The following is a 144,179-nucleotide window of genomic DNA, read 5'->3' on the forward strand; positions in this document are numbered from 1 at the left end:
CACACATTTAAAGGAAAAATATAAAGAGTGAATATGTAGACAGACATGATGACTTCTTTTGAAAATGCTAATTCCCTGACTCTTACGTTGATCTTAAAATGGCTTCAGTACTTTCTTACCACTTGGAAAAAGTATTCAAATGAAAACTTCTGACTTCACTTGATGCATGCTTGTTCCAGGTTAATACCTTGAAGTATTGAAGTCTAATACATCCAAGCAAAGTTTGTGGAAGGTCAGCAATGGCAGCCTTCATATTTCTCTCAGTACAAATTTACCTTGATAGCATAAGTGTAAGGCTTGCTGCTCTAAAGGACTGCAACCAATGAGTAAAAAAGACAGACAGGAAAAAGAACACATTTGTCAAGCAAACTCATGTTAAAGCAAACTTGATGTGGGTGACACAACTCTGAGGCTTTGCTGGTGGACCATATTAGGTACTTTCAGGGCCCTGCAGGCTTGCCTATTTTCCAGTTTGGCTCCCCTGGGGCTCCAAATGCCAGGACACTGTGGCATACGAATATTGACCCAGCTTCTGGGTTGAGAGTGTTACCTCACCTCCTTCCATTTCTAAATTATATAAAAATATGTGCAAATAAACCTGGATCAATTAATAAAACACCTTGGATACATTCATAAAGTTTTCATAAAAATAAAAAAGTCCATATAGTGACAAAACTGTATGGAAGTATCAAAAAAAATCTAAAAGTGACACTTGCCAAAGTGACTCCTGTCCACTTCCTTCACCAATATGCACTCACCAGAATGCCAATAATAAGTAGCATTATATGACCATTTTTTGGACAAGATTCCCCTAGATTGAACTTTAATCACCATGAGGACTGGCTGTATGATCGCTGGGAATCACTTCATATTGGAATAACATATAATGCTATTTATCAATGGCATTCTGGTGAGTGCATATTGGTGAAGGAATGCGCACTGGAGTCACTTTATATGGAAGAGCACGGAATTCACTTTAATGGGGAAGTTTTACTAAAACTGGAGCACTCTAAATCTGGTGCAGCTGTGCATGGCAGCCAATCGCCTTCTAACTTCAGCGTATTCAATTATGCTTTCACAATAAAACCTGGATGCTGATTGGTTTCTGTGCAGAGCTGCTCCAGATTTTGCACGCTCCAGTTTTAGTAAATACCCCCCAATGTGTATTGTCATATTGGGGAGTGTTGCTTTTAGATTTTTTTATACTTCCATACAGTTTTGTCACAATATAGACTTTTTGATTTAATAGGTATACTTTATGAATTTTGCAAGGTGTTTTATTAATTGATCGACGTGTACATATTTTGATTTGATACTTTTAGCACTGCACTTTCTTGGCTATTTTTATTATATCAGGTTGGTCAACTTTTGTGCTAGCAACTCTGCCTCCAAAGCGTTCTCTGTTTTGTGTTTTTTTTTTAATTTAAAAAATAACCTCCTGCACTAAAATGCCAAAATATATGAACTTAATTTTTTTTCTTTATACATAAAAAAGGAACAAAAAAACCCCCAAAAAAACACTGGTTATTAAATACCACCAAAATAAGGTCCTGTCGGTCTCAAAAATGATATAAAATCTGGGTACAGTATTTCATGGCTGAGTAATTTTTAACGATTCTATCACAGCATTGAAAACATATAAACGGTTATGAAGGCATATTACAGACTAGTACAGAAGTGATTAAAAAAAAAATTGATAATATATATCACTGTAGGTATTCGTTAATCCTGAGCATCATTTCTATCTCTTATATCTCTTCGTGAAAAGAACTATGTTGTATATTTACTGTACTGGATAGTTCTGTTACAGAAATATAACAACACAGTGTTCCTTGTTTGTTATGCTTTTGAACCTTTGACTATGTAGTAATAACAGTGATGTATGTTTTCGGTTTCCGATTGGAACCTTTATTGACCCGAATATTACCCCCCAGGTATTGTGAATGATTAACTGTAGATGGGTGTATACCATCATTAAGGATTATCTAAAATCAAGTGCTAATCTATGGACTAGTCTTATGCTGCAGTTCACGGAATTTGACCATAAGATTTATCAGAAAAGATAATATTTTATGATATTTTATGTGTTTTAATTTCACAACTGCTCACAAATAAAGTAAGAACCATTTGTAAATTGCTGTTGTTTCTAAGATAGGCAAATGTTCTATTGCCTTATTATAATACCATATGCCTCTGTGTGAGATAGTCAAAGGCCCTGAATGATTGCTGTTAATAAAAGGCAGACAGCACCACATATAGGAATATACCGTTCTTGTTGTCTAAAGCACACAATCCTATTCTCCCTTTCCTGTATCCATAGACATTTCTTTGCTCCATAAACATTATGGAGCAAAGAAAGTCAGATTGGTTGCAATAAGAAAGAGGAGCTATTCTCCCAAAAGAAATTTTGTAGCATGATGCAAAAAATGGTGTCATTTAGGTTTTAAACATTTTCCAATGAATAAAACACGCACTGTTGAAAACAAGCTACAAGCTGTTAAATTGGTATGCATTCAATTTAAAGGATTGGTGTACTTTTCATATAAAGTACATTTATCCAGCCTGCCTAGCCCCAAGATCAAAAGTATTCAACCTTCCCCTGCCTTGGTTGCATACTAAATCCGACAGCTGTGGTATTCTGCAATGTTTGCAGGCTGCAGACAGAATCATCTTTTCTGCTGACTGTGCCTGTGCATTAGGGTCCTATAGACCTCTATAGAACTGTCTATTAGGGTGGACTGGGCTGGGGGCAGTGGGGCATCTGTACTACCAGGATATGTTGGGCTGGTGGTCCTGAGTGAAGATACTTCAATATTCAGACATCATTTGTGGTGTGATCCACATTCAGTGACACACTTTGGGTCCTATGCAACTATCTGCTCCCCAGTTAGACCTTGAGTCTCCGTTCACATATATGCGATGTGGGAAACACAGCGAATCCTGTGCCTTTCACAGCATTGAAGAAAAGATACACCTGTGCTCAGATCCCAAAAGCTTGTACATGTATTTGAACTACCAGGTGCTAAAGGGGTGTGACCACATGTTAACACAAAATCTGAATAGACTGTCTTCACCCTGCCATACACCCTTCCCAGCAAACTATGCAATGAAAAACAGGGATATTTAGTTCACATATATTGCAATACATGTTTAACCACCTCCGGACTGCCCCAAGTACATTTACTGCGGCAGGGCGGCCTGATTACGCAAAATCACGTACCTATATGTGATCTCGTGCACATGGTTTAGGGGGCACGCACGCGCCCTGCAACATTTCCGCTGTGATTGGACACGGCGGGAGCCAATCAGGGGGACCGGCGATGGCCGCCGCGACCCGCCGATCGTTCACAGGAGAGACGGTGCAACGGTGTACCGATGTAAACAAAGTGTACCGATGTAAACAAAGCACACCACTGCTCTGTCAGGGAGGAAAAGAGAGAGATCATGGGGGTTATTTACGAAAGGCAAATCCACTTTGCACTGAAAGTGCACTTTTAAGTGCAGTCGCTGTAGATCTGAGGGGAAGATCTGAAATGAGGGGAAGCTCTGCTGATTTTATCATCCAATCATGTGCAAGCTAAAATACTGTTTTTTATTTTCCTTGCATGTCCCTCTCAGATCTACAGCGACTGCACTTGAGGCCGGGTTCACACTGTAACCCGCTGCGGATTGCACAGGAGCGCTGTGCGTCCCTGTTCTCCATTTCAGGGAGGAATCAGGGCCGATTCTATGCCTGAATTCGGAAGCGGAGCCAAAGCGTTTCTGTGCAATGTGCTCCGCAGCCGCAACGGAAATATGTGAACCACATATGAAGATATGTGTCACATTCTCCTGCTATGCGAATTGGATGCGGGGAAACCTGCATCTAATTCACATAGGTGTGAACCCGGCCTCAAAGTGCACTTTTAGTGCAAAGTGGATTAACCCCCTGTGCTTCAGCTAGGCTGAATCACAATCTCTCTTTTTCTCCAGTGACTCCACTCCCCCCACAGTTAGAAAGCACCTCCCAGGGAACACATTTAACCCTTTGATCGTCCCCTAGTGTTAACCCCTTCCCATGCCAGTGACATTTATACAGGGATCAGTGCATTTTTTTTAGCATTGATCCCTGTATTGGTGTCACTGGGTCCCCAAAAAGTGTCACTTAGGGTCAGATTTGTCCTCTGCAATGTCGCAGTCCCACCAAAAATTGCAGATCGCCACCATTACCAGTAAAAACAATAAAAAAATTAAAAGTCCCTAAATCAATCCCCTATTTTGTAGACGCTATAACTTTTATGCAAACCAATCAATATACACTTATTGGGATTTGTTTTACCAAAAATATGTTGCAGAATACATATTGGTCTAAATTGATGAAGAAATTTGTTTTTCATATTTTTTTATATATGTATTATATATGTATTATAGCTAAAAAATATTGTTTTTTTTTTTTTCAAAATTGTCGTTTGTTTATAGCGAAAAAAAAAAAAAAAGACGGAGGTGATTGAATGCCACCAAAAGAAAGCTCTATTTGTGGGAAAAAAGGACATCAAATTTATTTGGGTACAACGTCGCACGACCATGCAATTGTCAGTTAAAACAACGCAGTGCCGTATCGCAAAAAATGGCCTGGTCAGGAGGTGGGTAAACCTTCTGGGGCTAAAGTGGTTAAGCCAGTCGACTGCGTTAAAGTAATCCCTCTTACGGCCAGTCCTACACTGCTCTGCCACTCCAAATGCTACGGTGGACACCATGCCAGCATGGGGCATAAAGACACACAGTGGGGGAGAGCTACTAGATTCAGATCTGGCTACTGACCTGCGTTTCAACAGAGAAAATATATACTTGTGCTCAGATCCCAATAGCTTGTACATGTATTTGAACTACCAGGTACTAAAGGGGTGTGTGACCACATGTTAACAATATGTATTGCAATATATGTGAACTAAATATCCCTGTTTTCCATTGCAAAGTTTGCTGGGAAGGGTATATGGCAGTGTGCAGACGGTCTATTCAGATTTTGAAGTTTCACAGTATTGAAATCGCATGGCGTTCATGGAATCTGCTGTGGGTGTCAATGCTAAATTAACGACACCCCAAAACAACTCGCAAAACGCAGTGCGATTGCCTGGCATTCCCTTTTTTTACCTAATCCAGAGGACCAGACTGATAGAAAGCAACTTGTTTGATTACTTTAATTTGACTTTATATTGTCTGAGGTTGGCTGTTCGTAGATTCTGGCAGATGTCCAGATTACAAATGGATTCAATGTCCAAATAATTAGGTGCTTTCTACACCATGTTTTGTGTGACATGAAACACATCTGGTCCAAGAAAAACACTTTATTTATATTCATCAGTGTTTTTTCATACTTTTTAAGAGAGTGGGGCACTCATTTTCTTTTAATTTACATCTAGAGGTTCAAGATCAAAAATCAATTAGACCCCTTTCACACCGGGGCGGTTTTCAGGCGCTTTAGCTCTGGAAATAGCCTCAGCTAAGCTCCTGAAAATTGGCTTTCATTCATTTCAGTGTGACTTTTCACACTGACGCGGTGCGCTCGCGGGACGTTCCAAAAAGTCCCGCAAGAAGCATCTTTGGGGCAGTTTGGGAGCGCTGTATTTAGCGCTCCCAAAACGCCCTGCTCATTACAATTAATGGGCAGCTCTTTCAAAGTGCCTGAAAAGCGATTCAGAAGCGACACAACACGGGAGCTTTTAACTCCTTCTTTGGGGTTAAAAGCTCCCTGCTAGCGGCCGAAAAGCAGCGCTTAAACAGCGTTAAAGCGCTGCTAAAATGAGCAGCGCTGCCACGGCCCAATGTGAAAGGAGTGTTATGGTATAATGAGATAATTACATGACCGTTCCTCTTGTAAATATGTAAAAACTGATAACTTAGCTAATGTTTTTGGGATAATATAAGTATTAGAAAACTGCTGCTTATTGCTTTGGTTTGTCCACACTGAGCAAAGGAAGTTCCAGAGGTTTATGAAAGGTATGCCAGTACATTTTTTTTGGTGGCCATTTAAACCTAGGTTCTTTCTACACTGTTCGGCATATTTCCATCGCACTGTTTTCCAGCGATACCTGTTTCTGAATGCACTCCTAAAAATCTTTATTTGTTTTAGGTAATTATTGGTGGTGTTTCACTTTTTTTTGAGCAAGCAATACTTTGTTGCAATGTTTCATGGTCAATCATGACTAAGCCCACATTCACCTTGGAAGAACTTGTTATGTGACTTGACAGGTCAAATTGCATGACAAGTTACACCCTATTACCAGCAATCGCACTGTTCAAACTGGTGCAACGTCGACTCTGCGGCGCAGCATCAATTTGAAAAAGAAATTCCTGTACTACTTTTGGTGATTTCGGATGGGGCTTGCATAGACATCTGTGACATCTGTGCATGATGCCACACAGATATCTTCCAAGTCACACTAACATGCAGCTTTGCAGCTTTGAAATCATACAATTTTAGATGAAGTTGCACGATTTCAAAGCCACGGTCAATGTGAATGAGGGCTCAATGTGATAAATGGCTAATGCTCCCTGCACATTAGCTCATTTTTAAGCTCCTAGCAGCTACTTATGAGCTTTTTTTTTTTTTTAATAGTATTACCCTATGGGGGTTATTTACTAAAGGAAACTCCACTTTGCACTGCAAGTGCACTTGGAAGTAAAGTCGCTGTAGATCCAAGGGGGACATGCAAGGAAAATAAAAAACAGCATTTTAGCTTGCACATGAGTGGATGATAAAATCAGCAGAGCTTCCACTCATTTCAGATCTACCCCTTAGATTTAGAGCAATTGCACTTCCAAATGCACTTTCAGTGCACTTTCAAGTGCACTTGCAGTGCAAAGTGGATTTACCTTTCATAAATAACCCCCTATGTGTCCATGCACACAATTGTGGGCTAGAATAGTTTTTTAAGCTTTAGCTTCTAGGAGCAGATTTTTTTGGGGAGCGATTTGCCAGCAGAAAATTCAAGTTAGACTTACTGGTAACTTGTTTTCCAATAGTCTTTCAGGACAGCACCCGGAGAGAGATCATGGCTCCTCCTCCAACAGGAAACACCTCATAATTCCAAGCTTTAACAGGAGGCCTCCACGCAGCTTCCTTCCTTCGTTTGTAGAGAACCTCCAGCCTTGGCTGCAGCACATAAGCGACAGTTATATCATAGTATTACAGCAACAAATAAAAGGTGGGTTATTGCTGTCCTGAAAGACTATTGGAAAACAAGTTACCGGTAAGTCTAACTTGAATTTTCCCAAAACATCTTTCAGGACAGCACCCAAGAGGATAATCAAGACTTACCTCATTTAGGGTGGGACAACAGCCTTCAAGACTTTCCTTCCGAAAGCCTGGTCCCCAGCCGTCAGGAGGTCTAACCTATAATGACGGACAAAGGTCGTCAGACTCGTCCATGTAGCTGCTTTACATATCTGTTTGGGGGTGGCACCAGCTCTTTCTGCCCAACTCACCGCCAAAGCTCTTGTAGAATGAGCCTGAATACCATCTGGACTCTCCTGGCCTGAAAGGGAATAGGCCTCTGTAATTGCCATTCTCAACCATCTGGCAATAGTTCCTCTGGTAGCTTGTCTTCCTTTCTTACTACCAGCAAATGAAACAAACAATGCGTCTGTACGCCTAAAATCCTTAGTGGCTTCCAGGTAACTTAAGACCGCTCTTTTAACATCCAAGGTATGGAATTCTCATTCTTTCTTTCCCGAAAGATTAGCACAAAACGTAAGAAGTATCATCTCCTGAGCTTGGACCGAAGCGACCTTCGGTAAAAAATTAGGATCTGTCTTCAGAACAATTCAGTCTGAAAAGATAGAAGAAAATGGCTCCCTGATTGACAAAGCTTGAATTCTTCGATATAGCAACTAAAAAAACTGTTTTCAAAGTAATCAGTCTCAGGGAGGCAAAATTAATAGGTTCAAATGGTTCCTTGGTCAGGGCTTGTAGAACAACCGATAAGTCCCACTTTGGACTGCTTCTGATCACTACTGGTCTGGATCAGGTGAGGGCCTTGAAGAACCTGATCACAAGGGGTTCTGATGAGATTGATTTTTCCAAAAATACCCCCAGCACGGCAACTTGAACTTTGAGGTTACTGACTGCTAAGCCTTATCTGCTCCTTCTTGCAGGAATTCCAAAATAGAAGAAATATCTTTTAAGGATCTGCCGGATACAGTGCACCAAACTTTCCAGACTTTGGAATAAGTTGCTCTGGTAACACTCTTTCTGATAGATAGGAGGGTAGCAACCAATCTATCCAAAAACCCCTTCTTCCTTAGGAGCTGCTCTTCAGAAGCCAAGCTGTGAGCTTTAACTTTGCTACATCCTGGTGAAGTAAGAGACCTTGAATCAGCAGGTCGTGCCTCAACAGAAGGTGGCAATACGGTTCGAGTTGCATCTGGAGAAGGGATGAAAACCAAGCTCTCTTGGGCCAAAAGGGAGTGATGAAGATTACTGTCGTGTCCGCCTTCTGGATTTTCCTTATGACCTGAGGGATCAGCTGAAAAGGGGGAAAGGCGTAACAGAGGTGAAAATTCCAGCTGTTGCCAGAACATCTAACCCCAGGGATGGCTCGGTTCTGTTCAGGGAGAAGAAGAGAGACACTTGTGCATTTTTCTGAATCGCAAAGAGATCCACTTTTGGCTGCCCCCATTTATTCACGATCATATTGAAGATTTCTGGGTTCAATCTCCACTCTGCCTCGTACACCTGGCCCCTGCTGAATACGTTTGCTACCCTGTTTAGAATCCCTTTTTAGATGGACCACAGACAAGGATAGAATATGCAGCTCTGCCCATCTTAGAATACTTCCTGCTAGGCACTTAGAATACTTCCTGCTAGGCACTTCTGGTGCCCCCCTATCTGTTTATGTAGGCCACTGCTTTGGCGTTATATGAAATCCCCGCACTTCTCTGGCAAATGTCAGCAAAGCTGTTTCTATTGCTTTTAGTTCCCTCCAATTCAAAGATCTTACTGCTTCTCTTGTGGACCACGAGCCCTGAGCCCATTGACACTCATGTGAGCCCCCCACCCCAGGAGCTGGCATCCGTTGTTAACCTTACTTGGACTGGGAAGGACCATAACAGACCTGATGAAAACCTTGTCTGGTTCTTCCACAACCAAAGACTCCTTTTCACTGAGGTGGGGACTCTCACTAGCGAATCTTGCTGGTGATCCCAGACTTTTAACAAGAAACCTTGCAGGGGTTTGAAGTGAAGTCTTGCCCACTTAATTGCAGGTATGGAAGAGGTCAGGGTTCCCAATGCTGACATGATCTTTCTAAAGGACAGGAGTTGACTGGACTGCAACAGAGACACTACTTCCACCAGCTTTTTCTCCTTTTCTTCTGGAAGAAAAATCCTCTGCTCCACTGAGTTGATCCGGTATTCCAAGAATAACACCTCCTGCAAGGGAATCAGATTTAACTTCTGGAGGTTTAAGATCCATCCTATGGACTTTAGGTGGGCACGACCAAGTTTTGCTGAAGCATTTCTCTGGTTGGAGCAAAATACAAAAGGTCATCCAGATAAGAAATCACTGAGATTCCTTGTAGATGCAAAGGTGCCAATGCTTCGGCCATTACCTTTGTGAACACTCTTCGGGATGAATGATGATAGGCCAAATGGGAATGCTCTGAACTGCAGGTGTATCACCTTTTTTGCCTACTTTCAGTGCCAACCTTTAGATATTTTTGGGACCTGGCAACAATAGGTATGTGGAGGTAGGCATCCTGTAGGTCTATTGATGCTATGTAGCACCCTTGGTTCAGGAGGTTTTTGACTGAAAAATGGAATCCATCAAAAATCTTCTGTACTCTACCAATCGATTTAGCATCTTGAGATTTAGGATAAGCCGGAGGGTTTCTGAACTAGGAATACGTGCGAGTAGAAACCTTGGAAGAACTCACTTGTAGGGACTGGAACAATGACTCTCTGGGATCTCAGTTCCTAGATTAGGGACTTTGTGGCGAAAGCCTTGGCTGGATCCCTTTGTGCTTTTGTCATCAAGAATCTTTTTGGAGGTTCTTCCGTGAATTCGATCACATATCCCTGGGAGAGCATGTTTAGAATAAATTGGTTTGGTGTAATGCCTCTCCACTGCGGAAGAAACTCCTGGAGCCTTCCTCCGACTGTTAGGAAGGAGTCACTGCGACTTTCCGGAAGTCACAGGAGGATTGAAGAGCACTCCAATCCTACCTTTGGGCTTCTGGAAAGACCATGGCTTCCTTTTTTTCCCCCTGCGTTTTACCTTCCTGCTGTCTGAGGCCGAAAAAAATGCTTACAGGCCTGCACCTGCTTCTTCTTGACCGGAAACTATTTCTTTTTATTAGCTGTTCCATCAAGAATGGATTCTAGATCTGAACCAAACAGCAAATCCCCTGTAAAGGGAATGCTACACAGCCTGTGTTTTTTTTTTGATGCTGCATCCCCAGGCCAGTTTTTAGCCATAAAGCCCTCCTAGCAGAGTTTGTTAATGCTGCGGACCTAGCTGACATGCGTATGGACTCTGCCGAGGCATCTGCAATATATGACACTGCTGCAGATAAGGTTGTAAAAGTCCAAAATCTCCTGTTTCGGGGAATCCGCAGTAACATGGGCCTTCATCTGGTTAATCCAGTGCTCTAAATTCCTGGCAACACATGTTGTTGCCATTGCCAGCTTCAGATTGTTCATAACCGATTGCCAGGCTCTTTTAAGAAGTGGGTCCATCCTCTTATCCGTGGGCTCTTTTAGCGTGCCCATATCTTCAAAGGCAAGGTCAGTTGACTTCTAGACCTGCGAGAGAGTGGAATCCAGTTTTGGAACCTTGTTCCAGATAGAGTCAGAATTTTCCTCAAACGGGAATCTTCTCTTGTGGGCCAGAGGAAAAAAATGGCTGCTTCTCTGGTTCCAGCCATTCTTTTTTTAATCATGTCTGTGATTATCGAATGGACGGAAACGTAAGCCTTTTGAGTCTCCCAGACCAGCGTACATGAGGTCGTGCAGTGAGAGCTCCTTCTTCTTTTCCTCCTCTATTCCGAAGGTAGCGTGGATTACTTTTAAGAATCCTCCTACCTCTTCTAGTGACAACTTATACTTAGAGGTGGCATCTACTTCATGTCCCTCCTCCTTCTGAATCTGTTCCATCTGGAGCAGGGGAAGCACGTTCTTGGGAAGTATCCTGGGAGATCGGACCTCCCGCCTGTATCAGAGAAACCCCTTGGGATTCTGCAGATGGCTGCGGAGCCCTAGGCTCCCCTAAGGGACCTGGCTCTTCTCTGATTTGACCTGAAAGCTTGAAAGGTGGCACGGAGCTCATCCTTAATGGTTGTAACCAAATCTCCACAAATGGATGGAGACTCCTCCCTGACTAAATCTGCAATACAATCTGCACAAAGCGATTTTTTCCAAGCTTCGTTTAATTTTTCTTTGCAGACAGGGCACCTTCCCTTGACTGGTTTAACAGAGCTTTTGGCCTGGACAAACAAAAGAAAAAACAAAAAGGACCACGCTAAATGTTGCTATACAGCACAAGTAAAAAAGCAAACACCCAGGTGCACTAGGAAAGAACATCTAACTTCCCTGTGCCCAAGCAAGCCACCACCTGTGGAGTCCCTTATGCTAGGCAGAAGAGCTAACCCACTAGCCACTGCACTACACATACACCAGGGAGCACTGGGGGGGGGGGTACACCCATAGGAGAAAACGGCCCACAGTAAGAAGGAACACAGTCCCTTACCTTAGCCTTGCTGCTGCCTTGGCTTGCCCATCCTCCATTGCAGAACGCACTGCGGTCGTGTGGCGGAAAGAAAGCCGGTTCTGAGATTCAAATACGCAGCTGCGCCGACCCGAAACTGGAAGTTTAAGAGCACCAGGTGACCCTGCCCTTACCCCCTGCGCTTTGTGGCCAGAAATGAAGCCACACGCCCAACTCGGAAGTGCTGCCTCTTCCTGTATACTACACAGGACATGACTGAGGTTCTCCTCAGCCACCAGAACAATGGTGGCTGCACAGCTTTACTCCTCCACCTTCCCACGATGCGGGGGACCACCGCAACCACCCATCTGGAGGAAAAAAACGAGCAGCACTAGTTTTTTGCCAGCCACTGGTAAGCAGTGTTTTGTTTTCTTAGTGGGGGGCCCCGCCACAATCCTTAACAACTATTAAATAGCTTGTAGATAAGGAGTGGGTCAGCAAACCAGCCTCCATGTCCTTTTTATCCTTTTATCATACTTACCTAGGTGGATGTAGCATCGGTCCGATGCTGCATCTGTCCCTCGCCACCTCTTCACTGAGAACCGAGCCATCCAACACCACTGATGGCTCAGTTCTCTCAACTTCTCCGAGCAGAGAGGTGCTGCCTGTCAATCAGCAGCTCTCCTCTCTGCTCCTCCACGCTCACTGGAGCACTGAGCTGTGGAGGGGCGGGGAGCGGCCGTTTCAGCAGCTCGCTGGGAGGCTGAGCCATCAGTCCAGGCATCTAGTGGATCCAGACTCCCAGAATCAGGATGATGCGGTGCCTGGACTGATCTTGGTGATGTCTGCAGAGAGCGGACTTCAGACCGCTCTCTGCTGAAAACAGGTCACAGGAGTGCAAAACGAAGTGCACTCCTGTGACCCATAGAACAGGTCCAGCCAAATGAGCCCAGGCTGGACTTCTCTTTTTTACCAATGAATGACTCATCAGCTATTAGGTTGGTTCCCTGCCCCAAACTATACCAGGTCACATGCCCTCAACATGGGAAGGGGTCTTTGATGTTGATGAGGACAAGAGCTTCTTCCCTACAACCCTGGCCTGGTGGTTGTGGGGGTGTGGGGGGGGGGTGATTTATCAGAATCTGGAAGCCCCCCTTTAACAAGGAGACCCCCAGATTGTGTCCTCTCCATGTAAATGAGTTTAGGCATTCACATAGGAGCCTTCGTCTGGTGCGGACTTTGTTTTTTTTTTTTTTTTTTTTTTTTTTATGAAATGCTCAAACTGTGTGTGCATTTTTATTTACCTTTTTTGACACTTTTTTTGGTGAATGAGTAGGGGTACTCAAAGTCCACACATGCTCGGAATCAAGCAGAAGAGCCGCACTGGCTATTGAACTTCATTTTTCTCGGCTCGGCATATGTGTTGTACGTCACCGCGTTCTTGACGTTTGGAATTTCCGACAATATTTGTGTGACCATGTGTATGCAAGTTTGAGCCAACATCCTTCGGAAAAAAATCCACGGTTTTGTTGTTGGAAAATCCTATCGTGTGTGCAGGGCATTACAGTTATCACATTCAAGGCATGCCTTTAATGTATATACAGTCATGGCACCATAGTGCTAAGGTGTTGTGAGAACCAGGATAGCATCAATATAGGGACATCTTAAAATCCGTTCTTATCACAAGCTGGTAAGCTACACCAATGCGGACCTTTTCAGATAGAGGGATCTTAAAAGTAATGACAAATACAAACAAGAGTGCGCAAAGGCTTGGTGGATTACCTCACATAAATGTTTTTAAATATAAAACAATATTAAATGCATTGCATAACAAAAAGTAATGAACAAATAACCAAGTGACAGAGTGGTCAGGCAGAAGATGTGTATCATCAGGACTCACTTAGAATTACAAGATAACGCGTTTCAAGGGACAGACCTTCTTCAGAGCATAGCTAGTTTGCATACCACATCACCATTTTAATAAGAGTTTATTAGGCAATACGCCACATATGCCCCCTAAAAAGGGGCAGGGCATTACACAAACTAGCCATCCCAAATGGTTTCCACAAAGTTGGGAGCATGAAATTGGCCAAAATATCTTGGTATGCTGACACCTCAAGAGTTCCCCTCACTGGAACTAAAGGGCCAAGCCCAACCCCTGAAAAACAACCCCACACCATAATCCCCCTTCCACCAAATGATTTGGACCAGTGCACAAAGCAAGGTCCATAAAGACATGGATGAGCGAGTTTGGGGTGGAGGAATTTGACTGGCCTGCATAGAGTCCTGATCTCAACCTGACAGAACACCTTTGGGATGAATTAGAGCTGAGGCTGCGAGTCAGGCCGTCTCATCCACATCAGTGCCTGACCTCACAAATGCACTTCTGGAAGAATGGCCAAACATTCCCATAGACACACTCCTAAACCTTGTGGACAGCCATCCCAGAAGAGTTTAAGCTGTTATAGCTGCAAAGGGTGGACCAACTCAATATTGAACCCTACGGACTAAGACTGGGATGCATTTAACATTCATGTGTGTTTAAAGGCAGGCTTCCCAATACTTTTGGTATAATAGTGTATGTTCATTCATACTATATTGGTAATTCCATTGTTCTTCCTTTTAGCTAAAATGAATAAAAAAGTGAACCGAAGAAAATGGCCTTGACTGTTTTTTTAAACTTTGACTCCAATTGACTTTAGTGGGGCACTTAAACTTCAGTAAAGTTTGTCGAACTTGCTCTAAACCTAACCAGGTACATTTCTGGTACCAATTGTGACATGCCAGGAATATATTCATGCAGATTTATAAAACTACTGATAGGCTAGAAAACCACTTTTCATTCAAACTACATTTTAGAGGCTTAACAAATAGTCATGGAGTCTAAAGTAAATTTTAAAAGACACCTTTATTTAGAAAGTATGAAATATCCTCATGTTTAGTTTATGTTAAAGCTTGTTGCTTGGCTGTCATTCTGATCCTCTGGCATCAGTATTCAGACACTGATGCAGGCAAGCAGCCTTTGAATGTCCCCTCATAGGTGCATATGTGCACGCATGATTTGTAGTGCATCAAATAACATTACCAGGAGCAAAAAGAAATGTGTGTGTATTTTATAGAGCAGCATTTCAGAGGGTAGATGTTAACAAAGTATACTTTTTATGTTGTAATCGTTGCACCATATCATGTTTTCATTACTACTTATTTAGCTTGATCGGAAAACACATTTTGATGTATTTATATAATTAGGAGACACAGTGCACTGATGCAGTTCTAACTATAGCGGTGAAATAAACATTCTTCCCTAGAAAGCGGATTATAGGATTGTGTTAACATTAATTGAAGCTCTCAAGATAGGATTAGAGGGGAAGGGGTCTAAAGTTCACTGCTCTAGAGAGTAAAGGAATTATAATTTGTCAATTATGTTATGTTTGTGAAATAGGGAATGAGGCAGGCAATCTTTAAAATAATATGCAGCCTGGTTTTTATTTATATATGAAATGCAAGTTTTTTGGGGTTTTTTCAGCGCTTTTTTTTGTGCGTTTTACATTTTAGGAACAATTCATGCAGAAATCCATATAATTCCAAAAGGTTCACAAACATTTTCCTGCAACTATACGTTACTGCCTTTATCTCTATATTGTCTTTCTGCCTATTTATCTGGTAGTATTTAACATAAGGCCCTTGTGGGTCAGTACCGCTCATGTCAACCTCAGCTCTCTCACGATATCTTTCCTTGATGGGGGAATACCATAGTTGTTAATGTATATGTGTGGGCAGCACAGTGGTGTAGTGGTAGCACTCTCACCTAGCAGTAAGAAGGGTGGCTGGTTCGAATCCCAATCACAACACTACCTGCCTGGAGTTTGCATGTTCTCCCTGTGCCTGCGTGGGTTTCCTCCGGGTACTCCGGTTTCCTCCCACACTCCAAAGACATGCTGGTAGGTTAATTGGATCCTGTCTAAATTGTCCCTAGTATGTATGAATGTGAGTTAGGGACCTTAGATTGTAAGCTCCTTGAGGGTAGGGAATGATGTGAATGTACAATGTATATGTAAAGCGCTGCGTAAATTGACAGCGCTATATAAGTACCTAAAATAAATAATAAATAAATAAATGTGTGTGTGTATATATATATATAATTTTCTCATAGGTATGCGCAGCCTATTGCATTAGGGTGTGCACCCCAAATCTCAAACACATATGCGTGTGTGTATATATACGGAAGGTGTTAGTAGAGCAGTGAATGGTGTCATAAAGGCAGATATAGGTGGTGTCAGTAGGGCAGTTACAATATTTCTTTTTTTTTTTTTTTGTAAATATTTCCTTCTATCTTTTCATGTGACAACATTGAAGAAATGACACTTTGCTACAATGTAAAGTAGTGAGTGTACAGCTTGTATAACAGTGTAAATTTGCTGTCCCATTAATATACAACTCAACACACAGCCATTAATGTCTAAACTGCTGGCAACAAAAGTGAGTACACCCCTAAGTGAAAAAGAGAAAACAAAGTAGATGTGGCGCTGTTCTGATGTGCATCTGGTGATAGATGATTCTAATTTAAAAACCAATTTAAGCGTGTGTTACCATGCTCATTTAAATGTGCATAAGCTGCTACTTGCAATTTGTATATCTTCTTATAAATAAACCATGAACGTGTTAATAGAAAGAATCTAATAAAAATAAAAATATTTGTGTAAAAATAAACATATGTGATAATAAATGAATATGTCAAAATGTGACTCCAATGTTCAAATGATGATCTAAAGATATGTGTGCAATCAATAATCAAAAAGTATGAAATTGTTATACAAAATTAACGTGTAACAATAAAAATATCAAAATGTGATAATATGAAGCCAAACCAAAGTGATAATGCAATCCAATGGATTAATATTAGTCCAAAAAAATTGAGATGATTAAAGTCAGTAAAGTGCTCTTGTGCCAGTGAAGAAAACAACACTTGATCTGGTTCACTTTTCAGTAGGTGATCACACCATGCATGCCTTATTCGTGCTCTTATCATGGCTGCACTCACCAGATATTTCTCCCCCTCCTGGTGTCTGAGATATTCACAGTGTATGCCACTGTGTAGCACTCGGGAGCTTGTCTCGTCCTTGGTGGTTTAAAGAACTCCCATCATATACCAAATGCCATAGAAGAGAGAGGGAACCCAATAGTGTGATACTGTATCAAACTTGTTTATTTGTAAAAAATGTGGAAAGGTACTCACATTCGGTTAAAACAGTAAAAGCATGTATTGCTGACACTAGCGCCTGTAGCTGGAAGCGATGGAAGGGCGTATGCTGACTCTTCCCTACGCGTTTCATCACTTCGATGTCATCTGGAGCCTGCATAGTGCTTGCCTCATCCTCTTTTTTATAATGCTCTGTGGTTTGCATATTGCGGTAGCTGGTGTTTTACGGCGGCCATTTTGGGTATGATTTTGAAGACCGAAGCCCATAAGTATGTATGTTTACCGTGGCCATTTTTGATGGGATTATGCAGACCGAAGTACAAAAGTAGTCTCGTATCATTACGGTGGCCATTTTTGGTGAGATATTTAGAATGTTATTGTAATACTTGGATGCTCTCACAACATATATGAACGAATGGAACTGCCTCTGTTAAGGGCTGCTCCACAATGATTCCAATCTCACACAGCATTATAAAGTCTAAGCCTACATTTAAAATGCATTTAGATACCAATTTTGCTTCTAAAAGATATGTTTAAAATTACATGAAGAGTGCATGCGCATATAGGATTTGGATTACTAATCCCTTATTAAAACCAATATTTTATTATAAAACTAAACTACGGTAAGTGAAAATTGGGCCCAATTAGCCATTTTCTCTCCCCAGTGTCATGTGAGTCATTGGTGTTACAAGGTCTCAAGGTCTCAGGTGTGAATGGGGAGCAGGTGTGTTAAATTTGGTGTTATCGCTCTAACATGGCACCTCATGGCAAAGAACTCTCAGAGATACTGAAAAAAAAAAGAGTTGTTGCTCCACATAAAGATGGTCTAGGCACCCCAGATGTTTTGGAACTACATTTTCCATGATGCTCAACTACACTGCAGAGTACATGAGCATCATGGGAAATGTAGTTCCAAAACATCTGGGATGCCAAGGTTCGCCATCACTGGCCTAGGCTATAAGAAGATTGACAAGACCCTGAAACTGAGCTGCAGCACGGTGGCCAAGGCCATACAGCGGTTTAAAAGGACAGGTTCCACTCAGAACAGGCCTCACCATGGTTGACCAAAGAAGTTGAGTGCACGTGCTCAGCATCATATCCAGAGGTTGTCTTTGGGAAATAGACATATGAGTGCTGCCAGCATTGCTGCAGAGGTTGAAGGGGTGGGGGGTCAGCCTGTCAGTGCTCGCATAGCATCCTTGTTTAACCCTCCCACTGCCCCTCTCTATCAGCATTGGGGTCACATTAGCAGAGTGAGGGAGAAAAACGGAGGAAGAAGAGAAACATTGGAATACTAGTCAGAACCGGTTTGCAAAAGTGTATTTGCTTTGGAAGAATAAATCACCTCTAATGTTGGGTGCCCTGCTTGGACTTGTAGCTGATTCTGCATTAGGTAAAACTATAAGAATAGTTTTTACAATTTAGAATGGGGTGCCTTGAGACTGTCCATAATTTTTTTAAAGGGTTCCTCAAGATTTTTCAAATTTTTTTAAAGGGTGCCTTGACTGAAAAAAGTTGAGAAACACTGTTGTAAAGCATCATATGTCACTTCTGAAAAAAGTTGAGAAACACTGTTGTAAAGCATCATATGTCACTTCAGCCTGGTACAGACATTCAGTTTTTTTTTTTTGTTCAACCCAGCAGGCTGAATAAAAAAAACCTGAGAAATTGCTGTACTAACTAAGTGATGTTAGTGCAGTGATCTCTCCCGCTGTGCCTTTGTGTGCAGACAGGGAGACTCAAACTGCCAGAACACATTTATCGAATGCTGGTTTTCCAACATGTCCCTTCGACCAAAGTTGGTCCTTAGACTGGCTTCTGTTGGACAGCTGTACACATGGTCCGGATGTCAGCCAGTTTCTGCTGAACCACCCAATATTCAGACCGTGTGTCACTCTCGTGCATGATAATATTGATTATTGTATTAATTATTTATATTATATATGACATTGGAGATAATGTTATTTATGATTTGTGGGTGTTAGTGCGGCTTCATTTATGTTTTTGTTTTTTTACTGAGGGAGTTCCTCATCTTAGAAATAGCAGATGTCCACAATTCACATCTGTGTGGTGCAGGTCTTTGATATATTTTCTTTTTTATAGTTTTAATAATGTTGATTGGAATATTTTACAATGTATATACAATTTTAACGTGACCGCAACAGAGCCAATGGGACAAAGAATGGAAGTTCCTGCAGTGACGTCTGTGCCTACTTTGTCCACCCTTCTTACAGTGTGGTATTGAGCAATAAAAATAAAAGAAAGAAAAAGAGATAATTATACTAATTATTTCCATGCAATCTACCTTGAATTGATATTATTGCCATATTTAGAGTGCAATAGTTTTGGTGTATATAAAATCTGGCAGTTAACTTCTCTTCTCTTATTTACTTCTATTCATCCTGTTAAAGTGGTTCTAAAGGTCCGTGTTTTTTTTTTTTTCTTTAAAAATAATAAACACATCACACTTACCTGCTCTGTGCAATGGTTTTTGCACAGAGCAGCCCCGATCCTCCTATTCATGGGACCTCCGCCTGCATTTCTGGCCCCTCCCCTTTGCCAAGTGCCCCCAGAGCAAGCAGCTTGCTCTGGGGACATTTGTGCGTGCGTGCTCGCTTCTGAGCTGACTCCTGAGTGTGGTACAGTCCTTCCCCTGCTCCCTTCCTATCAGCTGTGATTGACAACAATAAAGATGGAGAGACGGGGGGGGGGGGGTTGGGGGTGAGGGAAGGGTCACTGCTCTCTTGCACATTGCTGGATCTGGATCTGGCTTGGGTAAGTATTTGGGGGGCTGCAGAGTGAGTTGCACACTGAAGGTTTTTTTTACCTTCATGTATAAAGGTAAAAAACCTTCACCCTTTGCAACCACTTTAAGTATTCCGTTATAATGTTTTGTTATATTTGTTTGATAATTGCATCTGTTGATCCTGTCAAAAATCAAATGGATGACACTCTTAGCAGTTTTTTCCAACTCTCTCTAGACTACAGAACACTTTTTCTGTGTTCTGGAGAAAAGTAGAGGCGGAGGTGTTCTGTAGTCATAACACATTTTCTGTCTTCGGATTCCAACACTGTTCTGTGAGTATTGTCACCATAGTACAGGAAGTGTGTTGGTGGCAATATAAACAGATGAAAATAAAGAAGAAAGGCTGATATAAAAAAAGAAAACGAATGCAGTCATCATATCAAAGTACTTGGAAACTGCAATTTATTACGTTTTTATCCTTCCTGCTATGGGGTGACAACACTTTATCCCTGTCTACCAATTGCTCTTATGTGTTCTCACCCAGTCATGTGTTTCTAGTGGGGACTAAAATCCATTAAAAGAGAAGTATGGGTTTTTTTTTTCAGAATCTTACTTACCTACTGTAGCTGGACAAATGGACAACTAACTACAAACGCAGGAACCTAACTACCTGTCCTGGAACAGCCTACTGCTGCCCAGACACTTGACTTTCACACACAATAAATGAGAGCCCATAGTCACACAGACTTCACCATACAGGCAAAGGGCTGCTCCCAGTCTGTCCTGCACAGAAATCTGGTTCCAGGGTGGAACATTTTCCTTAAGCAGCCTGAGAGTTGTATAGAGCCCAGAGTACCCCTCAGTGAGCCAAACAAGCTTACTACGCAGCACAAAAAGGGAAAACAAATTGGTATACAGTATGAATCTGGGACAAATATCTCTCATCCTGGACACAACCCATAGTTTTTCCTGGGTTTCTGTCACAATATACTTTAACACAGTGGTCATCAACCCTGTCCTCAGGGCCCACTAACAGGCCAGGTTTGCAAAGTAACATCACAGGTGATATAATTTGCTGTTCAGTGATTGCAGTATTCTAGTCTGCATCTCCCCAAGGTAATACATAAAACCTGGCCTGTTAGTGGGCCCCGAGAACAGGGTTGATGACCACTGCTTTAACATACTTACCTTTTATCCTTGGTCCAGCAATCTTCACTGTATGGTCCTAAAACAGTGCTGAATATCCTGTTGACTGTCATTGATCCTGAGCCCTCTAGTTACTGTGCTTGTGCACCACGGCCATTCCTGGACCCTGCTCAACTGGAGGTTGCAGGGCTAGCCTGGAATGTGACATTTGGTCACTGGGCTCTGCATTGTGATGCTTTCTGGTTCAGAGCCATGGCATTGCTTAAGCGTGACCCTGACTCTAAAGACTCACTTTGTAGGCCATGTGGACCGAGCACCCGAAGCTGGAAGTGGTTTCCAGACAATATTGAGCGGAACTCCTTGCTAAGTGATCAATCGGCATGAGTTTTTGTGGACAGTGTAGCTCTGACCATCAAAACTTTGCAGAGGTTCAGCTGGGTCTTGAACCTTCAGAAGTCAGCGCAGGAACTGACTCATTGATTGGAATATCTAACTCACAGACACAGCTTAAACCCAGGGTTTTTCTTCCCCAGGAAACTTCATATTCTCTCCTTCACAGAATTGAGATGGAGAGCATTACTGTGATCCTAATAGCTCCCAACTTGATTAGGTGGATTTGGTAATTCAACAAAAATTCCCAGCCAGCCTGCAACAAACCAAATTGACCCTGTCTAATGCCACGTACACGCGAGCGGACTTTACGACAGACTTTGCCCGGCGGACGGGATTTCGTCGGACAATTCGCTTTGTGTATGGGCTCCAGCGGACTTTGTTTTCTCAAAAGTTGGACGGACTTAGATTTGAAACATGTTTTAAATCTATCCGTCGAAATCGAGTCCGGTCGAAATGTCCGCTCGTCTGTATGCTAGTTCGACGGACAAAAGGCCACGCTAGGGCAGCTATTGGCTACTGGCTATGAATTTCCTTGTTTTAGTCCGGTCGTACGTCATCACATACGAATTCGACGGACTTTGGTGGATTGTGTGTGGGCAAGTCCGTTCATTTGGAAAGTCCGTCATAAAGTCCGTCGAAAAGTCCGCCGGGCAAAGTCTGCCATAAAGTCCTCTCGTGTGTACGCAGCCTTACATTTCGTGTTAAAAACAAGGGATTTAATTTGCACACATTTGCAAATATATGCATAGGCTGCAGCAGCCACGTCAGGGCACCCCAGTGTACTGCAGTCCTAACTCTATAATTTTGAGAGTCTCTTGGGTTGGAGCACATCTATAATAATGGATAGATTGAGGGAAGGTATGTTTGGAGGGAGCCTACCCCTCCTTAAAGGTATAGGGATGCACTGAACACCCAGCGATGGCACAATGGCAGCAAAAGTATCCAGTACTTCCCCTTACCAATTCACCAACAGTTCAAACAAATGGCAAGAACCCCCAACCTATAACTGGCCTTTGAAGCAAGGAGCACATGGAAGGGTGATGCATATCAAAAAACAAAAAAAAATTCCCAGCTCACTTACCAGACAGTCTGCAGCAAACTGAATTGACCCTGTCTAACAGTTCACGTTAAAAACAAGGGTGTTTTTTTTTTCTTATTTTATGCTACTGTTCTTAGTCCTAGGAGCAGACAAAGCTATTCATTAGGCATCTGAATGTTTTCCTATCCCTCTAGTGTCTGACTTGTATCCACTTTGTTACTCATGCTTAAGACCAATCCTTCCCCATTGATAGCTAGGTTATTTGTTCTGTTTACTGCTTATATTGGGTGATGTTATCAACTCCATTTTGTGTACCTTATGCACCCTCATTGGGGCTTATTAGTATCCAGGGTGGTCCATACCACCCAGTTAGCATTCCTTTATAGCAAAGTATATGTTTGCTTCTGTATATATCGTTCTCTAAGCTATGTACAAACCTGTTATACCGCGTACACACGAGCGGACTTTCCGGCAGACTTGGTCCGACGGTCCAGACTCCATCGGACAATTCGATCATGTGTGGGCTCCAGCTGACTTTTTTTTGGCAAAAGTCCGACGGACCTAGAAATAAAAAAAAGTTTCAAATCTTTCCGATGGACTCGAGTCCAGTCGAAAAATCCGCTCGTCTGTATGCTAGTCCTACGGACTAAAACCGATGCTAGGGCAGCTATTGGCTACTGGCTATCAACTTCCTTACTTTAGTCTGGTCATACGTCATCACGTATGAATCCGTCGGACTTTGGTGTGATCGTGAGTAGGCAAGTCCGTTCGCTGGGAAAGTCCGTTGGAAGTCCGCCGAAAGTCCGTCGGATAGTCCGTCGGACCAGTCGGGTCAGAAAATCTGCTCGTGTGTATGCGGCATTATACTTCTCTTTGTAAGATGTATGACCTCTGTCATCTGTAAACCTTCATAATTCAATAAAACCGCAAGTAAAAAAAACTAAAACAAGGGGTTTAGGTTGCACACATTTGCAAATATATGCGTAAGCTGCAGCGGCCCTCCGGTGTACTGCAGTCCTAACTCTATAATTTTGAGCATCTCCTGAGTTGGAGCACATATATAATAATGGATAGATTAAGGGCAGGTATGCCTGGAGGGAGTCCACCCCTCCTTAAAGGTATACGGATGCACTGGACACCCAGCAATAGCACAAGGGCAGTGAAGGTATCCAGTCCGTCCCCTCACCAATTAGTCAACTGTACAAACGGTGGTGGCCCGTCAATATGAGACGCAGGGGCACTGCCCCCCTCCCGCACCCAATCCATGCGCCTTGCCCCTAATCTACATGCAGGGTGTCGGACTCATGGATTCCAAAGTGCGTTTGTTTTTTTTAAGCGGATGATTAGAGCCTGAGGTTCTAATTGGCTTCAAAAAAGGGTGGGCTTGGTGCGCACTGTGACAATAGCGAATTATTTTTTGTTATGGTCTTCCTGATTCTCCTCCCGGTCAATCAAGAAGCGGGTCCTGAGACCCATCACCCAATTGGCCGAGAGGAGAAGCAATTCTATTAGCTGCCTAGGAAGAGGAGGAAGAAGACGCATTGCGGAAGCCGCCGTGATGCTAAAGAGAAGATACAGGGGAAGCCGTCGCTGTGACCTAGATGAGGCAAGTGCGGGGCTGGTGACCGACTGAATGGGGGGGTTGGCCATGTTGTGCATTGTTTGCTGCCACCCCCAAAAGAATATACCACCAGCCACCACAGAGTACAAACAAATGGTAAATGGATCTAAATGTAAAAGCCTCTGTTGGACAATTGGATAAGGATCTTCCAACTTTGCCTTGAGGCGATTTAGTTTGCATATGTAGCGCTATATAAGTTATTCATTCATTCATTCATTCAACTGCCGTGCGCTGTCAATCAACAGTGAAGTAGACTTGATGGGGAACGTGTCTCTCAGTTCCACATAAGGCTCTGTCCACTGCACTTCAAAACTACCCAGGCTTGAGCCTGTCAGTGTGTCGAGCACAATGACCAGGGAGAGAGCACTCTGACGAAGGAGTGTTCCGTATGGACACTCTGACCTCAGGGTAGACACCATCTGAAATGGGTAAATGATTCACAGCAAGCATTAACAATTTCAGTGTAGTGGGAATTCCAAAGGGTGTCTATGACATCCTTTATAAATTCCCCACAGTGAGATTTTAGGAAAGGCGTTGTGAGCAAGTTGGAGTGCAAAAAAACTGAGTGTGGAGACAGACGGCGAACTGTGTGGAAGTAAGCAAAGCAGTCACACAACGTAATCATAACATACACAGTCTAAAGAGACAATTCATTTTAACAACAAACTTCCCATAAGTTTATATGTGCATTTAGGCATTTTATTTTTTAGGCATTTTTTTAGGCATTTTATTTTCAAATACTCGCTTCTGTAGATATCCAAAAGTTCTGGGAAGACTGCTGGGCACTGTCATTTTGGATGTAATGTCAACAGCCCCCTCAGAATCAGAGCTGTCACTCACGTGGCCATCAGTAGTATTGCCCTTCGCTCCTCCCTGGACCACTACATAAAAATGATGTAGGGAGGTGAGGCTACTATGTGTATTACCAATGATGTCTTCTGTAGAAAAAAAAAAAAAAAACTTATATTCTAATGTTCATGTAGTAATCTACATGTGAATAGTGCCTACTGATGTTCCCCTGAACGGATGGAATAAAACTGATTTGAACTCTTGAGTAATTTCAGAAGTTTCAAAAATAGCTTATCTAGTTCCTAAAATCAAACAGAGGGTCAATCACCCGCTCTTGCAACTATCCAGCCTACAATAACAAATGCAAAGTCTAATAATTGCCCAATCAAATCTAATATGGACAGTAATCCACGTGTATAAACTGCCCTTGAAACTAAAATGAGATTCTCCATTCTGCCACTTGTATAACAAAATTCAACAACAAAAGGAACAAAAGGTAATGGCACTGAAGAAAATGTACAGATATTGACTGTTGTAGAATACCATTACCTCTGTATTCCTGATGTTGCAATTGCTGCTTTAAAGCAGCCTATACATGTGGAAATTGTGCCACCTGAATGTTCTTCTTGCTAAGACTGAACATGACTGAAGAATGCTGATAGCCAAATCTTACAGATATAGATGGATGACAGATGCAAGGAACAATAAAAATAATGAGAGCCACAAACATATGCTTATGTAGTTTCAAATTAACACATTTTCCATCCAAGCTAGCCAATAACAGAGCAAGATTTTTCTTGGCTGGGGATGAGCAAACCGAGCAAAAAGGGAATGGGGGGGGGGGGTTTGTTAGTGCCCCCTTTCCTCTGAAACTATACCAGGCCACATGCCTTAAATACGAGGAAGGTAAAGCAGGGTACACACGGGCCAAAAATGAGCAGGAGCCAGACAACTTTCGGCCCATGTGTACAGTTGTCTGTTCTGCAGAAGCTGGTCTTACAATGGGCTTCTGTCAAACGGGGATGCTGGAAAAACAGTATTTGACCAGCATCCAACCAGTGCTGGCAGTCAATGAATGCAAGCGCTGATTAGTGTCTTCTGGTGAGGGGGGGCAGCATCCCTATCACCACACTAACATCGTTAGTGTTAGTACGTCAATCTGTCAGGTTTTTATTTTTTTATTTAGCCCGGGTTGAACAAAAAAAACTTGGTGTGTACCCAGCTTAACTTGTCATGGGAAGGAAGCCTAATATGGATGCATACAACATCCAGTGCTCATTCTGTTTCCTATTTTACTGACTGGCCGATATTTATGATAGACTTGTATTGGGGTAACATACAGGAAAGATGCAGGAGAGGTCTACAGTAGGGATGGGCAAAATATTTTTGGGTTTGGTGTGATGCTGGTTTGCAGAGCAAGACTAAAGTTTGGGTGCTAAATCTGTACCCCCGTTGAAGTTAAATGTTAAAAAAAAAAAAACATAGGGACGTGTTCCAAAGCAAAAACATTTATAAAAAATTCTGTTTGGTGGGGAGCAGCACTTTTAATAATGCTTTAGCTTCCATATTAAAAGCTAAAATTCCTTTAACCCTTTAACTGCCACCTCTGTACGGATTATGGTGGAACAGGTCAATAATCCTTATGGCAACTATTGACCGATAGGAGGTTGCCATAGCTACTAGCAGTAGAAGTACTGTTAATTTATATGATATTTAGTTCCTACCGAATGGGCCAAAAGTCCAGCATTTAGATAAACGTCTGAACAGACAAGGTTCAGTCCAAGATTGAGTTTGGACTGGATCCACAGGTCCCACAAGCCGAAGTCATTGATATGTGTGATTATACCAGGATATTTACAATTGGATTAGTTACAATAGTGTATATTAGAGGTTAAAGATAAATTTACTGTGGCATCATGGGATCATTTAGGCAATCTAATCGAGGTGTAGGGATGAGCCAAACACCCCCCTGGTTCGGTTCGCAGGCGAAAAATTTGTGCGAACACCGTTGTGGGACACAAACGTGAAAAATCAAAAGTGCTCATTTTAAAGGCTTATATGCAAGTTATTGCCATAAAAAGTATTTTGGGACCTGGGTCCTGCCTCAGGGGACATGGATCAATGCAAAATTTTTAAAAAACTGACGTTTTTTCAGGAGCAGTGATTTTAACAATGCTTAATGCTTAAAGTGAAACAATAAAAATTAAATTCCTTTAAATATCATGCCTGGGGGGTGTCTCCTTAGTCTGCCTGTAAAGTAGCGCATCTTTCCCATGTTCATAACAGTACCACAGCAAAATGACATTTCTAAACAAAAAAATGTAATTAAAAACTGCTCACGGCTATAATGTATTGTCGGATCCCGGCAATATAGATAAATATCATTGAAAAAAACGGCGTGGACCCCCCCCCCCCCCCGTTCATTACCAGGCATTGGATTTTAAGGGGAACCCCACACCAAAATTTTAAAAAAATGGGGGTTTTGCTCAAGAATATCCCTGTATTTAGCACCATCCATCTTTCCCTCAACTCTGACCAGTTTCCCAGTCCCAACTGCTGAAAAACATCCCCACGGCATAATGCTGCCACCACCATGTTTCATGTTCTTTGGGTGATGTGATGTGTTGGGTTTGCGCCAGACACAGCGTTTTCTTTGATGGCCAAAAACTTAAATTTTAGTCTCATCAGACCAGAGCACCATACTCCATACATTTTGGGAGTCTCCCACATGCCTTTTCGCAAACTCAAAACGTGCCATTTTGTTTTTTTCTGAAAGTAATGGCTTTCTTCTTGCCACTCTGCCATAAAGCCCAACTCTGTGGAGCGTACGGCTTATTGTGGTACTCTGCAGCTCCTCCAGGGTTAGCTTAGGTCTCTGTGCTGCCTCTCTGATTAATGCCCTCCTTGCCCGGTCCGTGAGTTTTGGTGTGTGGCCGTCCCTTGGCAGGTTTGCTGTTGTGCTATGTTCTTTCCATTTGGTTATGATAGAGTTGATGGTGCTCCTAGGGATCATCAAAGATTTGGATTTTTTTTTTTATAACCTTACCCTGACTTGTACTTCACAAACAACATTGTCCCTTACTTGTTTGGAGAGTTACTTGGTCTTCATTGCAGTGTTTGGTTAGTGGTGCCTCTTGCTTAGGTGTTGCAGCCTCTGGGGCCATTCAAAAAGGTGTGTATATGTAATGACAGATCATGTGACACTTAGATTGCACACAGGTGGACATCATTTCACTAATTATGTGACTTCTGAAGGTAATTGGTTGCACCAGAGCTTTTTATGGGCTTCATAACAAAGGGGGTGAATACATACGCATATGCCAATTATCAGTTTTTTATTTCTGAAAAATAGTTTTATATATATATTTTTCTAATTTTACTTCACCAACTTAGACTATTGTGTTCTGATCCATCACATATAATTCAGATTAAAATTTTTTTTTTTACTAGTAATGGCGGCGATCTGCGATTTTTATCAGGACTGCGACATTATGGCGGAGAGATTGGACACTTTTGACACTATTTTGGGACCATTGACATTTATACAGCGATCAGAGCTACAAATAGCCACTGATTTACTGTATAAATGACACTGACAGGGAAGGGGTTAAACACTAGGGGGCGATCAAGGGGCTAGGTGTGTTCCCTGGGTGTGTTCTAACTGTAGGGGGGATGGGCTCACTACAACATGAGAGAGATCACTGCTCCCGATTGCAGAGAGCAGGAACCTGTCATGTTGCTAGGCAGAACAGGCAAATGCCTTGTTTACATAGGTGTCTCCCTGTTCTGCCTCTCCTTGCCGCAATCGTGGGCCGCTGGATAACATCGAGTTCGTGGGCATGCGCCCGCTAGGTGCCAAATTCAAAGGGACGTACGGGTACGCCCTTTTGCCTGCCTGTGCCATTCTGGCAACGTAAATTGGCGCGCGACGGTCGGCAAGTGGTTAAGAGGAGAAAACTTCTCTGGCAGCTTTCTCCAGGTTTTGCTATTTTCGGATGGGGCTCTGTAGTTTGGAGATTCCTGAGAGTCTTGGGTGGGATGGAATCTTCAACCATGTGTCCGGGTGTTTTGGACAACCAGCAGGGTGTGTGCCCAGGTACCCACATCCCACATAACGATAGGCTGGTGAGAGCAGTGGTAAAGGGAATCCTGGATGAAATTTTTGTTTTGTTTTCCTTTTAATAGAAAGTGGGCTACCAGGCCCTTAACGGCAATGCCTGTGTGACATGGACTCACTGAACAAAAATAGCATCTACCACTGAGCCAAACACTTCCCAATATCACAATCTATTGTCTTTTTGTATTAAACTATAGTCGTTTTTGGTAATTTGTGAAGCTACTGGTAATAAAGTGAAACAACATTACAGGTGATGACTTCCTTTTTTTTTTTTTTAAGTATTTAACATTAAAATAGCTGATATGTAGATTAAAGCGGTATTAAACCCAAAACACAAACCTTTATTGTGCTACAGCTTACCTATTCTTAGATCTGATGGCTGCATTTGTTTTCTTTTCCTAGTCTCTCATCTAGTGATCTGGTCAGTAATGCCGCGTACACACGGTCGGACTTTTGGGCTACAAAAGTCCGCCGGATGCCGGACTTTCAGCGGACTTTTCCAGCTGCAAATCTGACGGACTTTAGATTTGGAACATGCTTCAAATCTTTACGTCGTAACTTGCAGATGTATCAATTACAGGGATGAGATAAACCATTCAACACTGGCAGGGGTGATTACAATGATCAGTTTTATTTCTTTATGTAAAACCTTTATCCCAAAACTGTATCTGCTTAAAGTGTAAGCTGAAGTTCCGCTTCAATTTGTTAGTGGTTTTGGTTCTAATACTGATTTAAATTGGTACTTCACATAATGGTTGAAAAATGGTAACTTCTTGTTAAATTCGATAAAAATGTATCCTCTCTCTCTCTCTTTTTTTTTTTACAGCCGGGGCCATGAAACCATTGGACTTGGTATTTGTTTTTTAAATAGAAATTTGCAGAGGCAGGTGAGTGACCGTCTGTCAACTGAGGTTAGGCAGCAGAAAGCCTACTTCTGCAACTTCATTGAGAAAAACAATGTTGGGGCTAATCCAGCACAAACATGCTATAGTATATGACTTCACTTGGTGTTCTGTACATTTTGTACTTCGAGTGGACAAATAGATTATTTATAGCAAAGCTCATGAACTCTATATGACTCTTATGCCGCATACACACGAGTGGACTTGCCAACGGGCTAAACTCCGTCGGCATTTCCGACGGAAAGATTTAGAACATGTTCTATATCTGAGTCTGTCGGAAATGCCGACAGAAAAAGTCCGATGGGGCATACACACGGTCGGAATGTCCGACCAAAAGCTCCCATCAGACATTTCCTATCGGGAAGTTCGGCCGTGTGTATGCAGCATTACTGAAGTTTGCAATTTTTATTTTATTATTTCTGTTGTAGCAAATAAAGAAAATATGTCATGTTTACATCATATTAAAAATGTCTTTTAAAGTGGAGTTCCACCCACTTTTGAGAGGTGGTCTTAAACGATAGATCAGCCCTCGTTTTTAGATATTAAAATCTTTTATTTTTTTTCCTTTCTACCTTTTTATGAAGTACATAGTGTACTTTCAATCAATCTGGGCTGCAGCGCAGAACGTCATACCCTTTTGTGCGGCGAGCCCCCCATTGCTGTCTTCTGGAACCTGTGTGTGTCCCAGAAGACACCTGGTCATTCACAAAGTGCTGCGCAACTCGCACATGCGCAGTAGGAAATGGGCAGTGAAGCCGCAAGGCTCCACTGCCCGTTTCCCTTAGTTAGAATGGCGGCACCTGCACCCCGATCCGATAGATGGATTGGCCTCGGGGGGGGGGGCGACATCGCGGGCTCCCTGAACAGGTAAGTGTCTTTATTAAAAGTCAGCAGCTACAGTGTTTATAGCTGCTGACTTTAAAAAAATCTTTTTTTTTTTTTTTTTTGAGGCTGGAACACCGCTTTTAAGTGCCCTTTACATTAGTAACCCAGAGTGCTATTCTTTAATTGTACAGCTTCTACATATTGCTCATAACACATTAAAAGTAGGAAAATTAAACACAAGAAAAAGAGATAAGAGATTTTGGGTTTTAAAGCTGAATTCCAGCCTTCCCTTTAGCATACGGTAGTACAGGCTACTTTCCTGTAATGAACTTGCCTATTCTGATTTCACTGCACACTCTACCCTTTTTACAGTGTGCTTAGAAGCTGCTGAAAGTCAGATACAGACTGCCTCATTTCCTAGCTGGAGTACTCCCAACTCACTGTCCTTAGCCCAGCCTTTTTCAACCAGGGTGCCTTGAGGTTTCCTCAGGGGTGCCTTGGCAAAATGCCTAAAAATTTACCAAAAATGTATACCAGCCAACAGATAGATCAAGCCTGCTTTTTAGTTACACAAAGCCACAGGGTTTTTTTTGTGCACCACTTCAACCTTCAAGCCACAGGTGTCCTAACAACCAGTGATCATGTTATCAGTGTTGATAAGAAGGGTGTTGATCACCTGCACAGAATCCTTGTTTAAGCCTCCCCTGCCCCTTTCAGTCGACACTGGGGTCACATTAGCTGGGTGATGGACAGAAACGGAGAAACGCTGGAATATTAGTCAGTACTAGTATGCAAAAGTGTATTTGCTTTGGAACAATAAATCAGCTCTAATGTTGGGTGTCCTACGTGTGTCAATGCTGCCGCATTATGTAAAACTCTTAGAATAGTTTTTTGCATTTTCAAATGGGGTGCCTTGAGACTATCCATAATTTTAAAGGGTGCCTTGACTGAAAAAAGGTTGAGAAACACTGCCTTATCCTGCTCTTTCTTTCATTACAGCTCTCTCAGCAATGGATGGTCAGCTTCACATGTGGGCATTGCCTAGGGCAGTTTGCATGCAAATGTAGCCTGCCTAGGAATGATCGCTCCTTCAGAATGACATCCACCATTTTGGAATTTTCAAGAACGAGCCCTCTGACTGAGGGCTCTCGAGAGGAATAATAATGCAGGGTGCTGTACATTACCCTGTCAGAACCTCCCATCAGTCATGGTCTGCCTTCATTACACGGAGAGGCACAGAGACCCAGTGATGACATCATTGGGTCTAAGATATGGGATATAATTAAAATGGAAAGGTTTTATTCAAACCATGTTGATAAAGAGGGAACAGAGGTATCAGGGAAGGAAAAATATAGGCAGAAAATACTTCAGCTTTAGAGGTGGAGGCTAGTCTTACAGATTTTGGTTGTGAATTCCCAAGAATGGTGATTTTGCATGCATTGTGGACATGCATAGAATTAGTTTATGAATGTTAACAATATAAAAGCAACAATGTCACAAAATGAAAAAATATATATTCCCCAGTAAAGAGCCTTACCTGTCCCGGCCCAATGTGTTGGCAAATCAGGAGCTTCCGTGTCACATGCCGCCCTGCAGACCTGCCCTCACCACATCGAATGGCGCCGACATGAAGAAGCGGACCACTGTACCCATTCTGCCGAAGAGATAAGGATGGAAAAACCGCAGGGACATAGAATTGATAGCCAGCCCGTCAGCCAGCCAAGCAGTACTTTAACCTGCTAAAATGTCAATCACACAGTACTAGTAGTATTTAAATGCTTGATCTCAGGACGCCACATGTGAATACTAGAGATGGGCTAAACACCCCTTGGTTCGGTTCGCACCAGAACTCCTGAACATCAAACCCCAATGAAGTCTATGAAAAATCAAAAGTACCCATTTTGAAGGCTTAAATGCAAGTTATTGGCCATAAAAAGGGTATGGGGGCCTGGGTACTGCCCTGAGGGACATGTATCATAAATGCAAATAAAACTTTTAAAAAAACATTGTTTTTAAAAGAGTAGTGTGTTTAGTATTGCTTAAAGTGAAACAATAAAAATGAAAAATTCCTTTAAATATAGTGCCTGGGGGGGGGGGGTCCCCTTAGTCTGCCTGTAAAGTGGCGCATTTATACCACGTATAGAACCTGTTGCAGCAAAACTGACATTTCTAAAGAAGAAAAAATACTTTTACATTGCCAGCAATGCAATACCATTGCCGGCAATAAAAAAAATCTGAAAAAAACGGCGTGGGGTCCCCCCCAATCCATACCAGGACTGTGCTCTGCCCCCCCACCCCAAAACACCTTGTCCCCATGTTGATAGATCAAGGGCCTCTTCCCAACAATCCTGGGCGGTGGTTGTGGGGGTCTGCGGGCAGGGGGCTTATCATGGGGGGGGGGCACCAGACCCCTACCCATTCACCAAAAAAGTGTCAAAGTAATAAAAACACAGACAGATTTTGTCAACTCCTTTTATTAAAAATAAAAACGATGTCCCCCAATGTGGATCCATAGTTAATCACGATGACGCCGCCACCATCGGACCCAAAAAAAGAAGGAAAAAATGCTCTACAGTCAACGAAGGCGAACTGCCTACTGCAGGCTCTGCCGCTTGCCAATTCTTATATGGTAGGGGCAGAGCCACCTGGTGACGTCACCTGGTAGCACCGCCCCCTTGTGATGTTACCTACCCAGCATGCCACGTCGGAGCCTGCAGTAGGCGGTTAACCTTCGTTGACGGCGGAGCTTGTTTTTTTTTTGGGTCGGTGTCGGGCCATTTGTTTTTTTTTTTATTTTTAATAAAGGATTTGTCAAAAACTCTTGTACTGTCTTTATTCACTTTTACACTTTTTTGGTGAATGGGTAGGGATACTATGTACCCCATACTCATTCACATGTGGGGGCTGGATCTGGGGACCCCCTTGTTAAAGGAGCTTTCAGATTCCGATAAGCCCCCCCCACCCGCAGATCCCCACAATCACCGGCCAGGGTTGTCGGGAAGAGGCCCTTGTCTCCAACATGGGGACAAAGTGCTATGGTATAGGGCTGCATGGTCAAATAAGAGTCTGGTATGGGGGGGGACCCCACGTCATTTTTTTAAATTTAAATGTTTTTATTTTTGGTGTCTTTTTTTTTCTTTATTTTTGTTTAAATAGCCGGGCCGGCAATTTCAAACGCTAGTCAATTTTAAATGTGATTTGACTTTTTTTTTTCTTTAAAAATGTCATTTTTGCTGCAACTGGTTCTATACGTGCTACGGATGTACCACTTTACAGGCAGACTAAGCGGACCCCCCCCCCCCCCCCCCGTCACTATATTTAAAGGAATTTTTCATCTTTATTGTTTCACTTTAAGTGAAACAATAAAAATAAAAAATTCCTTTTGTCAAAAACTTGTCTAGTGTTTTAAAATTTTATTTTTGACAGAGTTTTTGGTGAATGAATAGGGGTACAATGCTTTGGGGTGGGGGAGATGTGGCCTGGTATGGTTCGGGGGAGGGGGGCACTCGCTCATCCTCCTCCCCCTCCTAAACTTTGGCGAGGGCCTGGTATGGAATGGGGTGGACCCCATGCCTGTTTTTTTTTTTTTTTTTTTTTCTTACCAGCTCTTCCCTTTTTTTTTTTTCTTTCAGATGTCAGCAGGAAAGCCCACTGACAGCTGATGACTCATCTGTTGTTAGGGACACATTGGCCAGCTTCCCCGGCCCTGCTATTAAACATATTGACTGTGCGTTTGGCAGGGCAAACAAACGCACAGAGTAGTCGAACTTTTGCTTGGCCCAAACCGTTTGCCCAACACTAGTGAATAAATAACCTTTCAGTAATTTATATTGCATTAAAATATCCACCCAAGTACTATGGGTACCCACCTTTTATGGGAAGGTTTACAGCCCAAAGCAGGGGGGGTTAAGGGTCTTCTTTTTCAGGAGAGGCTAAACCTGGGAAAGAGAAATAAAAAAAAATATCCAGAACTGTTTAAAACAAGGATGGGGGAAAAAAAACAATTGGTAGGGGGTCCAGCTCTATTTATATGGGCTTGTAGCACCCCTCTGACACCCTAAAGGCAGCATAGCACCTCAAGAGCGGCAGGGGGAACAGAGAAAGGATACTGGTCGACAGTCACTTTTGTATTTTTTTTTAAGTTTTATTGCAAATGGTTTAGGAAGTGAGGGTCCAAGATACCATAGCAGATCACTTACAGACTCTCCAGATCAATGTCCAAATTCAGTGTCAGAACCTTTAAGCTGACCCACTAACACTGTAAGCATGTTCCAAAATTTTAGTGCATACTTCAAGTGAGTCACCATGTTTCTCATGTATTTCTTCACATTTTTGTCATCACTATCAACATGCTACACTATCATATTTTATTTTTTAATCTGACCACTTAAACCTGCACTCCCCCTCCTGCACATGTAAATCTCATTTAAAGCCCTAGCTAGCATATTTAAATGATGTTATTTTTGGTGTGATAACATACCCTGACATTGTAACTGGACATTGCAGCCACAAAATCTGTTGTCCTTTGATTCAAATTTGTTAATGAACGGTCTGTTTGTTATATGAGGCTGATCTTTGGGCTGGAGGTTCTTCAGGTTGGACTGCTTGTGTAACATTCAGGCTGCGTTCACACTATTGCGAATTGGCATAGCAGGAGATGGTGACTGGCTTTCTATGGAGCCGGTTCACACATCTCTGCAGTGGCTCCGGTGCGAATTTCACAGGAGTCCTGTGTGTCTTTTGGCCCGTTTCAGGTCCGAGTTCAGCCCAAAATTCGTCTGAAATGGTGAATAGAGACGCGCCGGACTCCTGCTGTGAGCCGCTGCATAAAGCGTGAACCCAGCCTGAGTGTTTTTAAGGTGTAACAGCTGTTTGGTCTCAACAGTTTAATTATAGAGAGGTATACCTAGTACCATATCTACTGGCATTTTCTTTCCCCTTCCCAGAAATAGATTAATATTGAAACCATATGTATAGTTCTCAGACAAAAAACATAGTGGTGCTCATGTACAAAAAAAAAAAACAAAAAACGGATGCTTTAATAAATAGCAGTACATTTTTAATAATATTTTTATTTATTTTTCTGTAGCCTTATTAGTTGCTATAGATGACTACTCTGCTGTTTTCTCCACTTCTCTTTTTTACAAGATTTACAAATTGACCCTGACTATAAGGCTATATACACACATGAGTGTATTAAAATATATGCCCACTTATGCTTTTATCTTTCCCCCTGGAGCTGGCAGAAAAATTCAGCATAAAAAAAAAATGCCTGATCTGGTGCGTTTTTAAACACTTTTATGTGTGAAAGGTATATGTGCAATATTTTCAATATTGATTAGTTCTAGCCACTAAGCTGAAATTACATACAGTGCGTCCAAAAAGTATTCACATCGCTTCACATTTTTGTTATGTTACAGCCTTATTCCAAAATGGATTAAATTCATTATTTTCCTCAAAATGCTACAAACAATAACCCATAATGACAACGTGAAAGAAGTTTGTTTGAAATCTTTGCAAATTTATTAAAAATAAAAAACGAAAAAAAAATCCCATGTACATAAGTATTCACAGCACTTATTCAATACTTTTGTTGAAGCACCTTTTTGAGGCTGTAATTGTTGCCAGTCTTTTTGAGTATGATGCTACAAGCTCGGCACACCTATATTTGGGCAGTTTCTCCCATTGTTCTTGGCAGGACCTCTCAAGCTCTATCAGGTTGGATGGGGTGCGTCCATGCACAGCCATTTCCAGATCTCTCCAGAGATGTTCAATCGGGTTCATGTGTGAGCTCTGGCGGGGCCATTCACGGACATTCACAGAGTTGTCCCATAGCCATTTCTTTGCTATTTTGGCTGTGTGCTTAGGATCGTTGTCCTGTTGGAAGATGAACCTTTGCCCCAGTCTGAAGTCCAGAGCGCTCTAGAGCAAGTTTGTTTTTATCAAGGATGTCCCTGTACATTGTTGCATTCATCTTTCCCTAGATCCTGTCTAGTCTAATGCCCCGTACACACGGTCGGATTTTCTGACGGAAAATGTGTGATAGGACCTTGTTGTCGGAAATTCCGACCGTGTGTGGGCTCCATCACACATTTTCCATCGGATTTTCCAACACACAAAGTTTGAGAGTTTGCTATAAAATTTTCCGACAACAAAATCCGTTGTCGGAAATTCCGATCGTGTGTACACAAATCCGACGCACAAAGTGCCACGCATGCTCAGAGTAAATAAAGAGATGAAAGCTATTGGCTACTGCCCCATTTATAGTCCCGACGTACGTGTTTTATGTCACCGCGTTAAGAACGATCGGATTTTACGACAACTTTGTGTGACCGTGTGTATGCAAGACAAGTTTGAGCCAACATCCGTCGGAAAAAAATCCTAGGATTTTGTTGTCGGAATGTCCGATCAATGTCCGACCGTGTGTACGGGGCATAACCATTTCTGCTGCTGAAAAACATCTCCACAGCATGATGCTGCCACCACCATGATTCACTATAGGGATGGTATAAGTGAAGAGCGGTGCCTGGTTTCCTCCAGACATGATGCTTGCCATTCAGGCCAAAGAGTTCAATCTTTGTTTCATCAGACCAGAGAATTTTGTTTCTCATGGTCTGAGAGTCCTTCAGATGCCTTTTGGCAAACTCTAGATGGTCTGTCTAGATATGATTTTTACTGAGGATTGGCTTCCATCTGTCCACTCTACCATACAGGCCTGATTGGTGGAGTGCCGCAGAGATGGCTGTTCTTCTGGAAGGTTCTCCTCTCTCCACAGAGAAATGCTGGAGTTCTGTCAGAGTGACTACTGGGTTCTTGTTCACCTCCCTGACTAAGGCCCTACTCCCCCGATTGCTCAGTTTGGTCGGATGGCCCGCTCTAGGAAGAGTCCTGGTGGTTCCAAACATCTTCTATTTATGGATAATGGAGGCCACTGTACTCATTGGGACTTTCTATGCTGCAGAAATTTTTCTGTACCCTTCCCCAGATCTGTGCCTTGATACAATCCTGTTTCAAGGGTCTACAGACAATTCCTTGGACTTCATTGCTCGGTTTGTGCTCTGACATGAATTGTTAACTGTTGGACCTTATGTAGACAGGTGTGAGCCTTTCCAAATCATGTCCAATCAACTGAATTTACCACAGGTGGACTCCAATAAAGTTGTAGAAACATCTCAAGGATGATCAGTGGAAACAGGATGCACCTGAGCTCAATTTTGAGTGTCATGGAAAAGGCTGTGAATATTTATGTGCATGTGATATATAATAGACTATATATATATATATATATATATATATATATATATATATATATATATATATATATATATTTACACAGTTGTATGAAAAAGTATTTGCCCCCTTTCTGATTTTTAATTTTATTGCATATTTGTCACACTTAAATGACTCAGATCATCAAACAAACCAAACTTTATTTGTTTGATGATCTGAGTCATTTAAGTGTGACAAATATAATACACTTTATTATTTTATTTATTTATTTTACACAAAGATAACCCGAGTAAGTACAAAAGTTTTTAAATGATGGTTTCGTTTATTAAAGCAAAAAAAGCTGTCCAAACCTGCCTGGCTTTATGTGAAAAATTAATTGCCCCCAAACCTAATAACTGGTTGTGCCACCCTTGGCAGCAACAACTGCAATTTGCTTTTGCTAAAACTGGCAATGAGTCTTTCACATTGCTGTGGAGCAATTTTGGCCCAGTCTTCTTTGCAGAATTGTTTTAATTCAGCCACATTGGAAGGGGTTTTCCAGCATGAACGGCCTGTGTAAGGTCATGATACAGCATCTCAATTGGATTTAAGTCTGGGCTTTGACTAGGCCACTCCAAAACCTAAATTTAGCTTTTTTGAACCATTTGGAGGTGGACTTGCTGTTGTATTTCGGATCATTGTCCTGCTGCATAACCCAAGTGCACTTGAGCTTGAGGTCACAAAGTAATGGCCGGACATTCTCCATTAGGATTTTCTGCTAGAGCTCAGAATTCATGGTTCCATCAATTATGGTAAGTCGTCCAGGTCCTGAAGCTGCAAAGCAGCCCCAGACCATCACGCTACCACCACGTCTGACTGTTGGTATGATGTTCTTGTTATGAAATTCTGTATTAGTTTTATGCCAGATGTAACGGGACGCACACCTTCCAAAAAATTACATTTTTGTCTCATCAGTCCACAGAATATTTGCCTAATGCCGCGTACACACAAGCGGAATTTCTGTCGGAAAAATATTCGATGGTTTTTATTGCGCGTCGGAATTGGTACAGATGATCGGAATTTCAGATCAGAACTTTTTCGACCGAAAAATTGAGAACATGCTCTCAATCTTTTGCTGGCTGGATTTCCGCCAGCAAAAGTCAGATGGAGCATACACACGGTCGCATTTTCTGACCAAAAGCTCTCATCGGACTTTTGCTGGCAGAATTTTCACTCATGTGTACGGGGCATTAAAGTCTCAGGGATATTCAAGATGTTTTTTGGTAAATGTGAGGTGAGCCTTTGTGTTCTTTTTGGTCAGCAGTGGCTTTGGCCTTGGAACTCTCCCATGGATGCAATTTTTGCCCAGTCTCTTTCCTATTGTTGAATCATGAATGGTGATCTTACCTGAGGCAAGTGAGACCTGCAGTTCTTTAGTGACTTGGGTTCTTTTATGACCTCCTGGATGAGTCGTCATGCTCTTGGAGTACTTTTTGTAGAACCTTTTGGAGTACCTTTTGTAGAAGGTTCACCACTGTTCCAAGTTATCTCCATTTGTGGATAATGGCTCTCCCCATGGTTCACTGGAATTCCAAAGCCTTAGAAATGGCTTTGAAACCCTTCCTAGATCGTTACATGTACATTACTTTGTTTCTACGCTGTTTTTGAATTTTTTTAGATTGTGGCATGATGTGTGGCTTTTTGTGATCTGTTAGCGTGCTTCACTTTGTCAGACAGCTTCTATTTATGTGATTTCTTGATTCAACAGGTCTGGCAGTAATCTGGAAAGTGAAATTTAACTCAGCTTTCCAAAAAATTGTGGTTAATCACAATTCATTCACGATTCAGCATGGTAGGGCAATTACTTTTTCACATAGGGCCAGGCAGGTTTGAACAGCTTTTTTCCCTTAATAAATTAAATAATAATTTAAAAACTGCATCTTGGATTTACTCGGGTTATCTTCGTGTAATATTAAAATTAGTTTGATCTGAATCATTTAAGTGTGAGAAATATGACAAATAAAAAAAAAATCAGGAAGGGGGCAAATACTTTTTCACAGCACTACGTGTGCGTATGCATGTATGTATGTATATGTGTAAATATATATATATATATATATATATATATATATATATATATATATATTCTACATTTTTTTTTAAATACATTTTTCAAAGATTTCAAACAAACTTCTTTCACGTTGTCATTATGGGGTATTGTTTGTAGAATTTCGAGGAAAATAATGAATTTTATCCATTTTGGAGTAAGGCTGTAACATAACAAAATGTGGAAAAAAATAAGCACTGGGAATACTTTCCGGATGCACTGTACATATGGATAAATTATGCCACCAGTACTTTTCTCTCTGAACCCAAGTTATGGGTATTGTTTTTATTTTTATTTTTTTATGCCCCTAAACACTGCTCTAAAATACAAATATAAATTCCACAAAGTGCATGTACACATTGGCTAATAGTGAGCTGTATTTAAAGACAGGGGAAAAAAAAAAGAAAAATGCTTCTAAACCCTGAATTTTTTTTTCTTCCCATGTGCTTGTAGCCCAATGTGTTGATTTCAGTTTGGAATTTTGAAAGACATTAGGCTCAAGGCAAAAGCTTACACAGCAGGATAATGATCCTTATTTTGAATAAAGATGATACTTAAAGCTTTGTGAACCGACCCTACTAAAAGGACTAAACTCAAAGTTTTATTATGCTTTTTTTTGCATGTAGGTATCATTAGCTAGTTACAGAAATTGCAGCATTGTTGTTGTGTTTTTTGGAAAATGTACTTATCTTTCCTGATAAGGTGAAGGTAAATGTGTGTGTGTGCTTGCACAACAAAGCAACAAAGCAAAGGGCTGTCTTTTAGAAAAAAAAATAAACCTTACAGTATAACTAAAGGCAAAATATATATTTTTCTCATTTTTGCTTAGAGTCGAGAGGGATTGGAACACTGGTTAGTGCTTTTTTTGCTGTCTATGCCCCCATTAAGGAGATTCACCCTCTGTCTTGTTTACTGTTATTACTGAAAGTGAAAGAAAATCCATAATTTTGGATTGTCACCAGAATAGAGACAGAGGGGAAATCTTCCAATGAGGACACCAACTCTGGTAACCCTAGTGTCAATCAGGGATTCCCTCACTTTTGAGGGATTTCTTGTTTTGGCTATGGCATACCTCCCAACTTTTTGAGAAGGGAATGAGGGACACCTATCATCAGAAGTATGCAGGCATAGGACACACCCCTTGCCACGCCCCTTTAAAGGAGAATTGTACAAAAAAACAAGATTGATTAAACCCACAAGTGATTTTTTTTACCACTATTATTCCTTTATATTGGCTTTTGGAATTTACAAATGCAGCAATTTAGAAATCAGATGAAAGGTTTAGCGCTGGGAAACACTTTTTGATAGATAAAAAGTGCATTTTATATACATCTATATAGATCAGACCAAAATGTGGGACAAATGAGGAGGAAAGAGGGACAGAGGGACATTGCTCCAAATCAGGGACAGTCCCTCAAAATCAGGGACAGTTGGGAGCTATGGCTATGGGACAGGAAGTATTGGGAAATCGAACAAAACACAAAACAGGAGGTTATACCCTTCTAAAATGGAAAAAAAATGCCTTTTGTTCTACTGTAACTCACAAATTCATAAATGTTCCATAGATTGCTATTTCCTTTGGAGTGTAATCTAGAACAAATCTAAAGTATGTCTGAAGCCATTTACTGTATTTTAAAGAGTAACTCTACTCCCCTAGTGGGGAAACATAATAGCAAATAAAGAAAGAATAATATAGCGCGTACAATTGCGACACAAATCATATTGGAATTGAATGTTATTAAAAATTACCTTTCCTTTTCAATCTGCAGCTGCTGTAATTTCCTGAAAATGCAATGCAATATGGCTACCTGGAGGTGTTCTGTACACAGAATGTGTACTGACCACTCCTCAGAAACATCATTTCCTGCTTGTGTGATTGGCTCATTGATTTTCCCAGAAGTCTACACTAAGATACAAGTCACATCCCCTGCAACAAAAATGTCATTTTTGGTGCAATATTCCCAGTAGGAAATTGCATGTAAAGGGATGCAGGCCCAGTAGCTTTCCTCATTAGAGGCCTGCAGGTGCTGCAGCTGATTGATAATTATGAAATCACTCCCATTAGATTAATTTACCTACATGGACACAGACAAACACACACATAGATTTCTTCAGAACAACAAAAGGTAGGAATCTGCAACAGTTTGTCAGAATCCTTGCAATGTACATAGGTCACCCACAGGGGAAAGTTTTTTTTTTTTTTCAACAAGAGTGGAGTTGCTCTTTGTTTTGGATAGAGTGGGAAAGAGTTGAAACCCTCATATCAAGTTTGCTGTCTGCATCCCTCTAACCACTGTCACTGGGATATAAAGTGATAGGAAATTCAAACTTTTACAAATGTTACCGAAACAGGACTAGAGCTCCTGCAATGAGGACACAAATTTTAATTGTATAAAATGGGATTTACCTCTGATTTTGGACAGATTTCCTTTCACTTCAAGGGAAATCTCCAAAAAAGGGCGTAAAGGAAAAACTTCCCAGTAGGACACAGACAGCAAAAAAAAGAGAGAAAAAACATTAACCCCTTCCCGACCAGCCGCCACAGTTATACTTTGGCAAGATGGCACTGCTGCGCGAGCCATCTTAGCTGTACGTCGGCTCTTTAAGATGCTGTAGCAAGCACGTGCCCGCAGCGTGTCCCCTGAGCTAATGCGCGTGCCCAGCGGGCGGGATGACCGCTGGGCACCCTCGATCACTCGTGACAGAGCGCGAACCGGGATCTGTGTGTGTGTAAACACACAAATCCCGGTTCTGTCAGGGGAGAGGAGACAGATCATGTGTTCCTACTAAGCAGGAACAATGATCTTACTCCTCCTCTAGTCAGTCACATTCCCCCCACAGTTAGAACACATCTAGGGAACACATTTAACCCCTTGATTGCCCCTAGTGTTAACCCTTTCCCTGCCAGTGACATTTATGCAGTAATCAGTGGCTATTTTTAGCTCTGATCGCTGTATAAATAGAAAAGACACAATTTTGTTGTGCTGGGATCATGTAAATTTAAATCAGCAAGTAATGAATTAATTAATGAATTATGAAGTATAAAAGCAGCTAACACAATATGAGAGGTTTGCACAGTAATTAATATAGTAGATGGTGTAGCGCTAAAATAAAACTGAATAATGAACTTTCAATGCTCAAAATGAATTGAATTACAACATCATTTTAAAAGTCAATAAAGCTCTGGATTAACAGTGGAGAGTCAGGTGAAAATCCGCTTGTAAGGACACCACAACCAACACCCAAAGACACTGCCTCTTACCCTCAGGTAGATAACACAGGCATAGGTATTTTTTCCAACAACCGCTCTTCAGCAGTATGGGAAATAAAAGACTGCAGCTCCTTTACGTAGATGTCAGCAAGCCTAGATGCCTCTCAGTGACAGATCCTCACCAGCATGGGTTTGAATATACCACCAATGTAATAACCCAGTAGATAGAAGAAAACATTTTGTAGTGTAGACATCCCAAACATCTCCACCATGCTCCAGCTCCTCTCCGATTCTTTCTTGTGGAGAAGTGTATAAATGTCAGTCCCGATAAAAATCGCAGATTACAGCTATTACTAGTAAAAAATAATAATAATAATAATGCCATACATTTTTCCCCTATTTTTAGCTTTTGCGCAAAATAAAAACCTCAGAGGTGATCAAATACCACCAAAAGAAAGCTCTATTTGTAGGGAAAAGTTTTCATATGCATTCGCCAAAAGAGTCTTTCGTTCATTCGGATGTTTCCAAATGAATGATAATGCTGAATTTCATTCGAAAACAAATTCATAACGAATCGAATTGCACATGCTTAGGCCTCATGCATCCTGGACGTTTTGGTGATCATTCCTAGACGCCTTTCCTCTTGGCAGCAGTGTTTTGGCAGAAAAAGCACTTGACACTTGTAAATGTGTGTAATAGGTTTAGGCACATTTAGGTCCTGTATATACTTCAGTATAAGCCGAGTTTTTCAGCCCATTTTTTAGGCTGAAAACCCCCTGCTTATACTCGAGTGAATGTTAACTCAAGAAAAAATGTCTCGCAATGGAGGCGAAAAAGGGGGCGGGGCGCTCATGAATCGGCCCGGCACCCCTGTGAGTTTCCACTCCTATGCTGTATGTCAGTGTGTGCAGCCGCATAACAATGTCCCGCCTCCTAGACTGCCTCTTGTGATAGATGGCACAGAGATCCAATGCTAGGAATCATTGTGCCGTGTGTCATAGGAGGCGGGACATCGTTACCGCAGCTGCACGGTGATTCAGATCTGACACAGCGGGACATCGTGACATCTCATTACCAGGAACTGGTAAGGCTGTATATGATGGGCACTGGCAGGCTGTATTTCATGGGCACTGATGGGCACTGGCAGGCTGTATTTCATAGGCACTGATAGGCTGTATATGATGGGCACTGGCAGGCTGCATTTCATGGGCACTGCATTTCCCACCCTAGGCTTATACTCAAGTAAATAAGTTTTCCCAGTTTTTTGTGGTAAAATTAGGTGCCTCGGCTTATATTCGGGTCAGCCTATACTCGAGTATATACGGTATGTCAAGTGCTTGGGTGTTAATTCATTTAATTGGCCTAAGTGCTAAATGTAAGTTAAGACTTGTTTACACACATCAAGCATTTTTACTGTCAAAGGGCTGTTGCTTCTGGATGCGCTGGCAATGGTTTTTATTTCTGCCTCTAAATGCCTACGTATGGACATATATGCCACATACAGACGATCGGAATTTCCGACAACCAAGCTGTGGATGTATTTCCAACGGATGTTGGCTTAAACTTGTCTTGCATACACACGGTCGCACAAATGTTGTCGGAAATTCAGATCACCAAGAGCGCGCTGATGTACAACATGTATGACAAGCTGAGAAAAATTAAGTTCAATAGCCAGCGAGGCTCTTCTGCTTGATTCAGAGCATGCGTGGAATTTTGTGCGTCAGAATTGTATACACACGCTCTGAATTTACGACAACGGATTTTGTTGTCAGAAAATTTGAGATCCAGCTCTCACACATCTGTTGTCGGAAATTCCAACAGCAAATGTCCGATGGAGCATACACGCGGTTGTAATTTCCGACAACAAGCTTACATCGAACATTTGTTGTCGTGTATACATGGCAATAGGCTAACATGTAAGGGCATTTAGAGGCAGAAAATAATGCTAGATGCCCCTAACAGCAAAGTTAAAAAACATCCAGTGTGCATGAGGCCATAAAGAACAGAGGTTTTTAACCACTTCAGCCCCGGAAAGGATTTACCCCTTTAATGACCAGGCCAATTTTTGCAATACGGCACTACAATGCTTTAATGGACAATTGCGCGGTCGTGCGACGTTGTACACAAACAAAATTGATGTCCTTTTTTCCCACAAATAGCTTTCTTTTGGTGCTATTTGATCACCTTTTTTGCATTTTTTTTTTTTGCGCTATAAACAAAAAAAGACCGACAATTTTGAAAAAAAAACAAAAACATTTTTTACTTTTTGTTATAATAAATATCCAAAACAAAATGTAAAAAAACTAATTTCTTCATCAGTTTTTAGGCCAATATGTATTTTTGGTAAAATTGCAATAAGCGTATATTGATTGGTTTGTGCAATTGTTATAGCGTCTACAAAATAGGGGTTAGGTTTATGGCCTTTTTTTTCATAATTTTTTTTTCTTTTCGTAGTAATGGCAGTGATCAGTGATTTCTAGCAGGACTGCAACATTGTGGTGTACAGATCGGACGCTTTTGACACTTTTTTGGGACCAGTGACATTTATACAGCGATCAGTGCTATAAAAATGCACTGATTACTGTATAAGTTACACTGGCAGGGAAGGTTAACACTAGGGAGCGATCATGGGGTTAAATGTGTTCCCTGGGAGGTGTTTCTAACTGTGGGGGGAGTGGACTGACAAGGAGTACAGAGAGATCGCTGTTCCTTATCCCTAGTAACAGACAATATCTCTCTACTCCCCTGTCAGAACGGGGATCTGTTTGTTTACATTGACAGATCCCCATTCTGGCTCTCTGTGGAGCGAACGTAGGTGGCCAGCGGACATCATGGCCGCCGGCCAGGCACATTGGCGCCGCGCTGTGGGTGCACACAACCACTGTGTCAATTGCACGAAGTGACGTACACCTACGGCGATTCATGCGATAGAGCCTACCCGCCACAGTTTAATGGTTAAAGTGGTTGTAAAGTCACATGTATTAATTACTTTGCTTCTCTGTTTTAGGTCCCTGTTCAGTACAGTGTGTGCGTTTTTTCCTAAAATTTATAATGCTAAATACCTTCTTTATGATAGTTTTAGATTATAATGTTCAGCATAAAAAATTTGAAAAAATTGTACAGAAACATTGGCCTATATTGAAGCAGGATAGGGTCCTAGGTCCAGCACTCCATGAATGGTCTCAATTTATTTATAGGAAGGCACCATCCCTTAGAGACAAATTGGCACCGGGAGTAATAGATCCTCCGGCACAATTTGAAAATAGGCTTTTTTCTTTCTTGACTGGCTTCTATGCGTGCGGCCGGTGTCCTGCTTGTAAGCAAGCTAGGAGTAACATCAAGAAACGTAAGGAATTTGTGGCAACTGCTACTAATAAGACCTATAAAATGAAAGAGTGAATTACAAGTCCTACCACTGAGGTCATCAGGGCTTTTTTTCAGCGGGAACGCGGGGTAACGCAGTTCAGGCACCTTCTGGACTGACTGTATGTAATGGCAAGGGGTGCTGGGGTGTGCTGCAGGGTATTGATGCTCACTGCTGGGGGATCTATTCTAGCTGGAGGGGATCTATTTTTGCAGGGGGGTCTATTGTTGCTGAAGGAGGTCTATTGTTGTTGGTGGGGGACCTATTGTTGCTAGGGGTGGGTCTTATGTTGTTGGGGGGTCAGTTGTTGCTGAAGGAGATCTACTGTTGGGGGAGGGGTCTATTGTTGATGGCTGCCAGAGTGTCTATTAATGCTGGCTGTGCAGAGATCTGTTGATGCAGCTGGGAGTCTATTGTTGCTGAGGGGGGGGATTTTGTTGTGGGTGGTACATTGTTGTTAGGGGGATCTATTGTTGTTGGTTGAATGGGATCTATTTTACTGCTTTTCTTGATATCATTACCAAATTTCATACAAATTACTTAGCACCACAAAATGATACTTGGTTCTGTATTGTCTAAAATGGGCGGTACTGGGAGGTGGGTACAGGATGGAACCAAGGGACGGTGCTCGGAGGTGGGTAGGGGCAGGGAAAAGGGGTGACTCAGAAAAGGAGAGTTCCTGCACTTATTGTCAGAGAAAAAAAGTCCTGGAGGTCGTATACATATTGGAATGCAGACTTGCAATATGTAAGGAGGACCTCAAGACCGTTACATGTAAGAATAGGTGAACATGTTAACAATATTAAAGGTCTCATAACTCATAATGTCTCCAAACATTTTAGATTGTTTCACAACTGTGACCCTAGGCATCTCAAATTCTGGGGGGTAGAGAGGGTTACAAAACACTGGAGGGGAGGGAATTATATCTGACAGCTCATTCATCGTGAATCTTACTAGTTATATGAGACAAAGGTAGCAGTACCTACAGGTCTAAATGCTGAGTTTGACCTGAATTGTTTTATTTCTGACTTTTTTATTAATGTTAGTATTTTAATAGCGCTGAACTATTTTATTTGTGAAATACCTTCTTTGCAGAGCCCTGCTGTGCAGTCATGTGACCTCCCTCTGCTTCCCTTCCCGAGTAAGTGAGTACAGTGGGAGGGGCTGAAATTTCCCTCTGATAAATGCAAATCAGCAGAAGGAGGCCACATGTCTGCAAAGCAGGGCTCTGCAAAGAAGGCATTTAGCATTATCATTTTAGGAAAACACACATCCTGTACTGAACAGGACCCTAAAACAGAGAGGATCAAAGTAATTAAAGCGGAGTTCCCCCCCTTTTTACTACTTTGTCTTAAAGGAAAGACCACCCCTCCATCACTTGATTTTGGATACATTTTTTTTCTTCTTACTTACCTTTTCTGAAGCACTGAGTGTACTTCTGTCCTAGCTCAGCCGCGGCCCAGGGCGTCATTTCCTCTTCTCCCTCATTGCCCAGGGCATCATTTCCTCTTCTCCCTCATTGCCTTCTGGAACCTGTGTGTCCCAGAAGATGACGGGGCCATTCAAAAAGCGCAGCGCGACTCGCGCTGAATGCTCCACTGCCAGTTTCCCTTAGGTGGAATTGCAGCACCTGCACCCGATCTGATGGACGGATCGGCCTCGGGGGGCCGAGATTGCGGGCTCCCTGGACAGGTAAGTATCCTTATTAAAAGTCAGCAGCTAGCGGTTTGTAGCTGCTGACTTTAAATTTTTTTTTTTTTTTTTGCGGCTGGAACACCACTTTAACGTGTTTGTTACCCCAGCATTTCATGTCCCTAAAATGTGCCTGCTGTACCATGTACTTGTATGAGAAAGTATCCTGTTCTCTTTGTATTGCTTCCTTTTTGTGAAATCCCTGGTGTTCCTGCCAGTAATTCTGCTTTTCTATCAAAAACTGACCACACTAAGCTGGAGAACACATCATGGTCAGTTCTCTAGCTATGCTGGGAACTCAGCCTGCTCTCCTACAATGATCAAACTTGTCCTGACACACCCCCTCAGCACAGCCTTTCACTGGAAAGCTTAGTGTACTGTTGCTTCTCCTTCCCCCAGCTCTTATGCAGCTAAGAACAGAGGAAATGTGATCAGTTATAAAAGAAAGCCCTACAAAAAAAAAATTAAAAAGGGTAAAAAAGTATTTATATATATACATAAGTGTTTTGCCTTTCATTTAAATTTTAAACTGATTGGGTTGTTTTACAAGGTGATCATTTACAATCACTTTAATACATGTTTCTTTACTTTACAAACACTAGAGCAGCTGCAGGGAATAGAATTACACAGACATGAGAGAAGAGGGGCAGGGAGGCTCTCACACAGACTACAGAAGAGAGAGAGAGGGAGTGGAGGAGATGCGGAGACACTGAGGAGATAGCTGGATGACGGAGGCAGATAAACTGACCATGCTATCAGAGATCAGCAGCCATAATAAACGTGGTCAGTTTATGAGGGGAAGATAGGAACAGGCAGGATCAGCCAGGTATTGTACAACATAGAAAGTGACAATTGACATGGCAAAAGCACTGTGCTATAGCTTGTGCCTTAAAGGGACGGGAGCATGTTTTTTTTTTTTTTTTTTTTTTTTGGTTTACAACCACTTTAACAGCTGTCTACCCTATTTAAAAAAGGGTTTTAGCTTCTTTACCGTTTCATGATGTAAAATAAGTCAAAACTTAAGGCCAGAACACAGTTTGGCAACTTTAAGGTGTGTTAGTAAAACTGTACATCATTTCACAAATACATAGTGCAGCCAAGTGGATTATATCTTGTTTTATTTCAAGAGAAATTGAGCTTTCAACTGATGAGTAATGGTAAAACTGGCACAAAAATGTATACAATATTATTTTAGCAATTTAGCTGTATATTTCTTGATATTGCCATAACCTGCCAATGAAGAACAACCCAAAATACATCTCTGAGTACAGCAATACAATATGTGTGTATTTTATTTGTTGTTTGTATCCATAGCAAGGCCCAGAAACAATAGAGTGCCTTTTGTTTTTTGTCCTATTTAAATAACACAGACTCTAACTGATACTGAATTAAGGTGTCCTTTTATGAAAGTGCGGTAAAATACCGCTTTTCAGTTCTCAGGCATTCTCAGAGGAGATCGCTCTCCTCTGAGTGCCTGTTTATGAAAGTGTGTAGATCGCTTCTCATGTTGAGTTGAGGAGCGATCTACAAACGCCGGGAACTCCTGAGAATGGCTCCTCTCACTGTAATCTCGTGTGATATAGCGGGATTACAGTATGAGGAACCATAAAATACAAAAGTTTAACACAAATCAGCACACATTATTCCCCAACATATTAATAAAATAATAAAGATAAATTCCCCCTACACAATATACATTAACCTAATTATAAAAAAAACATTGTTTTTATCAATATTTAAAGATCATACATGTCCCTATTTAAATGTGAATGGTGTATAGTAAATGAATGTAATGCACATATGTAATGCAGCTATACACCATTCATATAAATGCAAAATACATTTATAATCATTAAAAAAATAATTTTAATAAAGTATACAAGTATAAATATTTATTAATAAATTAAAATAAAATATATTTCATTATAGATAAACATAAAAATTGATAAACTGGTGCGATGCGAGAACACTGCGAATCCACTGTGGGTTCCCGCATCGCACCGACTCGCATGTCAGTTCACACTGCCATATGCTAATCGCTGGGGAGTGTCAATACATTGTTAAGGACACCCCCAGATCAGCTTGCATATCGCACTGCGAACTGACAGTTCGGACATGAATCGGATCGCATATGTGTGAACACACATGCGATCCGATTCTGGTCCGAACAGAAAAAAGGGTCCTGTGCGTGTTTGCACCGAATGCGGTGCGATATCAGCCATACTATCTGTACAGCTGATATCGCACCGCACAGACATCACATGTAATGTGAATGGCAGTGTGCTGCAAATAACATGCGATGCCTGTGCGATGTCCGGCATCGCACAAGTGTGAACTGGGCCTAAGGCTAGGTTCACACTGCTGCAGTGCAAATTTAGCGCGATTTTGATCCGATTGCGTTGCAAATTTGCATTGCGAATTCTTTGTGTGTTCTTGCGATTCTACTGCAAATTTTGCAATCTATGGAGCTGAATTCGCATTGCACACGGATCAAACTCGGACAGGACCCTTTTTTTACGCAGGTTAAATTCGCAACGCATTGATGTGAACAGCACTCATGGAAAACAATGTTATTAAAATGACTTGCGAATTTGAGCGATCGCAGCGGCTCAAATTCGCAATAAAATTCGCAGCAGTGTGCACCTAACCTAAAAGTTAACACCCCCAAATCAGTTCGCATATCGCAGTGCGATCTGCAAACTCGGACAGTAATCGAATCGCATGGGTGTGAACACCCATGCAATCCGATTCTGCTGTGGACCAAAAAAAGGGTCCTGTAAGAGTTTGGTCCGAGGGCAATGCAAATTTAGCAATACTATCTGTATGGCTGAAATCGCATCGCACAGAGATCGGATGTGATTTTGCACTGCGGTGCGAATCACATCCGATCTCGGACAAATGCAGCAGTGGGAACTGGCCCTAAATCATATTGCATTTGCACCAAAATGGTACAGGACCCTTTATTTGGTCCGCACTGGAATCGGATCGCATGGGTGTGAACACCCATGCGATCCGATTCCTGCACCATTACATAGTTCGCACTGCGATCTGTGAAATGATCTGGGGGTGTCATTAACTTTACATTGACACCCGCAGTGGTGCGCAGATGTCAATGTAGGTGCGATGTGAAAACCCGCACAGGAATCACGCTGGTTCACGCATCGCACAAGTGTGAACCCAGCCAGAGACGTGAACATCTAAAAAAAAAAATATATATATCTATATATAGCTATATATAGATATATATATATATATATATATATTTATATATATATATATATATATATATATATATATATATATATATATATATATATATATATATATATATATACACATACATATACATATATATATATATATATATACACTATAAATTCCTATCCTGCTGGTTTTGGGGTGTGTAATGGTGGGGAAGGTGTGCTCTGACTGTTTGGTGAAAGAAAGAAGTCAAAAGACTTCTTTCTTTCTCCAGAATATCAGCCAGTTTCAGGCTTCTCACTCTGATTCTCCACTTCTGAAATGGTGAATCAGAAAGTGAGAATTCTGTCACAGATCGCCAGTGAGGTGTGGAGATCGCACCTTCATAAACTGGCCGTTTCTGTGAATTCTCACTGTGCTGAGATAATCAGCGGAGAACATGTTCTCCGCTGATTATCTCAGTTTCATAAACTGGTAAAGCGCTGAGATCAGCGGTGAGACTCGGGATCGCCGCTGATCTCAGTTTCATAAAAGGACAATATCATAAGCATATCCTGTTTCTAACTAATACACTGTGTTTTTACTTTCTCCATCAGCTCATCACCCACAGTTATCTTTTATATTACTTGACCTTCGCTCTTAGATTGTAAGCTCTAACAGGCAGGGCCCCCTGATTCCTCTTGTACCAAATTGTATTGTAACTGTAATGTCTGCCTTCATTTTGTATAGTACTGAGCAAACTGTTGGTGCTATATAAATCCTGTATTTCAATAATTATAATACTATAAAAAATACACTGACCCTGATCTTTGACTCTGATCATGACCCTAACCCTGACCCTGACTTAGATCAAACCCTAATGTGAACAATATCCAGTACATTTTGCGCACCAGTCTCCACACACTGAGAAGCTGTCATTGATACAGAAACGGGCAGTATATGAAGCTGCTATCTCAGCACTTCACTGGCGATCTGTGTCAGAATTCACACTCCCCGATTCACAACCTCAGAAGTAGAGAATCGGGGAGTGAAGAGAGAATCCCGGAGGAAGATTTTTGACCTCCTCCTTCCTCGTTCAGACCCCTCAAGACAGTAACTATGTCCCCCTGCTACGTGTCTGTATATATGTGTATATATAATATGTGTGTGTGTGTGTGTGTGTGTGTATTTGTACAGTGGATATAAAAAGTCTACACACCCCTGTTAAAATGTCAGGTTTCTGTGATGTAAAAAAAATGAGACAAAGATAAATCATTTCAGAACTTTTTCCACCTTTAATGTGACCTATAAACTGTACAATTCAATTGAAAAATAAACTGAAATCTTTTAGGGGAGGGAAGTAAGGATAAAAAACTAAAATAATGTTGTTGCATAAGTATGCACACAATCTTATAACTGGGGGTGTAGTGGTGTTCAGAATTAAGCAATCACATTCAAACTCATTTTAACCACTTGACCACTGGGCACTTAAACCCCCTTAATAACTAGACCAATTTTCAGCTTTCGGTGCTCTCACATTTTGAATGACAATCACTGTACCTATATGAAATTTTTGTCCTAAATTTATACCGCTACATATCGTTGGTAAAAATAACCCAAATTGGTGGATATTATTTGGTCTTTGTGAAAGTTATAGAGTCCAAAAGCTATGGTGCCAATATCTGAAAATTGATCACACCTGAAGTACTGACGGCCTATCTAATTTCTTGAGACCCTAACATGCCAAAAAAGTACAAATACCCCCCAAATGACCCCTTTTTGGAAAGAAGACATTCCAAGCTATTAAAAAGATGCATGATGAGTTTTTTGAAGTTGTCATTTTTTCCCACAATTCATTGCAAAATCAAGATTTTTTTTTTCTTTTTTTTTCACAAAATTGTCATATTAGCAGGTTATTTCTCACACACAGCATATGCATACCACAAATTGCATCCCAAAACACATTCTGCTATTACTCCCGAGTACGGCGATACCACATGTGTGAGACTTTTAAACAGCGTGGCCACATACAGAGGCCCAACATGCAGGGAGCACCGTCAGGCGTTCTGGAGCACCCAGGCCAATTCTGACATTTCTCTCCTACATGTAAAAATCATCATTTTTTTGCTAGAAAATTACATAGAACCCCAAAACATTATATATGATTTTTTGGAAAAGACCCTAGAGAATACAATGGCGGTCGTTGCAACTTTTTACCTCGCACGGTATTTGCGCAGCAATTTTTCTAACGCGTTTTTTTGGGGAAAAAACTGTTTTGTGCTTTAAAAAAAAAAGATAACAGTAAAGTTAGCCAAATGTTTTTACATAATGTGAAAGATTAAGTTATGCCGAGTAAATAGATACCTAACATGTCACCCTTCAAAATTGCACACGCTCGTGGAATGGCGCCAAACTTCGCTACTTAAAAATCCCCATAGGCGACGTTTTAAAATTTTTTACTGGTTACATGTTTTGAGTTACAGAGGAGGTCTAGGGCCAAAATTATTGCTCTTGCTCTAACGATCGCAGCGATACCTCACATGTGTGGTTTGAACACCATTTTCATATGTGGGCAGGACTTACGTATGTGTTCACTTCTGCATGCGAGCACACATGGGGACACGGGGGCATTTTTTTTTTTTTTTTTTATTGTTCATTTTACTTTATTTATTTTAGTTTGATGCTTTTGTCCAAAAAATAACTTTTATTCCTATTACAAGGAATGTAAACATCCTTGTAATAGGAATATGGCATGACAGGTCCTCTTTACAGTGAGAAGCACCTGAGGGCGGCGGGAGAGGGGGACGTCCATTTATACAATATTTCTAACACATAGCATGTACATACCAAAAATGACACCCTGAAATAGATTCTCCTACTCCTCCTGAGTACGGCGATACCACATGTGTGAGACTTCCACAGCCTGGCCACATACAGAGGCCGAGTACAGCCGAGTATGGCTGAGCATGGCTGGGTATGGCTGAACATGGCTGGGTATGGCTGAGTATTGCAGAGTATGGCTGGGTATGGCAGAGTATGGCTGGGTATGGCTGGGTATGGCAGAGTATGGCTGGGTATGGCAGAGTATGGCTGAGTATGGCAGAGTATGGCAGGGTATGGCTGGGTATGGCAGAGTATGGCTGAGTATTGAAGGGTATGGCAGATTATTGCGGGGTATTGCAAGGTATTGCGGGGCATTGCAGAGTATTGCGGGGTATTGCAGAGTAATGCAGGGCATTGCAGAGTATTGCGGGGTATTGCAGAGTATTGCACAGGGAATTGCAGAGTAGTGCAGGGTATTGCTGCGCATGGAGGGATGGCTGAGTATGGATGGATGGATGGCTGGATGTGACTGCACATGTCATTGAGCAGCGCTGTGGGCACTACAGATACAGCCCACAGCGCTGCTGCCATCTGATCCCTCCCCCTCTCCTCCCCCTCTGTACTGATCGGTACACAGAGGGGAGGGAGGAACCGGCGTCATGACATGACAACGGTTTGTTAACGTGTGATCGCTCTGTCATTTGACGGAGCGATCACATGGTAAATGGCCACGATTAGTGGCCGTTTACCGTGACCCCTGATGCGCCGGGTCACGTTTTCTGCCCGTTTTCTGGGATCACGTCATAGTATCCAACCGCCCTGCAGCCAGCATTTGGCTATGGGCCGGTTGGTAACTGGTTAAATAGGAGTCAGTACACACCTGCCATCATTTAAAGTGCCTCTGATTAACCCCAAATAAAGTACAACTGTTCTAGTAGGTCTTTTCTGACATTTTCTTAGTCGCATCCTACAGCAAAAGCCATGGTCCGCAGAGAGCTTCCAAAGCATCAGAGGGATCTCATTGTTAAAAGGTGTTAGTCAGGAGAAGGGTACAAAAGAATTTCCAAGGCATTAGATATACCATGGAACACCGTGAAGACAGTCATCATCTAGTGGAGAAAATATGGCACAACAGTGACATTACCAAGAAATGTATGTCCCTCCAAAATTGATGAATAGATGAGAAGAAAACTGGTCAGGGAGGCTGCTAAGAGGCCTACAGCAACATTAAAGGAGCTGCAGGAATATTTGGCAAGTACTGGCTGTGTGGAACATGTACAATCTCCCGTAATATTCATATATCTGGGCTATGGATTAGAGTGGCAAGACGGAAGCCTTTTCTTACCAAGAAAAACATCCAAGCCCCACTAAATTTAGCAAAAACACATCTGAAGTCTCCCAAAAGCATGTGGGAAAATGTGTTATGGTCTGATGAAACCAAGGTTGAACATTTTGGTCATAATTCCAAAAGATATGTTTGGCGCAAAAACAACACTGCACATCACCAGAAGCACAGAAGCACACCATACCCACAGTGAAGCATGGTGGTGGCAGCATCTTGCTTTGGGGCTGTTATTTTTCAGCTGGAACAGGGGCCTTAGTGAAGGTAGAGGGAATTCTGAACAGTTCCAAATACCCGTCAATATTGGCAAAAAACCTTCAGGCTTCTGCTAGAAAGCTGAACATGAAAAGGAACTTCATCTTTCAGCATGACAATGACCCAAAGCTTACATCCAAATGAACAAAATAATGGCTTCACCATAAGAAAATTAAAGTTTTGGAATGGCTCAGCCAGAACCCAGACCTGAATCCCATTGAAACGCTGTGGGGTGATCCGTAGAGGTCTGTGCACAGGAGATACCCTCGCAATCTGACAGATTTGGAGTGTTTTTGCAAAGAAAAGTGGGAAAATATTGCCAAGTTAAGATGTGCCATGCTGATAGACTCATACCCCAAAAAGACTGACTGTAATTAAAAAAGACTGTAATTAAATCAGAATGTGCTTTAACAAAGTATTAGTTTAAGGGTGTGCACAGTTATGCAACCACATTATTTTAGTTTTTTATTTTTACTTCCCTCCACCTAAAAGATTTCAGTTTATGTTCCCAGACAGGCACCAGAAGTGACGTCAGTGTGCGAGCTCACCGCTCGTGGTGTTTAGCTTGTACCCTTGTTTTTAATGTGAGTACCACAGTTGGTTGTAATAAAATTATCTAGTTTTTACATACTACACTATTTGGGACCCCATTTCTTTCTCTTATCACATATGCATTTACTTGGGAGGATTTCCATCGCTGACGATTTGCATAAAGAATGTAAGCATACATACTATGGTAATGAGAACCACCTATTTGGATACAAGATTCCCTAGATGATCTGCATGTTATTGCCATCTATAAGAAGCCCTTAGCGTGACCCACTGCAGGACCCTGGATTTCCATTGTCTCCATTTATACGCCGTTACCTTACAACGGTAAGATAAGGGGCCATTTTACACAGAGGTGTTATTGCACTGAAGAGATAAGTCACTGTTTATATTGCTTCACTTGCACAGTGTCGAGGGAGTCCAGCACCTTGCTGTTTCACCTTGTTCATCATTATCTATTTATTCGATTAAGGACATTTGCTCACCTGAACTCTTTGTATTGTCACTTTTGGCACCAACACTTTATTTATATCCTTGTTTCATATATTTGTTCGATTAAGGACATTTATTCACCTGGATTTTATTCTTTTGCATTGTCATTTTTGGCACTTACACTTTATATTCTGGATCTCATTATGGTTAGACTATTTAAGTACCTAGAACTTTATATTGTTTACATATCTGTTTACTATCACTTAGAGCGCAGCACCATCTTTTTGGATTGACCATTCATTGTTTGCTGCAACTAGTGCTTCCCCCTCTCTCTTTTGGTAGCGCGGAAATACTCCTCCTTATATCTTGCAAAAAGATTTACCCTCACTTTCCTGTCATGCTGACAATGTGTTATCAGACAGGAAGTAATGGGAACTCGCCAAATGTAATAGGCAGTCCAATCAGGTCTGCCCATCATTTTTTTTTTTCAGTCAGACCTGATTGGAAGCTCCATGCTGATCTACGGGTGGCTGGATGTAAATGGACTTAAAAAGTGACCTCCGTTCTGTCCTGCTCTGATTTAACAGGGAATCAGTTCACAGCTCCCTTGCTGATTGGCATGAACATGAACTGCGTGAAAGGAGGCTAATACAGACAGAAGTAAAAAAACTTTTTATCTTGACTTGCATTTTAAGAACAATAACCAGCTCATCTGGAACTTGTTTTATCAAAATGCATACAGTATGTAAAAACACAGAGGTCGTAAACCTTCCCTTCCTTCATTGCAAGGGCTGAAAAAAAATCTAGCAAACAATAAAAAAAACTATTTTTTTGGTTAAAAAAATTAGGAATGTTGTAACAGTCTTTCCCAAGTATTTGCTGAATCAGATTTTGCCTCTAAAGCAGAAATAGTGGTTGGTAAGTTCTTGTTTGGTGGTTTTGTTAAAAACTGTCTCTATAGCAGCTTTTCTTCTACACTTTTAGCATATTGATGACTTAGACTTTGCAGCCCATAAAGTAAACAGTACTCAGCATATCCTTCTTTGTTCATTTTAATAAGGATTGCAACCTCCTTCAACTTGAAGAATATACTGTATATACAACCCTAAGTGACCAGTTGAGACCTGGTCTTCAACCAGAATAAATTTAACAAAGCTAGTGATTGCTAGACATCACTCAGCCTTCCTGTAGGATCCCAAATATTGTACAGTTCAGGAGCACATTTTCACAAGGGTTTGGGGTTCTAATTTTTCCCAGAAAGACACAGAAAGTCTGAGTTATGTAACTGGTGCCTAGGCAAAATGTTCAGAAGATGGTTCTAGGGTAGGTTATATTTTTCTGTACCTGGGTCAGTGCGGGGCTTGCAACAATTAGAATTAGAGCATACATATATAAAGGCATATTAACTGGACCATTCTGGAAAGAACCCTGATGCATGTGTGGGGAGGAGCAGCGTGATGCAGCAAACAGGTGCAGAAACAGAACTGTAAATGTAGTCCAAAACAGTATAACTACCTGGCAGGAGGTCAGCCGTGACCATTATGGCATGCCTTAAATGTAACTGTTTTGGGAAACAGGTAAATCAGTGGGTTCAGATCCACTTTAACTTTCCACAGGGTTCATTCAGACTTTTAGCTAGACCAGCTTTGTGCAAATCACTTCTATGCTTCTCTCAGTGCTGGCCCTACTACATTTGACTCTCACTTTCTGGGTTTTGTCTTTACTCTGTTACCATAAAAGAAAACAGGCCCTGTAAAAGAAGATTGTTTCTTGTAGCCCAGCTCCAGAATCAAAATCAGAATATAACTCCCTCCCTCCAAATGCCCTCCAACTGACAGTAAAAAAAAAAAGTGTACGCCCATTTTACTTATCAAAAGTCTTGGTCGTGTGATCCTCCAGTCACGAGTCTTCTTTTTTTTCTTTGTTTGTATTAGGCAAGGTCTTTCTTCTGGTGTTGCCTACCTGCTTGAAGTGGATGCTTGTTATTAGCTGTGCTGGGGCAGGGTCATCCTAGGATTCAGAATAGGAGTGGCGTCATCGCAAGGGATGGTAAGGGACTGGCTGGCGGGGGACCACCTGCAGCTCTGGATTAGCAGTCCCCGGATCCTGGAAAAAGTGTCTGTGTGGGGGCCTGGACAGAGAACCTTTTTTTTTTCACAAGTGGACGTAGAACTAATGTGAGTATAACTTATGTGGGTTGCTTCACCGGGTAAAGAGAAATAAAAACTCTGCAGGTTGGGTTAGAGGGGGTGGGATCAAGGGATTCGGTCATATTTAGTCATAGTGGGGCTTTAACTGTCCTGGGTTGACTAGATTCACTGTGTCTTATCAGTCTGTTGCAGTGCCGTATCATCCATGTGTGCAGAGTTTGCAAACCCACACAAGCCCCCAAAGGCAGGAAGGCCCACTGTGCCTTATCACACTCTGCCCACATGAAGTAAGAAAACCTGCCAAATGTAATGGGCATTTGCCACCATGTCTCAATGTTACCAGCTCTAGATCTGCCAATTGGCTTTTACGTGGACACTGACTGAAGTACGCAAATGGGCAAAGCCCAATTTTCTCAAGGTACCTACACATAGCCATAAGCATCCATAAAAAGCAGCACATACCCTCACCTATTGACAGTATCCACACCCACACATAGTGACACCCAAAACTAGCATAAATAAAAAACAGATCTAAAAACACAATATCCACCTTAGTACATACCCCAGCCAGGGTAACAGGATCAGTCATGTTGGGTGAGATGCCAGCTGGCAAAGTACCTCTCCCTATAATATCTGACCTAGAGGAACAGCATGACAAGACATGACAAGAGGTCAGAACCAGCATATGACACAACTTGAAGCGATCTGTTTTTTTTCTTTAACAGTAACAAAAGTTTATTTAGATATAATTTTGGGCTCTGAAGAGCATCCGCTTTAGTGCAACGAATATATGTATAATATGCTAGGGTAGCCACCCTGCCTTAAAGTGTAAGATAACCTTTACAGAAAAATCTGTAAGGTGAACTTACACAGCACCCCCTCCTCGCCCCCCCAGTCCTACTAACCTGCATGGCGGCGATAACCCGTTCTGAGCCCCAGTATAGCTGCCTCACGGCTGCGCCACTTGGAGATCCTCTCAGCTTTCTCTCTTCTTCTTCTTCCCCGCTGAGAGGAAGGGCTAAGCGGGTTCTGATTGGTCGGCGTTGTCCATGTGACATCACCGACCAATTAGAATGCTCCTGAATATACCTATTGATGGGGTACGTTTAGGAGATTAAGCTCCGAGGATTTCTAAGCCCCGAGAACTGTGAGGCAGCTTTACCAGGGCTCAGAGCGGGCGATCGCCGCCATGCAGGTCAGCGGGACTGGGGGGGGGGGGCGAGGAGGGTCCTGTGTAAGTTTCACCTTACAGATTTTTCTGTAAAGGTGAACTTACCCTTTAAGCTCGAGTGTCTCTACTACAGTCAGCCAATGCTAATAATAGTCTGTGTATTTTGCAGCATTACCTAAGTTAAGCTTGGTTGTCAGTTCTCCCTTTTGTTAATAGGTGGCACTGTCACTTCTGGTATTAGTGTAAGATCACAACGTAGGTCTGGATTATAAATATGCATATCTTTTCCCAGCCCACCACTGGCAAGGGGAGTTTCCTGTGCCAGTGATGCACTATGGAAAAGGGTATACTGTGAATATTTGAGGCTGGCTGATGCAAGCTCTCTTCCCCCAGGCTCTGGCCCAGGGAGGGTGTGTAGCGCTACCCCCATAGGAGTTGCTGATTAAGATGGGCCTCTGTTCTTTGCCGCAACCTTTTCCAAAAACCTCAGCCTGGCTAATATACCAGGGAGTATAGTCAAACTTAATATATTGTCACCCAATATGGTTGGTAACTAGGCAGGCATAAAATGTATTAACAATGATAATAAAACAATTTAGCATACAAAGTGATTAACAGTAAGGAATAGGCATAAAATGAGATTTGCCATCCAGATCAGCATAAACAATTGCAAAGCCACCTCAAGTGCAGCAGGGAGCAGAAGTAAGTTTAATTTGCAGAGTGCTGGAACTATACTTCCAGAGCGCATTTATGGTGGTGATTCTAGTCCTAGACCGGCTGGGTATGCGCTGTCCAAAAGAAAAGGAGGGTGATCAAAAGGCAGGGGAGCAGGGAAACAAAGGGGACTTGCAGAATAACTATTATGGAAGGGGCAGTCCTTTGAGATGTTTTTCTGCTGGCTATCAGGCAGGCTTCACAGCAGCATGTTGGCAAAGGAAGCATGTTGGCTTTTGAATTTTATACAAGAAGTATATTCAGATTTCCCACAGCTGACCTTGACTTGTGCCTTGACTTCATCTTATTCATGCTTTATTGGTATTTCTGCTGCCCGTCTGATATTGGCCTTGGCATGGCTTCTAATAGACATGTGCGATTCGTTTAGTTCCGGATTAGTTTTTTAACAAATTTTGACAAATTTGTTAATTCGGAAGTATCCAAATTAACGAAAACCCGTTTAACAAATTTTTCAGAACATTCGTAAATTCGAACATTCGTAAATTCTGAATTCAAAAATCCAAAAACTCGAAAATCTGAAATAATAACTAATAATAACTTAACTACAATTTAACAGTTAGTAATAGTTATTGGAATTTCCTTTCAAATTTGGCTGTTAGTAAACGTAATGAATACGAATTTATCCGAAGTTACGAATTATCCAAAATAACGAATGCTGTATCTAAACGAATGGAACGTAACAAATTAATAATAATAATAAATACCAATAATAACAAAACCTTTTGATTATTATTTATTTGTTCCATTCCATTTGTTTAGATGCAGCATTTGTTATTTCGGATAATTCGTACCTTCGAATAAATTTGTATTCGTTACATTCACTAACAGCCAAATTTGAAAAGAAATTCCAATACCTATAATTTAATAGTTGGTTATTAGTTCGTTTATTATTTTGAATTTTATTTCTTATTTTTGAATTTTTGATCATAATGAATGACCCGAAAAATGGAAAAAAAAAACCCGAATGAGACGAAAATGAAAACAAACACATTTTTCGGCAGTGCACATGTCTAGCTTCTAACCCTGCTTTTGCCTTCTGAATTTATAACTATGCTAGCTGGCTGTTTCTGACTCTGGCTCATCTTCATTATGGCTTGGCTTCCTGCACTTGCTGGTTCCGCTGCTCAACTTGCACACCAGCTTCCTGCACAAGTCCTTTTCTGAGCATCTCAACGGTTTTCAGACTGTATTTACACCACCCTCTGTGAATGGACCCACAAAAGGCACTTAATGCATTCCTTGTCCTGCTATACCCTGTCACCAACCTTAAGGGTGTTAGACAGGACCCCCCTCTAAAAAAAAAAAAAAAAAAAATTGGTCTCTCACAGGTACTTGACAGCTAATGTATTGTTAACCCCCTGGACGGGTGTCAGGATTCGTCAGCTGGGAGACCAGATATACTGTATGTAGCTACACAAAGAAACTGGAACCAGACCATGTACAGTATCTCACAAAAGTGAGTACACCCCTCACATTTTTGTAAATATTTTATTATATCTTTTTATTGTGACAACACTGAATAAATGACACTTTGCTACAATGTAAAGTAGTGAGTGTACAGCTTGTATAACAGTGTAAATTTGCTGTCCCCTCAAAATAACTTAACACACAGCCATTAATGTCTAAACTGCTGGCAACAAAAGTGATTACATCCCTAAGTGAAAATGTCCGAATTGGGCCCAATTAGCCATTTTCCCTCCCCGGTGTCATATGACTCGATACCGTTACAATGTCTCGGGTGTGAATCGGGAGCAGGTGTGTTAAATTTGGTGTTATCTCTCTCATTCTCTCATACTGGTCACTGGAGATTCAACATGGCACCTCATGGCAAAGAATTCTCTGAGTGTATAAAAAAAAAATTGTTGCTCTATATAAAGATGGCCTATGCTATAACACGATTGCCAAGACCCTGAAACTTAGCTGCAGCACATTGGCCATGACCATACAGCGGTTTAAGAGGACAGGTTCCACTCAGAACAGGCCTCTCCATGGTTGACAAAAGAAGTTAAGTGCACGTGCTCAGCATCATATCCAAAGGTTGTCTTTGGGAAACAGATGTATGAGTGCTGCCAGCATTGCTGCAGAGGTTGAAAGGGTGAGGGTCAGCCTATCAGTGCTCAGACCATACGCCGCACACTGCATCAAATTGGTCGGCATGGCTGTTGTCCTAGAAGGAAGCCTCTTCTAAAGATTATGCAGAAGAAAGCCTGAAAGAAGTTTAAAGACCAGCAGTCTAAGGACATGGATTACTGGAACCATGTCCTGTGGTCTGATGAGACCAAAATAAACTTATTTGGTTTAGATGGTGTCAAGCGTGTGGCGGCAACCAGGTGAGTACAAAGACAAGTGTGTCTTGCCTACAGTCAAGCATGGTGGTGGGAGTGTCATGGTCTGGGGCTGCATGAGTGCTGCCGGCACTGGGGAGCTACAGTTCATTGAGGGAACCATGAATGCCAACATGTACTGTGACATACTGAAGCAGAAGCATGATCCCCTCCCTTCGGAGACTGGGCCGCAGGGCAGTATTCCAACATGATAACGACCCCTAACACACCTCCAAGGTGACCACTGCTTTGCTAAAGAAGCTGAGGGTAAAGGTGATGGACTGGCCAAGCATGTCTCCACACCTAAACCCTATTAAGCATCTGTGGGCATCATCAAACGGAAGGTAAAGGAGTGCAAGGACTCTAACATTCACCAGCTCTGTGATGTCATCATGAAGGAGTGGAAGAGGACTCCAGTGGCAACCTGTGAAGCTCTGGTGATCTCCATGCCCAAAAAGGTTAAGGCAGTGCTGGAAAATAATGGTGGCCACACAAAATATTGACACTTTGGGCCCAATTTGGACATTTTTACTTAGGACTGTACTCACTTTTGTTGCCAACAGTTTAGACTTTAATGGCTGTGTGATGAGTTATTTTGAGGGGACAACAAATTTACACTGTTTTACAAGCTGTAACTCACTACTTTACATTGTAGCAAAGTGTAATTTCTTCAGTGGCATCACATGAAAAGATATACAAAAATTTAAAGGATGTACTTACTTTTGCGAGATACTGCATGTATATCTTTTAAAGTGAGACTTATTTACAGTGAACAATAACCACACACCAACAGCAATAAACATGGGAATGCATAAAAATCTAGACTGAACAGCCAAAATGCAGAAATCAACAACTAATTAAATATACAAATATATATATATATATATATATATATATATATATATATATATATATACAGGAAATATACAGGGCAGGGAGAAAAGGAACAAAGCAACAGGGTACTGGATACAGGGCCAGATCAAGGGTAAATGGCAGCAGAGTCTGGCAGCAACACAGGGAACAAGGCAGGAGTAGCCAAAGCACTGAGGCAAGGAGCCATAGCAGAAGTGGAATTTAAGTACCCTCCCAGCAGGTGTGGCCAGGTGGTTGCTGGAACCTGTTGACTGCTGGGAGACACTGGAACTGCAGTAATCAGCCCAGAGCACCACAGTGCCACCAGCAGGCGAACTCCATCCTAACCACTCCTCCTCAAGGAGTGGCCTTCAGACACTGCATTGTGGTCCACCAACAGGGTCTGGAAGCCAACTGTGTACCCTGGGGTTTGGCTGGGCAGCAGCCTGGGAACCAGCATAGTTTGGTGGGGTGGCTGGCAGCAGATCACAAGCAGGCTTGGCAGAAGACAGCAGTTTACCAGCAGCAGGCTTGGCAGAGAACAGCAGGACACCAGCGGCAGGTTGAACCTCTTCGGCAAGCATAGACACAGGCGGAACCCCATCGGCAAGCACAGAGACAGGCTGAACCCCATCGGCAAGCATAGAGGCAGGCTGAGCTGAACCCCATCGACAAGCATATAGGCAGGCTGAACCCCATTGACAAGCATAGAGCTGTAACTCACTACTTTACATTGTAGCAAAGTGTAATTTCTTCAGTGGCGTCACATGAAAAGATATACAAAAATTTAAAGGATGTACTTACTTTTGCGAGATACTGCATGTATATCTTTTAAAGTGAGACTTATTTACAGTGAACAATAACCACACACCAACAGCAATAAACATGCTGGGAGGGTACTTAAAAGGGTACTTAAAAGGGTACTTAAATTCCACTTCTGCTATGGCAAAAAGGTTTTCTTAGTTTCTATCAGTAAATTTTGTAAATAAGTAATTTTTCTCCTTCACTGATGGGCGCTGATGAGGCGGCACTGATGGGCACTGATAGGCTGCACTGATGGGCACTGATGAGGTGGCGTTATGGGCACTGATGAAGTGGCACTTATGGGCACTGATTAGGTGGCACTGATGAGGAGGCACGAATATGGGCACACTTATGGGCACTGATAGGTAGCACTGATATGTGGCACTGATGAGCACTGATAGGCGTTACTGATGGGCACTGGGCACAGATAGGTGGCACTGGTGGGCACAGATAGGCAGCACTGTTGGGCACAAATAGGCAGCACTGGTGGGCACAGATAGGCGGCACTGATGGGCGGTGCTGATGGGTACTGATGGGCATTGATGGGTGGCATTGATGGGCAGCAGTGATGAGCATTGATGGGCAGCAGTGATGGGCATTGATGGGCAGCAGTGATAGCCAGCACTGACTGGCATCACTAATGGCCACTGATTGCTGGCACTTGTGGGCACTGATTTCTGGCACTTGTGGGCACAGATTGGTGGCAATTGGCAGTGGTGGGCAATCATTGCTGGCACTGGTGGGCACCTAATTGTAATCAGGGCACTGATGATCAGTGCCCTGATTACATACCTAGCTGTCCCCTGTGAGGAGATGCCGCTGATCGGCTCTCCTCTCCTCGCACTCTGTCAGTGTGAGGCGAGGAGTAGCGATTACCGGCATCTCCGTGTTTACATGTGACCGCTGTGATTGGACACAGCCGATCACATGGTTAAAGAGCTGCGGCTCTTTACACAGATCAGGGTCGCGCGGTGTCATAGCAACACGGTGCGGCCGCGATCGCAGCGCTGCGCGCCCCCAGAGGTGCCCGAGGGTGGTCGGTCTGGGACGTCGTCATATTACGTCTACCCAGAACGAGAGCTGCACCGCCAAGCCGCCATTTGACGGTGGGCGGGCGGCAAGCAGTTAAAGTGTGATTTATTTACAGTGAACAAAAACCACACACCAACAGCAATAAACATGAACACTTAAAAATCAAAACTGAACAAGCCAAATGCAGAAACCCAACAATTTAACTAAATGTACAAATATATATACACAGGAATATACAGAGCAGGGAGAAAACTGGGGAAGCAGAATGGAAACAAGACTGAGAAAGGAACAAGGTAACAAGGTACTGGATACAGGGCAAGATCAAGGGTATGGCAACGGAGTCTGGCAGCAACACAGGGAACAAGGCAGGAGTAGCCAAAACACTGAGCCAAAGCAGAAGTGGAATTTAAGTACCCTCACAGCAGATGAGGCCAGATGGAGCTAATTGCTGAAACCTGGTGACTGCTGGGAGACGCCTGCTAGTTGACACTGGAACTGCAGCAATTGACCCAGAGCACCACAGTACCACCAGTAGGCAAACTCGATTCTAACATAGGCTCTGTGATGTGTGCACCTCCAAAGCTTGTAAGTAGGTGCAGTCTACTATCTCTACTGCAGGTGGCACTCCTCCGCAGCAACACTGCACTTAGAGAAGAAGTCAAGAGGAAATTGCTTCCTCTATGGTTTCCTGGATCACTGGGGAAGGTATCCAATTGGATGCTGCCGCCCCATGTGACTTTAGCAGCCATCCTGGGTCACAGAGAGCCTTTTTAAGGCACTGCCTCCGGGGTTTGATGTGCATTTTGCGAGTTGGTACAGTAGGGATAGGTACCTCGCCTTGTAGGGACAGAAATGGCGGCAGGGAAAGGTTCCTGATGAGAAGGGAAAGCATAGGGTTCACAACTTCTCTGGACACAAACATCCGGGCTGCACTCTACCCCTCTCTACAGGTGCTGTCAGTTTGGCTGAATCCTGCTCTCTATATGCTGTTCATGCTGTTGGACCTGTGAGTATTCCCGGCTGGGCTGCCTTCCCACTGGGTTATCTCTGCATTCATTCAATACAAGTTCTTTCATTGCACCGGGACTGAGTGTATTATTGCTGCCGCACCACGCTTCATTCCACCTACAAGCTGCTGTACCTTGTCCCTACAGTCTGCATGGTGTCTACTTTTGGCACCTGTGCAGTGGAAGGACTGTATGTTTTCTATGTGTTAAAGGCAATCATTTTCGAAAAACTGTAGAAAAATTCCCACAATGTGGAAATTCTTTTTTTGGGTAGAGACTTTTGGCTTTCCAAGATGAGGCTGGAGCAAAGGGTAGTTTATGAGTGCAGGGCTAGATTTAATCCTAGCCAACCAACACAGGCTATTTCCTGGGGCAGTAGGGTAACCAGGGGTAGCATACAATAACCCATACACTGTTACTAGTAACTGCCAATAAAACATCTCTATGTGTAATTTATTTGGGTCCTCATTGCTGTCCCTGTAAAATGTTTGTTGGTAGCATAGAGTACTGTGTACACTATTCTGGGTCTATACAAAAAGAACTGGCCTGCTAGAGGAGTAGACCAAAATAAATCTCTCCCTAGTAGAGAGAATACATATACAGTGGGGACAGAAAGTATTCAGACCCCCTTAAATTTTTCACTCTTTGTTAAATTGCAGCCATTTGCTAAAAGTTCTTTTTTTTTCCTCATTAAGCACTTCTGCCCCGGAAGAATTTACCCCCTTCCTGACCAGAGCACTTTTTGCGATTCGGCACCGTGTCGCTTTAATTGACAATTGCACGGTCGTGCGACATAGCTCCCAAACAAAATTGACATTCTTTTTTTCCCCACAAATAGAGCTTTCTTTTGGTGGTATTTGATCGCCTCTGCTTTTTTTATTTTTTGCGCTATAAACAAAAAAATAGCAACAATTTTGAAAAAAATGCATAATTTTTTAATTTTGCTAAAATAAATATCCCCAAAAATATTAAAAAAACCTTTTTTTTCCTCAGTTTAGGCCGATATGTATTCTTCTACATATTTTTGGTAAAAAAAATCGCAATAGGCATTTATTGATTGGTTTGTGCAAAAGTTATAGCGTTTACAAAATAGGGGATAGTTTTATGGCATTTTTATTATTAATTTGTTTTTACTAGTAATGGCGGCGATCAGCGATTTTTATAGTGACTGCGACATTATGGTGGACACATCGGACATTTTTGACACATTTTTGGGACCATTGTCATTTATACAGCAATCAGTGCTGTACAAATGCACTGATTCCTGTGTAAATGACACTGGCAGTGAAGGGGTTAACCACTAGGGGGCAGTGTAAGGGTTAAGTATGTCCTGGGGAGTGTTTCTAACTGTGGGGGGGGTGGTGGATACGTGTGACACGTCACTGATCTCTGCTCCCGATCACAGGGAGCAGAGATCAGTGACACTGTCACTAGGCAAAACAGGGAGATGCTTGTTTCGCCGGCGGCGCGCATGCAATGGCACGGCGGCAAATTTAAAGGGACGTACGGGTACGCCTATTTGCCCAGCCATGCCATTCTGCCGACGTACATCGGCGTGCACTGGTCGGGAACCAGTTAATGTACACACAGCACCCCATATTGACAGAAAAACACAGAATTGTTGACATTTTTGCAGATTTATTAAAAAGAAAAACTGAAATATCACATGGTCCTAAGTATTCAGACCCTTTGCTGTGACACTCATATATTTATGTACATTTCTTCTGATCATCCTTGAGATGGTTCTACACCTTCATTTGAGTCCAGCTGTGTTTGATTATACTGATTGGACTTGATTAGGAAAGCCACACACCTGTCTATATAAGACCTTACAGCTCACAGTGCATGTCAGAGCAAATGAGAATCATGAGGTCAAAGGAACTGCCTGAAGAGCTCAGACAGAATTGTGGCAAGGCACAGATCTGGCCATGGTTACAAAAAAATTTCTGCTACACTTAAGGTTCCTAAGAGCACAGTGGCCTAAATAATCCTTAAATGGAAGACGTTTGGGAGGACCAGAACCCTTCCTAGAGCTGGCCGTCCGGCCAAACTGAGCTATCGGGGGAGAAGAGCCTTGGTGAGAGAGGTAAAGAAGAACCTGAAGATCACTGTGGCTGAGCTCCAGAGATGCAGTCGGGAGATGGGAAAAAGTTGTAGAAAGTCAACCATCATTGCAGCCCTCCACCAGTCGGGGCTTTATGGCGGAGTGGCCCGACGGAAGCCTCTCCTCAGTGCAAGACACATGAAAGCCTGCATGGAGTTTGCTAAAAAACACCTGAAGGATTCCAAGATGGTGAGAAATAAGATTCTCTGGTCTAATGAGACCAAGATAGAACTTTTTGGCCTTAATTCTAAGCGGTATGTGTGGAGAAAACCAGGCACTGCTCATCACCTATCCAATACAGTCCCAACAGTGATGCATGGCGGTAGCAGCATCATGCTGTGGGTGTGTTTTCAGCTGCAGGGACAGGGCGACTGGTTGCAATCGAGGGAAAGATGACCGTGGCCAAGTACAGGGATATCCTGGATGAAAACCTTCTCCAGAGTGCTCAGGACCTGAGACTGGGCCAAAGGTTTACCTTCCAAGAAGACAATGACCCTAAGCACACAGCTAAAATAATGAAGGAGTAGCTTCACAACAACTTCGTGACTGTTCTTGAATGGCCCAGCCAGAGCCCTGACTTAAAGCCAATTGAGCATCTATGGAGAGACCTAAAAATGGCTGTCCACCAACGTTTACCATCCAACCTGACAGAACTGAAGAGAATCTGCAAGGAGGAATGGCAGAGGATCCCCAAATCCAGGTGTGAAAAACTTGTTGCATCTTTCCCCAAAAGACTCATGGCTGTATTAGATCAAAAGGGTGCTTCTACTAAATACTGAGCAAAGAGTCTGAATACTTAGGACCATGTGATATTTCAGTTTTTCTTTTTTAATAAATCTGCAAAAATGTCAACAATTCTGTGTTTTTCTGTCAATATGGGGTGCTGTGTGTACATTATTGAGGAAAAAAATGAACTTAAATGATATTAGCAAATGGCTGTAATATGACAAAGAGTGAAAAATTTAAGGGGGTCTGAATACTTTCCGTCCCCACTGTATATGTTTAATAAGTATGATTCTGCTGTAATCGTTACAAAAAGTCTGGCTATCACTACAGCATTACATTCATTTACGCTCCAATTTCTTTGTCCATTATTAGACCATCCCTATTCCCTATGTTGTGCTAGTCAGTAGAGCATTCATGTGCTATACAAAGGAAAAAATGCTCAAGGGACTTTGCAAGACACAACCAGAGATATAAAATGTACATAATATATTATTTAAACATTAGACACGTACAAAATGTTTTGCTAAACATAATTTACAAGTATATTCACATGAATATCCATAACTACATAGATCATGATGAAGCTGATGATCCAGGAAGAAGATACTTATGTATCTGATCTCTACACATTTTGCGCAATAGCATGCACCTCCTCAGGAGAGATACATATAGATGTCTGAAATTAGAGACAATGTTGTTAAGAGAGAGAGGAAAAAAAAGGAGGGGGGAGGGAAGGGGAGGGGCAAAGGGGAAGGGGGAAGGGGGAAGGGAGGGAGAGCTCTAACTTACAATTGGGTACCAACATGATTAAGATCATCTTAATCATGTTTGGAGCTCTATAGGATCATTTTACCCAGTTGTAAGTTGGAGCTCTCCCTCCCTTCCCCTCCCCCCCCTTTTTTTTCTCTCTTTCTCTCTTGACAACATTGTCTCTAATTTCAGACATCCTGAGGAAGCGAGTGTTATCTCACGAAACGTGTAGAGATCAGATACATAAGTATCTACTTCCTTGATTCTCAGCTTTATCATGATCTATGTAATTATGGATGTTCGTGTGAAAATACTTGTATTTATGTTTAACAAAACCCATTTTTAAGTGTGTGTAAAATGTGTCTAAGGTTTAAATAATACATTTTGTACATTTTATATCTCTAGTTGTGTCTCGCAAAGTTCCTTGGGCATTTTTTCCTTTGTATTTACATTTATCAGAACTGAAGCACTCATGCCAGCTGAATCTTTGAACATTCATGTGCTATGCCTTTTGTCATGTGATAGTGCTGGAGTGATTAGAGAGGATGTTATTGTATGTCCCTGTTTGTACTGTATGTTAGAAGTCAAGGCTCTTTGACATCTATTGTAAATATTTTGCTTCTGGTGAACTGTTCCTATTACAGTTAATGGATAACTAAACTACTGTCAGATCCTAGTCATATAGATAATGTAATATTTTGGGACTAAATGTTTGCTTATGATGTGTCACTGGTAGGTAGCACAAGGTCCTTCTGAGGTAAAGGCCTCAGCAGTGTCTGATCTTCTCCAGTTCTGCTCATACGCATATTGTGCAGCAGATAGCACTTGCGACTGACCCTCAGAACTGCTTAGATTGTGGAAGCTAACAGTAAAGGCAAGGTCTGAACACTGAATTGTAGAGGAGATGAAGTCAGAATGTTAGGGCTTGCAGCACACAATTTGCAATTTTGAATTTAAGAATGCTTGATATTTTTTTGCACTACGTGTCTATAACTAGAAAAGAGCTTGGGCAACACTTCTGGAAACATTTGTCTGCTGCATACTTTCTCCTTGGGAGAGACTTCGATGATGCAAAAAAAACACCTACTGTAGCATCTTGTAGCTGATGTAGTGTCAGGGTCAAAGACCACAGTCAAATGTTAGTATGTTTTATGTAGCATTTAAAAAAGCTTTTTATTTAATGTCAGTGTGTTTTTAGGTAGAATAAAAAAACAAAAAAATAACAAAACAAAATGCACACTATTGTTTCTTAGCCCTATTATGGGTAAAACAGCAAATAATATACAGGTATATTGTATCACCATGAATGCCAGGAGTAGGAGAATTTATCTGGATTTTTTTGTGGTAAGTTATAGTAATGGCAAGAAATATACAGCTAGAGTTTAAAAAATAATTTTTTTTTGGGACTCCTTTGGGCTACTATTATGGGCTAGTTTTCCTTTGATAGTAAAAAAGTCAAAAGATTTCAGAGAAGCAAAATGTACAAGGAAAAGGCGCAAAAAAACTGGAAAATATCATGCAACATCACAGTAAACAGCAAACAATTTAAGAAACTACAATTTTAAAAGATACATGTGCAATGTAAAAGGAAAAAACAACATGAATAGTCCATTAAAGGTCCATGTAACAAGTCAATGTAAAAGGGGATAAATGTATAGTCCACAAGCAGGGCTGCCTTCCAGGAAACTGAAACCAAGCTCCAGAATCTATAGAAAAAACACAAGGAAGGGAGGCGCCTCTGGGTGTAGTATAAAAGACCGTTTTTAATTTTTAAAAGCAATATGCAAGCAACTCACATTTTAGTAGTGTAAACAAAGCATCTAGAAAGCCAGAGGAATGATCCATCATGGGACAGTTCATCCAGTGAGTCACAGTGGTGCTGGCAGGTTTGCGTGTAGCTCCTGGTATACCGCTAATGCCGGCCGCGGTGATGATGGAAATCCAGGTGAGACTTGGAACGCAGATGGAGGGCAAGCGCACAGGCTGTGACGTCAAAGTGCCGCGACGCGTTTCTTGAGCGTACGGGCTACGATATTCTGGTAGCCGCGCTCCTTCATCAAGCTATAGATAGATAGTGAGACTGGCAGTCCTCAAACTTCCGCAGGTTCTGCTTCAAACTGGCTTTGCTACTACACAAGGTATTCACTTGCAGCAAGTCTCTGAAAGCAATTTTTTTCACTGGACTTATTCCCACTTCACAGGGAATCTCCCTGTGAAGTGGGAATAAGTCCAGTGAAAAAAATTGCTTTCAGAGACTTGCTGCAAGTGAATACCTTGTGTATTTTTTTCACTGGACTTATTCCCACTTCACAGGGAATCTCCCTGTGAAGTGGGAATAAGTCCAGTGAAAAAAAATGCTTTCAGAGACTTGCTGCAAGTGAATACCTTGTGTAGTAGCAAAGCCCAGTTTGAAGCTGAACCTGCGGCAAGTTTGAGGACTGCCAGTCTCACTATCTATCTATAGCTTGATGAAGGAGCGCGGCTACCAGAATATCGTAGCCCGTACGCTCAAGAAACGTGTCGCGGCCCTTTGACGTCACAGCCTGTGCGCTTGCCCTACATCTGCGTTCCAAGTCTCACCTGGATTTCCATCATCACCGCGGCCGGCATTAGCGGTATACCAGGAGCTACACGCAGACCTGCCAGCACCACTGTGACTCACTGGATGAACTGCCCCATGATGGATCATTCCTCTGGCTTTCTAGATGCTTTGTTTACACTACTAAAATGTGAGTTGCTTGCATATTGCTTTTAAAAATTAAAAACGGTCTTTTATACTACACCCAGAGGCGCCTCCCTTCCTTGTGTTTTTTCAAAAGATTTCCATTAACATTTGACACTTATGCCGTGTACACACGATCGGAATTTCGGCCCGCAAAAGACCGATGAGAGTTTTTCGTCTGAAAATGCGACCGTGTGTATGCTCTATTGGTCTTTTGCTGGCGGAATTCCAGAAAGCAAATGATTGAGAGCATGCTCTGAATTTTTCGGTCGGGAAAAGTTCCTATCCGAAAATGCGATCGACTGTGGCAATTCCGACGCACAAAATCCCTACTCATGCTCGGAAACAATTCGACCCATGCTCGGAAGCATTGAACTTCATTTTCTCGGCTCGTCGTAGTGTTGTACATCACCGCGTTCTTGACGGTCATAATTTCAGTGAACTTTTGCGTGACTGTGTGTATGCAAGGCAAACTTGAGCGGAATCCCGTCGGAAAAGCCGTCATATCTTTTTCCGACGAGAAATCCGCTCGTGTGTACGTGGCATAAGTGAAGGTCCAATTTATCCGGAAAAAAACAAGGTATAATTTCTGGATGCACTAAGTGGTATTACTACGCACTCTGTACTACGTACGGTTTTGCTAATGAGTGCCAATGTTTTCAGGCACTAAAATTTGTTTTACATTTTGACATTAATGTATAACTAAAAGGAAAAAAAATATTTTTTTCAATTTGGATAGAGCGGAGAGGGATTAGCGCACTTGTCAGATTTTTATTTCTGTCTGTGCTCCGTTAGAGAAATTCACTCTCTCTATTTGTGCTGTTTACTGTTATTATCAAGTGTGAAAGCCAAAGAAAATCTCAAATTTTGGGTTGTCATCAGGGCAAGACTGGAGGGGAAATCTTCTATAGGGGACACTACTTCTGGTGTAGTGTCCCCTAGGGTGATTCCCTAACTTTGGAGGAATTTCCCCTCTCTACCTGTTTTGGCTATGGGACAGAAAGTGAAGGGAAAACTCTCCAATGGGGCACAGATGGCAAAACAAAAATCCCATACTCTATCTGAAATAAAAAAAAGTTTTAGCTCAACTTTAAGTGGTTAAAGTGTTTCCCTTCTTTTTTTTTTTAGTTCATATAAGAAATGGGGAAAACCCTGTAATTCTTTTTTGCATTTTTTTTTTTTAAGGGAGATTTATCTTCAATTCGTGTACAAGAGGTAAGTGGTAATCCCTCCAATGGGTGAGAAATTACTCTCTTAGGTCATCTGGATCCCTTACTATTTCACACTCTAGTGACTGAATATGCAATGGACCTCCCCTATAGAAGAAGACCAGGTTTCAACAGAACAAGGGCACCACTCAGCAGTGTCAGCATAATCCAATGGGGACTCCACTGTTATGTACATATCCTGTGATAAAGTAATCCTAATAAAGAAATATTATACTTTCTTATTGTCACTAAAAGTAGAGGTTAAAGGTTCCACACAAAATGTTCATGGAAAGGCCTTTTTTGTAGTTCCAACGATCCAGCAAAACATGCACAGAAGAATGGTATTCAACAGCTTTTTCCAATGCTACATAAACACATTTTTAAGGCAATGAGACTTTCAATCAATAGATACCCATGCTTATATTAGGTGGAGTAAGGAATTATATTGACACCTTTACATTGAGGATAAATTCAGCACTCCCAGTAAAGTTCCCCAACCTGAAAAAATACTATACCAAAACATAAGTCATACTATATGGTATGCTTGTGTAGGTTCTCATTTATCCAGTTCGCTTAACTACTACCTCTTTTGCTGACACTGTCTATTGGTACCACGAGGCAGCTGTAGAGCCCAGTGCCCCTTCGTATCAGACACTAGTGTTTTGTCTGTTTTTTTAACTAAAAAAACACAATAAAACAGACTCATAAAAAAAAAAAGAAATAAAAAATGCACACAAAAAAAACATTCATTGCTGATTCTTTAAAGGAGAAGTTTGGCCAAAGCTCTTTTGGCCATACTTCTCCTGTAGGTCACAGGAGTACATTTGGTTCTGCATTCCTATGACCAGATTCAGCCGACAGCTGTTGGCTGATGTTACAAAGCCGGTCCAGGTTCTGCAGGTATCCCGACAATAATTTTCAGTTACTCTCAGATACCAGACTGGCAGCTGGCTCTGCCTCTCAATGTGTCACTGAGAGCCTGAACCAGCCAATCCCATCCCTCCACAGTTCGGTGCTCCAGTGAGCAGAGCACTGACAGTCACTGCTCTGTGCTCAGAGCAGACCTGAGAACTGATCAGCAGTCTTTGTTCTCTAAGTTCTTGGTGTAGAGCTGGCAGGGGACAGCTGCAGCATCGGATCAATGCTGCATCTACATACCATAGGTGATTATGTATGTTTGTTATTTTTTAATCCGTTTGTACTTCTCTTTTAAGACATGAGGATCAGAGTTAAGGATGGTGCAAAAGATACCATCTTTTCAGTAAATTTAAATTCTACATGCTTAAATGAATGGTAAATGATAGTGTGATTATAACCGTTTTCACATGAAAGCCACCTATATTGTCACCCAAGGTGCTCTGCTGGTAAAGAATCCAGTGTCTCCTTCAATGAGATGTCTCCATTCTTTCAGGACTAAAATGATCGCCAACAGCTCTCTGTCACCAATCTCGTAATTGCACTCTGCCGGTGACAATTTCTTGGAAATGTAGCCACACGGATGCATAGCGCACTCAGAGTTAGGATGTTGAGACAGAAGGGCACCAACTCCAGTCTCAGAAGCATCAACTTATAGGTTAAAAGGCAACGTAGGATCAGGGTGTGCCAACACAGGAGCAGAAACAAAGGCAGCCTTGAGAACTCAAAGGCCTTAAAGGACTCTGGAGACCAAATCTGTGGGTTGCCGTCTTTCCTGGTCATATCAGTCAGGGGCTTGACCAGAGACGAAAAGTTCAGAATAAACTTCCGATAATAGTTGGCAAAGCCAAGAAAACGCTGCAGAGGACGTAAACCAACGGGCTGAAGTCACTGTAGGGCCACTGAAAGTTTCACTGGGTCCATCAAAAAACCAGCAGTGGAAATGACAATTGAATTTGCACTTTTCCAATTTACAATAGAGATTGTTCTCTCTTAGTTTCTGAAGCACACGACAGACATCTGTGTGGTGGCTCTCCAGGGACTTGGAAAATATGAGGATATCGTTGAGATAAACCACCACACATAACTGCAACAAATCTCGGAGGACATTGTTAATGAACTCCTGGAAAACCGCCGGAGCGTTACAAAGGCCAAAAGGCATTACGAGATACTTATAATGACCTGATCTGGTATTAAACGCAGTTTTCCACTCGTCGCCCTCCTTAATCCTGATGAGATTGTATGCCCCTCTCAAATCAAGCTTCGTGAAAACCGTTGCTCCCTTGAGGCGGTCAAATAACTCTGTAATCAACGGAATAGGGTAGGCATTCTTAATCGTGAAATGATTGAGACCCCTATAATCGATACAAGGTCTCAGTTCTTCTTCACAAAAAAGAAATCAGCACCAGCAGGAGATGAGGATTTGCGGATGAAACCTCGAGAAAGTGCGTCTGCAACATACTTCTCCATAGCCTTATCCTCCAACACTGACAAAGGGTAAACCCGGCCACGAGGGGGTATGGCACCAGGTTGCAGATCAATTGAGCAATCATACGACCGGTGTGGAGGCAAAGTACCGGCTTGACCTTTGTCAAAGCCATCGCTAAAATCACGGTACTCCTCCGGCAGGGAGGAGAGTGAAGAGGTGCAAGGACCTTGGCTACCTTCTCGAAGCATCTCTCATTGCACTGTGGCGACCAGGACAGAACCTCAGCACGGAGCCAATCAAAAGAAGGGTTGTGCCTCTGTAACCAAGGATAACCAATAACCAGCGGAAACTTAGGTGAGGAAATAACTTGGAATTGGATTATCTCATGGTGAAGGGCCCCACGGCCATGGACAACGGAACAATCTCCTGTCAAGAGCCTCAATGGCAAGTGGAGTGTCACGCAGCTGCAGTGGAATCGAGTGCTTTGATACAAAGGCAGCATCAATGAACAGGCCTGCAGCCCCAGAGTCGATTATAGCCTGTATCTCGACGGATGACTCAGCCCAAGACAGGGTAACCAAAACCAGGGGCTTATCTTTCTGGGAAACTGGAGACTAAGGTCTGTCCGTGACTTCACATACATTGTCTCTTGTATTGGCAAAGGTTCCTGGTTTCCTGTGTTCTTATTTTCAAGTTTCAGTGTTCTAAGTCTGACCCTGGCTTCTGACCCTGGCTCTGCACTATGGACTCCAACCAAGGTTATTACGGTTGAAAATTGAGAACAACAGGGTGCGGTCTTTTAAAAGTGGTGAGATCATCTACCTACTCAAGGCTCCATCTATAACCACTGAGAGTGGTGATTGCCTTTTTGACCCATCTGTTAGTTCAGGGGACCACTGACTGAGGTGAGCAGTTTGGCTAGCTGGTGGTGGAATCATGGATTGCATTGCACCTTATGAATATTTGTGAGCACCCTTACCACCGCAGAGGATACTACTTTTTGTTAATTTCTCTCTCCCTATTCTTTATATCAAAGGAGACTTTTAAAGATTTTATGCCATGAGCAATGTGTTAGTCTTCTGGTTGCAAATTTAGCGCTGCACTGTTATTTTATGTTGCTAGGCAGAACAGGGAAATGCCTTGTTTACATAAGCATCTCCCCGTTCTGCCTCTCCGTGTCATGATCGCGGGCCACCAGCGGACATTGAGTGTGAGCCGGTCGGCAAGTGGTTAATGATGGTTGTGTGCTGTATGTTCTGTAAATGTTCCTATTATCTGAGTTTGACTTGGAATATGTTTACTTGCTAAGAAATGTTCAGGCTAAATAGATTAGTATGGCTGGATTGTTATGTTTTTTGACCTTTCTAATCAAAAATATTATGAGATTGCACGTTATATCTTGTTCTAGAATTGTTATTCTATTTCTTTGTAATCAAGCCCTAAAATGTATTGTAATCCATCCTACTTTTATATTGTATAAAACAAAGGGCAATCACCCATATTAAACTGAGCATGTTTGTGATTTCATCTGGTGTGGGTGTCAATTTGCGTCTCCCGGGATCCCGGCGGTGGCAATCCAGCGGTCCGGTTCAAGTCCCCAACAGACGCCACACACCACTAGCTCAATAGGAAGAGAGAAATGTGAACAGCCTTAGCCTTGAACTCATCCTAAGCCACGCATCCCTGATGCATTTGCCCACCCACCGGAAGCCCCTGATTTGCGGGCTGAAATGCGTCAAAGGGCCTTGGCATAGAAGGAGTTCAAGACTGAGGCTGTTTACATTTCTTTCCACCCGTTGAGCTAGTGGTGTGTAGTGTCTCTCATTCCTTCATTGAACTTGCTTAAGAATATTGAATATTACAAACATTAAGTATGAATGAACTTAAAGCAGTATTAAACTCAAAACCGAAAATGTAATACAGGTATATTGCAGCTTACCAATCATTAGATGTGGTGGCTGCATCAGTTTTCTTTGTTAGGCTTTTTTCTCTATGTTTTCACCTGGTGATCTGGCCCACCACTCTGGATGAAGGCACACAGGAGCACCTTTGAGCAGCAGTATTGTCTGGGGGGAGGGTTAGATTTACAAGCAGTTTTAGATACACTCACAAGTTGAAACCAAACTACAGCTAACACTTCAGTTATTGCAAAACGTTTTTTTTTTTTGTAGCTGATCATTGTAAGCACCCCTACCAGTGGTAAATGGTTTGTCTCATCCCTGTAAACTGATACATCTGGAAGAAAGTTATTTATTTATTTATTTGAAGAAAAGACTTCCTGGCTGGATTATTTGATAAAAACTAAAGAGAAGGAAGCCTTCTAAAAACGAATGCAGCCGTCACATCTACAAATTGGTAAACTGCAATATTAAATGTTTCCTTTTGGGTTTAATACCACTTTAAGTGCATTATGCCCAAAATTCGCCAGCTTTCACACATAATTGAATAGTAGTTTTGGGTAAACTAACCCTTTAACACCAGTAATACAAAAAGTAGAATTATACTTTTGGAAATAAATATCAACCCTATATCCATCACATGATATTTAATATAAAACATAATCTTTTTATGCCTAATCACCTTATAATCACACTTTCTGTTTATCTTCAAATATCTGCAACATTTACCATAAACTAAATGAATTTCACCTGTTATACTGTTATTCAGTAAATGTAATCCCTTTGCAAAGAGTTCCTGAATATTGTAATACATAAAGAGAATTTAAGAGGCTAATCTAATGCTTATTTAATAGTATCAGCTGAGAAAATGTTAAGGGAATGTTCAATTTATTATTAAAAGTCCATTTTAATATGGTGCCAGCTGCTTTATTATAATCCCACTACACATTGTTTAAATGTTAGGCATATCTTGAAATATGCTTTAAATATTGTACTCTTTAAATGCTGACATTCAACAGGGCGATTACAATAATACTTATACAGATGCAATAAGAAATGAAACTGGACTCTCTAAAATCCAAGATCCTTATTTTGATTTAAGGGTTTAGTGACTAATATCCATAGCCTGTACAGAGTCTGTATATTAAACAGCATTTCCAGGGAAGTAATTCTTTCACTGAATGAATAAAAACATTCATTTTTTTAGAAGGCCTTTGCTATCGCAGACTGTTCTTTGATCCCTGCTATGATTAATGTGTGAAAATGTGCATACACCTGTTTTCCTATATTCAAGAGGGGATTGTAAGATGAACTCCACATGGGGATAAATGTTTCTCTTGAATCACAGCATGAGAGCATAGGCTTTTTGTGTGAATTTAAACAGGAACTGTAGTACAGTATGTGCATATTTTAGTGTCAAGTTAGCCTGAAAATCATTTTAATGTGGCTTACATAATTTATGCTATATTTGAACCATTATGGAAATGATCACCCCTGTAGACTTGCACTAATGCCGCGTACACACGAGCGGACTTTTCAGCATCAAACGTCCGACGGTCTTTCCGACGGACTTTCGACAGAGTTACGACAAACTTTCGAACGACTGGACTTGCCCACACAAGAACAGACTAAAGTCCGTTCGAAAGTCCGTTGCTTTGAATATGATGAAGTGACGAAGGGACTAGAATAAGGAAGTTCATAGCCAGTAGCCAGTAGCTGCCCTTGCGTCCTTTTTTGTCCGTCTGACTAGCATACAGACGAACGGATTTTCCGGCTGGACTCGAGTCCGTCACAAAGATTTGAAACATGTTCCAAATCTAAAGTCCGTCTGATTTTCAACAGAAAAAGTCAGCTGAAGGTCCGATGAAGCCCATCGGACCAGAACGGTCGGAAAGTCCGGTTGTGTGTACACGGCTTTAGAGAGAAGAACACTAAACCACAGTCTTCAAAACCACAACTACAAATGTTAAAGTCTGTTTGCACTGTGCTGTACCCTTTGGTGTGTTACTCAGCATGCAATGTGTCAAGGCAGACCAATAATGTTCTACCTGTGCTGTACCCTTTGGTGTGTTACTCAACATGCAATGTGTCAAGGAAGATCATTAATGGTCTTCCAACAAACTTCAATCATAAAAAAACTGGACTGGCTTTTTTTTCCTGCAAACCACAATTCAGGCTATTGTGGTACATTTAAATGCAAAGCTGTTGACACCTATTGCACTGTACATTGCAAGGCCATACTAATGAATAATACCACAACATACCACAGAGTCTGCCGTTCACTACCACGCATTGCAGTTTTTGCCTGTATTCATAAATGTCCAACAAAGATCAGTCCCTGCTGCAGCCTCTCACCTTTTGACTTGCTACACAGGTGGAATATTGCAATTTAATTACTGGGGGGAGAGGTGACTAGGGAAATGCTTCCACCTGCCTGCAACAGACCGATTACATTGTGCTGCAGATCTGTTCTCAAAGGAAAACAGCCAAGATTTCATTGCCTCTGTTGTGAAATTTGCAAATTAATTTCTTCGCAATGCCTATAAATACACAGGTGAATCTGAGTTTTTACTGCTTCCTCAGAATTTGTATATACTTTACTGTGCATGATCTGGGCATAGGTTCACTTTAAGGACTGATACTTTAAAGAGAAGTATGGGAATTCTTTTTTTTCCCCATAATCATACTTACCTAGGTGGATGCAGCATCTGTCCCCCTGCGCCTCTGCACTGAGAACCAAGCCATCGAACACCGCCGATGGCTCGGTTCTCTCAGCTCCCCGAGCGGAGAGCTGCTGACTGTCCTGCTCTGCTCCTCCACGCTCATTGGAGCGCTGAGCTGTGGAGGGGCGGGGAGCAGCCATCTCAGCCTCTCAACAGCTGGCTGAGAGGCTGAGACAGCCATCAGTCCAGGCATCTGGCAGATCCAGAATCCCAGAGTCGGGATGACGCGGTGCCTGGACTGATTCCAGCGACGTCAGCAGAGAGCGGACTTCAGACCACTCTCTGCTGAAAATGAATCACAGGAGTGCAAAACGATTTGAACTCCTGGGACCCTTAGGAGAAGCCCTGCCAAACAAGCTCAGGCTGGACTTCTTCTTTAAAGATAAGAGGTAGAGTTTTTGCTTTAAATATGCTGTTGTTGAATTTTGTGAAATGAAGGGTCCCCTTTAACATATCTCATAAATATCTTAAAACTTGAAGGTATGGTCTGTCTGCTGATTCCTTCTTTTGCAACTCAATTAATCAGGGCTGTAGCTTAATCTGGATTGTAGACATTTTCAGTGCCCTTATAATTTACAAGGCTCAGAAGCTTAATTTTAAGTAAGTTATATTAAAAAATTATGGTAGTATTCTGAGAAGGAGGGCATTCTGGTAAGGACATTTGCTCTAAAAATGATGTTGTTGTATCTTTTAGTATTTTTTTAAGCTATAATATCTATACAAGATACATACTGTATACCAGTATCACTTTCATTATAATAAGATATACTTCTCTTGTTTGTCTAGCTATTAATAGCACTTGCTTTATTAGTCTGAGGTGCCTGAGTCCAAACAGGATACAGCATCCTGATCATTTATTCAACATATAATTACCTTGCTTATTAACAGTCAACTCCCTTAGGATTGTGTTCTAGAAATTCTGTTGACAATTTTGAGTTGACTGTCAAGTTAAAGTACCAATAAAATTATTTTAGACAAATAAATAAGCAGTAATATTTATTCCTGGCCGTGTAAAGTATAATTAACACATCACCAAACTGTTTGTCCATACACAAGAGCATATGTGTCAGGGATCTCGTAGAGCAAATACTCAATCCAGTGCAATAGGTGCTCATTCTCATGCGCACGTGCAGAATTGTGAGTATAGAAGCCTAACTAAATGCGCAAGGAGAAGAATGCGCATGTGCATTGGTGAATACATGTGTGATCGTGTGCACATGCCCAGAGGTCTTGATGCCCAGGGGCATATTTAAACCCAGAGCCTGCCTGACCTCAATGCTGGATTGTCTTCAGCTTTGGTTCTTGTATTCCTAGTTCCTGAAAGTCTGATAACCTTGTCCCTGATCTGGCTACGTCTGACATCTCTCTTGGATTGCTCTTGCCTGTTATGTCTGCTGCTCGCTTGTGTTACGAAGGCTCTGGGCCTATTTAAACCCAGAGCCTGTCTGGTCTCAGTGCTGGATCGTCTTCAGCTCTGGTTCCTGACGGTCTGCTTACCTTGTTCCTGACCCGGCTATGTCCAACATCTCTCTTGGATTGCCTCTGCCTGTTATGTCTGCTGCTCGCTTGTGTTCGCGACTTCTGACCAGGATTCCACTTCCTGACTTAGTACCTCACTGCCAGCACATTACTGACTCCTGCCTGTTCCTGACCTTGAAATTAATCCTGACCCTGCACCTGTTTGCCTGGCTGCTGCTGAACAAGGCTTGTGACTGGACTCCATACTCCCACTAGAAGGATTCCTGCATCTCCAAGCTTCAATTCACTACTCCAGCTTCCTGACATCTGCGCCCTTCCACTGCCCTAGCAGTCCCTGTCTCCACTACCAGGGGTGTTTGAATGGGAATTGCACAAGAGGCCACCCTCATCATCTCGGTCTACACAGTCAGGCACGTGACAATATGGCTGGAGCACAGTAGGCTACAGATAAGCAGAATCAGATTTGCTAGTCTGTGCTTTTATCCAAAATTATTCAGTGCCCTACCATCAGGAAGAGGACACACAACCTGCACTATTGTTATGTCTCTCAAAACTTAAAGACCAATCCTGGTTTTGGGATCCCCTTTCATTGGAGAATCATTAAAAAAATATCTCTATACTTACCTTTTTAGGGGTCTTTTGTCGGGTTGCTTTATATGACAAGCCCTCTTCTTTCTTCACTGGTGGGTGGAACTTAAAGGCTGCAGAAATCAGGACTGCTTAATGATGTTGTGCCACTTGCTATAGCATTTTCTTGAAGGATCAGGGCATTGGGGGGGCCTCTGATGCTCTTGGTAAATAGGAAGTGAGTTGAATGGGTTAAAGCCCCACCCCCCCAAATCCTAACGAGACCCTTATTCTTTATAAGGATCTGGTATAATATGAATTTGAAGGGGGAACCCCAATCAAAAAAAATTATATGGGGGTTTGCACCAAAATCAATAACCTTATACAGGCTTGCAGCTTGGTTGGCCTACAAAGGGGTGGGCAGCAAGTTTGTGACTTCCCTGAACCATATCAGCCCATATGCCCACAACATGGGGAGCGTATAAAAGCCCCATACCCACATCCCTGGCCCAGGTAATATGAGAGTCTGCAAGTGGTGATTGGGGTGACTTATCGGAATCTGAAAGCCCCCTTCTAAAATGAGCGGTCATCATCAATCACAATGAATGATGTCATGCTCACAAAAATTTGCCATTGACCCAAACACGATGACCTGCATATGACGATCCAGTTCCCAACAGGTACACCATGAAGGGCAGCTCCTCAGCTGGCTGCTGATTGTCAACAAGTTGGCTTGTGATGCTGGTAGAGTTCATGACCACATTTGGTCTACGATGTCACCTGGGATATCTGCTGGCTTGCTTACTATGTGAAACAAGCTGGCAGATGGGCCAAGAAGTCGTTTATTTAGTGATAGTAGTACTTCCAATAAATGATTAAATTCCAGCAGCAGCAGCCAGAGGTTCGGTGGGCAAACATGCCAACTTAGGCCATTTAGTCTGCCCATTTGGCAAACCTGCAAAAGCTAGAATTTGGATTGAACTCTCCAAGGACCCAAACCCAAAGCTCATCTCCGCCACAGGTTTCTTTCGAGCAGTTCTTTCCTTTAGTTAAAGTGGGAATAACCACATATGATTATATTTATTAACAATATATTCTACTAAATTGTAGAAGGGCTCATTTTTGATAATTTTATTTAGTTTTATTTTTTTAGTTGCTTCTAACTTGGGGCCAGATTCTGAAAAAGATTCAGAGTGATTAACACTTCTGATAAGCAAGCCTAACTTCACTATTGCAATGTGTGACAGTATATTTACTAACTCAAGTCAAGTTTCAGCTCATTAGCCTAAAATAAGTGCTGTGCACGTTAACTACCTAGTGCTTACTAAATATAATTGGTATTACTAATCCTCCTGACACATTAATACTCCTTAATAGTGGGATGACATAAAACTTGTCACACCTTTCTCACTGTTAGCAACAAATTATTGCTTTAGCAAACAAGAGGTCAATAAGTATTAGATGAATTAGTCAGCCTCCTGTAGATCTGGTCGCGCTTCAGTGGTAGGAAAACAATATCATTTTACAATACAGAAAATAAATGCACAGAAGTATAAATATATTTCTACTTTCACTGTGAGCTGTAATAAAGCTTTCACTTTGCTGGTTGTGGCTCAGTTCCAATATATATACAGTAGGTACATATTGTGAAACACTGGTTGGCAGAATTGTGGATGGTGTCACCTAGGTTCCTCACCTACGAATAGTGAGTTGTTTCCAAGGTGCATGTCTGTGTAGCCAAGTGCCCACCAGCTGTTTGAATCCTCCTCCTGCTCACCCCCTCCTGCCTCTTTACTGTTACCTGAGCAGAGCGCCAGGTGTGTGCCCTTCAGCATGCTCTTGCCCCTAACTTCTTTGATACCTATCACCCCCGATACCCGCTGCCACTGCATCGAGGATCGGAGCAGGCTGTGTGTTTGATCCCCTCCTCGCTCCTGCTTTCCCCCTCCCTTCTGGCAGCAGCCAGTCGATGGAGAGGACTTGCTGTGCAGCACTGAAGATCATGGGAGATGTAGTCCAAAAAAGAGCGCTGTGTAATGGAGGCTATGGGCTGCAGACTACAATTCACACAAATCCATGCACTTAGAGGAGGGCAGCAGAGTAGGATTTGTTTCTCCGGCATTCTGAGAGAGGGGAGCTTTATGTGCGGAGAGCGGAGAGTGTGCAGATCAGCTACCATGTCCTGTGGCTACAAAAGGGGATCGGAGGCCAGAGAGAGATAGACTTGCAGACAGGCTGACAGGCCGGGCCTACAAGGGCAGCTAGGTTGTTTTTTATGTCCTCCATGTTTCCCATTAACTCATTGGGTGCCAAGTGTGGGTCACATGAGAGGCCTGCTCCACGTGGGTTCCTCTGGGCTACATTAGGCACTTTTACACTTTTAGGGTCACTTTACTACACACATGGGGAAACTTTGCTTTTTGTCATCTTCATCAATGCCCTGGGACAAGTTTGAAGACACCGTGGGGGAATAACTGACTTTAAGGCGGGTCTCTCCCTGTCAGGAAAAGCCCTCTTGCAAATATCCCAGCAAACTAAAGTTTAAAGGAATGCCTGTGCACAGAAGCGCCATCCGGCGCTCGTGCGCGCGCAATAGCGCCAATTGCGCTAACGTGCGTACGCGCATGCGCAATAGTGCCACTAGCGCGAACGTGCGTACGCGCATGCGCAATAGCGCCAATAGCGGCGCCCTGTGACAGCACTTGGCGCCAAAGGGGCTATTTAAAGAGGACTGTTCCACTGCTGCCTTGCTGTCTGGTCTACAGCGTTCCTGAAGACCCCTTGTGTCCTGTTACTTGCATTTGCTACCTGATACCTGTTGGACTGTTCCTGACTACTCTGTTTGCTGCCTGCCCTGATCCCGGCTTTTGGACTTTGACTACTCTGTTTCTGCCTGCCCTGATTCCGGCTTTGGACTTTGACTATTCTCCCGGATTTACCTTCTGTACCTGATCTGCCCGTCTGTGTTTGACCCGGCTTGCCTGCACCCTGCTGTCTACATCCTGCTGCTGGACTACAAGACACCTCCCTGCTGTCTGCATCCTGCTGCTGGACTACAAGACACCTCCCTGCTGTCTGCATCCTGCTGCTGGACTACAAGACACCTCCCAGCTGTCTACATCCTGCTGCTGGACTACAAGACACCTCCCTGCTGTCCACATCCTGCTGCCGGACTACAGGACACCTCCCAGCTGACTACCTGATTCAGCTCTCTGCTTCAGCCTTCCAGTCAGGCACTTGTGCCCCTTCGCACTCCCGAGCCCCTGTCATCACTACCAGGGGTTCCCGAGTCGGAGGTATACGAGAGGCCGTTCCCTGCATTCCGGGCTCTACCTACCAGGTACGTGACAGTACCAGACAGCCATGTCCGAGCCCGCGCAGGGGACGTCGCCCATGGAGGACTTATGCCGTCATCTAGCCGGACTTACACAAGCTGTCAAAGACTTACAAGACGGTTATAAGCAACTAGAGGAGCGTGTCCAAGTTCTCTCTAATCCAGCTCTGGGTCCATCTACTGATCCCTCTGTGGTCATGCTGCCGCCTGAACCCAAAGTACCTACACCAGAAAGGTTTTCTGGGGACCGCAGCAAGTTTAGAGCATTTCGTAATGCCTGTGAACTCTTCTTTGCATTACAACCCAGGACTTTTTCTTTGGAAACCACTAAAGTAGGGTTTGTCATCTCCCTCCTACTAGGCGAACCTCAGGCATGGGCCCATCGACTTCTGGAGCAGAAGAACAATTGCCTCGACCACTTGGGAACCTTCTTCCAAGCCATGGCGCTCTTGTATGAAGACCCACAACAGGCAGCCACCGCAGAAGCAGCACTGTTTTCACTTCAGCAGGGCCGTAGGGCGGCGGAGGACTATGCCTCTGAATTCCGACGTTGGAGTTCCGACACAAACTGGAACGACGCCGCCCTACGCTACCAGTTTTGCATGGGACTTTCTGAACCATTAAAAGATGAATTAGCCCGGGTAGGCATTCCTGCCACACTTGAAGACCTTATCAACCTGTCAATTCAAATTGATAGACGTTTAAGAGAACGCAGGGCTGAACGCGCAACTGGTCCCTCTCACCCAGTGTGGATGTTACCACGTGTACCTAACCCTCCTGCACACTCCTCTACCGATACTTCTGAACCGATGCAACTCGGCCTGATCCGTCCTTCTCTCACCCCTGAAGAAAGACAGCGCCGGCGGGCTAACAACCTCTGCCTGTATTGCGGGGAATCTGGACATTACGTGAGGACTTGTCCGGCAAAGACCTGTAAGCATACTACCCTCTATTCAACTTCCTTATCTGCTATGTTTAACAATGCCACTCACCTGGCTGTTCCCATTTCTCTGCAGCTTCCAGGAGGGAACATCCGGGCAACCGCTATAATTGATTCCGGGGCCTGTAGCGGATTTATGGACTTATCATTTGCTCACAAGTTCCAGATTCCCCTACGACCCAGAGCACAGGGACTGTCTGTACACCTGGCCGACGGATCGGCCATCAAATCTGGGCCCGTAACACAAGAGACAGTTCCTCTAGACACCATCATTTCCGGCAACCACCGAGAAGTACTCCGCCTGGACATCATTGAGTCACCCCTGTTTCCCATCATACTGGGTATGCCCTGGCTCAAAGCTCATAACCCACAAATTGACTGGTCTACTGGAAACATCAGCTTTTCCTCTCCTTACTGCCGTCAACATTGTCTACAAGGATTTACTACTGCTCCATCTCCCCTACTTTGTCTTGAAACCGATGTGGAAAACTGCCAAACCGTTCCAGAAGCATACCATGACTTCCTGGATGTGTTCAGTCAGAAAAGGGCAGAAACACTTCCCCCACATAGACCCTATGACTGCCCAATCGAACTTCTTCCCGGGGCAGAGGTCCCCTTTGGGCGAATCTTTCCCTTAACCGAGATGGAGCTTGCCACACTTAAGAAATACATCGATGAGAATCTGGAAAAGGGGTTCATACGGCCTTCCACTTCACCAGCTGGGGCAGGAATCTTCTTTGTGGAGAAAAAGGACCATTCCCTACGCCCTTGCGCAGACTACCGGGATCTTAATAAGATTACAATCAAAAACCGGTACCCTTTACCCTTGGTACCCGAACTATTCCAGAGGTTGGGAAGTGCAGCCGTATTCACCAAACTTGATCTTCGGGGAGCATACAACTTAGTCCGGATCCGAAGCGGGGACGAATGGAAGACTGCCTTCCGCACCCGCTTCGGACACTTTGAATATCTGGTGATGCCTTTTGGGTTATGCAATGCTCCCGCCACTTTCCAGCACTTCGTGAATGACATTTTCAGAGACTATCTTGACCTGTTCGTCATAGTATATCTGGACGATATCCTGATCTTTTCCTCTTCTCTGCCTGTCCACCAAGAGCATGTCAAGAAAGTTCTAGCCCGGCTCCGCCAACATGGCCTATACGCCAAACCCGAAAAGTGTGAATTCGAACGCCAAAGCATTCAGTTTCTGGGTCTAATTATTTCCATAGATGGCATCAAGATGGACCCGCAGAAGGTCTCTGCCATCTTGGAATGGCCAGCTCCGACAGACAAGAAGGGAATACAGCGCTTTGTGGGATTTGCAAATTTTTACCGTAAATTCATTAAGGGATTCTCTTCCATCATCGCTCCCATCACAAAACTGACTCGTCAAGGCACCCGGTTCCAATGGTCTCCTGAAGCTCAAGCTGCTTTTACTTCCCTGAAAGACCAATTCATGTCGGCCTCTGTCCTGAAGCACCCCGATCCGGCCTTACCCTACATATTGGAAGTAGATGCCTCCGAGATAGCGGTGGGAGCAGTACTCTCGCAGAGACAGGGCCCCAAGGCCTTATTGCACCCAGTGGCATTCTTCTCCCGCAGGTTAACAGAACCCGAAAGAAATTACGATGTTGGGGACAGGGAGCTACTAGCAATCAAGGCCGCACTTGAGGAGTGGCGCTACCTCCTGGAGGGAGCGGCTCATCCTATTCTTGTATACACCGATCATAAGAACCTGGAATACCTGAAAGTTGCCAAAAGGTTGAAACCACGCCAGGCCAGGTGGGCACTTTTCTTCACCAGGTTCACTTTCCACATCACTTACAGACCAGGATCAAAAAATACCAAACCTGATGCCCTGTCCCGGATGTTCAGTGAACCTGAAGTTCCTCCTTCTCCAGACACCATCCTTGCTCCTGGTAATTTTCTGATGCTCCAAGGAGACTTGCTGTCTCAAATTAGACAGGCGTCTTCAGCAACTCCCCTTCCAGCAGATGTCACCCTAGAGTCCAGAGATGAATTACTATGGTACAAGGATAAAATCTTTGTACCCCAACAAACACGGGTTGCTGTTCTTAAATCTTGCCATGATCACAAATTAGCTGGCCACTTCGGGATACACAAGACCTCCGAACTGCTCCAACGCACATTTTGGTGGCCTCAGCTAGGGGAGGATTGTAAACTCTACGTGGAATCATGCACTACCTGCATCCAAAACAAAGGCAGCAAGACCAGGACGTGGGGGTTGCTAAGGCCTCTTCCTGTTCCAGAAAGACCATGGAGGATGATCTCCATGGATTTTATCGTTGAATTACCACCATCTGAAGGCTACACCACTATTTTCGTAGTGGTCGACAGACTTTCCAAGATGAGCCACTTCTTACCCATGAAAGGTACCCCCTCTGCTTCAGAGACTGCAAGAGTTTTTATTAAAGAAATCGTAAGGCTCCATGGCATACCAGCAAACATTGTGTCTGATCGAGGGGTACAATTTACCTCCAAGTTCTGGAAAGCTCTATGTGGATCTCTAGAAATTGACCTCTCCTACTCTTCTGCTTACCATCCTCAGACTAATGGTCAGACTGAACGAACTAACCAGACTTTGGAGCAATACTTACGGTGCTATTCCTGTTTTTCACAAGATGACTGGGTTTCTCTATTACCTCTGGCTGAATTCGCCTACAATAACTCTGTTCACTCTGCAATTAATCAGTCTCCATTTTTTGCAAATTATGGTTTTCATCCTTTATTTTTGTCCAACAATGTTCCGGAATGTTCGGTGCCAGCTGTCCAGGAAACCTTGAGTTTTTTCAGTACTAACAACAAGCTACTCCAAGAGACCATGTCAAAGACCCAGGAACGGAACAAGGCGACTTTTGATAAGAAGAGGAGAGGGGAGCTTAATCTGAAGATAGGGGATCATGTCTGGCTGTCTACCTTGAATCTGAAGTTGGCTTGCCCTTCCAGGAAATTGGGCCCTAAGTTTGTGGGTCCCTTCCCAGTGATAAGGAAGATCAACGATGTGGCCTACGAATTAAAATTACCGGAGTCATTTCATATCCATCCAGTCTTTCATGTGGCCCTTCTTAAACCTTCAGTCCCGGATCCTTTCCTTCACCGAAACACTGGTCCTCCTGAACCTGTACTCATTGACGGTGAGCAGGAATTTGAAGTGGAATCAATCATAAATTGCCGGAAAAGACGCAACCAGATTCAATATCTGGTCAAATGGAAAGGGTATGGGCCTGAGGATAACTCTTGGGAACCAGAGACTAACATCCATGCCAAAAGATTAATTCTAGCCTTTAAGAGAGCTCATCCTAGTAAAATGGCCCAGTTGGGCATCCGAAGGCTGCCCATTGGAGGGGGGCAATGTCAGGAAAAGCCCTCTTGCAAATATCCCAGCAAACTAAAGTTTAAAGGAATGCCTGTGCACAGAAGCGACATCCGGCGCGCAATAGTGCCAATTGCGCTACCGTGCGTACGCGCATGCGCAATAGTGCCACTAGCGCAAACGTGCGTACGTGCATGCGCAATAGCGCCAATAGCCTGTGACAGCACTTGGCGCCAAAGGGGCTATTTAAAGAGGACTGTTCCACTGCTGCCTTGCTGTCTGGTCTACAGCGTTCCTGAAGACCCCTTGTGTCCTGTTACTTGCATTTGCTACCTGATACCTGTTGGACTGTTCCTGACTACTCTGTTTGCTGCCTGCCCTGATCCCGGCTTTTGGACTTTGACTACTCTGTTTCTGCCTGCCCTGATTCCGGCTTTGGACTTTGACTATTCTCCCGGATTTACCTTCTGTACCTGATCTGCCCGTCTGTGTTTGACCCGGCTTGCCTGCACCCTGCTGTCTACATCCTGCTGCTGGACTACAAGACACCTCCCTGCTGTCTGCATCCTGCTGCTGGACTACAAGACACCTCCCTGCTGTCTGCATCCTGCTGCTGGACTACAAGACACCTCCCAGCTGTCTACATCCTGCTGCTGGACTACAAGACACCTCCCTGCTGTCCACATCCTGCTGCCGGACTACAGGACACCTCCCAGCTGACTACCTGATTCAGCTCTCTGCTCCAGCCTTCCAGTCAGGCACTTGTGCCCCTTCGCACTCCCGAGCCCCTGTCATCACTTCCAGGGGTTCCCAAGTCGGAGGTATACGAGAGGCCGTTCCCTGCATTCCGGGCTCTACCTACCAGGTACGTGACACTCCCTTTCAGATGAACGCACACCATATACACTTGCACTGCAACTGTTCTTCAGTTAACTCTCAGTTCCCCGTGACAATGTACACCTTCTCAGTAATGAGCATTAAGGAGGGACATGCTGAGCTCTGTCCACATCCACCTGTCCAGCGTTTTCCACTACTGCTTCCCGGTAGCAGAGTGGGCCCCACTGTGCACTTTGCTTGGGCTCCACACATGTACTTAACTTTTCTCTTGAACTTCTATATTTCTGTACAGGAGGGGAACCTCTGTGGTGCGAATCCACTCCCGTTGCCATTGGAGAAAGACTGCTGGCAGAAGGAGTGCCAAAAACATCTCCCTCACTGCAAGAGGCCGTTCCACCTATAACAGGTACATACTATTGACAGGCTGCTGTAAAACTTCTGTTACTCTAAGTAACCACTGGTGTCTTCACGCTACTCTGCTCCACAATAATGTCTTCATACCTCAATGTGCTCAAGACCCACTTGGTGATTGTGTGCATGCCGGTTGCTTATGCTACACATTTTGTAACTTCAGACCAGGCAAGGACAAAGTTTCAAGAAAGGTGCAAGTAGACATTTCACAGTCCAACAGACAAAGACATTATTATTTCCTATTTCCTAACTTTAACTGTAGGCTGGAGTGATGCCCCGATATACCTGCAAAAGTGTAGTTCAGCAATTAAAGGCCTTTCAGAGGCATTCTTATGTAGATGTAAGTCCTTTACAGGCACAGTGCTGGTGTCTTCAGGGTAAACCCCAAGTTCAGATGTAGTTCAGATGTCTACATCCTGCTGATTATAGATGGCCTCCTTCTGCTCTGCATGGGTATCATACTCCATCTCTCTTTCTCCCCTCAGCCCTCACCTCTCCTCTCGAGCCCTCCAAGGGTTCTCTTCTACCGAAACACTGTCCCATATTTATATATCACGGGATAAGTGGGCTAGATCCATAGAAGTAACCGCCAAAACCAAAGAAACCAGAAAGGCATTAACTCCTACCCTGCTAGCTGGGACAACACCTAACTGACTTAACAGACTGGCTTACAGACTAAACCACTGAAAAGCTCTTGCTGTGAGGGAGACCAGAGTTCTTAGTTTTGGGGTGCTGACAGACAGAGCCACCTGGGTGCAGAGCAGAGAGTGGACTAATCACTGTATGCCCGAATGATGAGCGGCAGTATTGCGGGGACTGGGGAGCTGCTGCTGTGTGGATTTACTAACCGCTGCTGAAGAGACTGAGCCCTTTAGGAACTGACCATACAGCTATCTAGTACTTATTGCTGCCTGCAGGCTTGACTGGGACTTTTCTTGTGTGCACCTACGGTACAACTGGGCCCCCACTGCTAGTTGGTTGAGGCACTAGGAGTAAAGATTGCCTCTTTGCAGTTGCTGCACAGATACCTTTACAGTTTGCTTATGCTAAGAGGTACCTCACAGGGGACATTGCACCATATCCTAGCCATTTTCCTAGAGTGTATTCTAGACTAATTATAGTAGTATTATTTACATTGTAATTAAAGTAGAACCATAGGTAAACCTTTTTTTTTCCATTTTGGATAGATTAAGGGAGGGTCATGACCTCTGTCAATTTATTTTTTGCCATCTGTGTCCCATTGTCAGGGCACCAACAGCAGGAGAAGGACTCTAGTACCCAGCGTCCATCAGGGCACCAACAGCAAGAGAAGGACTCTACAACCCAGCGTCAGTCAGGGCACCAATGGCAGGAGTAGGACTCTAGGACCCAGCTTCTCCACCAGCACTTCACATGGACCTTTATAAGGAAGCTTGTCAGTGGTTGAAGTTGCTGATGGATTTTAAGCTTCTTGTGTTCCCGTTTCCTTGCTTAAGTTAAAACTGATCTATATAGTTGTATATAAAATGCACTTTTTAGCTTTCAAAAAGTGTTTCTCAGTGCTAAACTTTTCATCCAATTTCTAAATTGCTGCTATTGTAAATTTTAAAAGCCAATAAAAAAGAATAATAGTGGTGCCAAAAAAAAGCACTTGTGGGTTTAGCTAATATTTTTTTTGTATAATTCTCCATTAAGGGGGGGTGTCCTATGCCTACATACTTTTGCTAATAGGTGTCCCTTGTTCCCATCTTAAAAGTTGGGAGGTATGTTATAACCATAGAGTTCTTGATTACAAAGGGATTCTTCCTGTTAAGAGGTTATTTCCTGCCCTTGCTTAAAAGGTCAAGAAGTTCCTCAAGGCTATATAGGTGTATGTCTTACAGGAAGTGGGAGCGAGAGAGGCCAGGCACATGCTCTGCAAGCCAGAATGTGCTGGAGGCTGATTTTGTGTTGTATTTATCCATCTAGGCTAAAAAGAGACAATAGCAAGTGTTACTGCACTGTGTAGCTCACTGTTTGTTATATTACTGTCACAACTGCGTGTGAATGAGAGATTTCTAATATTGTCTGATTTACTAACTTTCTATTTGCACACTGGAATATACTTGGGCTATTCTCAAGTGTATGAGAGCAAAGCTCAATTGATTATAACCTATGAAGTCACTGGTTTGTGTTGAAGTGTATATCTGCCACTTCATTATTTAAAGCAACAGTGTCCAGTAAACAGCTTAGGGTAGCTTCAGGATAGGCTTCCGATGGCCATTTAGATAGGTAGTGGTCCGGTCACATTGATAGCCTATAGTCAGAAGGTGAGGGACCAAGAGATAGGCTAGATAGGCCTGATTTGCCTGGCAGGTGGTGTGTTCCAGAATTGTTTGCCATCGTTGTGTTCATTTGTACAAGCGTCCCCAGGAAGCCACCGCTCCACAGACGCATCAGCGTTTGTCCTCTCAAGCCAGATTGTGTTATGTTTTGCAAGTCAGCTCATCAGGGGCCCCTGCAATTGAATTGTGCCACAGTGCCTAATTTGAGGTATTGGTGTTAAAGGCCTTTAGTTATATATCCAGATATATAGATACATATATACACTGTTCTTCTAAGACATAAGTACTTTCTTCTTGTTATTGCTTTGGTTATATGTAATGCCATCACTTTATCATATATAAAGTTACACTAATCACCTGCTGGTATGTCTGCATATCTTTACTCCTAGAAATCTTTGCTGGGTGTATTAGTACTACTGCTGTCAGTTATTTTGGGCGAGTTATTAGTTATTGTCCTAGAAAGGGATCATCTCTGCATAAGCTGGAGCCCTGTTCTAGGTGGAGGCCCTGCCAATTATATACAGTATCTCACAAAAGTGAGTACACTCCTCACATTTTTGTAAATATTTTGTTATATATTTTCATGTGACAACACTGAAGAAATGACACTTGGCTACAATGTAAAGTAGTGAGTGTACAGCTTGTATAACAGTGTAAATTTGCTGTCCCCTCAAAATAGAGCCCAATTATCCATTTTCCCTCCCCGGTGTAATGTGACTCGTTAGTGTTACATGGTCTCAGGTGTGAATGGGGAGCAGTTGTGTTAAATTTGGTGTTATTGCTCTCACTCTCTTACTGGTCACTGGAAGTTTAACATGGCACCTCATGGCAAAGAACTCTCCGAGGTTCTGAAGAAAACAATTGTTGCTCTACATAAAGATGGCCTCGGCTATAAGAAGATTGCCAAGACCCTATAAGATAAAAAAAGATATAATAAAATATTTACAAAAATGTGAGGGGTGTACTCACTTTTGTGGGATACTGTATATTCATAGTCCACTCTTCCTTTAACAAAAGCTCTGGCTCATTTGGTTACCTGCAGGTTAGCGCCATAGCCTGTGTGGAGAGGGCAACTTCATATGACCCCCCCTATAACAGGGCTACATTTGGAGGCACTGCTGAGATAGAAGTGGTACTAACAATATGGAGGAGAAACCCAAACCAGAGGGGTACCCTGCCATTGTTTCTAAACAAAGATATTTACCAGCTACCCCCTTGCAGGGTCAGGCAAAGAAAGAACCAATGTCCGCTAGTTATCCTCCCAGTTTGGCTAGTGATAGTGAACCATCTAGTGGCATGGAAAGAGCACACCCTGCAATGTCTAGGGGAGTGGTCTTGCTCAGAGGAAGCTAAGAAGCAATGTCTCACCAAAAGCCTTTGCTCCCTAGCCTCTGAAATAATTCGCCTGTACTGAGACGCACATGAAGGACCAAGTACAACAGACTACATACAGGTACTGTCTGATCACTTTGAGCCATACCATGATCTTGAGCAGATGATTGCTGATTACCGCATGTCTCGGCAGAAGGAAGGGGAAAGTGTTTCTACTTTTATTACATGATTACAGTTGCTCTTGTATATTTAGTATATCACCACGCTATATTCACTTTTGAAGTAGATTCTATGCAGACCAGTCAGTTAGTTAGAGGTTTGTTACCTCACCACCCTCTTGGGCAGCTCCTTAAAATGACATTATCTGACAAAGTACTTCCCATCCATGAGTTAATGGATATAGTTAAGAAACAGGAAGCTGACATTCAATTTAGTACCCCTAAGAAAATATAAGCTGTCTCAAAAGAGAATTACTCCTTTGATCGGACCCAAAGAGAGAAACCTGAGCCTTACCAGCCCCAGCTTTCAAGCAAACGACAAGCTGTATCACCAAGAGAGAGAGAGACCCCCGAAAGTATTTCATGTGTGGTCAGTTGGGTCATTCAGCTAGAATATGTCAGGAGGACATTGGGGGGAACAGTACAAAGTGTGGTGTTCCCAGTACGAAAGCAGAAACAAGGAAGGAGACGTTTCAAACCAAAACCAAGAGGACATATTATATGGTCTTATGCCCTGTACACACGATCGGTTTTGCCGTCGGAATAAACTCGGAAGTATCTCTGACGGAACTACGACGGAATTCCATTCAAGCAGTCTTGCCTACACACGGTCAAACCAAAGTCCGACCAAAGTCCGACCGTCAAGAACGCGGTGACGTACAACACATACGATGGGACTTGAAAAAGGAAGTTCAATAGCCAGTAGCCAATAGCTTCCATCTCGTATTTGCTTCTGAGCATACGTCGTTTTTGGTCCATCGGAACAGCATAGAGATGAGCGGTTTTCCTGATAGGAATTGGTTCCCTCGGAAATATATAGACCATGTTCTATTTCTAGGTTCGTCAGAATTTTCTAAAAAAAAAGTCTGATGAGACATACACACAATTGGAATATACGATGAAAATCTTCCGTCTGACTTTTTCTGTCGGACATTCCGCTCATGTGTACGCGGCATAAGTCTCTTGTTAAAGTTATTGTCAATAGACATGCTATTCAAGCTTTATTTGACACTGGGTCCCAAGTTACTTTTATCTATCATTCATTCTACCAGAAGTATCTAAGCAGTATACCTCTTCAATCTACTGGACAGATGGAGTTATGGGGGCTAAACTCTGATTCATACCCTGTCGATGAAAGTTTACAAGTGATTGTGACTGTACCTGAGTTAGAGAACAAGGGTATTCCCCCTATGGAGATCACAGCTCTGGTCTGCCCTGACACAGGTGATGCCGCGCAGCCCCAGTAATACTAGGTACTAATTGCAGAGCAGTACATAGTGCTTTCCAGAAATTTCTTGAAGGAAATTGGGCTATTTCATCTGAATCTGATAACCTACCATTTGATATTAAAGAGTTCTGTGAGGCCCTTTCCGTTGGCCACCGCCATGGAGTGGTATATCACATTGGAGAACACCCAGTGGAAATTTCACCGGGGGGGGAGAGTGCTAAGGGTAGCTTCTAGTATTGTCCCAGAACTGCTTGGAGATGGGAGTTATGTCCTGATGGAAACTCCCGAAGAAATGACTGATCAAGGAGGGTGGATGGTGATCCCTGAGAGAAAGGGTTGGAGAACTAGAGTGGCACTGTCTATGGTTGTAACTGTGAGAAACTGTTCCCCTCATTCCTTTGTAATTGCTCCTCATCAAGATGTTGCCCACTGTTATCCAGTGCTCAACATGAATCCCTATGCTGAAGTGTGTAGCGTTCAGGTCAGGAATGCAGCTCCTAACCTCAAATTTGATTTGAGTGATCCAACCCTACCAGAGGCTTGGAGCCAAAAGCTAACAAAGCAATTGTCGGATTTACCAGGAGTGTTCTCAGTGGAAGACATGGATGTGGGCTGTGCTAGAAATGCCCAACACACTTTTTTTCCAAGAGAGACCTCAAAGAATAGCACCCAAAGATGTTGATGAGCTGAGACAGACCCTAAAACAGATGAAAGGCCAAGGGATTATCGTGGACAGTAAAAGCCCTTATGCCTCCCTGATTGTAGTAGTGAGGAAAAAGTGTGGGTCCATCTGGCTGTGTGTAGATTACCGAATCCTCAATCAGAGAACCATACCGGATCAGTACACACTACCCAGGATTGAGGAAGCTTTGGAAGCTCTCAATGGGAATCAGTGGTTCACTGTACTAGACCTGCGGTCTGGGTACTATCAAGCCCCGATGGCATCCGAGGACCAGGAAAAGACTGCATTCATATGTCCCCTTTGGTTTCTACCAGTTCACATGCATGCCACAGGGCATAAGAGGTGCACCTGCAACCTTCCAGAGACTGATGGAAAAAGTTCTAGGTGACTTAGTCCCCAGGGAATGTCTTGTGTATCTTGATGACATTATTGTGTTCTGGGCAACATTCGAAGAACATGAAGAGAGGCTCATGCAGGTGTTACAGTGTCTGAGAGATGAGAGACTGAAGCTGTCAGCAGACAAGTGCAAGTTCTGCAGATCATCAGTCACATATGTGGGTCACATAGTTTCTGCTGAAGGTGTGGCCACTGATCCCGCAAAAGTCGCGGCTGTGGTGAACTGGCCCCAGCCTCAGAATATTACAGAGCTACGGTCCTTCCTTGGCTTTTGCGGATATTATCTCAGATTTGTGGAGGGGTATTCAAAAGTGGCTAAACCCCTTCATGACTTGTTTAAGTGTGATATGAACAGATCTGAGAAGCAAAATAGGTCTACCAAAAGCCCCCTTGGGGACAACTGGACTTCAGCATGTGAAGGAGCCTTTGATCAATTGAAGAAGAAATTGACAGGAGCGCCGGTGTCTTGCCGAGAATGTTCTCTCGGCGGATAAGTTCCCCCCTGTACTGCGCAGGCGCAGCGCCTGCGCAGTACGGACTACTGTCAGCCGCCAGAGATAGCCGAAGCTCAAACGCTTCAATCAGCTGTACACGGCGCCTGCGCTCTGGGTCCAGGTTCCTTCCCCACCATCCAAGTGGACCTAGAGGGGGAATCTAAAAGAGCCGAGCGAAGCAAGGCCGTGCCCGAAGCGTGGCGAGTGAGGGGCCCTCTTACAGGCGCTGTGTACAGCTGATTTTCAGCTACTCCGCTTTGGCTATTTCCGCCGGATCCTACTGCGCAGGCGCAGCGCCTGCGCAGTAGAGGGGGAACTTAGCCGCCGAGCGGAACTTTCCCGGCAGAACACCGGTCTTGGCTTACGCTGATGCTCAGAAGCCCTATGTACTTCATGTGGATGTGAGTTTTGAGGGCCTTGGTGGAGTATTGCATCAAGAGTATCCCCAATGATTAAGACCCATAGCCTTCATCAGCCAAAGTCTTTCTCCTAGTGAGCGTAATTACCCAGTTCACAAGTTGGTGTTCTTGGCACTCAAAAGGGCCATCGTTGACAAGTTACACGATTATCTCTATGGAGCTTCATTTGAAGTAAGAACTGATAATCCTTTGGAGTATGTTCTAACTACAGCCAAGCTAGATGCCACCAGGCAACGATAGTTAGCCGCTCTTTCCAATTAGCAGTTTACATTGAAGTACAAACCAGGACCAAAGAACATTGGAGCAGATGCCCCTTCAAGATGCCCAGGGTTGGCCCCTATATCTGAAGAGAATTTCTGGGAAGAGGTCCCTGGCCCTGGTGTCAGAGCTTTGTGTGCTACAGCCACAGTTGTTGAAGATAAAGTGGCCTTTTCTGAGACACCGCTCGTGGACTGGAAGGGTAGTGGTCCAGAAGCTGTCCCTGATATGTTAACTTACCCTGCTTACCCTGCTGCATTTGAAAGATGCTCCATAGCCCCCCAGCAAATGATTATAAGTCAGAAGTCTGACCCTAGTATCGGACCTTTGTACAGAGCAGTGAGTGCTAAAGATCCAGAGATGTTGAAGAAGTCCCTGCCCACTGAGCATTGTTGTTTCCTGAGGGATTGGGAGAAATTTGAGATAGACAAAGGACTACTCTATTGTGTTGTATTATATCATGACCACCCTGGGAGACATCAATTAGTGCTTCCAGAATGCTTCCGCAAGATGGTGTTCAGGAGTCTGCATGACCATCATGGACATCTGGGGCCGTAAAAGACTTATGGCCTCATCCAAGACCGATTTTACTGGCCTAAAATGAGAGACACCGTGGTCGATCTTTGCAGACGTTGCCTTCGATGTCTTCAGAGGAAAACTCTGCCAGTCCGTGCTGCCCCATGAAGCACATACAAAGTTCTGGTCCCATGACTCTGGTCTGTAATGACTTTCTATGTATTGACAAAGATTCCCAAGGGATCGGAAATGTATTAGTGGTGACCGATCACTTTACTTGGTACTCCCGAGCATTCCCTACCAAAGATCAAAAGACAGTAACAGTTGCTCGAGTGCTTTGGGAGCAATATTTTTTATCCACTATGGCCTCCCCCACAGAATACATTCAGATCAGGGTCGGGATTTTGAGAGCAAGTTTTTCAAGGAATTTCTTCAGCTGCTTTGCAAGAGTCAGATTACACCTTGCCACCCTGAAGGTGACGCTCTTCCTGAAAGATTTACAGGACCTTGCTTGATATGCTAGGCACCCTACAAGCTGATGACAAATGTACCTGGAGTCAGGGCAGCTGTTAGAAATCATGGGCCCCCCATACAGCCTACCTGACTGGACCCCCTTTTAACCCAGCCCTCAACCCCACCCTAGGCTCCTACCCTGACCCCACCTCTGCAGATTTGTCACCCTTTACATATACGCACATGGTCATGATTATGCATGAGTATAGGGGGACAGAGGAAGTTTAAAAATGTTTTATTATAAAACATTTTTACACTATATCTTTAGTTTCTTTTGTATCTCTTTCATTGCTATCACAAGGGATAAACAACATCCATTGCGATAGCATGGGGCAGTGACAGGTGCTCTTTATAGAGAGATCTGGAGTCTATTGGACTCTGGCCTCCAAAGCAACTGATCGAACCAAGATTGACTTGTTAAGATGCTTGTTCAAGCCAGTAATGGCTTGTTTATATGAGACCTGTAACAAAACGTCCTAGATTCCGCTTGAGTGCTTTTGTCATATGTTGCTTCCTCCCAGTCTGAATATAGATGTCAGATATTCCAACCGTTGTTAACCATAAACAAGGCAATACTCATTTGGTTGCTCAACAGGAACTGTTTATTAGAACAAGAATACAGTCTTATATACAGTCGAAGAAGAGGTTCCCCCCTCCTGCTCATATTACTCAATTAACAATACATCTGTAACCAGAAACATATGAGTTAACATGAGCTAATTAACTAATGCCTTAAAGCAGCCGATGTGACTCCGTGCCCACCTGGCCATTGTTGTGATTAATCAGGATTTCACTACAGGTCACCAAGCTTCACAAAGTAGATTATACATTATCATAAGTATAATCACAGGACACCTTCTCACAATAGCAGGAGCTCTAGTAGGAGTCGGCCCATCTCCTACATTGTACAGAGGCCAATGTGATCAGCTCTTTCAATTAACATGTTGAGTTCAGAATCAAACAAACCAAGAATAGTCTTTATATATATCCTGGGAGATATTTTGGACAAATATTACTGTCCCATTTTAAGTAACCCGAGCCATATTTTCTCAGCCATATTATCTGTTTATTTATTTTATTTTACCATTTTTAGAGTTTTAGTATATTGCATAATTTATAGCGCCGCACATTGGGTATTTTTTTAGGGTTTAGGGGTTTAGGGTTTAGGGGGGTTTAGATTTTTTAGTTTTTTGAGTTTTTAGTTTTGGCAGCTCACAAGGTTTATACATATATATATCTTTGTTTTTTTCTCACCCTTGTTGGTAGCAGCCATGGAGGTATTTGCATTTATGGAAGGGAGGGAACTGAATATAGATGAGTTGTTCACTGTTCCTGATATAGGTAATAGTGATACACACTCATCATTCAGGGAAATGGGCCACCTGATGGATAAAAAGATTAACCTCTGGTGGGATATCATCACCATTGAGCAGTATTTAAAAGAAGAGATCATCCTAGGAAATTTAGATGGGATATTCCCATCAATGATGGTTTTACTGAAGATGAGGATATTAAAGAGTGGTATGAATTTTTTCACGGTAAAGGAAAAGAAGCCCTCATATTATTAAAAAAAGGAAACAGAGGAAACTATCTAGGATAGAAGGCAATATTAGACAATGAAAGAAAACCTGGAACCCAATAAAGATACAGCAGAATTTAAAACATTAGCTGAACAATTAAATAAAAACATGATACAAAAAGATAAAGAGAATAAGCAAAGAAAAATTGGGAAACTCCAGAGAGATTGTAATGATTATAAAATGAAGAAGTTTTTTTAATGGCAACAACAAATTGCAGAGAACCAACGGAGCTCTACACACACCACCCCAGAACGAGTGACCAATGCGGAAGCACGCAAAATACTCTAAACCGCAATGCACCTACTGTAAATCAAGGACTAAAGAAAAAGGACAAAGAAAGAGCCCCTAATAATTATCATCCACCCAAACCCTTTTATAATAATCAACCACCTAGGGGGCTCATGGTGCCCGCAGAATAATGGTATTATAATCAAGGCCACAATAGAGGAAAAAATGGGGGTTATTACCAGCAACCCTGGCAACAGGGTGCATACTACAACACACAGGGTCAATATGGAGGAAGAAATGATTATGGCTACACCCCTAGACCATGGAGACCCAATTACAATGATAATTATATGCACAGGGAAGGAGGAGGTTATTACCATTCCTCTAAACCCCAAAGACCCAGATGGCAGAGACCATCTGAATATGAACAACATTATAGTACCCCTAACAGGTATGCCCCATTACAGGGACATCATAATAATGAGGAACCCAGGACACCTTTTTTAGACAAAGAATATCCAAGGAGGGACAACCCACAGAGAGTTATGACTCCACCCGGATACCATTTACCCCAAAGGGAGCCTCCCAGGGAGGGGGTGGAAAGAGGGGATGCAGGGGAGGGAGGAAAATCCAAAAGCAGAAGGGAGCATTAGGGGATGGCATCTTTAATACTAGTGGGATAGACCTCAGGAAACAAGAACTCCAGGTTTTAGACCAGGGTTTGAAGTTTGCACAAAAAAAAAAAAAAACACTCAACAAATTTGAGACATACGTAGGGATACAGAGATTCATAAGGAGTATTAATATAAAGAAACACTACTCTAAATCCAACAAGCAGATATGAAAATAAATCAGAAACCAGAATATATACACAGTTGTGAAATAAATCGTCATTTAACCCCAAAATACAAAACAATAGACAAGTGGACATGTTTAAAAAGCTCTTGACCAATGATTTGGAAAAATTAAACATTAAGAAACCCACAGGCCAGTGTTATATTAGGACAGGTATCAAAACCTTAGAAAAGAGAAGGGATTTGGTAATTAGGCTGGCCGATAAAGGGGGGGGGGGGGGGATTGTGGTATGGAATAAGTTCCAATACAAAACAGTGATGAGTGATTTACTTAATGACAGTGAGACATATCAGGTATTAAAGGGTAACCCCATCCGACAATACAAAAAAGAACTAGAGCTACAGTTCTACACTTGTGTAGGAGGGAAAAGAAAAAGCATTCATTAATGAAAAAGAAGAAAAATATCTAATCCCGGAAACATGTAGGATTCCTGTTATATATGCAATCCCTAAGATTCATAAATACAGTACAAACCCACCGGGACATCCAATCATCAATGGTATCGATTCTTTATCCTCCAGATTTGGACAATATATAGACTGTCACCTTCAACCCCTGGTTCAAAACATCAGGGCTTATTTAAAAGACACAAAACATGTATTGCAGATTATGAATGATATCAGTGTATCGGAAAGCACTATTATGACCACAGCAGATGTGGCATCCTTGTACACAAACATTAATCACAAGGGTGCTATCAATGCGGCCAAATGGGCCTTGATGAACAACAAGGATATAAATAGACAACAAAAGAAATTCATAGTGGACTGTTTGGATTTCTGCCTTAAACATAACTATTTTTGGCACCAGGACCAATTCTACCTCCAAATCAAGGGGGTAGCTATGGGGGATAGGTTTGCCCCGCCATAGCAAATCTATATATGGCCAAGTGGGAAGCAGTGTTGCCAACCCCCCGAAGTGAAATTTACTGGCAGAATGACGAAATTTACAAACGGCACCAATTTTTTACTGGCACTGCAAAAAAGTACCTAAATTACAGTTTTACAGTGCCAAACAGTGCAGATATCAATATTTAAACTATAAACATATAGCTAGTGCTATTAGCAATGTGTTTAAGTTAAACAAAAGTAAAAAAACATATTTCTTCATTGGCATGAAGATCAGGTTACTATACCCCAGGCAGCACAGAGTTCCCTCAGAGTCTGCAGGATTCCCCCTCCTCTCAGGTGCACAGTGCAACGCTCAGTCAGATGGCTCCAGCTTGGTGGCTCTGGTTTTAACCTATAGTCTCCTCTCCATAGTCCACATGTCTGACTTCTCCCATAACCCCCATCCTGACGGCGCTCCCACTCTTGACTCCTCTCCAGACTCCCCCTCAGAGACTGTAGACATGATAAAAGGAGATGGTTAGAGGCTGTAGACATTATAAAAGGAGATGGTTAGAGGCTGTAGACATGATAAAAGGTGATGGTTAGAGGCTGCGGAGTGCGGACATGATAAAAGGAGATGGTCAGAGGCTGCGGATATGATACAGGAGATAGTCAGAGGCTGCGGACACGATACAGGAGATGGTCAGAGACTGTGGACATGGTAGTTTCCTCCTCTGCCCCCTTCATATTACCATACTTCTCTACATCAGTGTCCTTCCTCTTGTGCCCCTTTCACTGTGCTGCTGCAGTCCACCACCTCCAGCCTGCTCTTTGAAGGGATTATTGGCTGGGGCCGCTCCTGACTGACTGAATCACTCACTCTCATATACTCCCCCGGGCCAGGCCTTGGCCCCTGTCTGACTCTCTCTGGGACTGACTCAGAGTCACTCTGTCTATCCCCCCGCCCCGAGTGAGCACACTGAGTAGCAGAGGAGAGCACTGTGACTGTCCGAGGCAGGGAAATACCACAATTCTGAAGCTGCCTGTGGTGAAGCTGGACTTTGCCTTTCTTTCATACTTCCTTCTCTCTCCCCTACTCTGCTCTCTGTCTTTTTTTTCCCTATCTTCAATTGAGGAAAAAAATGTGTGGTGGGCACTGCAAGCTTACCTATTAATCAAACTGATCAGAAAAAAAGGAGGGAGAGAGAGAGAGAGAGGGGGGGGAGAGAGAGAGAGAGGGGGGAGAGAGAGAGAGAGGGGGGGAAGAGAGAGAGAGAGGGGGAGGGAGAGAGGGGGGGAGGAGAGAGAGAGAGAGGGGGAGAGAGAGAGGGGGAGAGGGAGAGGGGGGAGGGAGAGAGAGAGAGAGGGAGAGGGGGGAGAGGGAGAGGGGGGAGAGAGAGGGAGACAGAGAGGGAGAGGGGGAGACAGAGAGGGGGAGAGAGAGAGAGAGGGAGGGGGAGAGAGAGGGAGGGGGAGAGAGAGGGAGAGGGAGGGGGAGAGAGAGAGAGAGGGGGGGAGGGGGAGAGAGAGAGAGAGAGGGAGGGGGAGAGAGAGAGAGAGGGAGGGGGAGAGAGAGAGGGAGGGGGAGAGAGAGAGAGGGAGGGGGAGAGAGAGAGAAAGAGGGAGGGGGAGAGAGAGAGAGAGAGAGAGAGAGAGAGAGAGAGGGAGGGGGAGAGAGAGAGAGAGAGAGAGGGGGGGAGGGGGAGAGAGAGAGAGAGGGGAGAGAGAGAGAGAGAGGGAGAGAGAGAGAGAGAGAGAGAGAGAGAGAGAGAGAGAGAGAGAGAGAGAGAGGGGGAGATAGAGAGAGCGAGAGAGAGGGGGAGATAGAGAGAGCGAGAGAGAGGGGGAGAGCGAGAGAGAGGGGGAGAGCGAGAGAGAGGGAGGGGGAGAGAGAGAGAGGGAGGGGGAGAGAGAGAGAGAGGAGGGGGAGAGAGAGAGGGAGGGGGAGAGAGAGAGAGGGGGAGGGGGAGAGAGAGAGCAAGAGGGAGGGGGAGAGAGAGAGAGAGGAGGGGGAGAGAGAGAGCGAGAGAGAGGGGGAGAGAGAGAGCGAGAGAGAGGGGGAGATAGAGAGAGCGCGATAGAGAGGGGGAGAGAGCGGGAGAGAGAGAGAGAGAGGGGGAGGGAGAGAGAGAGGGGGAGAGAGAGAGGGGGAGGGAGAGAGAGAGGGGGAGAGGGAGGGGGAGAGGAGAGAGAGAGAGAGAGGGGAGAGGGAGAGAGAGAGGGGGAGGGAGAGAGCGCGAGAGAGAGGGGAGAGAGAGAGAGCGCGAGAGAGGAGGGGGAGAGAGAGAGAGCGAGAGAGAGAGAGGGGGAGAGAGAGAGAGCGAGAGAGAGAGGGGGGGGAGGGAGAGAGCGAGAGAGAGAGGGGGGGAGGGAGAGAGAGAGAGGGGGAGGGAGAGAGAGAGGGGGAGGGAGAGAGAGAGGGGGAGAGGGAGGGGGGAGAGGGGAGAGAGGGAGGAGAGAGAGAGAGAGAGAGAGAGGAGAGGAGAGAGAGAGGGGGAGGGAGAGAGAGAGAGAGAGAGAGAGAGAGAGAGAGGGGGGGAAGAGAGAGAGAGGGGAGAGAGAGAGAGAGAGAGAGGGGGGGGGAGAGAGGGGGGGAGAGAGAGAGAGGGGGGAGAGAGAGAGTGAGAGGGGGGGAGGAGAGGAGGTCGAGAGTGATATTGCAGCAAGCAAGGTAGGTGGGTGTACAGAGCCAGCAGTGCGGGTAGAATGCTGCCAAAGAGAGGTAATAATATACAAGCAAGCTTCCTTCCAGCACACTCCCAGCCCTGACATATGAGCTTGCTGTGGGAGGCTAGGAAAAGGAAAAATCTTTAGGATCAGAACATCTAAGTCTCCCCGACGCCCGACCTGCCTTTGTGCAATCTGCAGTGCACAGCCACTCACCGTCCGACACGACCAGGGCACTCTGTGTCGCTGTAGTGTGCTGGCTGGTCAGGTTACAGGCTCACGTCAGCAGTCCGACTCCAGCGCACACTGTCCTGGGAAGGGAGATTGCATAACTCTCCAAGCCAGTTGAAAATCAATAATAGATTTATCGATGATTTAATTATCTTTTGGGATGGGAGTGCAGAAGATTCATATACATTTCTATTAGGAATGAATCAGAACAATACAAATATTACATTGACCTGGGTGAGCAGCCAACTGAAGATACATTTTTTAGATTTAGAAATTATGAATAAGGATAACAAGTTAATTACAAAAACCTATTTTAAGGCCACGGATAGAAATTCATACATTCCCCAAAACAGCTGTCATCACAAACCGTGGTTGATAAACATCCCGAGAGGGCAGTTCCTTAGGATTAAAAGGAATTGCACCTCAATTGGTGACTATGAGGAGTAGGGATGAGCTTCGTGTTCGAGTCGAACCCATGTTCGACTCGAACATCGGCTGTTCGATCGTTCGCCGAATTGCGAACGTTATGGGCCGTTCGCGCTAAATTCGTGTGGCGCGTCACGGCCCATAATTCACTGCGGCATCGCAGTGCATTGCTGGCTGATGATTGGCCAAGCATGCACTATGACCCGCATGCTTGGCCAATCACAGCGCTGTCAGTAGAGAGAGCTGTAATTGGCCAAAGCCAGGGTGGCTTTGGCCAATTACGGCTCAGGGCATTTAGTACACACCCCACACTATATAAGGCCGCCTGCACGGCGGCCCTGTGTAGTGTGTGTTCCGGTGTGCTGAGAGATAGAGAGAGAGAGAGACAGTGTCATTTGATTTGAGTTAGATAGATTAGGCAGAACAGTCAGTCAGTTAGCTGCACTTACAGTGTATTGTGTATATATATGCATCCCAGGTGTTGCATATATATATATACACTGTATTCAGTTTAGCTAGATCCGTTCCTGTTATCTTCTATCTAGACTATTTACATTTAATGCAGTGCGTCCTGCTCACAGTGTTCAGCTAGATCCGTTCCTGTTAAATTCCTACTGACCGGCAGGCTTGTCTGGTTACAGTATATAAAGCTACCTGAAGAAAATTACAGGTGTTCTATTTGATCCTATTAGTACCACGGTCAGGCAGCTAGACTATTTACATTTAGTACAGTGTGTCCTGCTCACAGTGTTCAGCTAGATCCGTTCCTGTTATCTTCCTACTGACAGGCAGGCTTGTCTGGTTACAGTATATAAAGCTACCTGAAGAAAATTACAGGTGTTCTATTTGATCCTATTAGTACCACGGTCAGGCAGCTAGACTATTTACATTTAGTACAGTGTGTCCTGCTCACAGTGTTCAGCTAGATCCGTTCCTGTTATCTTCCTACTGACAGGCAGGCTTGTCTGGTTACAGTATATAAAGCTACCTGAAGAAAATTACAGGTGTTCTATTTGATCCTATTAGTACCACGGTCAGGCAGCTAGACTATTTACATTTAGTACAGTGCGTCCTGCTCACAGTGTACAGCTAGATCCGTTCCTGTTATCTTCCTACTGACAGGCAGGCTTGTCTGGTTACAGTATATAAAGCTACCTGAAGAAAATTACAGGTGTTCTATTTGATCCTATTAGTACCACGGTCAGGCAGCTAGACTATTTACATTTAGTACAGTGCGTCCTGCTCACAGTGTACAGCTAGATCCGTTCCTGTTATCTTCCTACTGACAGGCAGGCTTGTCTGGTTACAGTATATAAAGCTACCTGAAGAAAATTACAGGTGTTCTATTTGATCCTATTAGTACCACGGTCAGGCAGCTAGACTATTTACATTTAGTACAGTGCGTCCTGCTCACAGTGTTCAGCTAGATCCGTTCCTGTTATCTTCCTACTGACAGGCAGGCTTGTCTGGTTACAGTATATAAAGCTACTTGAAGAAAATTACAGGTGTTCTATCCCAGCTTAGTGCAGCTACAGGCCATTAGTATGTCTGGAAGGCCAAGAAGGAGAGGCAGACAGTCACAAGCCAATAAGAGAGGGCAAGCAGGCTCTGTGTCTAGTGCTGGTCGTGGAGACGGTGCATCCTCATCAGCACGTGGCCATGGGACACGCTTGGCCTTTTTTTCGGCAGCTGGCCATGTTGAGCCGCAACATGCGGAAGACTTGGTCGAGTGGATGACCAAGCCGTCCTCATCCTCCTCATCCTCTCTCACCCATGCCCAGGGTGCTTTGTCTGGCAAAGCAGCGGCCTCTTCCCTCAGCTCAATGTCATCAGTGACTCCTTCCCTAGCTCCACCATGTCCTCATGAGGATTCCCTCGAACTGTTTGACCACAGTGTTGGGTACATGCTCCAGGAGGATGCCCAGCGTTTGGAAGGCTCTGATGACGATACTGAGCTCGATGAAGGCAGTAACATGAGCGCGGACAGAGGGGGTGCCCAAGAAGGACAGCAATCTGGCAGTCATGCTCCCCCTGCTGCAGCATACTGCCAGGTTTGCTCCAGTGATGAGGAGGGAGGGGATGATGAGGTCACTGACTCAACGTGGGTGCCTGATAGGAGAGAGGAGGAGGAGGAGGAGGAGGAGGAGGAGGAGGAGGAGGAGGCGGCAGCACATCACCAACGAGGCAGGATGCCCTCCAGGGGCCAGCCTAAGGGCAGCACATTGACTGCATCACACCCCAAAGCTCCACATGTGCAGGGCGCTGCAGTCTCTGCGCGTTATTCAAAAAGTTCTTTGGTGTGGGCCTTTTTTGAGACGAGTGCATCAGATCGCACCGCTGCTATTTGCAACATATGTCTCAAGCGTATCTCGCGTGGCCAAAATATCTCCCGCTTGGGTACCACATGCTTGACCAGACATATGTTGACCTGCCATGCAGTTCGTTGGCAAGCGTATCTAAAAGACCCACACCAAAGAACAAAGAGGATCTCTCCTTGCTCCTCATCAGCTGAGATTTCCAACCCCACTAGACCTTCAGTCCTCTCTGAGACCTACAGTGAGAGGAATGAAGGTGTAGAATTAGGTGTGTCACAGCCAAGTACTTGTGGGCAATCTGCTTTTGGTACACCGACGTCAGATTGTACCAGGCAAATTTCCCTGCCCCAGCTGCTGCACCGCCGAAAGAAGTTTGCTCCCAGCCATCCACATGCCCAGCGGTTGAATGCTAGCTTGGCAAAATTGCTAGCACTTCAACTGCTGCCTTTTCAGTTGGTAGACTCTGCCCCCTTCCGTGAGTTTGTGGAATGTGCGGTTCCTCAGTGGCAGGTACCCAAACGCCACTTTTTCTCACGGAAGGCGATTCCGGCTCTCTACCGGCATGTGGAAGGCAATGTCCATGCCTCGCTGGACAGGGCGGTCAGCGGTAAGGTGCATATTACCGCTGACTCATGGTCCAGCAGGCATGGACAGGGACGTTACCTAAGTTTCACGGCGCATTGGGTGACTCTGCTGGCAGCTGGGAAGGATGCAGGACAAGGTGCAGTAGTGTTGGAGGTTGTTCCGCCACCACGCCTCCAAAATGCTGATTGTGACACACCTCTCTCCTCCACCCCCTCCTCTTCTTCTTCCTCCATGGCCTCTTCCTCGGAACCAGCGGTGCTCCGTAGGCGTTCAAGGGGCTACGCAAGTACGCAGGCCAAAAGATGCCATGCGGTGCTTGAGCTGGTGTGCTTGGGGGACAGGAGCCACACTGGGGCAGAGGTTCTGTCAGCTCTGCAGGGGCAGGTTCAGAGGTGGTTGACGCCACGCCAACTTAAGGCAGGAATGGTGGTTTGCGACAATGGCACCAACCTCCTCTCTGCCCTCCGACAGGGACAAATGACCCATGTGCCCTGTTTGGCTCACGTCCTTAACTTGGTGGTGCAGCGGTTCTTGGGCAGGTACCCGGGCTTACAGGATGTCCTGAGGCAGGCCAGGAAAGTCTGTGTGCATTTCCGCCGGTCATATAATGCCAGTGCTCGGCTGACGGACCTCCAAAAGGAGTTTAACCTGCCCAAGAACCGCCTAATCTGTGACATGCCCACCAGGTGGAACTCAACGTTGGCCATGCTGCAGCGGCTGCACACGCAGCAGAGGGCCATCAATGAGTACCTGTGCGACTATGGCACCAGGACAGGGTCAGGGGAGCTTGGTTTTTTTTCCCCACGCCAGTGGGCCATGATCAGGGATGCATGCACTGTCCTGTCACCATTCGAGGAGGCCACGAGGATGGTGAGCAGTGACAGTGCATGCATCAGTGACACTGTCCCCCTTGTCCACCTGTTGGAGCACACGCTGCGTGGAATAATGGACAGGGCACTTGAGGCAGAACAGAGGCAGGAAGAGGAGGACTTCCTTAGCTCTCAAGGCCCCCTTTATCCAGACAGTGTTCCTGCGTGCCCGCCGATCACACAGGAAGAGGACGAGGAGGAAGAGGAGGAGGAGGAAGATTGTGTCAGTATGGAGGTGGAGCCTGGCACTCAGCATCAGCAGCAGTCTTTAAGGGATCAGTCCCAAGAAACACATGGACTTGTACGTGGCTGGGAGGAGGTGGCTGCGGACCATGTCGTTCTTAGTGACCCAGAGGACTCCGGACCGAATGCCTCAGCAAACCTACGCTGCATGGCCTCCCTGATCCTGCAAAGCCTGCGTAAGGATCCTCGTATTCGTGGTATCAAGGAGAAGGACCAATACTGGCTGGCAACCCTCCTTGATCCACGTTACAAGGGTAAGGTTGCGGACCTTATCTTGCCATCGCAGAGGGAGCAGAGGATGAAACATCTTCGGGAGGCCTTGCAGAAAGGTCTGTGCAACGCGTTCCCAGAGACTGGGAGGTTACAAACTCCTGTTTCTGGACAACGTGTTGCTGAGGCTTCGGTCAGTCAAAGAAGGAGCGGTGGAGAAGGTGGCCGTCTGACCGATGCGTTCAGACAATTTTTTGGTCCGCAGCCCCAAGGTATGATCGGTTCCAGCAACCATCGCCAGCGTCTGTTTTACATGGTGCAGGAATACCTAGGGGCAAGATCAGACTTGGACACCTTTCCCACCGAAAATCCTCTGGGTTACTGGGTCTTGAGGATGGATCACTGGCCAGAGCTTGCACAGTATGCAATTGAGCTACTGGCCTGTCCTGCATCCAGCGTTCTTTCGGAACGCACATTCAGTGCTGCTGGAGGCGTGGTAACCGATCACAGGGTGCGTCTGTCCACCGACTCGGTCGATCGGCTGACCTTCATAAAAATGAATGAGTCTTGGATCACCACCAGCTACCAAGCACCTGATGCTGATGTAACCGAATAATTTTTTTTGAAATCTCAGATCCCTTCAAAGACTGCCTATGCTGATGCTGAGTGACTATCCCTGAGTAATTATCCTCTTCCTCCTCAATCATCACGCTGATAGCTTGTAAGAACATTTTTGGTTCTGGGCGCCACCACCAGTGCCTAAGGCACAATTTTTCAGCCCCTGTTTAACAGGGGCGTGTAATTACAATTTTTGATGTAATACTTTGCAGCAGGGCTCGTTCCTGCATTCCAACTAGAGTGTCTGTGAGGGGTTGCAGTGTTGTGGCACCAGCACCAGTGCCTAGGGCCCAATTTTTCTGCCCCTGTCTAACAGGGGCGTGTAATTACAATTTTTGATGCAATACTTTGCAGCAGGGCTCGTTCCTGCGTTCCAACTAGAGTGTCTGTGAGGGGTTGCAGTGTTGTGGCACCAGCACCAGTGCCTAAGGCCCAATTTTTCTGCCCCTGTCTAACAGGGGCGTGTAATTACAATTTTTGATGCAATACTTTGCAGTAGGGCTCGTTCCTGCGTTCCAACTAGAGTGTCTGTGAGGGGTTGCAGTGTTGTGGCACCAGCACCAGTGCCTAAGGCCCAATTTTTCTGCCCCTGTCTAACAGGGGCGTGTAATTACAATTTTTGAAGCAATCATTTGCAGCAGGGCTCGTTCCTGCGTTCCAACTAGAGTGTCTGTGAGGGGTTGCAGTGTTGTGGCACCAGCACCAGTGCCTAAGGCCCAATTTTTCTGCCCCTGTCTAACAGGGGCGTGTAATTACAATTTTTGAAGCAATAATTTGCAGCAGGGCTCGTTCCTGCGTTCCAACTAGAGTGTCTGTGAGGGGTTGCAGTGTTGTGGCACCAGCACCAGTGCCTAAGGCCTAATTTTTCAGCTGCTGTTCAACAGGGGCATGTAATTACAATTCTTGATCTAATATTTCACAGCAGGGCCCTGTGAGGGCTTACAGTGTTGTGGCCACAGCAACACCTAAGGCCCAAATTTCTGCTGAGTATATAGGGCAGGACCCTACTTTCAAACATCTAACTTACAAACGACTCCTACTTGCAAACGGAAGGAGACAACAGGAAGTGAGATGAAATCTACCCCTAGGAAGGGAAATTCTCTCCTGTAAGAGTTAATATGGGAAAACAAGTTCTCCTTTCCACTGATGCTTTCCAATCCTTGTTCCACAAAAAAACCCAAATTTTCAAAAAACATTTTTCATTGGGACAAAAAAGTGAGGTGAAATCTTCTGAAGAGGAGGAAAGACAGCAAAACAAATGTCACAGGGGTGATAACCCTTCCCTATGTTTTCCAAAAAGCTTAGAAAAGATTTTTTGGCTGGAGCTAAACACGTTAAAAATGTTCAAAATTACAAACAGATTCTACTTAACAACAAACCTACAGTCCCTGTCTTGTTTGCACCGCCTGTATACTGCTGTTCAGAGTATATAGGGCCTGGTGGCCCCACACCTTTCCTTATTTTAATTTGGGTGCGGGGTTCCCCTTAATATCCATACAAGACCCAAAGGGACTGGTAATGGACTGGGGGGTACCCATGCCGTTTGTCTCACTGATTTTCATCCATATTGCCATGACCCGACATGACATTAAACCCGCAAGCAGTTTTAAATGAGATTTTTTCCTTTAAAAATGACATTTGGTGCAGGGACTGTTCTAAACATGGGAAACACGCGTCACTTTACAGGCATACTATAGACACCCCCCAGGTACGATATTTAAAGGAATATTTCACTTTTTTTTTTTTACTTTAAGCATCATTAAAATCACTGCTCCCGAAAAAACGGCCGTTTTTAAAAGTTTTTTTTGCATTGATACATGTCCCCTGGGGTAGGACCCGGGTCCCCAAACCCTTTTTAGGACAATACCATGCAAATTAGCCTTTAAAATGAGCACTTTTGATTTCGAACGTTCGAGTCCCATAGACGTCAATGGGGTTCTAACGTTCGTGCGAACTTTCGGTCCGTTCGCGGGTTCTGGTGCGAACCGAACCGGGGGGTGTTCGGCTCATCCCTAATGAGGAGCAGTCACTGCAGCTAGTGAGTAAATTCGTCACGAAAGGGTATGACCCTGAGTTTATTGATAAAAAGAGGAAGGAGGTTGGCAATATGGCAAGATGCATTATTACTAAATAAACCAGTACAGGAAAAACAAGTATTACCCCCTGCTCTAATAATGGATTATAGCATACAACATAAACAGGTTGGAAGAATTATTGAAAAATATTGGAATGTATTAAAGTGTGATGACATTCTAAAGACACTCATCCCAGACAAACTTAGGTTTATATATAGGCGTGCTACTAATTTAAGAGATCAATTGGTCAAAAATGTAGTGGAACCCCCACAAGTTAATGCTATAACATTATTTAACGGAAAAGTTTTTTATGCCTGTGGCAGATGTTATAGTTGCAGGGCAGCTACGAGTAACATCAAGAGAAGAGATAAGTTCACTAATACCCTTAGTGGTAAGGAATACACCCTTAGGGACTTTATATCCTGCAATACAGAAGGTGTAGTGTATGCCCTTCAATGTTCATGTGGCATGTTGTATATAGGAAGAACAAAGAGGGCAATGCATTTAAGAATCAAAGAACATGTCTATCAAATTGTCAAAGGCAAAAAATAAGAATATCTATATTAGCATTTTAGAACGGTACACAATAGAAAAACAACAGGGATGTCTTTTTGGGGTATAGAAAAGTATAAGAAACATTGGAGGGGCAGCCACTGTGTTAGGACACTCAGTCAAAGGGAATCATGGTGGGTATATGAGTTGAGCACTTTAGCGCCAAAAGGCCTGAATAGGGAATTTGATCTTAATTGTTTTATAGCTAATTTTTAATATTCAATGTTTTTAATATATTATATAATAATATTTTTCCTGATTAATATTACCTTATGTCCCTATAATAAATTATTTTTCGAGTTCGGCCTCATAAATGTGTAGCACCCTCTACCAATAGGTAGGTGCTAGTAAGGGTTATTTTACTAGGGTTTTCAGCACAGGAAAATTTAGGCAGGCCTATGCTGCAAGCTAGGCCTGTCTGTTTTGATATGGGGGCTGGAAGTGGTCAGAGTAGCAGTGGGTGTGACCACCTACGCTCCAATTCTGAGGCGCCCCCCCTGCTTCCAGGGAGAATATTCTGGAAGAGGGGCTGGGCCTGGAACTGGAGTGGCAGGCAGCTTGTGTGTGAGCCCTTCATACATACTGAGGTGATATACCACTGGGGGGAGAAGTTGGCTGAGTGAAGTGAGGAATGGAATGCTAGGCAGCAGCAGGAGGCCATCCTCATCTGCGGGGGGTGCGGCGATCGCAGGAGGAGGCCCGGGGAGAACTGTGAGGGAACATTGCCTCTACACCATCATTGGTAATGTCTCTGCCACCACACGGTCGGATGGTAGAGAACTCCTGGGGCAGAGGGGCAGGTGAAGCTGTCAGAACGCATGGTCCAGTCAAGTTCCTCATCAAAGACTCAGGGCTGTGGAAGGTCGGTGAGTGTTACCACAGTGGAGGGCTGGAGGTGCCAGGAATTCTGTGAGGGAACTCTGTTCTTACACGGTCATTAGCAGAGTCTTCATCATACACACGGTGGATGATGGGGAGTCCTGGATTAGAGAAGAGACTGTGGGGATCTGTGTCAAGTCAGTGTGGCCTGAGGGCACACGATTTGCAAGTTGGGCTGGCTGGGAACAGTAGTCCATTACCTAAAGACATGCTTTTAACCTACTAGGCCTCTGGGAGAGGTTCTGCAGGCCTCAGGCTCTCTGCTCCCCCCATGCTCCCTAGCCCCTCCCCCAGTTCTACCTCCCCCCAGTACTCTCTGCCCCCTGTGCTGTCCAGTTCCACCCCCCCCATACTCCCTGGCTCCCCCTGTGCTTTCTACTCCACCCCGTGCTCTCCAGCTCCCCCCACAGTGCTCTCCAGCCCCCACAGTGCTCTTCAGCTCCCCCATGCTCTCTGCCCCCTTGTGCTTTCCAGGCTCCCCCCCATGCTCTCCACCCACTGTGCTATCCAGCTCCCCCCCAGTTCTTTCCAACTCCTCCCACCCCCCCTGTGCTCCCTAGCTCCCCCATGCTCTCCACCACACTGTGCTATCCAGCTCCCCTAGTGCTCTCCAACCCCATCCTCCCTGTGCTATTCTGCGCCTCCCCCAGTACTCTCTGGCCCCCGTGCTCTCTGCCCCCGCCAGGCTCTCTGCTCCCACCAGTACGCCCTCTAGTGCTCTCCAGCTCCCCCAGTGCTCTTTCCCCCCACACTCTCGCCCCCCTCTGCTGCTCTCAGCCTCACTCCTGTGCTCTCAGCCACCCCTGTTCTCTTTTCTGGCCCCCTCACCCCCCGGCAGCGCTGCTAGGTCCCGCCTCCTTTCCCTCCGTCTGCTGCAGGGGGTCTCTTAGGCTGTAGAGAGGGGAAGGGACCACTATCATGGGCTGCTCAGTCTATTTTTTGTCCCAGTCTGGGCCTGGTGGGCAAGGTGAGCAGCGAGGCTGGCAAGGATCGATCAGTCCAGGGAGGTCTTTAGAGCTCTTCTCCCTCCAGGACTAGAGGACAGGCTGACTGGGGCCGGAAAACGAGGACGGGTGGAAAGTACAGGTGACCAGGGACCACTCCATCTCACAGCGAACAGATCCTTTGGGAGGAGCAGGACACTGTCCCCACCCAGAATGAGAACGGACCCTGCATCCTGCTGGCATGGAAGGTACCATACCAAGCATCACACACAGCTTCCCACAGACAGACACTGCAGACTGGGACATGCAGGACAGGAGTGGCTGCAGACAGGGACATAGCTAGGGGTCTCTCTCTCACCCCCCTCTCTCTTTCACACCTTTCTCTCTCTCTCTCTCTCTCCCCCTCCCTCTTCCCCTCTCTCCCTCACCCTCAACCTCTCCCTTTCTCTCTGTGCTGGGATCCCCCCGCTCTCCTTCCTCTGTGGATGTGGAATGATTCAGTGACACCCCCTCCCCATTCTCCCAAGGCACAGGGGAAAATCCTACAGGGGTTGTCACCTTGCTGGGTCTCAGATGTTGTATTGGCTGTATATGTCTGATGGGTGAGGAGGATGCCCTGGAAGTGGTGCTGCTCGCCTGTGTGCTAGATCCATGCATCTTTCTGCAGCCATTTTTACTTGTTTGAATTTTTTCATCCATTATGGGCATGAGTGGGGCCTCATGTCTAAATTTTGCCTAAGGCCTCACAAAGCCTAGAGCCGCCTCTGATGAAACAAATCCTCCTAAATAAGTTGTACCTGTTTATCTGCGGTCTTCTCTTCTCTACATCCGTTCAAAGTCCAGAATTTTTATAAAGCTTGTCTGAGCTGTCAGAAAACAAGGGGCAGAGAGCTGAAATTACACACTGCAAAGCTCAGCGAGGTGAGCTGTGAGAGCTGATTGGAGGGAAGGGACACATCTCCCTTCACACAGCACTTGAGAACAGAGCAGAGGCCGTCAATCACAGGCTGTGTCCTGTAGATCCCTCCCCTGTCACCATGTTTCTCCTGGTGTCAGGAAAACTTGCAATAAGTGACTCATGCAGATAGCAGAGGAATGGGTCAACAGACAGAAATGACACTTCGGGGTCAATTCACTAAGAGTTAATTAACAGCAAATAAAATGCGGTAAAATAACGCTTGCATTAAATCAGTTTTGAAAGTGCAATTCACTAAGAATTTTGCGTTAAATAGCGATTGCGCTGTTCGCTTGATTGAGCAGTAATTACCGCATTTTTTCTTGCAGTAATTCATCACATTGAGCTGGTTGCTAAGGAGGGGGCCGGGAAGCCGGCCGCCGCATCCTTAACTATGGTTGACTCATCAACTGTCAGCGGGTTACCCGCTGACAGCTGAATGTAAAAAAAATGGCGAAAATTAAAAATTATGAAAAAAAAAACAGTGTGGGGTCCCCTCATACCAGGCCTTAATCCAAGCATGCAGCCTGGCAGGTCAGGAAAGGGGGGGGGGGGGAATGAGCGAGCACCCCACCCCGAACCATACCAGGCCACATGCCCTCAACAAGGGGGAGGTGATGCTTTAGGAGCGGGGGGGGGGCTCCGCCATTGTTTTTTAATTTTGGCGTGGGGGTTCCCTTAAAACCCATACCAGACCTGAAGGGTTTTTTAAATTGAACCTGTTGACAGCTGATGAGTCATCTGTTGTTAAGGGTGCAGCGGCTGGCCTCCTGGCCTTCTCCTTAGGAACCAGCTATGGGGGGGGGCAGGATGTTTCTGACAAATACCGCATTTGATACCACCACAAAAACCCTGGTGATAAGTATTGCATGTTTTTTTACTCTCTGTTCCAATTGTGAATTGGACTTTAGCGCTTACCGCATGTTTTTTTTTTATGATATTTACCGGCACATTTTTAATTTTGCAGTAAATACCGCATAATTGTTATATTTTTTGTGAACTGGACTTTATTGACCGCATGCGCTAATTTATGCAAATTAGTCATGTGACCATGTTATTTCATGTGGTAAACGTTAGTGAATTGACCCCTTAGTACTCTGAATTGAAATAAGTACACACTATAGAGAAATATGCTTTGTTCATATTTCATGTCTCAAGTTTACAACAACTTTAAGCATGATTCTTGCAACATCTATTTTTATTTACTTCTACCTTAAGGTGTGTTTTTCATTCATCTGCGGGCTTATGCCCCGTACACACGGTCGGACTTTGTTCGGACATTCCGACAACAAAATCCTAGGATTTTTTCCGACGGATTTTGGCTCAAACTTGTCTTGCATACACATGGTCACACAAAGTTGTTGGAAAATCCGATCGTTCTAAACGCGGTGACGTAAAACACGTACGTCGGGACTATAAACGGGGCAGTGGCCAATAGCTTTCATCTTTTTATTTATTATGAGCATGCGTGGCACTTTGTCCATCGGATTTGTGTACACACGATCGGAATTTCCGACAACGGATTTTGTTGTCGGAAAATTTTATGTCCTGCTCTCAAACTTTGTGTGTCGGAAAATCCGATGGAAAATGTGTGATGGAGCCCACACACGGTCGGAATTTCCGACAACAAGGTCCTATCACACATTTTCCGTCAGAAAATCCGACCGTGTGTACGGGGCATTAGTGTATTTGATGTGTGGAAATGTATTCCAAAACACATACATAATGCATTCTAAACATATATGTTGCACAAGTAATTTGTAATGCATTTGGAAATGTATTGTGAGAAATTAAATTGCGTGCTTGGAGCTGTATGGGAAAAAAACTGGTAAATGTACTGCAAGACATATGAGGCTATGTATTTATGTGCTTTCTGAATACACATTGATGTTCACATACGTCACATACATTTTTCCCTAAGTAAACCATTTCTAACAGGCTACCACTTACAAGAAATAATACTTTTAAGGTTTTGTTTGGACATCATATATTTTAATAAGATGTTTGCTTGCCAAGCCCACTACCATACAAGGAACAATTCGCTATATTTCCCTTTATAGAAGTGTGGGGTATCTTCAGAAAATGTCAGCAAAACTAGATGCTGGAGAAAAACAAAGAAAAAAAAAACAGCAAAACAGAACATAGAAAAAACTGCTTGTTCCTAGAACATTGTGGAGAACTGAGAACATTCCATTGTGCACTCATGCAGATTCCAAACTGTGTTAAGCATAGGGCATGCCACAGGCAGAAGCAGCAGCAAACTGCTGATATAGCTACACAGCTCACACACGGGAAGCATTGTCTGTGGCTCTGCAGTCACACAGGTTGCATTGTCGGTGCACAAAACTGTTGACTCTAAGTTTGCTTTTGAAGTATTATGTCTTCCGTACCCTATAGACGCATGTTCTGTTTTTTTTGTCTTTGCTAATCCTCCTCCGGGAATGAAGAAATCTTATTCTTGAATCTATGACATCATTACAGAGGCTGCCAAGGTCTGTATTCAGTCAAAGGCAGGAAGAGGGATTAAAGAGGAAGCCCTGTATCACTTCCCAATGACGCCCTATTGGATATGTGGCCAGCGCTGATGGAGAGCTATCAGCACTGACAACATACAAAGCGATATAGCCCTGTGGCCCAAGCTGCTTCCTTGGCTCTAAGCTGGGTCCACACTAGTGATTATCCCGATGTTTGAGTTTGTAGAACAAACAAACATATGGGGCATTCGAGCCCCGTGGAGTGCCCCATAATGCAGTGCATTGACGGCTGTTGATTGGCCAAAGCATGCACCTGACCTGCATGCTTTGGCCAATCACAGCACGATGTGCTGTGAGTACCATGCAGGGGCGGATCCAGAGTCTAGTCTCGGGAGGGGCACTGCCAGAAAAAATATTTTTTTGGGGTAAATCTATCGGGGAAATGGCTGGTGTTGGCGCTTCAAACATCACAGCACCATAGTTGTTATGGTGTCAGGATGATTGAAGCCCATTATTACTATTATTACATTGTTATAAAAAATTAAACAGTTTAACTCACCATAATGCAGAATCAGTGGGAGCCCCGAGTGTGTCACTTGCCACGTCGCCTGTCACCAGATGCAGATTGTCACTTGCCACATCGCCTGCCACCAAATGTGGATTGTCACTTGCCATGTCACTTGCCACGTCGCTTGTCACCAGATGCAGATTGTCACTTGCCACGTTGCCTGCCACACGTTGCGCATTGTCACTTGCCACGCCGCCTGTCACCAGATGCAGATTGTCACTTGCCACATCACCTGCCACCAAATGCGGATTGTCACTTGCCACGTCACTTGCCACATTGCCTGTCACCAGAGGCAGATTGTCACTTGCCACGTCGCCTGCCATCAAATGCGGATTGTCACTTGCCATGTCGCCTGCCACCAAATGGAGATTGTCACTTGCCACGTCACTTGTCACCAGATGCAGATTGTCACTTGCCATGTCGCCTGCCACCAAATGCGGATTGTCACTTGCCACGTCACTTGTCACGTCGCCTGTCACCAGGTGCAGATTGTCACGTCACCTGCCACACATTGCAGATTGACAGTCACTTGCTCTGTCACTTTCCTGCTAAGGTGGTCTCTTGTGTCCCAGAGTCAGGCAGCAGAATACCAGTCAGGCAGCAGAGAGATGATGTAATCTCTCTGCTGCCGTCACTGCCTGCACAGTGAGGGGGGAACTGCAGGGATGCAGGGCGGGTGCCGGACGGTGAGAGATGATGTCATCTCTCTGCTCCCCCGCCCACCGACTCCCTGATTGGCCAGCAGCGTGCCCACACATGGAGCCGCACAGCTGCTCATCCGCGCTCTCACCAAATTGCCCCGTTGCCCCCCCCTGGATCCGCCCCTGGTACCATGATTGGACAAAGGCAGGGTGTCTTTGGCCAATCATGGCTCAGGGGCTAAGTCCACGCACCACACTATATAAGGCTGCTGCTTACACGGCGGCCGTATATAGTGAATGAATGGATATTAGGCAGGTAGTGTAGTGTGTATGTGTGTGTGTGTGTGTGTATATATATATATATATATATATATATATATATATATGCATTACAGTTCAGAGTATATAGTGCAGGTAGTGTAGTATAAATAATACACAGTTCAGAGTATAAAGTGCAGTCCGTATATTATATATAATACAAATCAGAGTTTATAGTGCAGTCTGTATAGTGTATATATAATGCAGTTCAGAGTATATAGTGCCATCAGTGTAATATATATAATACATTGCAGAGTATATAGTGCAGTCAGTGTAGTATATATAATACAGAGGAGAATATATAGTGCAGTCCGTATAGTATATATAAGTGCAGTGCAGAGTATATAATACAGTGTATTGAAGTTGTTAAGGGGAACCCGATGACAGAATTAAGAAAAAAAACGGCGTGGGGTTCCCCCAAAAGCCATACCAGGCCTTTTGGGTCCGGCATAGGTTTTAAGGGGAGCTCCATGCCAAAATAAAAAAAAAAATTGCAGTAAGCCAGGGAGGGGGCTTGCCCTCAACATGGGGAGGGTGCTTTGGGGTGCCATGTTGATGGGGACAAGAGCCTCTTCTTGACAGCCCTGGCCATTGGTTGTCAGGGTTTGCGGGTGGGGGGCTTATCGGTATCTGGAAGGCCCCTTTAACAAGGGGACCCCAGATCCCGGCCCCTATGTGAATGGGTATTGTGTACATTGTACCCCTACCCATTCACCAAAAAAAGTGTCAAAAAGTAAACACCACAACAGACAGTTTTTGACAATTCCTTTATTAAAAAAGAAAGTGTCCTGCAATGTGTCCCGCAATGTCCATCCATCTTCAATTACGCTGCCCGTCGGACCCGAAAAATAGAAAAAAATACAAAAGCTCTGCCTTGATGGAAGGCCTCCCGGCGACTGCTGTTTCTTGGCTTTAAAAGCTGTTATATAGGCAAGGATGTGGCCACCCGGTGATGTAACCGAGTGACCCTGCCCCCTTCTGATATCATGTGACATCAGAGGGGTGGGTGGGTTCATTCGGGTTACGTCAGCCCCGCCCTTGCTTATTTAGGAGCTGTCAAAGCGAAAAAAGACAGCAGTCACGGGGAGGCCTCCCATTGAGGTGGAGTTTTTTCGTGTTTTTTTTTTCAGGTCTGTCGGGCGGTGTGATTGAAGATGGATGGACACTTTTTTTTTCCTTTTTTAATAAAGGAATTGTCAAAAATTGTCTGTTGTGGTTTTTACATTTTGACACTTTTTTGGTGAATGGGTAGGGGTACAATGTACCAGATACCCATTCACATGGAGGGGCAGGATCTGGGGGTCCCCTTGTTAAAGGAGGCTTACAGATTCTGATAAGCCCCCCGCCCGCAGACCCCGACAACCAATGGCCAGGGTTGTCGGGAAGAGACTCTTGTCCCAATCAACATGGGGACAAGGTGCTTTGGGGGTCACCAAAGCACCCTCCCAAAGTTAAGGGCATGTGGCCTGGTATGGTTCAAGAGAGGGGGTGCTTGCTCACCCCCCCTATCCTGACCTCCAGGCTACATGCTCGGATAAGGGTCTGGTATGGATTTTGGGGGGACCCCCAAGCCAATTTTTTTTTAAAATTTTGCCGTGGAGTTCCCCTTAAAATCCATATAAGACCCGAAGGGGGGGGGGGGACCCCACACTTCCTGGCCCCCTGCTTAGCAACCACCTATATAAAGTGTTAAAATAAAAAACGCAAATCACATCAAAAATCATATTACAAACACAACACGTGCGTTTCTGGTGCGGTTCCATTGAAGTCTATTACCTGCAAATCGGGGAAAAAAGTCCCAGACCCTTTCCAAAGATGCACCGGATGCAAAACGCATAGATGTGAACTTGTACCATAGGAAGCAATGTTAAATGGACTGTAGTGCATTTGTGCAAACTGCAAAATGCACTATGAAACGCATAGGTGTGAACCTAGGGTAAAGGTGACAACTCTGCAGTGAATTCACTGCAAGCTAGACAGTGTTGTCACCCCGTGGGAGAAAGACTCATGGATTGGCAGAATCACCAGGAAGTTTATCTTATGAATGAAATAATTCTCGATCATTTTAATAGACACTGAGATTTATTCCTAAAGTGATACTAAACACCTAGTGTTTAATTTACATTATCACTTCTCTTTCTGTGCGGGAATGATGGCACTGTAATTATTTGAATAAAAAAAAACATCTAAGGACCTTTTTCCTAATCAATACACAGCTGTCACATGACCCAGCCCTTTCCCAGCCTGTCTACAGCGAAACATAAGCAGGATGAGCTTCTAGTCCTCCCCTACTGGTCACATGTCAAAAAAAAAGAAAACAGCCTTTGGAATACAGAGTAAAAATAAATAATTATTATCAATAAACTGTTTTAAATCGTCATACAAATATATATTTGAAATCAATCTTTATTCTTTTTTGGCAATAACATAGTGTGGATGGATTTCTGCCAGTCACAGGCTGTGTCACACTCTGCCAGCCTGTGTCTTAGAATAAGAGCGAGGTGGAACCCTCCAATAATCTACATGTAATATCCCGCCCCCATTGTGTTTAGCTAGTTAGTGGGCATGGAGGAGAAGGGAGGGATTGAGCTGTCATTTACCACTGTGTATATGCCCACAGCTGCTCAGATGTGATAGGGAGGAAATGCTCAGCATAGAAACTCACTGAAAACTGAGCATGTGCAGAGTTGCCACCACAGCTGCAAAATCCCTCACTGAATTGGGGACATGAACAAAAGGCGGTGATAGAAAGCAGTAGGATCAACCAGGTTTTTTGCAGAATAGAGAAAACGAATCTCGTGTGACTGAGTGAGTATGAACAGCATGTAATACAGCATTTATTGATAGTTTTTAATGATGTGGGTTTGGTGACACCTTAAGGGGTGTGTAAAAATCTATATTTTTCTTTTTGGATATAGTTGTAATTTAACAGTGTAAGTATTATGAAGCTGCTGTAAATAGAATGGGTGATGAGAGTATATGCTATGGCTGTTGCAGCATCTATCGCATGCACAAAATCTGTGTATACATGTGGGTCTAAGCCCACTTACAATTGACTTTACAAAATAACTACACTGATTCCCCCCTGATAGAGAATAAAGGAAATATGGAGCTCTCTGAAATACATTTTGGGAGAAAAGAGAGAGACAACAAAGGGGGCCTGGATTGTTTGAAGTGTTCTGTCGATCACCAGACATCTATAACATAACTAAGTCACTGTTCAAATAGCTCTGATGCATGCAACAAAACCTGCTCATTCTACATCAGTGTTCTATAGTGTAAAACAACCAGTACCATTTCGGAACTTATGTAATTCCATAAACCTGGTATTTTGTGGAGGGTATAATTGGACTTGATAAAAAGTAGGGGTTTAAAATACAAATCTTCTTTACTGCAATCTTCAAAGTAATGTCACACAGAAGCACTTCTTCTAAAACCTGCTATGTTTTGCAGACCCTTTGTCAAACAAGGGTTTCCAATGGATATGGAACTCCAGCTTGAGAAAGATTCATGTGGAATCTGAAAAGTAGCAATTAATAAAAGGTGTTTTTCTGTAGAAGATTGTAATTAGGGATAGCAAATCTACCCAGGTCCAGTAAGTCCTGCTTAAAGCAAATCTCACTGAAGTATACAGAAAGTGAGTCCTGTTTGACAATTCTGGCAATTTTAGGGCTTACAAGCCCTGAGCTATTATAAAATAAAATGTATAGGAATCTGGACACTGCCAATGGCAACTTTTCTTCTAGAAAACACCATAAGGGGAGGTAAAATCCTCTATTTGCAATTTTGTGAGAAACAAATCCTTAAAATACAGGCTTGGGGGATGCTCTAAAGCTTTACAATTTCCACCAGCGTTCTCTGGCAACACATATTTTGTAACGGGATTTAAATTTTATTTTACATTTAGCTTGGCTTACATACAGCAACAGCACCACAATCTGGTTAATTTGAGCTTGAACAGCAATTTGACCTTCTTTGAATTATGGGAATACAGAAGAAACAACAGTGTGAAACTGGCCAGTATCTGAGCATTTTTAATTAGGGAGAATTGGCCAAAATGTACTGTAGACATGGGGCACAGGTAGGATTTTTCCTATAAGAATTAGGAACTATATATAGTCACATAGAAAAACCCCAACGTATGATGTATGTCAATTGGTAGTCCACCAACCACACATATAATACAACAAACGTATAAGACACAACCTTAAGTTGCTGTGTGCAAAGTCAGTACCAAGGTTGCAAACAAACATCAAGCAAAGAGGACAAAAAGTAATAATGGCCTCTGTGTTTGTTGCAAACTAAGCATGTACAAAAATACCTCAGGGGAAATAAAATAAATCTATATTATCAGTAATCCAAACAGTGAGATTATTCAGAATGAATTAATGGTGATGATATCCCAAAATTCATTATGATTGCAATAGACTAAATGTAAAACTTCCAAACAGCATAATATAATCTAACACAGGTTAGGTTATGCTCTGTGTATTGTGGGAGACCAGATATAGTGAGTGCAGGGTCCTGAGTTTAGTAACAGTTTAAAGACAGAAAAAAACCTTTTCTGTTTTGCATTTTTGAGAGCAGTTTTCTGGCAAAAAAAAATTCTAAACGCTCCTAAATGCCTGTACAAAAACGCTCTATTTGAGCTTTTTTTTTCTGCCAAAAAAACTGGCGTTTTTTTTTAAGCCTAGTGTGCAGGGACCCTTAAACTGTTTTTTAATGTTCTCTAGACAAAAATGAGCAATTAACAATTGCATTGTGCTTAGAGTTCATCTTTAAAGATCAACTATAGGTCGTTCCTAGAACCACATCATCTTACACATACACCCTGTCCTTGCCTCCATCCCGTATCACTCCTAATACTGTACACTTAAAGCTAAACTCTGGGAAAAACTAAAAATGCTCTCTTTCAATGGGCCTGTGCCTGCACTGCTAGGGTTAAAGAGGAAGTAAACCCTGATGGATTTTACTTCCTCTTTTGCTCCCTGCAAACCCTGCAAATTAAAAACATAATGGCCTAGTATGCATCACATACTAGGCCATTATGTGATACTTACCTGCAAATGAATCCCGCGCTGTCCCCTGTGTAGGCCGCGTTCATCTTCGCCCCCTTCCTTCCGGGGCCCAGACCTCCGGCTCTGTGATTGGCCGGAGCCGCGTGACGTCATTCCCGCGCATGCGCATGGGAGCCATCAGTCATGGCACATGCTGGGGAAGAAACGGCACGGAGGTCCAATTCTTCACAGCGCATGCACCGATGACATCATCGGTGCACTACAAGGGAAATATCTTCTAAACGGCACATGTTTAGAAGATATTTCCACTATCTATAGGTAAGCCTTATTCTTGGCTTACCTATAGGTAAAAGTCAGGAAGGGGGGTTTACAACCACTTTAACTGCTTGTTTCTGTCTAGGGATCAGGAAAAGTATTTTTACTTACCCAATCCTCCACTCCACAGGCAGGTGGCGCTCTTCTCTGCCTTGGTGGTGGACAGTCCCTTGGTGCCCTCATATCTAATACCTTAGACCGCCTGAGTGCAGAGGATAAGAGTCTGCAAGGAGTGATCTAGCAGAACAGAGGAGCCTGAGGGAAACAGGATCAGGCAAGCTTTACCTGGTGTCCTTGGACATAACTGAGCAGTTAACCCTTGCAGTGGGGATGCAGCCCTCTGCAAGGGGAGAGTTTTAGTTTTCCTGGAGTTTAGCTTTAAGTGTACAGTATCAGGAGAGATATGGATGGAGGTGAGGACAGCGTGTATGTATAAGAATATGATGTTTTAGCAGTGGTGACTGGTGCTGGAGGATTTTGGGGGGGCACAGGTGGGCCCCTCCAGGTCCGCACTCACTCACCTTACGGATGGAGCCCTCCAGCCCCCACGGCTCCCATGGCTTCTGTGTTAACCTGGTCTTTTTTCCGGATTCTGGGTCTTCGGCCTCCTGTCCTGATTGGCCGGGGTGGGAAGCACATGGTGAGTACTGATTTGCTGGTATCGCAGGGTGGGAGGGTTCGGGGCGCAGAGCACATCATGAAACAGGCTAATTGGGGCCTCCCCCTGTGGGTCGGGCTCTGGCCACGTGCTTGTAAGAGGTGATGGACCTAGTGGAGACCTGTTGATCCGGAGCCCAGCACAGTGCACGGCCACACAGAGTGAGCCCGGATTGTGCAGGCTGGGTGGGGCGTCCCTGCACCCCTTGTGGACGGCCGCCACTGGGTTCTAGCAACTGTTCATCACTGCTTAACAGTGATATTGTATGTAGTGCTACTAGCAACTGTTCATGCGTTCTTAAAAGAGCAAAAATGTAGATAGGAAGTATATCTTATTTTAGGATAGTAAGTTGTTTGGTTTGCAGTAAAAGTTTTTGTTTCTTTTGCTTCCCAAGATTTGGATACATTTATTAAGGGCCCACTCATGTCATCTAAGCACACGTATTTTGTTTCAAAATTTTTATTGAAAGCATTTAACACACAGAACCTGCAACTGCAGGTACCATCAAGACGAAAAAAGTATGCATATTTTGATAGGTGATTTGGGTGGACTGACTCTGAGATTATTGAAAAAGTTATAACAGAAATGTAATACCTTCATCATACCTCCCAACATTTTGAAATGGGAATGAGGGACACCTACTAGCAAATGTATGTAGGCATAGGACACGCCTCTTGTCACACACCCTTAAAGGAGAATTAACCACAAAAAAAGGTTAATTAAATCCACAAGGGCTTTTTTTCCCACTACTATTCCTTTATATTGGCTTTTAAAATTTACAAATTGGATTTAGAAATTGGATGAAAGGTTTAGCATTGGGAAACACTTTTTGAAAGATAAAAACTATATAGATCAGACCAAAATGAGGGACAAATAGAGACAGAGGGACATTGCTCCAAATCAGGGACAGTCCCTCAAAATCATATGCCTTCATGTATGTACATCTACATCACACAGACATGCTCTGAGATTTGCCAATGTGTGTTATTCCTGTGGACTTATAGAGAGGTATATATATAAAAAAAAAACCTCATGTCATACTTAATTTTCTTTGAGGTTATCAAGTCTTCCTGGTGCAGTTCCTTCCTTGCAACCATGAGAGGGCAGACTCGTTCTAACATTTGTTCTCTTCAACTTATTATATTCTGTAAGTTAAAAAGTGTAAGCTGCACTTGGGTGAAAACAATAGTACTGTTAAAAGGAAAAAAAGCTGTAAACATATTATGTGATATAACCATAATTATAAAAAATGAAATGAAATTAAAATGATTGAGTCACAGAAAAATAAAAAATATACAATAGGTGTGCGTATATAGCAGAAAAAATGGTGACCATATCTCTTTCGTTAAAAGGAAATCCAAAAGATAGTGTGAATTCCTCCACCAGGGAACACTGTATAGGCTTACCAGATTGATATGACCCCTATGTCCTGATCTAAATCCCATAGAGCACCTGTGGAGAGATCTCAAAACAGCAGTTGGGAAAAGTAACCCTTCCAATCTGAGAGACCTGGAGCAGTTGGCGAAAGAAGAGTGGCCCAAAATTCCAGTAGAAAGGTGTAAAAAACGAATTGATGGTTACAGGAAGCGATTGATTTCAATTATTTTTTCCAAGGGGTGTGCTACCAAATATTAAATTGACTCCATTTTTGGAGTTTTGCGTGGAATGTGTCAGATTTGGCTTTTTGTTTCTCCACTTTTTTGTGTCATCCCAATACAAACAAAATAAATAAGCATGAGAATTCCTAAACATTTGTAATTGCAACAATGTTCTAGGGGAAGTGGTGCATTATCTGACAGAAATGCAGTGGTGCCCATATTTTTGTCATATATATATATATATATATATATATATATATATATATATATATATATATATATATATATATAAAACTGTATTATATAATTGCTTTGTTTTGCAGTAAGCACACAATGATGTGGATTATAAAAAAAAGGATGTAAACATGTAAACACAAATCCTAATCTTTTTTTACCTTTTTGAATTAGCTATAATACAGTTCTGTTTACGTGTTCAGGATGTAGAGAACTAATACCATACCAGCCTTTCTCAACTTTTAAAAGATAAAGAACCGCTTGAAATAACTTTCCAGGCTTGGGGAACCCTGCCAATAATTGTTATATCTACAGCTCGCAGTACTTTGTTGGGTTGTTGAGAAACCATGAACTTGTATCTACAAAAAGCTGAAAAGGAAGGGAGGACTTGGATATAAAAATGTACCAAGAGAGAGTAGCTCCAAAGGGAAACACACAGCAGTGTAATAGTCACAAAAATATAAAATATTTATTTATGAGATTTCCACAAAAAGGCAACATTCACCACACCACAGTAAAAACAATATTGTCAATAGTGTTAAAAACAAAGAAAAAGACCTGGGCTCACATGCATTACCCACTATCATACTAACAGTCAACCGTATGCAGGGAAGGGGCACTTAGTTGAAAGCAATGATGGTGAAGGAATTGCTGAAACAATTGTGAATCTAGCTAGACCAATGGTTTAGACACATCAAAAAATAGTCCTTGTAAACAATGAGGGGAACCAATTTGTCCATATTGTGTGGACTGCTTGTTGATTAAACAGATGCCTGCAGGTGCTTAATGAAAGATGAAGGATCAGATCAACTAGTATGTGCACAGGCTGACAGGGGAACAGAGGCAAAGGGGGCTAACTGTTACAGCCTGATATGTGAAAGTGAGGGGACATCCACTCAGCAGTGGAAGCGGCAGTGCAGCGGAGGGTGAAAGGAACGGGAATGAAGTCCCTGAAACAAGCTCACCCAAATGGATCCTTTTAAAGAGTAAATGTGGATAGATAGATAGATAGATAGATAGATAGATAGATAGATAGATAGATAGATAGATAGATAGATAGATAGATAGATAGATAGATAGATAGATGGTGGTTGTGGGGGTCTGCAGGCAGAGGGCTTATCGGAATCTGGAAGCCCCCTTTAACAAGGGGCCCCCAGATCCCACCCTCCATGTAAATGAGTGTGGAGTACATTGTACCCCTACCCATTCACCAAAAAAAATAAAGTGTAGTGTTACAAAAAACAAGGGATGGTTTTTGACAAGTCCTTTATTAAAATTGAAGAATGCCCCCCATCTTAGCTCCAACGCGTCTTCTTCCTCTGGTCTTCTGCCTCCGCTAATATCTTCTCCCTCAGGTGATGTCTTCTTCCTCTGGTCTTCTCCCTCTGCTGCTGTCTTCTCCCTCTGCTGAGGTCTTCTCTCTCCTCTGATGTCTTCTTCCTCCAGTTTTATTTCTCCTGTCTTCTCCCTCTGGTGATGTGAAGTCTTCTCCCATCATTGTGTCAGCTCCGTTGTCTGCCAGTTCTTATATAGCTATGGGCTGTGGCCATCTGGTGACATCACCCAGAGACCCCACCCCTTGTGGCATCACTGTACCTTCACAAGGGGTGGGGTCTCTGAGTGACATCACCGGGTGGCCACGCCCCATAGCTATATAATAAAGTAAAAATAAGCTGCGCTGAGTTAAATAAAGTTTGATAATGGGACATGTGAGCCATTAAAACATGCATATGAATCAAAAAAAGGCTGTAAATTCCCAGAGTGTCCAATTTGCTCTTATGTGTCTCTGAAGAAAGAATATTCTTTAGCACAAACTATCAGAGCAACAATCTATGTGTGATTCTTCAACAGATTCATCCACGGTGACATTTGACCGAGACACCCAAGAAGAAGTGAGGGGGTAAGATAGGAAAGGTCCTCCACCTTTAAAATCACTGCCGCTTACCAGCTGAATAGATCTCTTGCTAGGGAGATCAAAAACGCCTGTGGCTTGTTCCCCAGCCCTGGGTCTCTGTGCTTAACAACAAGTATCCCAGATTCCTCCTCGCTGGATCTCCCCGTGTATGACAACGGTCAGTTAGTTCCCATGTAAGGATAAAAATGCTTCCATAGTGTAAATCCTTAAAACGTTTATTAGTTAAAAGACAGGGTTGCACTTACAATTGCCGTAGATAAAAATAGCGTGTCAAAAAATGGTCGAGCTGGCCGGCTCTCAATAGCTGCCCGTTGCTTCCGGGACTTTGCGTTAACCCGGTGATGTCAGCACGCCTCTCCTCCCTACGCTGTTTCGTCACAGATGTTCTGGGGCACGTGCTGGTTCACCGCCATAAATAGTCTACAACAGACACAGTAACGCCCAGCTCTGAACTCCAAGTGTCCCTTATGTAAAATCCACCATTTTAGAATGGGGCCGATGCCCATAGCATAGCTATATAATAACCTGCAGAGAATGGAGCTGTGGAGCTGACAACGACAGGAGCCAGCATCGGAGGAGGACCGGGTTTTTTATTTTTAGTGGGTCGTTGGTGGCAGAAAACATCACGGGAGGGAGACGACATCACATCGCCGGAGGGAGAAGACCAGAGGAAGAAGACATCAGAGGAGAAAGAAGACATCGGGGAAGGGGGAAGACTGGAGGAACAAGACCTCACCGCAGGGAGGAGACAGCAGCGGAGAGAGAAGACAGGAGGAAAAAGACACGTTGGAGCTATGACAGGGGACATTCTTCATCTTTTGATAAAGGACTTGTCAAAAACCGTCTCTTGTTTTTTTTTGTAACACTACACTTTTTTATGTTGAATGGGTAGGGGCGCCATGTACCCCATACTAATTCACATAGGGAGGCTGGGATCTTGGGGCCCCCTGGTTAAAATTGGGCTTCCAGATTCCAATAAGCTCCCTGCCTGCAGAGCCCCACAACCACCGCCCAGGGTTGGTGGGAAGAGGCCCTTGTCCCCATCAACATGGGGGACGCAATCATTTCAAAGTTGGTTCAAAGTTGGATCCTGTTCATTGAAGTCTCAAAGAAATCGGACCTGAAGTCGCAGGGCAAAGTTGTGCGACTTCTGTGTCGGAACAGTGTGAACCCGGCCTGAGTCTAACACCTTCCCAGACTCTTTTATCTGACTCATTTTCAAAAATCTGAAAAAAAGCTTCAAAGTTGGCAGCTTCTACTGAGCTTTAGCTCACTTATAGTCCTCTGGGAATCCTTTATCATGTATTAAAAGTTTTTAAATATACAGCTGGTAAAATAGGTATTGAACACATCACCATTTTTCTAGGTAAATCTATTTCTAAAGGTGCTATTGACATGAAATGTTCACCACATGTCGGTAACAACTCAATCAAAAAAACCAAAACAAATAATACAGGGAAAAGGTATTGAACCAGTTAACTGAAATGTATTTAATACTTAATAATGATAATGATAGCTTCAAGATACCTCCTGTATAGAGAAACTAGTCGCATGCTTTGCTCAGGTGTGATTTTGGCCCATTCATCCACACAGTTTTCAAATCTTGAAGGTTCCATAGGCCTCTTCTATGAACTCTAATCTTACTATAATTCTTTCGATAGATTTTTCTATTGGATGCAAGTCAGGTGATTGACTGTGCCAGTCTAGCAGCTTTATTTTCTTTCTTTGAAACTGAGAGTTTCCTTGGCTTTGTGTTTGGGATCATTATCTTGCTGATCATCCTGGTAGATGGCAGCAGATTTTTATCAAGAATGTCTTGGTACATTTTTATATTCACCCTTCCTTTAAAGAATGAAGTTTGCCAGTACCATATGCAGAAAAACAGCCCCACACTATGATATTCCCACCTCCAAACTTCACTGTTGGTATGGTGTTTTTGGGGTGATGTACAGTGCCATTTGACCTCCAAACATGGTGTGCATTATGGCATCCAAAGAGTTCAATTCTGGTCTCATCTGACCAGACTATATTCTCCCAGTATTTCACAGGCTTGTCTAAATGTTGTGCAGCAAACCTTAAATGAGCTTCAAATGAACTTTAATGTTTAATTACACATAACTTAATTTCTGAACTTATTTGTTTTGGTTTGTATGGATTGCATGGGTTAGTACCGACATGTGGTGAAAATTTCATGTCAATATCACCTTTAGAAATATATTTACCTGGAAAAATGGCAACATGTTCAATACTTAGTTTACCCACTGTATATATACAGGTGCATCTCATAAAATTAGAATATCATCAAAAAGTTAATTCATTTCAGTAATTCAATTAAAAAAGTGAAACTCTTATATTTTATATAATAGTGTTACACACAGAGTGATATATTTCAAGCACTTCTTTCTTTTAATTTTGCTGATTATGGCTTACAGCTAGTGAAAACCCAAAATTCTGTATCTCAGAAAATTTGAAATATTATATAAGACCAATAAAAAAAAGGATTTTTAATACCGAAATCTTGGCTTACTGAAAAGTATGTTCATATACAGTATAGTATGTACTCAATACTTGGTCAGAGCTTCTGTTGCATGAATTATTGCATGAATGCTGCGTGGCATGGAGGTGATCAGCCTGTGGCATTGCTGAGGTGTTATGGAGGCCCAGGTTTCTTTGATAATGGCTTTCAGCACCTCTGCATTGTTAGGTCTGGTGTCAGTCATATTGCTCTTGACAATACCCCACAGATTATCTATGGGGTTTTGGTCAGGCTTGTTTGCTGGTGTCAGCAAAGAAGAAATAAGCCCAGGCACATAGTTATGTGCAAACGGAGAATCTCTGTTAGCCAAATCCACAGACGAAGAAAACCTATTAGCCAAACCCATGGACAAAGAATCTCTGTTAGCCTGACTCGTGCGCATGCCCATACACTTGTGCATGGGCACACACTTGTGCGCGCCGGTGTGCATGCCGACATGCGTGCTCGCCACTAAAATCGGCTATATACTGTAAACCCCTCAGCTGTACTAGGACTTTGCCTTATGGTCTAAAGCATTCTGCTACCTGCTACCGGTTTCCTGTGTTTGATCCTGTTGCCGTTCTGATCAGTCCGACCGTGCTTGTACTCCATAGGAATCAACCCCTGGCTTGCTCTTCGACCACGTCTCTGCTTGATCCCTCTGTTTGTCTGCCGTTGCCAACCCAGCCTGGACCTGACTACTCTGTTGCGTACTGCTATGTCCTTGAAGTGCCTGCTAGTGACCGACCCGGTGTGTCTGACCCTGCTCTGCACCTAGCCTGCCAAGTACCTGCTGTCTGCTAACTGTCAGCCTGCCAAGTACCTGCTGTCCTGGGTCACGATCCAGCCTGTATCCACGTATGCACAGACTCCTCATCTGCAGCCTTCTCCATCCGAACTACTAGGTACTCCTGCTGCTCTAGGGTTTCGTACCTCCTGTTTTCTCCATCAGGGGCACCAGGCCGGACGAGTAAAAGATCGCCTTACTGTCCATGTCAGGCTCCATCTCCAGGTACGTGACAGTATCATAAGGTCATGTCAGAACCTGAGAGAAGGGCATTTCCCCTGAATGAGATCTGCCGGCACATCACGGCATTGACTCAAGCGGTCAAGAAAGTACAAGAGTTGTACACTCAACTGGAAAATCGCATCCAGACACTTCCTGCACCTGCTACTTCAGCAACTTCTGTGACTTCTACTACTCCAGTTGTGTCATCGGGAGCCACAGTTGCGCCCACAGTCCTGATTCTGCCACCAAAACCCAGAGTTCCTACGCCTGAGAGATTTTCTGGTGATCGCAGCAAATTCCATGCATCCCATAACGCATGTGAATTATACTTTGCACTACAACCTCACACCTTCTTCTTAGAGGCAACAAAGGTGGGGTTCGTCATATTATTACTTCAAGGCAAACCTCAGGCCTGGGTTCACCATCTGCTGGAAAAAGATGATGCCAAGCTGTCCACCCTGACTCTTTTTTTTACACTATGGCGCAACTCTACGATGATCCTGCATCAGCAGAGGCAGCCCTTCACTCGCTTCAGCAAGGTCGCAGGGCAGTGGAAGATTATGTGACAGAGTTCAGGGGCTGGAGTGCTGACACCTGCTGAAATGATGCTGCTTAGTGTTACCAGTTTCGTCTGGGTCTGGCTGAACCCCTAAAAGATGAACTGGCTCATGTAGGGGTATCCAGCTCACTTGAAGGACTTATTGATCTCGCTATCCAAATTGATCGCCGCCTCAGGGAATGAAGGTGGGAAAGGTCCTCTGGTCAAATCTGTCCCGTATGGATGTTGCCTAAAGCTCCGCCACCAGCAAACATGGCTTCAGCCTTTCCTGCCTCATGCACAGGTGAGGAACCTGAGCCAATGCAGCTGGGGCTGCTATGCACTTCTCTAAAACCTGAAGGACGTCAATGCCATCGGAAGAACAACCTATGCCTCTACTGCGGAGAAGCAGGGCACCATGTGCGGACCTGTCTAGAAAAGGTGCCTAAGTGTCTGACCATCTTACCTGTTAATCTGCCACCAGTGCCTTCTAGTTCCACTCATGTTGCTCTCCCTATCTCGTTCCAGCTTCCGGGAAAAACTATTCCAGTCTCCACTATAATTGGTTCAGGAGCCTGCAGCTGCTTTGTTAATCTGACTTTCACCACCCAGCATCAGATACCTTTGCAGTCCAAGGCCCAGGGACTTTCTGTGTATCTGGCCGATGGTTCCAGCATAAAATCTGGAACAGTGACTCAAGAGACTATTCCTTTGCCAGCTATGACCTCACCATTGGGTCACAAGGAACTTTTATGTCTGGACGCCATTTCATCCCCTCTGTTTCCAGTCATTTTGGGTATACCCTGGCTACAGGCACATAACCCCAGTATCGACTGGGTGACTGGCAAAGTGAACTTTCAATCATCATACTGTAATGAACACTGCCTCCCAGGACCTCTAGCCCCACCTTTGCCCTTACTATGCATGGACTCTGATGTTGAATTACACCAAGTCACCCCAGCAGTTTACCATGATTTAGCAAACGCTGAGCTGACATACTTCCACTTCACAGATCATACGACTGCCCGATCAAGTTGCTGCCTGGGGCTGAAATTCCGTTTGGATGTATTTTTCCTTTGTCAGAACATGAACTAGAGACATTGAAGGAGTACATAGATGACAGCATGAGCAGAGGCTTCATCCATCCTTCTACTTCACCAGCAGGGGCAGGTATCTTTTTCGTGGAAAAGATAGACCACTCTCTCCGGCCCTGTGTGGATTACTGTGAGTTGAATAAAATTAGTTAAGAACCAGTATCCTCTTCCGCTAGTCCCAGAATTGGAAATTTATTAAGGGGTTTTCGGCCATTTTTGCCCCATCACTCAATTAACCAGCAGGGCATTCGGTTCTGTTGGTCACCTGAAGCACAAGCTGCTTTCGAAACTCTAAAAGGACTCTTTACGTCAGCACCCATTCTGAGCCACCCAGATTATTTTTTGTCTTGGAAGTCGACGCATCTGAAAATGCAGTAGGAGTACTTCTGTCACAATGCCAGGGCCCAAAGTTGCATTAAGTGGCGTTTTTTTAACGTAAAATGTCCCCTGCTGAGAGAAACTACGATGTGGGAGATCGTGAATTGCTTGCAATCAAATCTGCTCTGGAAGAATGTAGGTACCTCCTGGAAGGGGCGGCACATTTCATCTTGTTTTTCACAGACCAAAAAAATCTTGAGAATTTGAAGGCAGTCAAACGTTTAAAGCCAGGTCAGGCCAGGTGGGCACTTTTTTTTCAAGATTCATGTTTCATATAACCTACAGGCCAGGATCAAAAAATGTCAAACCTGATGCTTTGTCCCGAATGTTTGATGACTCCAAGGATCCACCTACTTCCGATACTATATTATCTGCTGGGAACTTTTTGTTGCTGCAAACGGATCTCCTGTCACAAATCAAGCAGACATCATTGGGGGTTCCCTCTCTATCTGGAACAATGCTAGCTGCAAAGATGGCTTACTGTGGTCTGGGGATAATATATTTGTACCAGAGCATGTCCAAGTAGCGGTTCTGGGACTATGCCACGATCATCCCTTGGCAGGACATTTCAGAGTACATAAGACCACGTATCTGGTACACCGCCTGTTCTGGTGGCCTAATATGGACAAGGATTGTAAGGAATACATGAGTTCTTGCACCATTTGTACCCGTAACAAGAGTAGCAGAAATAAGACCTGGGGTTTACTTAGGCCCCTTCCAGTTCCTGATAAACCCTTGAAGATGATATCAATGGATTTCATTGTCAAACTACAAACATCTGAAGGGTGCTCAGCCATCTTTCTCGTTGTGGACCGGTTTTCTAAAATGGCTCACTTTGTGCCCTTGAAAGGGGTACCCTCTGCATTAGAGAGGGCCCAAGTCTTTATAAAGAAAAGTGTGAGGCTCCATGGTGTTCCTGGAAACAGTGTCTCTGATCGAAGAGTCCAATTTACATTAAAGTTTTGGAGAGCTCTCTGTGAAATACTAAAGGTAGAACTTTCATTTTCCTCTGCATACCACCCTCAGACTAACGGTCAGACGGAGAGAACTAATCAGACCCTCGAACAGTATATCCGTTGCTTCAATTCTTTTTCTCAAGATGACTGGGTTTCATTATTACCGCTGGCTGAATTTGCATACAATAACTCAAGACATTCTGCTACAAAACAATCTCCTTTCTTCGCTAACTATGGGTTTCACCCTTTATTCCTGTCCAATACTGTTCCTTACTCTTCAATTGCAGCTGTACAAGACACCGTTGAATTTCTCCAACATAACAACAGAATCTTGCGGGAGACAATCTCTAAGGCACAGGGGGACAGCAAAAGAATCTTTGATAAGAAGAAAAGGGGAGACTTGATTCTGAAACCAGGTGAGCAGGTCTGGTTATCCACACTCAATCTAAAGCTGGCTTGTCCTATGAAGAAGCTTGGTCACAAATTTGTGGGACTTTTTCCAGTGAAAAGAAAGATAAATTATGTTTCCTATGAACTTATATTGCCAGACTCACTGAAACTTCATCCTGTGTTCCATGTGTCTCTGGTAAAACCCACAGTTTCTAATCCCTTTCCAGACTGGAACTCAGACCCTCCTGAACCAGTGAGAAGGAAGGGCTGAGCCCAGCCCTGACAGTACCCCCTCCTCAAGACCCCTCCCCCTAGGAGGACCACCAGGTTTGAGGAGAAAATGTCTATGAAAAGTACGGTGGAGGACAGGGGCACGTACATCCGAGGATGAAACCCAAGAGCGTTCCTCTGGACCATAACCTTTCCAATAAACCAGGTACTGTATGCGCCCACGGAACCTACGGGAGTCACCAATGCACTGTACTTCATACTCCTCATAGTTCTCAACCTGCACTGGGTGAGGATGTGGCACCGAGGTGGGGAAGCAGTTGCAGACCAAAGGTTTTAATAAGGAGGTATGAAATACATTTGAGATATACATATTTGAAGGAAGGTCTAAAGCGTAAACCACTGGGTTAATCCTATACAGAAAGGCTCAATAAACCGAGGTGCCAACTTCAGTGAGGGAACACCGAGTCGGAGGTTGTGAGATGACAGCCAGACCCTGTCCCCAACCTGGTAGGAAGGTGCAGGCAGGCATCTGCAGTCAGCATGAAGTCTGTTCCTATCATTGGCATGTTGCAAGGACTCCTGGACTTGTACCCAAGTGGAACGAAGACCACAGAGATGCTCCTCTAACGCAGGAATGCTCTGAGGAGCAAATGAGTCAGGCAACATGGATGGTTGGAAACCATAGTTCGCCATAAACAATTGGGAAGCAGAATTCATGGCACTATTGTGAGCAAACTCCGCCCAAGGTAAAAATCTGACCAGTTGTTATGATGGGCAGAAATATAGCAACGTAGAAACTGCTCCAAAGACTGGTTGGCTCATTCTGTGGCCCCATTAGACTGCAGGTGATACGCAGAGGAGAAATCAAGCTCTATTCCCATTTGTACACAAAAGGCTCGCCAGAATCGGGACACAAACTGACTACCCCTGTCTGAAATGATCATCTTTGGTAGCCCATGTAAGCGAAATATCTCCCGATGTGGGCAGTTCCTTAGATGTGGGCAACTTCTTAAGTGGAATGCAATGAGACATTTTCGAGAACCGATCAACCACCATAAGGATAACTGTCTTGCCCTGAGAGTTGGGTAACTCCACAATGAAATCCATACACAGGTGGGTCCAAGGCTTCTCTCCATTGGGTATGGGTTGTAGGAGGCCCAGTGGAAGATGTCATGGTGTCTTACTCTGAGCACACACGGAACAAGCAGCTACGAAGGTGGCTACATCAGCACGTAGACTAGGACACCAGAATTGTTGAGAAATGGCCCAAAAGAGTTGATTCTTCCCTGGGTGACCAGTAGCTTTGGGAGAATGGTAAGTCTGGAGCACGGCAGTATGAAAACTCTCTGGGACAAAGCAGCGGTCATAAGGTTTCTAAGGAGGAGCAAGAATCTTGTCACTCAAAGAAGTGAGACTGGTGGGAGCCGTAGCCAAAATACGATCAGGAGGAATCACTGGAACAGGAACCGATTCCAACTTGGAAGTAGAGGAAAATTGTCACGACAAAGCATCAGCCCTTACATTCTTAGTACTGGGTAAGAATGAAACTATTTCTTGACAAGAAAAGAGCCCATCGTTCCCTTCTGGGAGAGAGATGTTTAGCCTCCGACATAAATGTGAGATTCTTATGGTCAGTAAAAATGAGAACCGGAACAGTGGTACCTTCGAGGAGATGCCTCCATTCCTTAAGGGCTAAAATGATCACCAACAACTCTCTGTCCCCAGTCGCATTCCGCAGGTGACAATTTCTTGGAGAAGTAGCCACACAGATGCATAGCGCTCTCAGAGTTAGGACACTGAGACAGAAGGGCACCAATTCCAGTCTCAGAAGCATCAACCTGAAGGATAAAGGGTAGCGTAGGATCTGTATGTGCCAACACAGGAGCAGAAACAAAGGCAGCCTTGAGGCTCTCAAAGGCCTTAACGGAGTCCGGAGACCAACTCTGTGGGTTACCATCCTTTTTGGTCATATCAGTCAGGGATTTTACCAGGGACGAGAAGTTACAAATAAACTTGTGATAATTGGCAAAGCCAAGAAAACATTGTAGAGGACGTATACCCACATTTCAGGGCCACTGTAGGACTGCAGAAAGTTTCTCTGGGTCCATCGAAAAACCAGCAGTGGAAATGACATAACCCAGGAATTTAACCTGTTCGAAATGGAACTCGCACTTTTCCAATTTACAATAGAGATTATTTTCTCTCAGCTTCTGAAGCACATGACAGACATCTGTGTGGTGGCTCTCTAGGGACTTGGAAAATATGAGGATATCGTTGAGATAAACCACGACACATAGCTGCAACAAATCTTAGAGGACATCATTAATAAATTCCTGGAAAACTGCCGGGGCATTGCAAAGGCCAAACAGCATTACGAGGTACTCATAATGGCCTGTTCTGGTATTAAAGGCAGTTTTCCATTCATCGCCCTCCTTGATCCTCACGAGATTGTATGCCCCTCTCAAATCAAGCTTCGTGAAAACCGCAGCTCCCTTGAGGAGGTCAAATAACTCCGTAATCAACGGAATTGGATAAGCATTCTTGATCGTGAAACGACTGAGACCCCTATAATCAATACAAGGTTGTCTCAGTTCACCACTCTTCTTAACAAAGAAGAAACCAGCACCAGCAGGAGAGGAGTATTTGTGGATGAATCCTCGAGAAAGTGTGTTTGCAACATAGTCCTCCATGGCCTTATCCTCCGAGACCGACAAAGGGTAAACCCGGCCCCGAGGGGGTATGGCACCAGGTTGAAGGTCAATTGCGCAATCATACGACTGGTGTGGAGGCAAACTACCGGCTTGACCTTTGTCAAAGACATCTCTAAAATCACGGTACTCCTCCGGCAGGGAGGAGAGTGAAGAGGTGCACAGGACCTTAGCCACCTTCTGAAAACATATCTTGCTGCATTGTGGCAACCAGGAAAGAACCTCAGCACAAATCCTATCAAAAGAGGGGTTGTGCCTCTGTAACCAAGGATAACCAATAATCACTGCACTGGAAACTTAGGTGAGGAAATGACTTGGAATTGGATTATCTCATTATGAAGAGTCATGGACAACGGAACAGTCTTATGAGTCACATGGGCAGGCTGTAGAGGTCTCCTGTCAAGAGCCTCAATGGCAAGTGGAGTGGCACGAAGCTGCAGCTGAATCGAGTGCTTAGATATAAAGGCAGCATCAATGAACAGGCCTGCAGCCCCAGAGTCGATTAGAGCCTGTATCTCGATGAACAACTCAGACCAAGAAGGGATAACTGGGACCAGGGGCTTATCCCTTTGGACAACTGGGGATGAAAAAACGCCACCTAAGGTCTATCCGCTACAGGACCTCAAAGTTTGGGCGTTCCCAGGGTGGGTAGGAAAAGACTTCAAAAAGTGACCAGCCTGGCCACAATAAAGGCACAATCTCTCCCTCCTCCTAAAGGTTCTCTCATCCGCAGAGAGACGTGTGCAGCACCAGTGCATGGGTTCGCCATCAACGACCGACTCAGTACCAGGAGAAATGGGAAGTGAGAGGGGCAAAGGGTAGGACTGCAAGCTTCAGAGACAAATATACAGGAGGCTTCCACAAGCGCTCCTTAAAAGAGAGTCTTTCTCTGAGTCTGGAGTCTACGAGAATGGCAAACGTGATCAACTTCTCCAGCTCAGTGGGTATATCTCAGGCTGCTATTTTATCTTTGATGGTATCCGAGAGACCATGAGCAATAGCAGCCACGAGAGCCTCATTGTTCCAATCAACCTCTGCTGCCAAAGTACGGAATTCAATGGCGTAATCGGCAACAGTTCTCGTACGCTGTTTGATGGACATGAGGCACTTGGCAATAGAAGCGGAGCATGCGGGAATGTCAAATATCCTTTTAAAGGAAGCAATAAACTCTGAGTAACTCAGGACAACGGGTTTTTGCATCTCTCATAGAGGGTTTTCCCAGGCCAAGGCTCTCTCAGAAAGCAAAGTTATCACAAAACCTACTTTGCTTCTGTCCATGGGAAACACCTGGGAACCAGACATACCTCTTATAGATGTAATACTCGAGGAGGGTGCCTGCACAGAGACTATAGCAGCAGCAGGGACGGCCTACAGGTTGTACCAGAGCAGCCACAGTGGGTGGGAGATTCCAGGTGAGCCGTGCAATTCAGGAGCGTCTGTAACGCCATGGCAAACTGATCCATGTGGTGATCCTGCTCATCCAGTCTGGAAAAAGTATTACCAAAAAGTGGATTGACTGAAGCTTCTGAATTCATGGCCTTCGTCTCCTGTCAGAAAACATGAATCAGACAGAAGTGCAGTAAAAATCACATTAGTTTATTAGTACAAATAGTAAAAGGTAAACAGAGCAAACGTACTCAAAACATAGCCAGAGTTCGGTAACCGGAACGGATCATCAGACAAGCCAGGACGTCAGGAAGCCTGGGATCAGAGTACTTCAGGACAAGCCAGGAAATCAGGAAACTGGTGAATCAGCGTAGAGGAACAGCAAGCAGGATCAGGAACCAGAAGGGACGTCAGCCAAGCAAGTCTTTCACAGGTACACAGAAGAGATTCTCTGATATGTTGACCAGGCGAAGGCAGAGAGGATCTGGACTGAACAGCTTAAGTAGCCAGCAGGACTGACTAGCAGTATATCATCACCAGGTGAGTCCCTGTGGAAAGATTAGAGCTGGCAACTAACCGACAGCTGAGCGGCCTGCTCTGAGAAGGAAGGGCTGAGCCCAGCCCTGACAGGCATATAGTTATGTGCAAACGGAGAATCTCTGTTAGCCAAATCCACAGATGGAGAAAACTTATGAGCCAAATCCATGGTCAGAGAATCCCCGTTAGCCTGAGCCACGCGCATGCGGTGCACAGGCACACACGTGTGCGCGCCGGCTTGCGTGCTCGCCACTAAGTGGCATCAAATGGACTATATAAATCCCTCAGCTGCACTAGGACTTTACCTTATGGTCTACAGCATTCTGCTACCTGCTTCCTGTTTCCTGTGTTTGATCCTGTTGCCGTTCTGATCTGTCTGACCGTGCTTGTACTCTACCTGAACTGACCCCTGGCTTGCTCTTCGACCACGTCTCTGCTTGATCCCTCTGTTTGTCTGTTTGCCATTGCCAACTCCAGCCTGGACCTGACTACTCTGCTGCCTACTGCTCTGTCCCTGAAGTGCCTGATAGTGCCTGACCCGGTGTATCTGACCCTGCTTTGCACCCAGCCTGCCAAGTACCTTCTGTCTGCTACCTGTCAGCCTGCCAAGTACATACAGAACCCTCATCTGCATGCTGATTTCATTTTCCAGCAAGACTTAGCACCTGCCCACACTGCCAAAAGTACCAATACCTGGTTTAATGATCATGGTATCACTGTGCTTGATTGGCCAGTAAACTCGTCTGACCTAAACCTCATGGAGAATCTGTGGGGCAGATTAGGGACACCAGACCTAACAATGCAGATAAGCTGAAAGCCACTATCAAAGCAACATGGGCTTTCATAACACCTCAGCAGTGCCACAGTTTGATTGCTTCTATGCAACACTGCATTGATGGAGTAATTCATGCAAAAGGTGCCCTGACCAAGTATTGAATGCATACTATACTGTACATGGACATACTTTTCAGTAAATACGTAATAAAAAATGCAGCGCTATAAAAACCAATCAGATAATACAAATATGTGTGAACTGGAAATAAAATGCAAATGTGCACATGTAAACCGTAACCGCTGTACAATATTCGCGTGAATACAACACAGTGCAAAAACAGGAATAATTGAAATGCAAAACAAAATATTAGATGGAGTGCATAATAAACACATATGCAAAAGTTCATTAGTGATGACAGTTCATAAGGA

At 43.8% G+C, this 144,179-nt stretch overlaps 1 long non-coding RNA gene across 1 annotated transcript; it reads right to left on the reverse strand.

The window, feature by feature from the left end:
* Positions 1-33,701: 33,701 nt before the first annotated feature.
* LOC141144353 (uncharacterized) lies at positions 33,702-106,874 on the reverse strand. Its single transcript, XR_012244396.1, has 3 exons — positions 106,810-106,874; positions 104,232-104,439; positions 33,702-34,396 (listed from the first exon to the last, which is right to left on the reverse strand). It is a non-coding gene; the product is annotated as an uncharacterized lncRNA (long non-coding RNA).
* Between the last annotated feature and the right edge of the window lie 37,305 nt (positions 106,875-144,179).

Source organism: Aquarana catesbeiana, linkage group LG05 (genome assembly GCF_042186555.1).
Source record: "Aquarana catesbeiana isolate 2022-GZ linkage group LG05, ASM4218655v1, whole genome shotgun sequence".
Lineage (NCBI taxonomy): Eukaryota > Metazoa > Chordata > Amphibia > Anura > Ranidae > Aquarana > Aquarana catesbeiana.